The sequence below is a fragment of the Cyclopterus lumpus genome, chromosome 5, assembly GCF_009769545.1.
Source record: "Cyclopterus lumpus isolate fCycLum1 chromosome 5, fCycLum1.pri, whole genome shotgun sequence".
Lineage (NCBI taxonomy): Eukaryota > Metazoa > Chordata > Actinopteri > Perciformes > Cyclopteridae > Cyclopterus > Cyclopterus lumpus.
The window spans coordinates 19518415-19659076 of NC_046970.1; the positions used below are offsets into that span (position 1 = coordinate 19518415).

General features: G+C 40.9%; 2 protein-coding genes across 2 annotated transcripts in view; one reads left to right on the forward strand and one right to left on the reverse strand.

The window, feature by feature from the left end:
- The first annotated feature begins 27907 nt into the window (after window positions 1-27907).
- LOC117730868 (TOX high mobility group box family member 2-like) lies at window positions 27908-112637 on the forward strand. Its single transcript, XM_034532919.1, is given in 12 exon segments — window positions 27908-28538; window positions 57912-58004; window positions 71211-71270; window positions 86585-86845; window positions 101897-101985; window positions 101987-102029; window positions 102031-102162; window positions 103281-103511; window positions 108696-108776; window positions 111079-111485; window positions 111585-111734; window positions 112508-112637. Coding segments are annotated over 12 exon segments (1683 nt in total). The 5' UTR covers window positions 27908-28445; the 3' UTR covers window positions 112551-112637.
- A 15874-nt stretch (window positions 112638-128511) lies between these two features.
- The window catches only part of snta1 (syntrophin, alpha 1), a 26273-nt gene continuing 14122 nt past the window's right edge, over window positions 128512-140662 (reverse strand). Inside the window, exons 3-8 of the mRNA XM_034533025.1 lie at window positions 133786-133981; window positions 133299-133488; window positions 132922-133052; window positions 132306-132502; window positions 130699-130886; window positions 128512-130092 (exon numbers count right to left, since the gene is read on the reverse strand). Coding sequence (XP_034388916.1) covers window positions 130000-130092; window positions 130699-130886; window positions 132306-132502; window positions 132922-133052; window positions 133299-133488; window positions 133786-133981 — 995 coding nt within the window. The 3' untranslated portion in view covers window positions 128512-129999. The remainder of the gene's footprint in view (window positions 130093-130698; window positions 130887-132305; window positions 132503-132921; window positions 133053-133298; window positions 133489-133785; window positions 133982-140662) is intronic.

Consider the following 140662-nt stretch of genomic DNA (forward strand, 5'->3'; position numbering starts at 1 on the left):
AGGGCTTTGTGCTTTAGATTGGCCTTGAAGTATACAATTATAAAACATGAAACGCAGTGACACACAAGAAAGAGACACACTCTGCTTCATGTTAAGTCTCAATGGAAAAAATAGGAGTAAACAGACTTGAATTGGAATCAAGTTTTGAATATTTAGATGTGCTTGACATTATTTACACAAATGCTTCCTGGCTGCTCAGTGGGTTTAATATGTTTCTATGTCGCCCTAACAATCGTATTTGTGGAATTGGATTATTTGGATGGAATATTATTTCAGACAGATGTTAAAAAGATCAACATCGACCCCAAGTGCATGTGGCAAGTTGAAGAGACGTGAAATGAAACTGTTACAAGCTTGTTTCTATGGAACCAGATGTGTTGATCAGGAGTCATCACAAGCTGCAGGTTTTTCCAAAGATACAATTATGGAGCTAGTTTATGTGTCCTTGTCTGTAAAATAAATATCGAGTCATAAGTGTATGCCTTGGGCATTGCTGCGGCTCTCGTGAAGGATAATTTTATTATCTGCAGGAAACTCTTGAGTTGCTTCACCAAAAACAACAGCTGAACAGATCTCAGGTCAGGTTTTAAAATAAAAAAGTAACCTAAAGCAGGCAGCTGGTTAAAAAAAAAGTATGAATAAAGTAAAAAAGTAAAAAAATGTAATTTGTTTGTTATGTGTGTGCATAAGAGATAAAGAGCACATATACACAACTGTATGTATATATTGGCCATTGCACCCTTGGACCAATGCACATTTTAACTGCTATAGCAAAACACTAATAGACTGTGAGTTACAAATGATGTTACTGATAACAAATAATTTCAGTACCACCAAATAATCTACTGCGGAGTGTAGCTTGGCCCACTTTATACATCTTTTGAGCAGTTTTGATTAGGATACGGACATAATTCAAGGATACACCCCATCTGTTTTATTACTTTTCTTCAAGCCAACATTTTCTGACCGATACAGCCAGATGTTTTAGAGTGTTCAACTTCTATTGACCTCCCAAAGACACCGTTTACCTGTTTTGAAGAGTGAATACAAGTGGAGGAGAAGAAACAAAAAGTCCTGAATTGAATCAAATAATTTATATAAATAATGTAGCAGCCAAATTAACTGTCATTCACTGACCACATTGTTTTCATGAAGAACATGATATATTATATTAGACTAAGTAATTGCAGAAAAAAAGATTGATGGATGGAGGGAATGAACTTTACTATAATATCTAAAGAAAACATATATGTGCAGTCACTACATTAAAAAAACAACCAACCACAACTCTCTTGTTAGTATAAGTGATGGCTGCTGGATAGTGACTGAAAACAAAACAACAAATTAAACCACAGCTCGTTCCACCGCTGTGTGTCTGACCTTTTACAGCGAAACACGACGCGTTAGTGTCACCTGGACAAAACCCTGCTGATTAACAGGGCTAATCCCCTGTCCCTGACGTCACTACACATCAACGTTACCTGGCCACTGGTATTTGTGGGGCAATACTAAGTCAGATGTCAGGAACAACCAGATACAAAGTGACAGCATGTGAGAGAGAGTCTATACCTTTCATATTCGTGGGAGACATTTTTTCTTCTTCTTCTTTTGACATGAAACTAAAATCTGGCGCAAAGTATAGATCGCGCTCCTTAAGCCCAGCGAGGAAATCTATCTGAAGTGTCGACAAGTTAATTGTGTCTGCTTTCCCTCCCCCCCATTTGCTTGGTGTGATCAAAATATTCCACAGCCAAAGTACTGTACTTTACTTTGAATGCACACGCCATGATGACAAAGTGGAAAGCTTTTATACTGTAAGAAGATCAGGGCTTTAAATGCTGCAGTCCTTGTCAAATCAGATGATTGACAGTGTTGAAGTAAAACATATTGTGCAATGTAACCTGACAAGACAATATAATGTGATTCAAATGTATGTAAAATGTATGTAAAATAAAAGGGCGATGCCGGTCAACTGTGCAGTAATATGCAGACCTCGAGAAAGATCAAACTATAATAGACCTCATGATTGTCCTGGCAGGGTCTCTAGAACCTCCCATGAAACCCATCGTGAGACTGTGACCATGCGGCTTAAAGACTACTAACACTGATCAGCTCCATCTGCAGAAAGCTGCAGCCCATTTTAAAAACTACTTAACGCTAAGAAGAGGGAAAAACCAACACATTTTCATTTGGAGGGAGTAAAAAAAGAAAAAAAACAGTATAGATTCCGTCTTTGAAGATGATTTTCTTTTCTTTTTTTCTACTGTGCACATTTTGTGTTTCACAGAAGCTGTGCATTTCCAAGTTTCTTGCCATCTGTGTAAATGTGATACCTCTCCTTAGTACAATGAACTGGAAATGGAAGCTGTGTTTCATATAATCCCCAAATCCATCCAACTCTCACATCCTATCATGCAAATTTGGTGCAGTTTGAAGAGAATCCGGTCTCCCAACCATATGCCTGAGCCGTGTAAAAGATACAACAATTTATTATGCATGCATTGCACCAGGCTTATGGTAATAAGGTATTAAATTAGTGCTGGACATTATTGCTCTACTATATCACTTCTGCTCAAAAGATTTTCATATAAGTCACATGAAACAGAAAAAGAAATGAGATTTTAGAACTGATTTGCTCGCAAGCTGTACCAGTAACAGAATAACATTTGACCATTCAGATTTATTCTGCTCTGGTCACAGTGGTGGAAAATAATAATACATAAAATGTACTCAAATACTGTGTTTAAGTACAATGTTGAGGTACTGCGTTATACTTTTACTCTATTACATTTACGAGGCAAATATTGCACTTTTTACTCGACTACATTAATTTCACATGCTTAGTTACCAAGATTTTACATTTTAAAAGTTATAATAAGCTTATAAAATTTAACATATTGTTAGATCTTTTTGGCTTGTGATCTTTTACAAAAAATGCAGGGTTGTATCTCCTTGTCACATTTCAGATGAAATTGAGTTGTTGTCAGTTCCACAAAAGAGACGTTCCCCCCCCAAAAAATAACATTCCACATTTCATTTTAATAACAGTTTGAGGCCCAAAGAGGTCAAATCATTAAATATTACAGAAAAAAACAAGACCATACATTTTTCTTTATTCTTCTTTCGTCTCACATTAATCATCTCATGGCCCCTCATATTCATCTGACGAGCCTTTGGAGGGGCCCGATCCCTAGGTTGGGAACCACTGGACTAAACTAGCTGAGTGTAAGTAGTCACACCACCTCGAGTAGTTAACAGTATAATGCTGCGTACACATCAGTACAATTTAATAATGTCGAATAGAATCAGTCACAGGAGACATGTATTTATGTGAAGAAGTCGGTCATATTGGTTCAAAAACAAGTTAAAACAGCAATTAACCCACAGCACTTTTGCATGGTCTTGTTTTAAAATATAATATCTGTTTAAAGAATACATTTACTGTCGTGAAAAAGTTAATATTTTTACACAAGTCATGAAAAAGCAAACGAGCGGCATATGACGATATTGTCAAGAAAATGTGATTCGTGAAGGATCACGACAATTCAAAACATTGCAACGTGTTCAAAGTCAAACCAAAACTAAAACAAACAAAGTTCAGTGAACTTAACAAGTTCAATCAACCACCGTTGATTGAACTTGTTTTGATTTGCTCTCCATCTACACTCAAATATTCATATCTTAATTTATTGATGTAGTAATGCAAGGACTGAAGTGAACGCTGACCTTCATTCTGATAAACATCAGAGGGAACAAACTTGATTTAAAGATCCCCTGATATAGTTATATATGCTTTAAGTTTTGACTTACTTCCACATCTACTCCTTCTCCCTCATTGAAGAATCAATAATCTATGAAAATGCAATTGTAATCTCTGGTAATGTTTCTTTAGAGACTTCCGTATTCGTATTCATACATTACATTTCTGACATTTTAAGATGACTCAAAATGAAGACATACCACCAGGTTTTTGTCACATATACAGTACACGCCATGGGCGTGTGGTCAGGAGAGGCATCATGAAAAGTAAAAAACAAATAATTATAAAATAAAATAAATATGAATATGTATCTACTGATCTGTGCTATAAATGTAATTTCTGTATGATTTCAATTGTTTCAATTATTTTTCTTTTAATCAAAATCGCTGAAGGTGAGGCAGCGACGAGCACTGCTTCACCTCAGACTGTGCAATCCTTAACAAACTGGGTTGAACACATGCCTTTTGCTTTCTCATTGTTTGTCACCACTTTAATATTTGTAGACACTATTATTATACGTCCTTTCTTTCCAAAGAATAGATTGTGTATTTGTAGAAAACTATTAATTCTTGCTGATTGACATAAAACCGCAGTGTAAAAGCAGGGGGGAGGCAAACGGTACCTCTGCCTCAAAGAAGGCAGCTCATCTTCTACATTTTTAAAACTAAAAGAAGATAAGGAGGACTTTTACAACAAAGTCACAGATATTTTTGTCCAGAAGGAAAGACTAATAGACTTCATTCACAAGTAAAGGTCAGACCATGCATACAGTGCAGTAGGCTATAAGGCCTATTTTTATTTGTATTGAATGAATTGCAATGGCTTGTGGAATTGCAATAGCAAATTAAAAGCAGAGGGAGGGTGCAGAGGGAATGCACTCATTCCCTGAGCCGCTATAAATTGGTGGAATCAAATATGCACCGTACCTATGTGTGTGTAAAGAATGCTGATATGAAATATGAAAACCCATCATTCGTCAATGTGCAAGCTGCCAATTGAATGGTGATTTAAGTTACTCGATTGGGTTCATATGTTTGTAACTCTGACTCTGAAAAAGTCAGTGCCTCACCAGCCACGGACCTCACCACACATCACTGGTACATGTATAACAGTAACCTCATCAATGTGGCAACATTTTGTTTTGTGATAGAGTAGAAAAGTGACAAAACCACACACAAACACACACACACATACTGATGATAAACGTATTACAGTTAAAAGCCAACAAACATTCTCATTACTGAAGCAGTTGCCTTGATAGATTGTGTTTATGATGTGGAAAGACATTGAAGTGGGATTTCTTTAAGTATCATATTTCACCTCTAAGTCGAGGTTTTTTATTGCATCTCTGGGTGATTCCCCCGAAACAAGGCAGAGAGAGAGAGAGAGAGAGAGAGAGCAAATCTACAACAACAGACTGACTTTGTTGAACGACTTGGAGAAAAGAAATGTCTGCATGTCATTCTTTTTATACATTTAATCTGCAACCATGTCACATGGTGCAGTGATTGCCACACATCAAGCATTTGTATGTACGTGTGTGTGTGCACGTGTCATTTATTCCAAATAAAAGACCAAGGCTTAGTGCAGTGTGTGTTATTTTATTTTATTAAATGTTAAAAAAAACGGTGAAAACGGTGAAAACGCCCACATGCTCCTCACCTGCTTGTTTTTCACCACCATAAACAAATGCCCCATGCTACAGACACAGTGGGTAAACTAGTGTAATGCAACGTTGATATTACCGATGCCATATTGTACCATTATAAATGCTGCCACAGCTAAATCAACCATTAGCTGCTGCCGCTGCTATTGTTGTTGATTTTGTTATCGCAAATTTGTAATGCATTGCCTTCAGGCCATAAATCTTCTACGGGATTACTGTGTACAAGTCCTTTGTATGGTCTTGACTCATCAATCAGAGCTGGAATGTTTGTGTTACAACTGCCACTTTGTATGATGGATGAAGATGGCCGCTTTCTAACAGTACAGTAACTGTGGTACGGGATTGAGGCTGCTGTGTGTGTGTGTGTGTGTGTGTGTGTGTGTGTGTGTGTGCGCGCGCGCGCATGTGTGATGGAGCACAATGCAAGCACTGACACTCATTATTCCATCTGCAGCCGAGAGTGATTGAACACGCCACATATTAACTGTCTTTTCCTCTTAATCCCATTGTGTTCTGCGAGATTAAATTTGAACACTAATAAACGTTTTTTATGACTAATTAATGTTTCGCACCTTGCCAAGAATCATTTTCTTCCTCTGCTAATTCTAATTGGTCCAATTAATCATGCAAAAGGTAATTAGCATAGTTTGATGTGCAGTAAAGCCACTCCGGAGCCCACGGGGGGATTTGGAGAGCTTTTGTTTCTGGATACAAACAGAAAATTAGTCAAGGGTGGTAGGCGCTTGATGCCGAAGCACAGTGCAACACAATACTAATGAGCGTGTTCTATTGTGATGGTCTTTATGGGACTGACAGCCATATTCATACCAAAGGCAGATGTACGTTGCAAATGAATGAAGATGACTGGCTTTGGCAGCCTGAGAGATCTGTGCAATGTCCTGGAGATTTACAGTAAGAAAGGCCAAACACGCAGACACACACTGAGGCAGGAGCTTATTCACTGGTATACATAGATTTTCAAAGGTCTCCAGCTGTAGTCTATAATAGACCTATATTGATCTGGATTTCTCTCTCTCCTTGTCAAATCCATTGTGAAAACCGTTAAGGAATTTCAAGGAGATATTATCAAGTGCTTTTCAATCTGAATGAAACTGTTTTCATGAGGATATTTTGGACCAGTACGAAACAGAGTACAAAGGATCTGCACAATACGCCATACATTTAAGGCCATTTCATAAAAAGCATATTCATCTTTCAGACTCAACAACTCGAGATGAGGACACAGGAAGAAGGTCTGATTCAAGGTCCAAATATACCAGGTTTAAGTGCTTCTGAGAAGGCCAACACAACCGTGCAACACACGGTGTATGGAAATCCCATTACTCTACAATAACAATGGGTGAGTTATATAGAAATCTCAATCAAGTTTCACATTTTTTTTGTTCCAGGCCGTAAACATTTTTGTATCCAGGCATTTAAGCATTGGAATGTGGGGATTGATTTGCTTTTTGAGAAAGCCTCAAGAGGCCATTTGAGGAACTGCAGATTTTTACACTTTTACATTAGCTTCAGTTTTCAGCACCGGAGGTTGCCGATTGGTTCTCGCTCCTCGCCCGTCGGTCTGTTTAAGTTTAAGTTTTATCTATTAGAGTCACATGTTGAAGAACACTGAAAAGAGATTCTGATGATTTAAAAATAGGTCGATGTGCTTATTAAAGGTCTAATCTGTAGTACAAATGTAAACAAATCACCCCACCATCAAAACTCAAACTCATGTTTGGAACCTGCTGTCAATGTCAAATTGATTGACACATCTGTTATAGTAATACAAGGACTAAAATTAGACACATCACCACCAAGCTATTGATGCTGTTTATGGCATATTCATATCAGTCGTGACTGTAAATACAGAGGGTATTTTAAGTCATAGTCGGTTGAAAAACACAAAACCCGCAGGTTGAACTCATCAATGTTTTTGAATTTGTCCAGATACAGTATAAATGCACTGTTAGTCATTATAAATGTCCATAACAGAGGCAGCTAAAATAGAAAAAAAGTTACCATTTTCAGAGTACATTCACATTAATATTCACATCCATGTGACCGATGATTAACAAACATAGCCCTCTCTAGTTTCTTACATTATGGCCAGAAACACAAGGCACTGCTTGATGATGTTTTAGGGCTTTCCCCTTACATAAGTTCTAAGGAAACCATCCGAGAGGTAAGTCAATCTAAAACATTTTGAAATATGGGAAATCATAACTTGTACTTTACCAAGTTGTGGTTTACAAGAAACCTCAGACCTGTAAGAATACTGTCTTGAACAACTAACCACTTACTATTTTTACAACGCAACCATGTCTCATAAAAAGTATTTATTGTCAGGTGGCCTTAGATGTGCCACATGTTCATATGTTTCTTGTCAGTTCCCCTCGGTATATATTTATTGATGCAATACAACAAGCAGTGTTAGTCTGTTTGATTGTGGTTGCAGATACATTCTGTTTGTTTTATGAAGCCTATTGTCTGAAGAGAATACAGCTGTATTCAGACAAGATTGGGAATAATAAAAAAAAAAGTTGAGATAGCCATTACTACTTAGCAATAACCTAATGGACAATAATTGAGATTAATATTTCCTCTTAGATTTATAAACGCTGATGATGTTCAAAACATTTGCCATTTGCACTTTTTCATTTACACAGCTTTCCCCATAGTCAGCATCTGTGAATGCAATTAAGACTAAGCTTCAATCTCATAAAGCAAATTTACAAATTTAAACACGAACAGTTCAGATCAGATTAACAAAAAATCATCACTTTTCCTTTCATTTTTCCCCCCCCCTACAATTCAGCCCCCACAATATTTCTTATCTGCTCTCTTATCTTCTGCACCACACAAATCTATGCACAGTTAGAGTGTCAGCGAAAATAGTTGGCCCTATAATATCATTCTACGAGCTGAGGTTGATTATGATAGTGAAATTGGAAGCGGAGCGTGGAATATCCCCCCGGTGATTTTCCAACTCCAACTCATTTTACGGGCCATCTCTGGGTCCCGACCTCTGAGACTGGGTTCACTTGGTGCTGGTCCTGTGCTACTGATGTCTTGATTGCTGTTTCATAGACTTTCACGTGTCAATGCATCAGCACCGATGGGACCTGCGAGGAGGAAGTGATGCAACCACAAAGACATGTAAGGGCGGCTTGAAAACACTAACACTGTGGTTCGCTGACCTCAGAGGAAGGAAGGAGACAAAGAGAGAGAGAGAGACACAGTTAGAAGCACACAGAGAGAGAGAGAGAGAGAGAGCCGGGGAACGAGGGGGAGAGAGGGGGAGTTTTATAGGCGGTCAGAGGGTCTAAATGTCAGGTGGTGACAGTTTGGAGAATGAATGTCAAACTAGTGTTTCAACATAGTTGCACATATGCGGTTATGTTTCTCATGCATCTGTCCAACCCATACACATAACACGTGCACAATACACTACGGTGTTACAAAATGAGGAAAACGGCAACACACATGAATCAGGTGGACGGCAGGTGAAACAAAAAAACAGTCTGCTCAGTGAATCTTAATGCTATTCTAAACAGTGTCGATCTAATTGCTCCTACAAAAATGTTGGATTTCAAATAAATTAGATCAGTGGCAAAAAAAAAAAAGGTCTTGGTAAACGTAGCTTTATCTGTAAGTCAAGGCCATTAGCAGCCCTAGTCTGAGTTGCCTTGGGCTCTGTAATTAACTCCACTCAAGCACAGCTAAACATTTTTGACATTTTTTCTAGTCCAGAATTAACTGTCACAGCAGAGGGAGAAAGTAACCATCTTGTCACATTGAGTTTATTTGAAGATTGTGAAACACTCTCTCTCTCTCTCTCTCTCTCTCTCTCTCTCTTTCTCTCTCTCTCTCTCTCGCCCAACCTGGATCTCATTTCAGTAATGTTTCATGATGAGCGAGATGATGGAAAGTGTGACTCGGACTAATGTTTTGAACGTTCGGGTGGCGCCGTCATCAGGTTACATTACACTGATAATTGTTAGGCAAAATGCATTCCTTGTATATATGGAGTAGAGGTCTGGAGCTCATCTAGATGAGGCCACATGACCCAAATACAAAAATCTTAGTCCAGGTGGAGGGATAAGAGTATGTACCACTGTGTCATTTTGAGTTTTCTATAACTGTTACATAAAATATGCCGTATGCTTTATGGTTTAAACAATGCTTTTGTTGGCACACAAACATATAGTCATGTTTTCATGACTTTTGGGGACATTGTATTGACTAAACTAAAATATAATCATGTATGTTACAGGGACCTGCATTTCTTCGCCACAAGGAAGGCGAGTTTCCACAGGATGACTGTGTAAACAGATTGATGTCCCCACAACAGAGGTAAAACATGGCCCCACACACACGCTGCACAGAGGCTGTGTGCAACAGCAGATTCACCTGATTGGTTTAGCTGAGAAACAGAAAAATGAGTCGGCTGATGTGAATGGAAAGGCCCAATGTACCGTAAACATGTAGCATGCAGCATGACAACTCCAGAGCCAACCAGGAACTGCCTGGTTTCCAGTGAAGAATTATTTCTCTGTCAGCGCAAATGCAGTTACTGTTGGATGTACGATTTGTCAGGAACAAGGAGTGATGTGTCACGGTGGTTTGGGGGGTAAACCACAGGCTGATAAAGATCAGTAAAATATTGATTGTTTAGATGCTTAGTAAACACATTAGCACTTCAATCAGTCGCAAGTCACAACTAATGATTACATTTTTTTTTGAAATGTACTTCAGTAAATGTATGAATTAGTAATATATCAACTGAGAGATTTACTTTTTTATACACGTGTACTTCACTTTATCATGAGAAAAAAAATGGTTTTATTATTTGTGAGAATCTACAAATTGGCAATTTGTACTCATCTCTCTCTATAATATGGAGCAACAAAAAACGCAGTGAACATTGATCACATTTCTTGCACCTCTTTCCGTTTGGGTATGAATTCTTCTTTTCTAGCAACAGTATAATATGCAGCCATAAAGTGGGCTGCAATTTCTACTCAATCAAGCACAGTTGCATAAGAACGTTTCAAGACTATTCAAGAGCTTGTTAATGATGGTAGAGTTGAGCTTAGATGTCGCCCACGCAAATTGCTCATTTTGCACATAATGCACCATTTCTGCAAAGTTTCATTTATTGAGAAGATAAAGTTTTCCATCATTCTATCATCTTGGATGGTGGCAATGAGTAGTTGGGAGGTTGTGAAAGTCGCACGATAATGTCCTACGAGCCTAAACAAAATACCACCAAAGAAAATTCTCTAGTCAATATGGTCCAAATTCCCCCTGATGAGCGCACATTAAACCACTCATTGTGCGTTAGCATTTCTGTCGTCCACGGACCATTACCGGCTGCTGTAATTACAGCACATATTCCATATATTACTTTGAATGAAAGAAGTCCAATTACAATCCTTTTACTCTGTCTCTCAGTATGCTGGCTGATGCCTCCATAAAAGTCTGTGATTAAATTACTCGGGGGGGGGGAAAGCACTCACATTTTATATGACAACCCCTGACGCATCGTTCAGCCACGAATTCCCCAACCGGCAGCAAATCTTCTGACTGCGGACAGGTGGGTCCAGATGACTGAGAGAGACGGAGAGACAAGTCCTTCCAGCTTTACGCCTTATGCTATTACTCTCTGTCCCTGATTATTGATATAGAGCTAACTTACCTGATACATATTGTACCATCTGACAGGATCATGAGGAGGAACATCAGTTCATTTCTGACCTCCAGCATTCCTGTTTTCGCTCTACTTTAGCTGTCAAAATGTTAAGAAACACGATGCTTATCATCTTGTAACTGCGCTGTGTGTATAGATGAAGCACGAGTGCAGGGGGCTCTCCAGGCAAAATCATAACCGAACAAATGATTCAGAACTTTCTGTCGTCGTCTGTTTGAAGTCGTTTTAGAACGAGAGGCAATATTTACTGCCAAACGGGCGCCTTTTTCATTGAAATCGACAGTCAAAGGCTTAAAATGAATATACAGTAACTACCTACTCCCACATGTTCCACCGAGGCTGAAAATTCCCTCATCTGAGACGAGTGTCTGCTGCAGACTGTAGGTGTTGCTGCACTGATGAACACTGGACATCGGCAACGTGAGAGAAACCCTGTTCACGGCAGGCAAACAAGCAAAGTAAGAGCTTTACATAACACTCAAATGCTAGCTTATTCAAGAATTTTATTCCCCCAGCTACGGTGCACGGGAGTCATTTTAGATTACTGTGTGAAAAGCGGGGCTCCAGACATTTCCCCTCGCATTTCACAGCAGAGAAATTCAGAAGTTGTTCAAGTCACGCAGGAATGTGAAATGTGAGTTCCTGGAAGACATGGGTCAGACAGACACAGAGGCCCCTTCTGACAAGGAAGGAACCCTTAACGTGTCAATCACGTCACCCCTCTGTCAATAGCTGTTTAATCCTCTGCTGAAAGCTGGTGGGTGCTGGATCTAGAGGCAGAAAAGAGGTTAACGGTAAAGTGATTGACAACCCCCCACCCTGCAAGAGCATTTACTATTGTCGGAGCAGAGTTGGCTGAAAGGTAAGGATCTCATTGTTTGTGAAACCAGACATCTGAGTTTTTAACATCAAGGCTGCAGCTCTGCTTGTGACACTGATACTGATGAAAGTGATACTGAGGGGAAATGCAAAATGCCTGTTATCAACTTTTGCAGATGGCATAAAATGTCTGCCTGAGAGCAGATCCTTCATGCCTTACTAGCCTTACCAAAAAAGAAAAAAATGCTCCTTAAAGTGTATTGCTTTATTCTTTGCCCCTCTGAAAAAAAAAAAAAAGGCAGAGGTAGTCAAATCAATTTTGGTTATATGTGTGGGTATAAACAAATCATAATGAAATGAGCACAGTGAAGACAATAGCCTTGTTTTGAACAAAAATACATTTGAGCTTATATAAGCCTCATCATCTCCATGACAACGGCTTTACTGGTAACACAGGGAAGTATTTGTGTATAACCACAGCAACGTCTTCCAATTGAATTAAGCCGCACCTGTGCACATTATAGATGGAAATAGTAGACTGAAGGCTGTTTCAGTGAGCCTGTTGCTGATATGAGCAAGAGACATTGTGTGTTTTTCACAGCACTGGGAGTATATTGGATGACAGAAATGGTTCATATATAACAGTGCAAGATGAATTAGCTGATAAACAAAAGCGATGGCGAGATAACAAATGTTTCATTTTCGTTTGTATCATTTGTAGCATGAGATAAATGACTAGGGAATCTTATTTTATCATTTTAAAAAGAAAAATCTGATTTTCAATCAGTTATCTTGTACAATCCATTTGTCTTGTTCAGAATTGCTTTATTATTCTGCTACATGTCAATGATGGTCAAATCTGAGCTTGTATTCTTCCTAATGCACCATTACAAGACAAAGAAAATAAATATATTCTTAGACCTGAATGAGAAACTGCAATTGCACAAACTATTGGATATACGATACAAATGGAGGAAGCCGACATTCGAATAAATTGCTTCATTGTAAACTTTTTTTCCATTTTGTTTACCACTGGGATATAAACTAAACACCTGATTTGTGGAAAGGGCACCAGAGCTGAGATGCAAACAGAGAATATTAGATCAGAAGCAATAGTAAGATCTATAAGATGAATACGATGTGGTAAGGACAGACTTCTCTCTGGTACATTGGCTGCTTGGTCGAATAATTGGAGAATGTTTTGACTGCTCTGTCAATACAGAGGATAACCATCATGTGCCAATGCATATTTATGATTAATACAGCTATTTGGAATAAATATTTGATGCTACTTTATTCACCGAGCTGGTCATATGGAATAATGTTTCAAGACGTGGTCATGAGGTCATACTATTCATGTTTTTTAGCTTAGTTTTAAAATACAAATCTTTTATTCGTTAAGTTAGCAAACGTTACCATCATTCTTTTTATATAGACATTAATACACAATTCGGTGCATCATTCGCCATCTTTTATCAATACAATGGGTATAACAATCCAGTCGGCAGAAATCTTTTTGTCATTGTGCATATCTGCAAACTACTTGATGCCTTCAATTGAAGTTCAAGCACTAAAAGTAGTTGAAAGGTCAGTTGAAGAATACAAATCCGTTTACGTTTTATTTGAAATGTAACAGGTGAACGAGTCAGAGGAAGCGTTGGCGTTAAAAACATTTGGTAATTTTTTTTTAAATCACAAACTTCAATCACACAAACCAACAAGTACAGTAACAAGGAATCTGGCTTTCATCATAACAGGAAGTAAAAGGTATAACAAGTGAAAGATGAGTATTATGTCTCCATAAGTGAGAACATTTAGAACAGTCATAACAGCATAACAGGTATCTCAACAGTTAATTGACAGTTACTTATGCAACACATTAACCTCGTGAGAACTTCATTAAAGATCAGAAATGAAACAGATAACGATGATGGTAAATGCTCGGACAAAATGTGGGATGTGACAATGTCAGCTAAACTGACAGGGACAGTGTAATTGTGGGTTGCTACGAGCAACACAATGTTCGACCGAAACCATCTGCTGGCGGCAGAATAGAGTTGACACCGCAAAAATAATACATGTAACAGAAAATGTGACCTATTTAAATGTTGACATCGTACTTGTGTCTCATAAAGGCAAGTTTTAAAACTACTTACTATCCTTGTACCAACATCTTTGACTGCATAATTTAACATCCTCACCATAATTAAAACATCATAGCTTTATGGATTGGTAAATCACTGCAAAGATCCTGCTAATATAAAAGCCCATTTAATACAATCTGTGTAGTATCAATAATAATGTTTACTGGTGTAATACAGAAGTAGAAATGTTACCTTGAATCAGTTCTAATTATGTCCAATGCTGTAATTGTTGGGAAGGAGCAGAGGGGACTTTTTGGCATCCATTATGTGAGACATGGTGGGGTTGCAACTAAAGATTACTTTCATTATTGTTTCATATGCTATTTATTTCTCTTCTTTTTTTTTATAAAGTGAGAACACCCTATTATTATAATTTCCCAGAGTCGATATTCGATCATTAGTGCAGAAGCCGCACAAGAATCTGACAACAGAACATTTTATTTTTGCTCAGAACAAAATATTGAATCACCATTTACCAGGATTTTTCTTCCAATCAACTTATCAATCCATCAACAAATAATTTCAGCTCTAAAACTATTTAAAGAAAAAGCCCAACATCCGTTCATACAGGTCCTGTGTTCATCCAAATACCAGTCTGGGATCTATTTATTACTTTTTATAGGGAGCATGAACACACCACAGTAAACAGGACAGGTTGTTTACATCTTCTAACAACACAAGGAAACGCCATCCCGTAACGCTGTTATTCACTTGATTGCATCTGTTTTCAATACCACTCCCTTGTCCATCGAGCATGAGCGGGAATAAACAAAAAGACAGACATGAATTAATGATAACGATGCAGATGTTTGAAGTAATGGAGGTGTGCTGGTAAATGTTGTGATAATAGAGGTACAGTAAAGGAAACATTTATGATTGCGGAGGAGGGTGACTGAGGCGGATGGAATTTTAAGATGAAATAGGGAGAACTAAATGCTTTGTCTTTTTTACACAAGTATACATTTGAATTCATGATCTCAGAGGGGAGGAATGGGATGCATGTAGGTGTGTGGCCGATTCAGAAACAGAACCAAGCGAGATAAAAGCAAAAGCCTGTAATGCGCTGCGACACGAGGCACACATCAAGAGAAGAGAAAAGAAGTGGTGCAAATGTTCGTCTGATAAAAAAAAAAGCCATGTTTTCCGTCAAATATTAATGACGCCATGAAAGGCTTTACTCAAAACGGCAGCTATTCTGAATTCATAAGAGGGCACCGTCACACAGAATAGTGATAAATAACTTCTTCCAGCTCTCACAACCACACCCCTTTTCTCTTTTAATAGATGGGTACACAACACAGGCAGCCACATCTGTCTTTGTTTCTCCCTCACACACTAACACACAGCGTTTCTGCGTGCATGTGCGTGCTCGGTGTTTGTGCAGACTTTTTTTTTTTTTCACTTTTCCCTTTACCTTCCTGTGAGTCACCAGCAGTGGAGGAAATACTTTACAGCTGTACCTTTATTTTTTAAGTGAAAACATGGCTTAATGCACACAGAGAACAAAAGCAGGAATCTGGTACAATGTTTTGCTTCACTTGTAAATTCCTGTGCACCTACTTAATTTGCTTTGCTACTCAATGGCAAAGTGCAGTTATAGAGCTGTTATGTAACCTTTGCTTATTTAAGTATGTCATGAGCCCAGAGTGGCTTATGTAACTATACAAGATGGTATAAATCTGTAGATCCTCTTCTCTTTTCCACTTATCAAAACTCCAGGATACATCTTTTGTGCTGATGGAAATTGCTTGAGAGTCTGTGAAAAGATATTCTTGATTATCGTGCATGAGATTAATTTTTCTCAAGTGGATGGTGTCTCCATAGATCTCCTTCTTCTTTTTTTTAAACCACAATTCATGTAATGCAGTGCAGTGTTAAATGCAAATGCAGCCAGTCACAAGAGGAATGCAGAGAGAAAAGCAATAAAGATATTCTTTATTCCAGACATTTAGAATCTATGTTTTCCAAGTCACCACACAAGGAATGAAAAGCCCTTTGATAACAGTAGAGCACGGCATTTGTTTGTCATTCACAGAACTCCAGGGACGGATTAAACGTCTGTAAGATTTTGCCAAATAATTTTGTCAAAAATGCGGTCTCCAAAAAACCCCACCCTCCCATGGAGTAAATATAGTTGAGATAAACCTGTCATCCTGAATGCTTTTGGATGAGTTGTTGTTGTCTCAGCACTACATAACCCAAAGCCATTCACTCAGATTCATAGACCTAAGCGTACGGCTGGATGGACTGTTTACCTCTCTCTATTTTGATTTATAAAGGACTTCTTTACAGATAGAACATTTCTTTCGCCAGGACTACATCTGGGGTCAGAGAGGGAACTATGGACCCAGACACATCAGTCAAACATATGATTCTAGATAGAGTTTGGTGTTGGTGGGGAACAGACACAGTTAATTGGACTTGTAAAGATTCATTAAGATAATTAGGGATTGCCTCCCATGTTGGTAAGTGAGAGGAATGAGGTTGAGATAAAGTCAACCTGCAAGACCTATTAACGTTAATGTGAGTTAATGGACAAAAAGACGGAGAAAAGAATATGTGAAGGGATAAGACCTAGGAGGTGTGGCTAAGAGGGAGTAATGCCACGGTCACGTCACACTGCTCACGCCAAGAAAACATCATTACATCACCCTCCGAGTTGTAATTCCAGTTTTCAGGGATTAGTGACAGCAAAGATATTTCCCGCTCGGTAAAAGAACTACAGAAGCGTAAACTATGGCAACATGTCATATCTAAAACCCAATATTAGTACTCATACAATTGATTCAGCTAATTAGGAATGAGCTACACACTCGTTGTTTGCTAAAAAAAAAAGCTCTACCTTCGTAATAAGGCTAATTAAATGATGTCACTAAGAGGCCAGCAGAAGGGTGACCATTATAGAATAATGGGTGAACACTCCCGAGTCAGAATAAGGAGAGGTTTTGTTGCTCTTTCTATTCTGCTGTAATTGCCGAGATGGTCAACATTTAGTGAGCTTCCTGGTAAAATAGCACAAGTTAGAGGCACAAAGCAAATTTTTGCTGTTTTAGAGTGAATACAGCTTGAGGAGAACTTTTAATGAAAAAGAAAACATAAATAAAACAAAATTGAGGCAAGAGTAACAGCCATAACAACTTAATGAGTATGTCAGGGGTGATTGTCTCTCATGTTAATGTGGAGTAGTCTGCTCCCAGTTGGCCAAAGAAATTACTAATGCAACCTTAAGATTTATAATATTATCAATACATATATCCTTATATTAAAATTAAATCAAATAAATTTAGGATAAAGAGGCTTATGAATGTAAATAGATTTTTATAAATGTACAGGGTATAAATGTACCTATGAATACCTAGAAAATAAATACAATATAGAATATGGACATACAGTAAAACATAGAAAAGCATTTTAAGTGATAGTGCTTATTTCTTTTTAATTTACGTGATGTCTATTTTCTTTTTATTATTATTGCATGACCTTGTGTTCTGGTCATATTCACCTGATTGCCGGAAAGCTATGTGTGGCAAACAATGCAATAATTGTAATAAATGGTAACATTATACACTTAACAGGAAATTGTTGTTAGCAGAACTTACACTTGTTGCACTAGTTGTTCTATTGGCTAACATATAAACAAACCATTTTGTGCTATTTAATTGGGTCTCATTTGATCTTTTTCTCCTCATATTTCAGCCCCTCCGCTGTCACTCGAGCTGTCAGACCAGGATTTTAAAATATTTTTGTATCAGCCTTGTTTGGCTCTCTGCCTGCCCCACAGGTCGGCTAGCCACCGAGAAAACGCCGGGCTCTCCAGATGGCCAGTCCGCTTATGAAAGCAACTTACCAAGCCCTTTTGAACAACAGTGCATGCTACATTTCAAATGATATTTTGGTGCTTTGATATTCAGTGATATTGATAGATCTACGGCCAGTGAGTGAGTATTTTTGATAATGATGGAGTTTGTTTAGTGTTGGATTTGTTCACCATCAAAACAGACATCACATGCATTACGGTATACTCTTTCAACTGTCTATTAATTGTTTTCTTGAAATCAATGTAAAATCCCATATTTTATGAAAGTCAAACGTGTGAGCAACACATATAGGAAGTCAAAACGTCTCTGAGCTCTTCGCTTCCTGTATGCTGCCATTTGTGGAGGTGGAAACTATGAAACAATAACCAGAGTTAGTGTACCAACTCAAGAACTCAGCATCCTCCTCTGTCAGCATTTCTAGACCAATTATACAGGAAACAAGGCCAGTCCCAGTTTCTACACGTCAACAAAAAATATTCTTAAATTTGGAAGACATAAGACACTTAGCTTTGCCTAGTACACTCGGTCCACAAAAGGAGGCATAGAGGTCAAATGGGCGGATCTCAAGGTGTGTTTTGCTAATGAGTGGCAGTGGCAGTGTCCTATAAGAAAAAGGCGCATAACTTCAAAACGGATTCAATTTCCATAGCAAAACCAAGGAACCGTTTAGTGACTCTTGTGAGAGACATCGTTGCAGTCAGTATAGTTCCTTTTTTCATTAGTGATAGTTTGCCCTGTCGACCTACACTTTAGCCCCGCCCCTTTCAGAATCAGAATCAGAATCGGCATCAGAATCAGATCAGAAACAGAATCAGAATCAGAATCGGTATCGGTATCAGAATCAGATCAGAATCAGAATCAGAATCAGAATGGTTTATTAACCAAGTACATTGAACATACGAGGAATTTGACTCGATGAAAAGTGCATAACAATAAACATGGACGTAGAATAACAATATACAAATATAATAAAAACCACAAACAGTGCAATAATAGATACATATGGAAAATAACAAACAAATAATAGTACTTTAAAACAAGTCTATATTTCATGAAGCATTTCTTGTAGAGACTTGTGGGAGGTGAGTGGATGCATGCACTGGAATGATCTTTTTATTTGTATTCATCACTATCCCATAGGATCCATTGCGGACCAGTCAGTTGTTTATTGGCTTGTTCAGAAAATTCTTGTCTTATGACTACGGTGTATTTACAAGGTATCTGGTTCAGATCATGCATCACATGAACTGGACCAATGAAAACACCCCAGCAGGATGTACAGTAAATAATGGATGCCAGGCATGAACACTGTTGTTCTTAAAAACACAGCCTGGACATTATGTTAATCACAGATTATTCATTTTACATATATAAGTCAGTATATATGGTCATATAGATACTTGTTTCACAATGTTTTAAATGGTGGATGAACACTTTGTATTTGAATGGTCGCAGTGTGTGAGTATCTGTACAAACACGCCCTTTCTCAAAACAGTTTCTCTCTTTTTAAACAGGCACATGTTTGATTTAACTTAACATGTTTGCATCAGATCCTTGTTATGACAGCAATGTTTTAACCTAGCCCAAACATAATCCAATGTATACTATTTTTTAGATCAAATTTAATTCAAAATCAATCTTATCAAAAACACAAATGTTCATCTTTTTATTTTTTTCCAGAAGACATAAATGCATATCTCCTCTCCATTATATTAGAAAATATGAAATATAGAAATATGAGACCGTAGCCAAAAAGGAATATTTTCACTCAAAGATATGGCATTAACATCAAATATTGAGAAAGCTGCAAATTACTTGAAAAACAACTAAATGCATGGGAGGTCATTATGTTGTTTTTGTTAGTGAATGCTTTCTGCAGTGAGCTGAGTGATTGGCATCTAAATAACCGTCTCCGGTTTCGGAGGATATTTGGATTATTAATTATAGGGAAAATACATAATTTGCTGGCTGTTATTGAGGAGTTTCCACATTTTTAGTTAACAAACAACCACCAATTATTTTTAAAGTACAATATGTTTGACTCAGGAAGTAGAGCCAATGTTAACATCAGCTTTGGGAGCTTCAAGATTAATAAGGTTTATAAAAACAGCCAATATAGTGCGGAGCAGCGCGTCTCAAATTCAAGAGCAGCAGGAGGATACAGAAGAGAGATTGAACCATGTATCTTTTCTTCCCTCTTGCCTCAACACCCTTCACATTCAAATGACCTCTGAAGGCAGCATGGGGATCTGCCTGATAGATATTACAGTATTTTGTCTGTTGCTGCTATGTGCTATAGACTTCAGGGCCACCCTCCCCCAACATGCAAGCTGACCTTTCATATTTAGTATACCATGTTGGGTAAAGGTCATCACTGTTTTGGCTTCTCTCCACTGGTTTTGTTGTGCAATTGGAAAAGCCCACAGTCTCTCCGATATATAAATATTTCCATGTTGCTGTCAACAACATGCAAAGGGCAAGTAATCATCGTGCGTTTTCAGTAAGTGATTTTTGAGATTTCTAATCACGCCAGGCTGATTAGCTTGCACCTGAGCACGCAGAGCTATAACGTCGTGAGTTTCTCCTCTCATTAATTTCCGTTACTTGTATTCCGCCATGGTCAGCTTTGTGTGCTTGTGACCGAAGGTTTAGGGCATTCAAGGCTTGAAATTAGGGTAAGACCGTACGTATTACGTGTCATGAATTGAACAATAAAACACTTTGTTACTTTGGGAAAGAACCACCTGTTCAAAGCACTCAATCATCCAGATATACATATATATTTTCCCTTTTGACCACAGATTTAATGTCACTAGCGTGTTCTCTCCCCGCCCCCTCAGACTCCTCAATGCATTTTTCTTGCATTAGATTTCCCAATCACATAAAGTGCCCGCTGCTGGCTCCTTGTGACAGGTGCAGAAACCTAAACAGCCTCTTTGAAAACCGAATACCTCATTGCTAAAACCATGTACATTATTTCATTACAGAGAGATCTTATAGAAGTGGGTAAGACACATCGCCATTCCTCCATGCTGAGTTTTTTTATTGAAACAATTTCGACCTTCAGCATATTTCACTCATCTACGAGAATTTTAGACTTTTGTTTCATCACTTTGTCTTTCATTCTGTCATCATCTCTCTCTCTCTCTCTCTCTCTCTCTCTCTCTCTCTCTCTGTGGTGGTTCTGTTTTAAGACTTGGGAATGTGAAAGGCTCCAGTTAAGCTTCAAATGGTCCCCCTCCTCTTCTCAATGAGATGGAAACATTAATCAATTAGGTTGGCCCTTAAAGGATCTGAAGGAGATGAAGCTCCCCTCTCTCTGAAAATGAAATGCCACAGACTTTTAAATCCAGTCAAAGGGCATTTTTCCCAATCTTGCTCTCTTCTCTCTCCCCCCCCCCCCCCTCCCTTTCATTCCACACTCCTCGTTTCATTCATCTTGCCTCCCATCCCCCTCTCATTTCTCATGTGCTACATAAGTAGAAGGTTGGGCAATGAGAGGATGATGAAGAGGAGGGTTTATTCAGGAGTGGAATGGGAGGATGAGGGGATGATGGGTCTGTGAAAATATGAGTTGAAATTGCATTTTTGAGGAACAAATCCAAAGGCGAAATAAAAATGTACATTTTCTAATTGTTTTGCATCAGTCAGATGGACGTAGATTAACATTTTGTTTCCCCCGCGCCGCTGACAACTGTTATAAAAAGTAAAAACTTGTAAAGATAATTCGATTGATTTGGATCATTTGTGTTTCTAATGCACCGAAACCACCCATTGTCAACATACTTGACATGGAAATGGTACAGCAAATCATATATAATTCAATAAAGTGTCCTCTCTGTATATGAATAGTCAGTATTGTGATTGGTGGGTTTGTATCTGGTGGAAATGCAACAGCAGCTAATTACTAGTATGGAAAAGGGTCACACAGAGGGTGGAGCGGACTCCATGAATGGCAGTTGTTTCAATGGCTGATTGTCCAAAGGAACAAGAGACAACATAGTCTCATTATTGAAGGTCAGTGGCTAGAAAAGGTTAGCAAAGGTTCACCATTGAACAGCCCTTTGTGGCGAGCCTGCCACGGCCTCACACAGAATTTATTCACACTCGCTTTAATACAAAAGTGAACTGTGCTTGGCGAAAGAGAAGTGCACATTCTGCAAAGTGTCCTTCGCTGTATAACCGTTGTCATTCTGGAACTATCGCACATTTGAGTTTATTTGCACATTTTAATTCGGTTGATGCTCCGCCAGGAAACGTGTCCCAGTCTTACATTTTGTCATTTGCAATGTCCGCGCTTTCCTAAAGTTAGATCCAGGTTTTTGTGTACAGTATACACGTCTTTGCTCGCGGTACAGTTGTGCTCTCTGGAAGAACATTCAGAAATGTGATCTCACAGGCGAGCAAATATAAATTTACTGCAGGTCAGCGGGACAAAGCATTAACATCTCCCCAGATAATAATGGGGTCTTTTGTAAGGCTTTGGTCAGTGTGATAGTTTTAGGCAATGTGAAGCCACTTGCTGCGTCTAGAGGGTCTGGATGATGCGTCTGGAGCCATTATGTGACTTGTTAACTCAGAATTGCATTACACCAAACTCTTGTCATGTCATCATGCCCATTGTTTGTCTGCAGACTTTCTAAGAGGCCTATTTTAATTCATGTATGTGTCTTCTGTTTATTGTCATGGCAGTTTTAAAATGAAATAATAGAGATCATTTGATGCGGGACTGGAGGAAACACAGCCATACTTAGCTAAATGGCTTTTCGTTGAACATATTTAGGCAGCAGGAGATGAGTGGAAATGTGAAAGGGAAAAATTAAGCACCCGGGTACAAGTTTAATTCAGTTTAAATTGACAATTCGTTGTATGAGAAGCAAAGTCAAAGGCAAAGTCATTTACCGAGCTGCTTTGTCACAAAGTGGTCCGCAGAACACAAATGACACAAAGCAAAGCAAAGGTGAGTCTTTTCAACATAATCTGTTTCCATGGGTTTTTATTTATTTATTGTTTACATATTTGCTGCTTCTATGCAATTCTGTGAACAACTCTGTGTTTTCTGTGTAAATGTGGGTCATTAATGAATCATCTCTGTGCTTATTGGACCTATTGAACTATTTCCTGTTTACCATCACTTTGCTGTTTGCTTCTTTCAGGACAACCTTATATGGAATTGCTTCCAGGCGACTGAGGCAATGCTGTTACAACATTTACATCAGTGCTAAATTAAATCAGAGGGAAAGGTAGCAACATTTAGGACTTCCAATTTAGTCAAAAAGGAAAAGAACGTCCATGTTGAAAAATAACCTCGTACTGCCATGATGTTAATTAAGAAACTCCTTGACCTCCAAAACTTCCGTTATTTCTGAATCTGAAAGCTTTGACCTGTTTTACAAAAGAATAAGCATTAATATTTTACTCAAAATGACCAACAACCAAAGTCCTGCTGTGTCTGACGAAACTGCACCTTGACAGCTTCACTTCCCATAAGTAGCGGGGAACTGAAGGTCTTATTATAGTGACATTAAATAACACTTGCATAACTCTTCTTATTTGTTACAGTTGAGAGAATAGGCTAATGTGTATTCTCTCGTGTGGAGGTGGAGGATGTCACTAAAGAAACACTGAATTAGTGTGCAGTAAGTCCTCTGAAATACGCAGTGTGGAGGTTATTTGTTGACGCCTCTCTTTTCCCACTTCCCATTCTTTAAATTATTAATCATTTGGAGCCGTTTTACATCCATGTAACACAGTTAAGGGTGTTTTTATCAAAAAATATCCTTCATTACCGTTCACAGGGAAAGGCCAGGTTTTGTTCGGTGCATCCTCCTCCCCGCCCACTCGAGCTGTTTGGGTTTTTGCGGCCTTTATACTTCCTAGTTCATGAATATGTTAATTACATACAAATTGATTACGTGGAATATTTATGAATTACAGTGGATTCATTTTAGGTACAGCTACGAGTGCTGTATTAGAATAGCCTAAATGACTAAATGAATGTTATTTACTTGAGACTAAGTCATTTTTTGAGTAGGTTCACAATGATCCTCTCGAATTTGTTTCTTTGAGGTTTTAAAAAAGGTTCTACCTCTTTAACTATTGCCTCGCAGTTATGTGACCGACTTGTGTATTAAAACGTTAAAAACTATGATTGAAAGGTTTATTTTTTCCAAGTATTTGCTTTCTGTCAGACAAACAACATTTTATAATTCCAATCGAGGGTGCATCGAGTGGCTATTAATTTTGTGTCATGCAAATGCTGTGATATGGCATCTACTTTGGTCCAGACAGAATTATCTCAACAACTACAGTATGGATTGCCATGGAAACCTGTACAGATATTAATGGTTCCCAGAGGATAAATCCAAAACGTTGGTGATCCCTTGAATTCTTCTCTAATGCCACTGTAAGGTTGTCACAGCTGGTGTCTGCGTGATATATATAATAATTATTTCTTTGGTGTTGATTATTGCTCATCTGCGGTGATAAGTGCACATTTCCAAGCGGAAGAAGAATTAACAGCTCACTTAAGTGCAAGAGGAGAAAATCTAAGTGGCAGAGTAGAAAGGGAAGAAATGTTTCTGGCTTTGTCTTGTGTCACTCTTCATAAATATTTCTGTTTTAAAGTTAAATTGTATACCACTTTGAATAAAACTGACATTTCTGTAAAAGCATGAAGCGTTCCAAAACATTTCCTTTGCTTGAAGAACTGATATCTTTCGAGGACTGAGATTAACCACGTCTAGAAGTTATCTTTCTACAAAAGTAATATTAGCAATTAAACTTTTTTTTTAAATAAGATCCCTTAAACTGAGAATAAGTTATAAAACCAGTACTGCTGACATCATCTTAGTACCGGGCAGGTCGTGACCCTTAATGGAAAATATTGTTTTATATTTTTCTTCTCATTTCCTGGTGGAACAGGAGCTCTTACCAAGGCAATAAAAAGTGTTTGTTCTTGATAATTGCTCTGAGTATATGCGTCCATTTCAAGATGGTCGGCTAGACGATGTGATTTGCATCCCACGCTGGAAAGAAGTTGTTCTAGCACACAAAGTGCATGTGACTTTTCTCTCCCTGTGTCATCCCCCCCCCCCCCGCCCCCTTTTATAAACCTGTTACACCTCCTTCATTTTTGTTTGTTTTTTCTCACCATTTATCAAATTTCTTCCACCCCCTCCTTTTAAAAAAAAAAAAGAAATTGTAAATCAAACATTCTCTGTGGCATACTTCCCTTTCTGTCTGGCCAACACTCTGTGTTACTCAGCGCTGCAACACAAAACACGACACACATTCTTTTCCCATGAGGCGGCCCGTGCCAGACACCCCTGTGTACTGTATCTTCTGCTGTAGCGGCGACTGAGTGAACAAGTGACAGTGGGAGAGAAAGTGAGAGACGGCCAGAGGAGAATCAGACAGACAAGCGACACAGAGGTACAGAGTGAGGACAAATCGGCATCTTTGTGACAGTTAACCTTATGAGCTCGGATTCAGGACAGCCTGAGCTGGCAGCTGAAGGCAGGCCGCCACAGCGAGCCCACGGTGCGACCCATCTGTGCCCGATATTAAAACAAGCTCACACCCCAGGGCCAGAGCCAACATGCTGCGTAATATCTACACAGACATAGGCACAGTCCGGAGCGGGGGGCCAACAAGTCACCCACCGGGATGACAATGGCAGCTTGGTTAACACAAACAACACACAAGAAAGAAGAAGAAGAAGAAGAAGAAGAAGAAGAAGAAGAAGAAGAAGAAGAAGAAGAAGAAAAAACTCCCACACATGCAGCAAAAGCACAGAGAGCCAAATACACACATTAATGATACTTCCCTATATGTAAGAGTGAGCGCATAACACCACTCCACCCCATTCTTGTGAAAAGTGTGATACACATTTGGCTGTGAGTGCTGTTATTTTCCCTCTCTGCACCTATTTGCAGCTCCACTCGGACATTGTTCTGTGTTTACATCCTGTTGTGTCGACCACTGCGTGAGTATGCGTTGCGTTTGTCCAGCTGTGTGTATGTAAGGGTCAAAGCTGGGGAAACGGTAGCAATATATACGTATTATCTCAGCTACCATGAGAAGTCGATCTACTCTCAGTGCGTATTCAACCGCCGGTCGGATAGGAGACGTGCATTAAAAGAAATTACACATCATAAGTGGTAACAACATGTTTACAGCTTTAAAAAAAAGGGAAAGCAAGACACACATTCTTGCATTCATGAAAACATGGTTAGTGTTTTAAACCCCTATTGTGTCGCTTTGTGATTATCACCAACAGGAAGCCACATTTCATTCCTGTTCAACACTATTTTTTTTTAAAAAACACAAACTGCACGTGTATTTGGCCTTTTCTTCCATAAAAGTCTGGAGCGTTATTCTTCACTGGCTCTCAACTGTGGCCCTCATTCAAGGTCCAGGTCTTTTAATAGACATCCCTGACAGTCCACTCAGTGACATTATAAAGAAACAAAAGGAAAATGTCATTTTTCTTTTCTGGATTATAAGAAGACCCCAATCATGCAAAGCCAATAAGGCTTCTAGCAGCATGGACCCTTTTTGTCCTCCTTGAATAGCTTTTAGTGACAAAGATGTACATTGTATAACATGGCATGATATATTATTGATCTGATATTTACAACACTGAAGCTATGACTCATATGCCTCAAGGAGTTACAGATTCAAACTGGTATTACATTCGATGGACATGTTTTAGATTTTTACATTTGTACACACTTTAAAATTCAGCCTGACATATTTTTGTTTGTATTTTTTATCATTGGAAACTTGTGGTTCTTAGTTGTATGATTTATTTTTATCCTATGTAACATTAAGTATAGACCAGTGGTGGAACGTAACTAAATGCATTTTCTCAAGTCCTGTAGAACAATTCAGAGGTGGTTTCACTTGAACTTCAATTTACATTACAACTCCATGACAATTCAAAGATAAATATTGTATATGTTCATCTGATGGCTACAGATACTTGTTTAAGATTTTACGTCGAAAACACATCAGTTTATAAAAAGTGTTGAGATTACCAGCAGTATAGTAAATATTCAAATATTGCTCAACCTTGATAGTAAAGTGAGTGATAATATTGTATATGATAACAGAATAAATATAGAGTACCATCACACACACACACACACACACACACACACACACACACACACACACACACACACACACACACACACACACACACACACACACACACACACACACACACACAGGGGACTGTTTCTGCATTAAGGGCTTTTACTTTTCATACTTGAAACGCATTTTGCATACACTTTCCTACTTTTACTTAAAGGGCCAGTGTGTAGAACGTATTGGCATATAGAAGTTAGATTGCAGATTGCAAAGAATTTAAACTTCTCCCATTTACCAAGCGTCTAGGGGAACTACGGTGGCCCATGAGAAAAACACACAAAAAAAACATGCAAATGGTTCTTTCTAAAATCAGTGTTTGGGTTTGTATGATCTGGGCTACTGAAGGCCTGCTGAAGAGTATGTCATTATAAACGACTCATTCTAAGGTAACTCAAACACAACGATTCATATTTTTAAGTGATCATACACTGAAGAGACACTGTCACGAATAAACTTTGTGTGATATTAAAGGCGCTATACCTGTTTTAAAGGGGAGGACCAGAACCCATTAGAGGTGACGCTGTCAGAGATAGATCACAGAAAACAAGTTTGACAAAAGCTTTTTGCTCCCTTATCTTTACATCTGAATCCAATTAACTTGAGAGAGACACCTCGTGTTTTCATTGCCATGCAAAGACTTCCCCGTCGGCTGACAGGGGGCCAGTTTGGGAGGACTCATTCTCCACTGCCGCCCTGCCAATCCTCACAGCCCCGCCGACACCTCCTCCCCCGCCTGTTCCTCCCGTGGCCGGTAGATGTCGCTGCCTAGCAGTCTCTCTGTGGACGGGAACGCATGGCTGTGTCTGAGCGCTCCCACACGACAAAGCTACAGCGCGCCTGGAAACCAGGAACGGAGCACGGGGCGTTTTTTTTGTGTGTGCAGGGGAAGAACCAGTCGATGAGGTCCATTCTGCATCTTTACCTGCAGCTCGGCTCGGCTCGGCTCGGCTCGGCTGTCAAACAACTTCAGTGACCGTTTGAGTTTTTTGTTTGCCTGTGGTTACCGAGGCGGACTGCTCCCCTCTCCCCTTTCTGCCTCTATCCCGGTGAACTTTACAGGGATGTTGTATGAGAGCATCTCACCAGATAGTGCTGAAGAAAGTGTAGGACGGGCGTGAAGAGTGAACTACGAGAGACACTCGAACCTCTTCTTCTGCTACTTTTTGTTCGGCTTAATACACGAGAAAAAGGAGAGTGAGAGAAAGACAGAGAGACACAGAGAGAGAGAGCGTGCAGGAGAGAGAGAGAGAGAGAGAGAGAGAGAGAGAGAGAGCGTGCAGGAGAGAGAGAGTGAGAGAGAGAGTGAGAGAGAAGTCGCTCAGGTTTTTTGGAGCTAAGCTTTCATGCCGTCAGTCTTGCGGACTCTGAGATGGACGTCAGATTTTATCCAGCTCCCCCTTCAAGCGTGGGTTCATGTACGTTACCGACTGACTCCGGTTTGGACTATTACCACTCCAACAAGGTGAGGATTCTCTCTACTTTACAAGCGTACATGTCGGTGAGATGCTCAGCCCTCGTTGTAATGATGCACGCGCGCACAGGAACATTGCGTGCAGACGGTTGTCCATGTATACAACGTGTAGGAACCATTGCGGACGCGTGCTGCTCGTTGCAGTTCCCTCTGGATGCATTCGGTTGCAATGAGCTCACGAGCAGCGATTGCCACTGAACTTTTGTTTTATTTCTGATGTGCAGATTGCAGAGCAGCACAACCGGACACCTGTTCTGAGCTCGTGCTTCCTTTAATTAGAAATTGCTAATGTGTTCATCTGGATAAACTATACGGGTATACGTTGCCCTGTGGGCTGAGTTGGAGCGCACCACTCTCTCCAGCGCACTGGAGCTGAATGCTTACAACCCGAACCCCCCCCCCCCCCCCCCCCCCCCCCCCCCCCCCCCCCCCCCCCTCTGAATAATGTAAACCAGAAGAAGAAGAAAAATATTCCCTGTATAATTTAAACCTTGCGGACCAAACTGCGGAAACTCGCTATCTTATCTGCTCCAAGCAGGTTCCGACATGGGTCAATGCACAATTATTCCAATAAACAGCGATCAAGATTGTGTCTAAATGGGATGGTGACAACATGTTATGGATCGGGGCTATTTGTGATGCTTCAATGTGTACATACTGCAGATAGTAACTGAGCAGTCTGCATTTTCATTCATCTGATTGTGTCTTATTGCTCGATAAAAGTATTTCCATGAAGAATATGGAGTCGCATGTTGCGCAGGCATGGTTCACACCTTTTTGCGCATACATCCAATCTCATCAGTGTCCACATAATAACTTTTTGGAATTCATTATTTATTAGCAATCTACAAATAAAATTACCCGTTGTCGTTTGTATTTCTTACGGATGAAATATCGGAAATTATCAGCCGTTGTGTTTATATCACCGTGCGTTTTTACGCACACAATTGCATCCAGTATAGCTGGAAGGTCGAGGCACTTTTATTGGTAAATTGAAGTGGGAAGAGGTGCGGTGAAATAATTGTTACCGACAAGCTTTCATTTGGAGGAAAGCATCAGTCGTCATTTGAGACCAAAATATTGTCAAGTTTCCTGAATTATGCAGTTTTTGATATTTCTGTTGAATGTCACGGGGCCTACTGTAAAGAGATCACCTTTTTCACTGCTCCTCGTTCTGTTGTGTTTATGTGTGCTGACGCTTTGCTTTAATTATAAAGATTTTGCATTTAGGCAAATTAGAAATTTACAAAACTGCCAAATAGTCATAGATTACAAGTCACAAGGCTCCCCCCCCCCCCCCCCCCCCCCCCCACCCATGTGGTCTGGGTACAACTTGTGTCAACATTTGGCGGAGCTAGAAGAAGGCATTATACCCGCAGCCATTCAAATAGGTTTGCTTGCCTTAGCACCTGGAAGGAAGCCAGCAGGCAGTTAACATTTGCTGATGACAAAGTGAAACATTATAGCACAGTGCAATGTTTGAATTGTTAATCTCCCCTGTTCATACACACAGTCACCTGAATGTATACATGAACAACACACGCAGACGCACACACTCTCTCACACTCGCACTCACTTGCAGAGCGGTTTGGATGACAATACATGAGACTACAGTCATTCCTCAAACCCCCCTAACCTACTGTAACATCAACTTCAACCGTTTCACACCAACATAAACCGAGCCGAAGTCTGAATTCAAGCTTAATATGTACCCTTAAATCATATATAATGTAGGCACTAGCAAAAAGTGAGCACTGGCAACATATTCTCACATAGAAGGAATTTTTGTAATTGTTCTTTCCTTGTGGTAATGTTACAGTGTGGTTCACACACAGAGGCATACGCACTGTAGCTTCTGTGGCCGTATATTTAAGATCACAACGAGGCCCGGCCCTCCGACCAAGGCCATGTTTCTGGTGTCGTAGCGTGAACACAATGAGCCGCACTAGTTATCATGATGCAGCGAGCGTGGAGGTTGTTGGGCCGGTTTGGGTTTCAAGGACAGAGTCGTATCACATTTTCATTACTAAAGTAACGGCTGTGACTAAGATGTAAAGTGACATGTTATCTGTGCTGTGCCGCCGCCACTACACATAACTGTTGAATAATGATGCGGGAGCTTTATGTGACGTTTTGGCAATAGCGCATCCTTTATTTTAGGGACTTGAGCCGCCTCAAGTAGCAACTGTGTGAGCAGGTGTTAACTGGGAAGCTTGCAAAGATGATAAGGAATACGATATCGTTTTGTATTTCACAGTCATTATGTAGATAGTTATAGCCATAGCAAGTGTGGTTTCAATGTGTTTTTTTGTTCCATTATTTAAATACGAAATTTAAAAAAGGATTTAAAGTTATTGATCTTTGCATTAAGAAGCAGTTTCTCAGGGTATAAACAGCCTCCTGGAAGAGGTTGATTCCCTAAAGTTTACACTTGAAAAAAACATATTTATATATATAAACTCACTAGTGTGTTTATGTATTAGTGAACAGTATTAGATACACTAACCAGGAAGTGAGCATAATACAAAGTGGGACAGTCCATATAAAAGCCAGCACTTCCTCTAGTGGTGGAAACTCAAAGACATCTATTTCTATACAGGCTTTGTGAGACTGACTTTATCTGTGTGTGTGTGTGTGTGTGTGTGTGTGTGTGCGTGAGCGTGTGTGTGCGTGTGCGCGCACGTGTGTGTATTCATGCCATTGTCTACCTGAAAGGGTTCATAATTGAGGAACGTAAAGAATGTGCAAGCTGAAACTGGTTCGAAGTGATCAGCCACATTCAGACTGATGATTGATTGATTGATGCCTGCCAGGAATATGGATCACATTGACAGGATACGTCATTACCACACACCTATGAATGCACTTGACCTTTGAATTTAGACATGGGTTTGCCTGCAATTACACATTAAAATACAGTATATAACAATCATAATCCTGATGTACTTCAGGCTTTAATTCCCTTTTTCAAACATGATAAGCAGATTATGTCAGACAAAACTGCCATTGTGCCTTTTCCACATTTCATTGTAAATTCCTCGATAAAACAACCTGTGCATCCACATTTCAGAACAACGCAAAGAACAACACATGAGAGGAGCGTCGATTTGTATTTTCACTATGACCCCCACGGCACCGTTGCTCTTCTCAACTCCATCCAACTCGTATTGTCCTGCACTTGCACAATCACCGTGAGTCATCTTTACTTTTCACCCAAGATTTCTCCTAATCTTTTTGAAGCCTCTCTGTATCTTTCCTCACTGAGTGGGAGGCTTGTTTGTTCAGTGTACACTCAGCTGTGTATACCAGCGCTGAAGGCCACTTCTTTGCAAATGCCTGTTTTAGCGAGAGACTATTTGTCAAATGCATTATGACTTGTGCATATCCCCCGGCAGAATCACTCTTGTGAAATGAAGTTGGATAGATTACTGTAGCTGTTCCACTTTCTCCTCATCCCTCTTCACTCTAACAACACGGTGCCCAAGAGAGAGGCTCTCAAGTAATTATACTGTAGTTATTCTGTAGGTTTATAATCCAATGGTTTGCAGATGTTATTCTTTTACAAAGTTGCCGTCGGTTCCAAGTTACCGTATGTTATTTTTATGTGCTGCCCAGCGGTTTTCACCGCAGTGCGGAGCGAACACTCCATTGATACACAGTTTTGTGCAGCGCTCGCAGACGTGATGTCTCATTAAAAGCATTACTGTGTTTGAGTGCAGCCCATATCTAATTGCTAATATACCTTCAGGCGAGATGCATGAACCACGTTTAACAAGAAAAAACATGATTTAAACATGGATCCAGGCTTTTCCCACGTTACACTTTGTTATGCCTCGTTGTACATCTTCAAATAAGTGCAAGTAACAAGCAGCTGACGTTTGTCCACCCTGAAGAGCAATGAGGCCAGTCTTTGCAGAGCACATACCGCCTCTTTTCAAGTGGTCCGTTCCATTTCCCCCACTATCCAAATCACTGTATTAGTCATGGGATACATCAAAGTATGGACAGGAGAAAAATATTTTCCATGTTAAATTCTTAGTGATTTTCTTCTTTTCTCTCTCTCTCTCTCTCTCCCTCTCTTCAAAACATGACTGTAATAGAAACAGAAAAGGAAGAAAAAAAAAAGAGTTATTCCAGCAGTACCTCATTCTGTACACAGAGAAAAGTTAATTACATGGAGGCAAGAATTCTTGGGTTCGCCAGCGTGGACTTGGGGTTTTTCATTGTGCCCATTCATAACATTCTGCTGACTGGCCAGTCCGAGTTGCAATATCCCAAACGTTCTCATTGGGAAAAATGTTAACCCATGCATGGCTCTAATGCACAGGGGGAAACACAGTGTGCAGCTGCTGCTCCTGGAACTGGGAATACTTAAAGTGGCGAGTTTATTGTTCTAATGCAGTTCCAGGCAGTTAACTCAGAGCAAATAATAGATTACATAAAGCAGTCGTGGAATGAACATTATTTTTTGTATTAAAAAAAGAAAAAGCAACCTTAAGTGAAGTTACTTTTTAAAAAAAAGTCTAACCTCTTCCTGGCACTACACATAATCAAGTCTTTCTGTCTCCCCCACTCTGTGTCTAACTTCTTCTCTCATTTACCTTCCCAGCAGCAATGTCAAAAGGTTATGGAGGGAAGCCGGATCGCCTGGGGCTGATTGTGTCTTTGAGTTAATGATAAGTAGCTACAGTGTTATTCTCTGGAGTAGTGGCGCTTGGATTGTTTTCTGTGCACAGACTCTTACGGTATGAGAACAATGCACTATTTATGATGACATTTTTGTTGATCACTTGTTTCAAACACACCAAAAAAAGGGAAAATACAGAACTATGTTGACTACATTTATCAATAGAATCAGATGGATACATTGAGGGTAGGTGAGTTGCACACATAACTTCTAATCAATGTTTTGTTCACCTACATTACAACATAGGAAACACTCCCGCATTCATTGATACTGTAGTTTCTATTTTGCAGCTACATTGGATTTGATGGGGTATTTGAGGACAGCATTGGACTGTTTAGAGAGCAGGCGACGGGATACTGTACAGGAATTCACCACCGTGGACTTGAGTTTAACCTACAGTCGAGACAGTGACGGTAACAAAGCCTCAACCAGACTCTGCAGCACTCCGGTTGCTTTGCTCTTCTGTACTTTATAATCGAGACCAGACATGACTCAGAGCTACTAGAGGTGTTAAGAGGGTCATAAGTCATGTATGGCTGAAAATAGATAGTCTAGTTTATCCTGCCTGGTTAGCTACTTAATCACATAGGTCCATTGAAACGGGCTATTTAAGTCGGTGATTGATGGTATCAACTGCCAAGAATTCAGTCATGACGGTGCATTTAAAAAAAAACAACTCTCCCTAATATACTTTTGTAATATACGACTGCTATCCACATAATTTTCATGCTTCTATCACATTGCAATCGATCAGCCAGAAAGTAGCTTTATTAGAAGAAATGACGACACTGCTTTTAGGGTATAAGACTGATAGCAGTCGTTCTCAGGCTTTAGTGACGTGCGTGGCAGGCGGTAACGTATTGCGAAACACAAGGTGTCAGAGTAATTCCAATCTTGACGTTGAAGGCAAATCAAAAAGGAGCCCGGGACCCGGCTGAACTCGTGCCCCTCATTAAATCACATTAACCCTAATTATCGTCACTGCCCCTTGAAACCCAAATACTCCAGTCAGGCTTGACTCCTGGCTGCGTGTTTCATCCCCTCGACTCGTGTAAAGGAGTCCAATGTGCCGAGGCGCTTTACACTGTCCTCACCTCGGGAGGCCATTGGTTCCCCAGTAGCAATAGCCTAGCCTGTCAGTCTGCCCCCACCACCCAGTTTCCTTGTGCTGTTTTATATTCAGTTCTTGATTGGTTGGGGGATGGGGTGGAGGAATAGCATTTGAGAGGTTAGCTGGTTTGTGCAGGGAGGGGGAAGTAGATTTGGGGCGTATGTGTAAGAGAGCGAGCGAGAGAGAGAGAGAGAGAAAGGTCTGCAGATGGAGAGAAAATGGAGAGAGATTTTAGGGGTACTTTATTTTTCAGCTCGCCCTTGAGTCTGTAATGTCATTCAACGATGTGGAAACCAAAACGAGCCTTGCCACCAGATGTGTTCCAGTCCAGATAGCGACTTGAAAGACAGACGTTTATTGTTTTAGTGCATTTGGTGTGGTTCAAACCCAAACTGCATGAAATGCTGATTGATGGATTTCACTAATGAATGTGTGTGTGTGTGTGTGTGTGTGTGTGCGTGTGTGTGTAAGAGTGCGAGAGAGAGAGAGAGAGACAGAGACATCTGCTCCATGTGATTTATTTAACCATTTCTGTGCTCTACGCTCTCACCGCTGATGAGAAGGGAAACTGAGTTTAGTTCACTGTGCTACAGTATCATTTCAAAGCAGATTCATTTCATTTCTATCGACTCACAAATAGGATATAATACAAGCCATTCAGTAATGTTTCCCTTTGATATCTACAGAATGTGGCCTTGATATTTCTGAAAAGTATAGACTAAAAAACACTGTGTATAAGGCTTCAATTGAGATAAGTACGGTAAACATACTTAGCAGCAAGACAATAAATCACAACGATGTTGCATAGTAGGGGCTGCTTTTTTTTATTATAACAATAAACCAAAGTCAATATTGACTCTGAAACTGCTCTGACCTTCTGTTATGCAACTTTATATCTTTGGTTCACCAAGGGCAACAACCAAACGCGTTGTTGATGCTGACATTTAGCATCATCCACATGCATGTGGTTTTGACATAAGGTCAGGGAGTGCGCAGCTCAGTGGTTTTTTGCAACGGTTTCAGCATCCCTGCTGAGAACTGCGTGTCCTTAATTATTGTACACAAACTATTTCAGTGTTCCCATTGTTTTATAGTTCAGGTATCAGCACAGCCAAGACGGATGCAACAAAGACAAAGCATTTTCGTGCGTGTCATACATTCCCAGAGCAAGTAGCTGCTCTTCATTAGGATAATTGCTTCATTTCATTTGTGAACAAATAGACCAAGTGATGACTCTAGATGCTGGAGATTATGAGTGCAGTTATTGGCCTTGGCAGATTTGTGTTAAGCAGGCTTTGGTACATAAATTAGCGTAACGATTGTATGAGTAAATCATATCAACATTTCACATAAGCACAGACGGAGCTCATCATCTCTGACTTTCACACCCTAGAAAGATCTCACAGTTCACCCAACAATTAGTTTTTTCATTTTCCGTCTCTCTGGGAATAGTGTGTTACAGCCTATGTTTTGGTGCTTTAATTTTTATTTTGTTTTCCAGTAAAAGCTATACGTTTAGACTATTAGCAGGAAATGAAACATTAAGGAGAGGAAGAAGTGAAGGAGAGGGGGGGTGAGGGTCATTTTTGCGCATTTAGACTTGAAAGATACAATCTACCTTGGATATCACATGGATTGGGAGGGACAGTGTTGACTCAATCCTTGTTGTATAGAATGTGTGTTGTCTTAAATGGCGGACCAACAGCTGATCCAGGTACAGGATATAGCATTTTATATTATATAAAAAGCTCAGGGAATGTGCCTTTCAGAGATGAACCATTACATGCGGCTTATTTGTTGGCGTTTCAATCCCCCGGCTCCACTCCTGACCGGCGTTTCCTCCGAGAATTTCGACTCGAGGGTGGCGTGATCCATAGGATAAATGTATAAAAACACAGATAAACATAATGTCTGCGCCGTCCATGAATGCAGCTGTCGGGTGTATTAAGACGGGTTCGCAACTTGGGCAAACATGAACAGTTGTCTTAGCTTCCTGAGGCATGTCCTGTGCAAATAGAACTGGAGATGGCTGGTTCAGGCCCACACTCGGAGACCACGAACCCACTGAGTACACACTCTCTCAGAGACATGCTCTCTCTCACAGGTAGACACACACAAACACACACACACACATTCATACATGCAAATGCAAATGGAAGCATGTCTGCACTCGCAGAGCATAAATAAACACAAGCTCACATGTGTGAGCGCACAGACCGCAAAAACCCGACCCAACAACCTGACCCACTTTAGGAGTGATTACTGTCCTTTATATTACGAATGTTTTAGTATTTACAGTTCAACACATTCAGTAAACGGCGAGTGAGATTACATGCCCATTTTTAAAAAATAGATTTCTGGATGGGAATTTCCTTTTTAAATATAATTAGAGTGGACATTATGCTTTATTTTTCCGACTTTCTTGGTTTCACAACGTCTCGATGCTTCCTTGTCTAATTGTCACGTTGGCTTAACAAGCCCTGCTCTCTTGTGATGTGTTTAATGTCGAATTATCATGTTTCATTAAGTTACCTCAGGATTGTACAGGAAGTTAGTTAGCTGGTTAGGCCACCAAGGATTGGTCCCCTGCCACGTGCCGTTTGTGTCTGTGTGCCTCTCAGAGCCAAGTGTGTGTGTGTGTGTGTGTGTGTGTGTGTGTGTGTGTGTGAGACTCCCCTCCCTATCACTACAAACCCACAGTCCCCCCAGGCCCCATTTTTGCCTCAGTCTAGCAAACCACCTCTGGCACTTTTGGGCTTTGTTCATAATATTTTCATTGTAGCTTTGCTTTACTTTCCAGGAATTCCATTCGCTGTGTGTTGATAGTCAGTTTTTGCTAAACCAAGATAACAGCGTCAAATAAGAGCACCTAATCTGACAAAAGAACTGCACCCTGTACTTGAATGTAGATGTAATTGCATTTCTTTTCTTCTTTGACGATCAGTGCAGAATCTGTTTTGGTGTTGCCGTCACCTCGCTTCTTCCAACATCCAAACGCAGCCAGAATAATGCTTCTTTAATGTGAGGTTGGCGTTATAGTTAAGTTTAGATTTTCAAGAATTGGGACTTGTCTTTCATCCCCTCTGTATATTGATTATGGAGCTACAGTAGATGCTTCAGGTCTGTCAGTGCGATGATCGGTGTGTGATGTGTTGTACATGTGATGTGTTGGTGCAGCTGAACGCGAGTGTGTTCACAGTGCAAACACAGCATTGCTGGCACTCCTGGTTTCACTTAATCTTTGACACAAAGGCACTGGCATGTGGCTGGGCTCTCAGACAGATTCAGAGAGGGGGGGGGGGGGAGTTTTATAGGTGGTCAGAGGGTCTAAATGAGAGCGAGAGAGAGACAGAGCTATGGGTATGTGTATGTGTACATACATAGCGGGGTAATTGCTTCTAAGATCTCACATATTCAAGCTTTTTTTTCTTTTTTCTCCCATCTAGACGGGAAGATTACCTTTTTTGGGAATTTCTGTAGGCCTTGAACATCACAGTCAGTTATTAGGATTTCCTGAAGCAAACACAGCATCGCCGTGACTGATACCATGCCTGGTACTTTGGTCAGATCAGGACCTCATTCTGGGTTGTAGTATACGCAGAAGTCTACACTACTGCTATTCTTGATGGATGATTTATTTGCCTGCCATCCCATAATTACCCACCGGGTAGATGGGAGGACCTCTCTGAGATTATAGTTTGTCTTTGCAGTAAAAAAGAAAAAAAAATCCTGAGACGCTTCAAATTATTTGGCAGTAAGCTCTTTTCAAGGATCTTTTGATGTTTTATCAAGCACTGAAAAATTAATTAAAAAATGTATTCATAATCTCTGTAGTGATGTGGTTACGGTGACGCAAACATTTAAAAAAAGGAAAACATTTATTTATTTCCAAATTGTTGTGTTATCCAGAGTTGCGCTCCTAATTACCGCTTTGTTTGTACGGAAACGTTAACCCCTTGCCACCTGAAGACAGCTGTTTGCTAAGTTTGATATCTTTCAGATGGAGAAGCATTGCATTCAGACACGTTTCAAATGAATATTCTCACATCAAAAGAATTGTTTTTGGGACATGGCTCATGGCTCGAGGCGAGAAGAATGAATCCAAAATGAAAAGCGGTGACCTCTCATCAGACTTTGACAGGATTCTGCTGACACCAGTCATGGGTATTCACCAGCTTCTTGGCAGGAGAAAAGCGTGAGTTCTTTCTAGATACACACCACCTAATATTCTTTTAATTGACTTCACAGAAACTGTATCAAGATGTGCTGATGAAGTTACAAATTGGCTAAAGCTGCTCATTGCGAGAGCCAGATCTCTCTGTTCCTTTTGGTTTGGTTTGTTGTACTTCCTGCCGCTCCGCATAATGACGAGGGTGGAAGAGTGGAATATTTCAATTACTCTGAGAAAGTCAAGGAGGTTGTTGAAGTTTGAGAAATACAACACGGGCTGGTTGCTATGTGGAGATTGCGCCTATTTGGAATGCAATTAAATTGGTTTGGCTGCTTGCCAGTGAAAAAAGTATATTCCTTTTCTTTTTTTTTTCCTCAACTCAAATGAAAATGTATATAGTGTTTTGCTGAAAAAAAAATACCTGGAGGGAAACAGTAGGCTGTTGAATATGTGTAATACAGCTTACAGTGTGCAGTTCAAATGAGTTTTGAGATGAGTTATCCATTGTGGTTTCCCCTTTGACATTTCAAAAGGTACGCAGCTTTTGAACCATGGATTTACAGTAATCTATTTTTTTTTTATTGATGTGTGGTTGAGTTATAAACTGTAAATTGGCTTCTCTGCCATTTCACTGGCTGTGCCATATCAAAAACCACGAGGGCATGGTGCAGAAACAGAGTTTGTAATAATGTTTATATACAGTCACATGTAAACCCCCAGTTGTTGGTCCCAGTCTACATATGAAACTGTACAAGACCGCTGTTTACCATATAGTGTGTGTTAAGCCTTCCGCGGCTCCTCAGTAGCACAACGTAACCAATCCATACTGAGACGTGTTTCAGACTTTAAAGTAATGACTAACTGAATTGTTAGAAGATGTACGACGTACTGAGGCTGCGGCACAAAGTATAGACAAAGGTCGGAATCTGCTGTTGTTTTACATTTCTTTTTAGAGTGATGAACAAAGTACCAGGCGTCTGGTGAAGCCAATGAGGAAGTGCCTCAAACTTGCATTCTTTCTAATAGCCATCAGGGGGCGACTCTTCTTGTTGCCAAAAGAAGCTTGATTGTGGTGAAGTCCATGAGAAAGTGACCCGACTTCTCACTTGATTTATTACCCTCAGTCAACATCGTTGAGTTTATAGTGCCACTATGCCTAACTGTAACCCTTTCCCCGTGTGCTTTCAGCCCATGAAAGTTAAATGTTTTATTCAGTGTTTGGTTGTACGTAGCTCCACTCTCTCGTGTTAATTCTGGTCGGCAGACCGCCAAAGATGGTGACGGACAAAAATCAAGATGGCGATGGTCAAAAAGCTGAACTCAAGGCTCCAAACCGCAGTCCTCACACCAATGGGTGATGTTACGGTGAAGACACCCACTTCTTATATACAGTCTATGTGTCAGACTGAAAGAAAAAAAGTGTGCACGTTAACACAGAAATGAATTATCATCCAAAATGACTAGATGAAAAGACAGTGGAGGAAAAACCGTTTGTATCACTTCCTTCCTTTTAGCTGCGTAAAGACCAACAGTAATTGACATTTGAGGTTGTTTTGGCACTCGCAAAGTACAAAGTGATCTTCCTCTTCTTCGTGTGACCTCAGAGGAATATGAACCACAAGAAAAGGAAACAAAAAATGCTCTCAGATTTGTGTTAGATATTTGGAAACTGTACAGTTTGCATTCAAGATAAATTTCTGGGTTTCATTTGCAGCCCTTTGAAGGTTTGAATAATAGCAGCAATTTCTTACAAGTCACAACAGTGTGAAAACGCCCCAACAATTGTATTGTGAGAGAAACAGAAAGAGGGAAAAAAGAGGAACCAACAAATTCAGAGGCATGCGAGCTGTTAGGTTGTTGTGAGTTTGTGGTGGAGTATTAAGAAAAGAAGAGAAGAAAAAAAACAAACGGCTGCCTCTGATCCACTGTTGCCTGATCTGCAAATGGATCGAGCGGCCCAGCCGAGCCGCTCTTACAAAATCAGCCTGGCATGGCGTTATAATAGCTTTTCCTTGTACGCGTCCTGTCAAATCAACTTAGCCTCTCCGTGTGCTATTTTAGTGTTAGTCACACAGTCGATAGAGGAAACTACAAGTCCTGTGTGTCGCCTCTTGTCCCCAGAGAGCTGGAGGAAATGTACTTGAATGTCCAACATTGTAATGCTTTCATTACACCGTGACACTTTAGGGAAGTGTACTTTGAAACCAGATCCCTGGAGCGAAGGAGGCGAGGTGTTGAGATGATGAGCTAATTAGCGGGGTCTACCACTACCCTGCTAATGGCTGTTTGCGGGTTTTGCGGGTGCTGCAGAATGCTTGATTTCCTTATTTTTTAGGCAGAGGCTTTAATCCAACATGCACACGACAAAGCCTGCTAAGTGAATCAAAACGCTGCGTATCAGTGGAAACAAGGCTCCTCAGTCTCCTCAATGGAGCTGCAAAGATAGAGCGAACGGGCACCGCCGCATGCCAATACACCTTCAGGGCATTGATTGTGTGCCATAATGCTTTCATGTGCCTCTCCTGCTTATGTCGAAATGTAAAGTCGTAGGATTTTGGGTTGTTGTTATGTTGTCTTCCGTGCGTGTGCCTTCGCCAGATACTTTGATGTGAAAAAAGATGTGAGTAGACGTGTGTGTGAGAAGCCAGATTTAGGGATACTCTGTTCAGCTGTAAAATGATGCAGGGTTCTACCATTACAGCCCCTGTACATGTGCGAGGAACTCGAAAACAAACATTCGACACAAAGGAAAGAGAAGATGGAGAGAGATGGAGCTTTATCAGACAGAGAAAGAGGCCTGATAAGAAATTCTGTAAACTTGCAGAAAACAAAAGGGAAAACGAATAGATGTACGTGCACCACACGTCAGCATCGACACGTTCTCTTTCCCGGTCGCGCATGTGCTGACAGGACACCAGCCAGCCCTCACTTTCATTCGTGCTCATGCACCTGCTCACACTCGCTGTTCTTTTCATTACGGCAGAGTGAACGCATAGTGCAACATCAAACAATGGTGTTCCTCCCACTGTTTGTCGGCGCCTTCCAAAGTCAATTAATTGAGCGTGGAGGGTTAAGTCATTTTCTCGGCGGCAACAATTCTGATTGAAGTCATACTATAACAAGCAAAAATGTATCAAATACTCCCTGGTTTCAGCTTCTCAAATAAGGGGACTTGCTTATTTTCTCAGTTTTATATCATTGTTAATTAACGATCTACAAAACAAGCTATTCAAAGTGGGTTTTTCTTCAGTTTATTAATAAATAGAATTGTAATCAACAGATGGATTGATAACCAAACCCCTTTGGAAGAAACCAGTGGCCTATCGGTCGGAAACGAGACGCAAACCATACACCTGTCTCGTCCTCCTATTTCGTACTTTTCGTGTGCGAACCAAACACACTATTTTTAAGTTTCGCACTAATTGTAATTAGGGGCCATTTTAATCACAGCTCATTCATATCAGTTTCGAGAGAGGACCGACGTCTGTGAAAGTTTTGGGGTTCGGAACAAAAAGGTGTCTCTTAGAGAGCGAAGCGGTGTTGCAAAAAAATAATAATTTGTAGACACGAAGAGTTAATCCCTGAACCAGAGCCTGACCTTTCAGCAACACTTCTCGCATTACAATAACATCTCAGCTTTTTCTCTTCGCTTTAAAAAGAGACGGCGCTCTTTCTGCCGGGTCACGACTTTGTACGTCAGCTTGTTGTGCACCGTGCGCATTCTCGACATCTCCTTTACAATTAAATTAGATTCAGCTGTAGTCATTCGGGCTTGTTTAGTGTATTTGCCAACTACTATTGCTAAGCCGCACAAACAAACCCGGGCAACAAAGCAGCACGATGGCTAAGCAGGTTTCGCGTACGCCACCGAGGTGACGGATGAGCTAATTGGGGCTTAACAGTTAATAACTGAAAGAGGTGAGACAAGTGCTGAGCCCCTCTCGGTGCCAGAGGCTGTGGTGATATTTCTTTCTTTCCTGATTCTATTCACCCTTGTTTCTCACCTGCCAAGCTGTTATTTCTGTCTCCCTGGATTCTCGTCCTCTCTGTCTCACTCTGTTGGATTTCTCTCCTCTCTTTTTTTATTCTCCCTCTTCTCTCTCGGGCTGATTCTCATCAGCCTGTATTAGTTGCAAATGCAGAACTAAGTGGCTGTGACAACATTCTCAGATGCTCCAGCTGCCACAGATTTATTGAGTTATTAAAGTAATGTACTGTGATTAAAAATGCTAATTTCCCCTAAATCGTACGCTAGCGTACATCGTTTTTCAGAAGCTGATTTAATTACATGGAAAATGAAACAAGGGCCGATGATTCAATCTTTGCAGCCAATTGCCTCTCCACCCAAAAATGAATTACCTCATGAGACAGAATTATTGTTTGGGCAACAGAAAGTGAAATGACAGTGGGATTCTTTTCGATTGAATAATCGGGCGGTTGCTGTTGCATTGTTCCAGCTGTGGTGCGCACACATATTTACATTTGAACCACACATACTAGGCTTGCTTGCAGTTTGTTTACATGTCATCGCAGCAATTTTTACCTCACGCCATAATCTGAAAGTGAGGCTTTTGAATTGAGTGTAAAAAAAAATACAGATCCTTTAAAAGCCTTATCTTGCTGCTAAAGTAAGCCACTGAATAGCTCTGTAGGGCCTGGTTTTACATTTAAAGCATGGATTTTAAATAAAGAGAGAAATAACTTTCCCTTCCCAATATTATTATGAATTGTGTCCTCGTCTATTTTGAATAATTCCCTTTCCCCTGTGGGATTTTTTCAGTGTGCTTTCCTTGGCTCATTTTGGCCTCACATTATGCATTCATGTATTCGTTTATATAATGCGCAACACTGCAGCTTCATTGGACAAATCTCAGTCGTTATAGACAGCATTGTGTATGATACATGAATGTTAACATTTCATCTCTTTGAATTCCTCTTCACTTCTACTTCAAGCGGTCCGTTTCTCCTGCTATCGTTATTTTGCAGAATATGCAAGGCCCCCTTTTGAACATCACTGGGTTGAATCAGCTCCTGAAAAAGTAATTCTCATTTGAATAATGAGATGGAACTTTTCCCCTGGATCGCTTGATCTTTGCAAGGCACACTTCTGCCGAGCAGCAGATAGCACCGTTATTCCAGCCCTCAAAAAATCTCCGGCAAGATCACAAAAAAAACAGCCTCAGATATTGTTTGGACCCCTTCCAGATTTCTCTGTGTACTGTAACAGATCCTCGCCACTTTACGGCCCCACCGCCTATAGGTGAGTGTGTGAAATATCCGTGACCATGTCAGATGTCTTTTTCCTCTCTGAAAAAAAAGGGGATTGACTCACATGTGGAGAGTACAGCGGAGAGTGAGCGGCTCCGGCCCTCCAGATGTCCTAGACATAACAGAGGCTTGTCAGCTCTGTGGCTGGGCTCTAAATGGGTCACTCTCCTTGATATCACACAGCTCCTTCACAATGACCCCACTGTTCTCCTGATATTACAGCACACCAGGTGGCTCACTATGAAAGTCATGGCCAGACGAATGTGGACCGCGTGTGTTTGTGAGTCGTCAGCTCTGCAATCACATGTGTGCATTTCCTGTATAGAAATGGCTTTAACACACACCACTTCCCAAAACACCAGAAAAACTCACTGCTCTGAAAAAGGAAAAGTATTGGATTTTTCGCTCACTATATGATTTCAAGCATCTTGTGACGAAAACCTTTGATATGGGGGAAATGTATTTTTTTCATTGATCTGCTATTCACCTCCTCCATGGCAGTTCATATGCATGGCTGTATGTAATGTAACATGCGAGGAGGAGGGTAGTAACAAAAAAAGAAGAGAGAAAAAAAGGGAGGGCGGGTGGATGGTAGTTCAGTGATTTATGATTTATGGTTTGATTACAGTCTTTCCATCCTGCTGAAGACCGGCTGTATTTGCCTGCATTATGTGAACTTTTCCTCACATGGCCTAGTGGTGCAGCAAGCTCCAGCTCGTTCTGCTCTTCGTCAGAAACAAGCACCCATGTGCGCATATTCACAGCAGCAGGACGGCATTCAAGCACAGGCACACACACACACGCACACACACACACACACACACACACACGCACGCACACGCACGTGCACACTGATTGAGAGATAAAATGGAGAATGGCTCTTTTTTAGTCAGCTGAGCAGTCTCCTCTCCAGCAGCATGGCAACCATTCAATACCATTTACCTCCTACTGGGAAATAATATTGATATTCATAAATGTCCCTGGTGAAGGGACAAAAAAATAAAATAAATAAAAAGCACAAGTGTCATCCGCCTTTGGTTCACAATATCCCACTCATCAGAATGAATCTCATTACATGTATCATTGAAAATATGAATGATTTATTGGAATGTCAATGTCACCGTTTTGTAAGAAAAGTAGCCATGAAAATGTCGACAATGGAGCTTTTTTTTTCACCTGTAACCAGCGGGATGGTCTCTAATGGGACCTGCATACCATTAATAGTCTGAGTGATCAGACCTTGGTGAGAAATACACACAGTAGTGAAGTGTGTTCTCTGTATTTATCATTTGTTTAAAAAAAAAAAAGTTAACTAGCATCAATCCGCCTGCATTTAAGCCTTTCTGACTAAGAAAGCTGCAGTGAAAGAGCCAGTCACTGATATCATGTCTCCCCAGGCTCATTCATTCATTCTCCTCGGGCCTCCTCAGGCCTCTTGCTTTGAATTCTCTGACTGCACATTCTGTACCACGGACTCCCGAGCCTTGTGAGTGAAGTAGTACATTTGAGTTCAACTTGTCAATCCGGCTGGTTGTAAAATGCTGCAGTAAAGTTTAGAACCAGAACATCTAGATCTTGATTTGCAGCTTTGACAGGACGGTTCCAGCTGTCAAAGTACAATATTGTAGCTTCTAAAAGACTACACCTAGTATTGTTTAAACCAGTAATCTGTCTATTGGGTACTTGTTTCCTCAAAATTGTAATTACCAAAAAGAGGACATTGAAGAATTAAAAAAAAAAAATTGTATTTAAATGATGCCACTCCTTACATTAGAGGGTGTACATTTGTTTGTCTGATATTGTTGGCACTTTATTCAACTTTCTGTTTCACACGGGACACAAACACCGGTCCCCAAAGTGAAAGTCCTGTTTGACTCGGTGTTCATTCTGCGCGACACGATAACTCCTCTGGTGTTAACACAAACAAAAAGTAACATCTGGCGGTAATCGCTGCTAGCTACAGTAACGTAGCGACAGTAAAGCTACAGTGGCCTAACATGGAAACGTCCACAAAGACCCTCGGAGGTTGTTTCCACTGATATGTCCAAAATGGCTTTATCTTCTCGTATAATATACAGTATGTACAATAGTTGCAGTATCCTAAATGTATATTTTCTCGTACACAAATTGTGCGAACAATTGAACATTCTGTTTGACTTTCGTGTGAATCATTTTCAGTTCAGTTAACAGAAATAGGAATAAAGAAAGAGACCCATCTATGCTGAATATTCTTTTAATTTGGACCCTGAAACACCAAACTGCTTATGGTTCTGTGGAGGAGCCGTTTTACACTACAGTCAGTTAACCCGACAGCGAAGCACAGAGTGGACCTGGTAGTTTCTGGGAGCACTCAGAAACATCTCAAATGATCAACTCGTGAAAGCTGACGTTAAAAATACCTTTGAACATCAAAAGAATTGAAAGAAGAAAAAAAAAAGCCCAACCGAAATGATGGGTGAGCTCGCAGCGGCTCCGGCATTGGCCGGTACATTTGAATATGAATGGCTCCGACTGAAAGGTTATGACCCATAAAGAGGGGGAACGATTTGAGCGAAGCGTGCAGTGGGGAGAAATGTCAAAGTGAGAATGGCAGGAAATATGTTAGTGACAAGGAAAAAGCTGCCCCTGGTATTCTAGAGCCGATGAGTAAAAATAGGGCATTGGGCAAGAAGGCAGGAAACCAGCAGAGCGAGGCCTCTAGTAGGAATTTCTTCTGGGGAGGAGAGATAAGGGACTTAACTCCCTCCTGTCTGGGCCAGCCGACTTTAACATGCGACATGTGATCACTGATCATTTATGAAGAGATGGACAGAAGAAAAGGAGATTGAAGAATTGAATAAATGATTCGAGCACTGACTGATGTGTGCGCACTGCTGTGCGTCTTAGTGCGGGCACTTCTGGGTGCTCTCTGTTGATCTGTCACTGATTGAGCATCGACAGGACTTTTTAATTAGGTCAAGACTTGTGATGGAAACCAAAGATCACACACAAACACACACACATACACACACACACACGCACACACACACGCACAAGGACTCTCTCTCTCTCGCAAAACGCACGCACGCACGTTGAGGTAATGGCTGAGTGGAAAGTACCGTGTGTGTGTGAGGTTCCTCAGGTTAAAGAGTGGAAGTTAGACAATAAACAGTGGCCTTATCAGACTCTGGGCAGAGCTTCCCACCTGAGAGCACAACATATCACTCCGACTATTCGAAACAAATATGACCTCTACGCACTTGCCTCAGCCCACTCGCACTCATGAATAAACAATTTCGATAAACGAAAGGACCCGCAGTGGCACGTTTTGTCTCGTGTGTTAGGACGTTAGACTGTCACACTCATCCAGCGGCACGATTTGATTTGCCCGCAGTTACGTGACCTCACCGAGACAAGATCCATCGGGATTTTTACAAATCAAATTTTGCGGCTTGACGAAATGTGATATCGATGCCCCCGAAGAAGGCGAGACAACGAGATGATTATAATACCGTTGATTACAGTAATTTGTACACAGTGTGGAGGTTGAGGAACTCATGGGGCGTTCACTGACAGCTACGCAGTTGACAGTCTGAGTGACCACAAAGTCGGCAGCTGAACATCTTCAGTGCACGGCAGCTGAACATCTTCACCAACAATAGAGGTCACCGACATTCATTAGTTGTTTTGAAGTATTTATTTCCTGTTGTGAGAGTAAACAAAAATAACCCTGGATCCTAATGATCAACTTTTCATCATTCGGAAATTAGTAGGAAAATTAAAAAGCCACGTAGATCTTATGAGCAGTTGATTCTCAATGGAAAATGTTCCTTAAACCAACTCGCTACAGAGCTGTTAACCTAGCTTGACAGACTTCTGGTTGTTGATTGCATTTTGAAAAGAAGCTACCGGTACTTTGAAATAAAGCTGTGTCTCAGCTGTGCTGCAGGGAATAATACAAAAGTGTGAGGGTAGAGATCAGGGTATCTTTTAGGATTTTTGGGGATACAGGATTTCTGTAGCGCTGTGAAAGAATAGTAGCTCTGTATGAAACATGCTCTGTGACAATTAGAGTTGAAAGACAGAAGTGCTTCCATTGACGAGGGGAACAGTGTTACATAAGCGTCCTTATGTGTCCTTGTTGTGGCCAGTTGCTGTCATATTGAGAACACAGCCTTCCCTCCAGCTATATCGCTGGATGAGACAATAACCCAAATACCTGTCGGATTTCTCTCTGTCTTTCTCTCCCGTGCTTCTGTACCTCTATCTCACTTTGTGATCCCATTTCGTCCTCACAATTTCCGTCTCTCCTTCTCCCCGGTTACCCGCACTCCCTCATGGTCACTCTCTTAAGTGATTGCTACATTTCATCTCATGGTAAATCGTCCGTCAGCCCGGTGAGCTATCATTATGCAAATGATGGGCAATTCAATTTCAGTTGGTCGGAGGGGGGATTTCTAATTAGGGTGAGGCACAGCACTCAAGATGGAGAGAAAGATGTAAAGGCCGGGAGAGAGAGAGAGAGAGAGAGAGAGGAAGGCAGAGAGAGGTGCTGGAAATGCATAGCAGGGGTGAAGACGGAGGCTGGAGAGAGAGAGAGGGCTGGAAGATGAGTATCCATCCACAAAATCAACCCCGCACCACAATTATTCTCTTCAGTTGGCTGCGAGTCTCCTGCCTCCTGCTTTTTCCTTATCCAGTTAATATTAATGAAGTAGTGGCTTCTGAGCTTTCCCAGAAAAGGATCCGTAGAACATATGTTTTTCATGATTTAGGACGTGAAGAAACTGATGTAATCACATTCATAAACACAAACACAGGACCTTCAACCAGGAGGCCGGGGTTCGTGTCCCAAAAGTGTTACAGAGTTATTAAGAATGTATGTTATGTTCTTCGTATTTATGATACATTGTTTATGCTGTGCTTCATTTACATACCTATTTTAAGACCAACTATGATGTTTATTGCCTAAACCTAAATGCGGTAAAATGACTGCTAATCTAAGTCAAGTCACAAGTAAATTGTCAGTTGACCATTAAAACAACACATCACGTCAAGTACCAATTATTTGTTGTTATCGATTCAGGTGTTGACTTTTTTCTTTATCAATCGAATAATTTTTTTTCCTATAAAATGTAAGAAAATTGTGAAACACAAGATGATATTCCAGTTTTTTGTTTGTTTCAACCACCAGTATACAACGACTAATTGTATTTATAGTGATGTTGAACAGAGAAAAGCAGCACATGTTTCCTTGAAAGGATGATAAGAAAACACATTTGAAAATCTATTTGCATACAAATGCATCATTACCAGCTTCTGCAGAATGAAGCCGAATAATGAGATGTCAAATAAATGAACTACACTACATATACTACATGTATATGTGCAGAGGCTTGTGCACAGTCTAAGGCTTTGCCAATTAATTCTGTAATTTCTAATATTTTAAAGACATTGTTTTTATGTCTGTATTGCTTAGGCTACAATCCGTCTCCTTGCATCACAGTTTTAGTGTAATTGCTAAAAGTAGTTTCAGTATCACAAGACTTACATTTATTATATTTGCCACATCTGCAGGTTTGTGGAGGACATTTTCACAAATGATGTTTTATGATGCGTGTTGCTGTCAAACTTGACCAGCACTGTGCAGCATATTTATTTTTGATAGAGCATCATTTCTCACCATCACTGTAATGATGCATTGGGCTTGTCTATGTTTTTTTAAATATTGAAAAGAAAAGAAGAAAAAAAATAAGCTTTGGTCAAACAGTTCCATCTTGATTAAATGAATGTTCTCAATTGAGCTGCATATGAAGGTTTTTCTGCATCCCTGCGCGTGTTAGCGCTTAGTTAATAGTCATTTAAGATTTGATTTATGTGTTGCTTCATTTTAGTCTCGCTATCACATGCTGTCCACTCTGTCTTTTGTGTGTCCAATGTGTGTGACTGTGTGTGTCTGTGCGCATATTTGTGTGGGTTTTGACTGTTTTGCACAGCCACACATATCTGAACATGTGTAGGTGTATGGATGTGTATCAACCATATAAATTCACACTCAGGCACACTCAGGCACACACACACACACACACACGCGCACACACACACCCACGCACACACACTCACACAGAGGATTCAGCTGAGATCAGCAGCTCACCCTGGGCTGTCAAATTTTCTGTCAGCACAGCCTAAGAATCACAATTGGACTCTTTGGGAGGCATTAATTCAAAGCACCGTAACAATGCTCTGAAACCAAATCAACTGCCTGTAGTCAGCATATCAACTCTCAACTAACTCTCTCCCTCTATCTCTCGATCTCTCTCTCTCTTACTCTACCGCTCTCACTCTTTCCACCCTGTGTTTGCTGCCATTTCCCCTCTCTCTTTCTCTCTCTCTCTCTATCTCTCTCTCCCTCTCTCGCTCTATTCCTGCGACGTGTGATTGAACTTGTAAATATGTTGCTAAAGCTGGCTTACTGTAAATGTTGCCTAACATAGACAGTGACTTCCTCTGCAGCTCATGTCTCAACTTTGAAATTGCTCTCATGATATTTCAACATACCGTTCCATTTCAAATAATACTCTATATAATACTATATGACCGGCCTTTTTCAATTCAGGTTATTTATACAGATACAAAGTAATGCCAATAAGATATTACACTCTCTCATTAAAACCTTTGAACTCGTTGGCACTTGTTGGCTACAAATAACAATTGATTTCATTATTAATTGATCTGTTACGTCTTCAGATTGCTTGTTTTGTAATATTCAAATCAAAACCACATAAAACAACGAAAAGTGGCATACTGTATGGTCGCCTTGAGAAGCAAGCGAGATTTCGATCTTGTGTTTATCAGGATATTTTCTTAGAACCTTGTTTTTCAACTGCTCTAATGTCATAAACAGGACAATTTAGATACGACTCGGAGAAGAAAGTGAATCACCAGAATGTTTTCTCTCCCTCTTCCGTACATCTGACGAGCTGGAATCAGAAAATGTGTACTCAGTGATCAAAATAGTCCACTACATTTATTTTGCTATTCAACTAACCGTTTCAGCACACCTACTTTTCATGTCTTACTATCTGCATTACTTTGCTCCTCAAAATCCTTATGATGCAGTACAGATGGTGTTTCATTTGCTTCGTTCTCTTCAAGGAAACTGGGGGACATTTATATCACAGTCACAGAATTCTTCATGTAAATCAGATTTGGGAGTCTCTGCTCTCCCCAGCAATCCCAATTTGTTCCGGAAATTATTCTCCTCATCTTCTGCCCGTATTAACCTAATCTAGCCTCTGCGTGTTTCCTCTCTTGAAGAAAAAAGAAAAGAAAAGAGAAAATCCCCTGTTTCTTTTCGTATATGAGCCAAATCTTCTCCCAACCATTTGTTTTCCCCCTGTAACACAAGAGTTGTGGCCAGTGCACAGCCGAGGTGCTGCCTCTGCTTGTCAGCTGTTGGTTGTTAGTCGTATTGTTTTTCCACCGTGTTGTTTTGCCTTCAGGAAACCACTTCAAAAGATGAAGGGGTTCTGAACAGATTTATGAATGTTAAAAGTTGCTCTGTATCACAGCGAGCCAGGGCACCGACTGCACTATTAAAATGCTCCATCTCTCCGGCTTGTGTGCCAAACACAACACAAAGGGCAGAAAGAGAGCGAACACATTTCAGTAGTTATACCAGTACCTGTTATATCCTTTCAAAGAGGTGTCGTGTTATCGTGGTCAATGTGGCATGTTTAAAACTGTCTTTTGATGTAAGACATAATTCATCAACTGATTGCTCGTCTCAGACATACAGCTTTAGTGTAAAGCTTGATAAATGCTACTTTCATTCAAACAGAACCAATTTGCTTTTTAATGTTGCACTTTGACAAATCCTACAACAAACTGTACTTGATTGACTGGAGCAAAAATCTTTAATTACATCTATAACTTTTATTCCATTTTCCTGTGTGGAGAGTTGAAAAAAAAAAATGCAGCGTTTTAATCCACTCAATAATCCACTCAGCCGACTGCACTGTGAATCTAAGCTTTTGCCATTTTAGATGGCGCCGTTGAATTTCCTATCTACGAGAAAAACATGCAGCCAAGCTCTACATTGTTGTTCCAGTAGATACAGAATCTACTTTCTGTGACAACCCTCTGAAGCTGCAGGTGGAGACACACAAAGTCAAGTTGGAAAGAACAAGAAAGAGTCGCAGGAGGAGAAAGGAGAGCAGCAGAGGGACATACAAGTTGGAGAAATGAGCACGGAGCCCAAACTCTGTTGCAGATGTGTAACCTCCACTTTTTACTATTGTGTGTGTGTGTGTGTGTGTGTGTAATTTTGTAAACTTTGCAAAATATTTTCAGCAGAAAATATCCGGTAACAGTCACATTTCAACAAATACGACACCTCTGGTTAAGCACAGGGTTAAGGGGAAAGAGCTACCACACGATTAATAATGCCGTTCAAAAAATCAAAAAGTATTTATTGAAAAGGATCCCCTTTAGCTGATCCCAATGGCGCCAACGATTCTTCATACGAATCACGTTTGTGTTCAACTAATGTTCACTTTCAATTGTGTTGTATCGAGAAAGCCGCCATACAATTGTTTAGCATTTATCCCTTTTACATTCACTTACATCCTCCTTAATAAATAAGTCGTATAATTCGTCTACCAATTTGGGTCACTTACCAACAACATGAGCAACAAAAAGAAAAAGAATACAAGGAGAGTTGTTCCAATAACGATACCAGTATTGGATAGCCTCAAATTCTGGATCAAGTATCAATTACATGAGTCTACTGTATGCATCGATCTGAAATTAAATTATCATATCACGTTCCCAGTTCATTTACAACAAAAAATGTGTCACTTAACTGTGCACCCGGCCCGATCATTGCTGCACATCTGCACACTAACGATCATCATTATCATAGAGTCAGTTGTCAGTTGTTTCCACCTTTTTAAAGCACTAGCGTGAGCACGTACGTACATTCAAAGTCACAGGAGTTTACACGGGGAGCGGATGGAGAGGCTCTGGAAAAGCTGCGGTCAGCTATAAATAGTCTTGGCTCAAACGCTGGTGTTGGCTGGATATTCCCAATGGTGTGATCAGTAGTTTGAGTGTCAGTGGTGGCCCGAGGCAGGTAGCCCTCGGGTTCATGTCCTGGTTATGGTCCAGTTGCAAAGGCCTCAGTTGACATCTCTTTCACACACACACACACACACACCATCGGTCTTTCTCACTGCAGGTGTTTCGAGGTAAATAGCACGTACAAATACAACCACATAGAATGTTGCAGACCTGTTGATTTACAGTCTCTGCAGACATTAACAGAAATATCTAAACAAACATTTCCTGTAAACATGTGCAGGGGCATGTATAATATGCGTCAATATTTTTTTTCTTCTCTCAAATTCAGGTCTGTAGCTTCCAGCGTTTAGTAATCGATGCTTTGTATTGATTCACCATATTCCACAACTACTGGCTTAACAATAGAGTCAATCTTTTTTACAATCTAAAGAAGTAAATACCTGAATCCTGAATGTCTTCAAATTAAATGATATTGCATTCAATGCAAAACATATGAAGGAAAGTGATTCATTGCAATACAATGTTGCACACAGACATAAGTCTCTAAAAACCACTGAAAAAGTGATTCACACTCGGTTATTGACTGTCAGACCACCGCAGCCAGAAATCCGACTGGTATTATGTAATCTGTTTATACAACAGAACTGACAGGATAATGTATGTCACCAGTTGACACATCGGGAAGAACTGCACCAAAGGGAGCAGAATTGAACAATGTAGTGACTGAATTTGAAACGAGAGTAATGTAGTTTTGGATTATTGATCTTCTGACGTCAGTGTGCATGCATTGTTGAGTGCATGCTGTACATACAGCTTGGAGCACCGTCTCCATAATGTATAACTACAGTGTGTGTGTACATGCATGATTGTGTGTGCGTGTGCATACATTACTGTACACTAGATGAGTGATAGGGTTTCCTCATAAGCCGGTCTAGGCCCTCGCATTCCTCTCATATGTGGAGTCTGATGTGTCCAAGCCTTTCAGCTAATCTGGGAAGAATGTCGGCTGCAGACACACATGTGTTCCATTAAGGCCAGATCTGCGTAAATAATATAACATGCAACAGCTAACGTTACAGGTAACTATACCCCCACCGCTGTGCCTTTTGGCTTTGCAGTGCCCCCCCCCCCCCCCCCCCCCCCCTCACCCCCGCCTATAAAAAGGCAACGCTGATAATAATGAGTAGGTGTGTCGTGGCCTCGACTGTGCTTCAGGCTGCTGATTTGCAGCAAAATAAAGGTGATGAATATGTATTAGATAATAGAGTCAGACAGATTTTAATGGATACTGAGAATAATGAAAGTCTGATGATATATCAGGCCGTTATTCTTTTTGCTTAACCTTTTTTTCTTCTTCTCTACTTCCAAAACACAACATAAACATTACTATATGTTCGAGTCAATTTATCGAATCTGGAGATTGTTTGTTCGGTTTCATAAGAGATGATGCTGCCGGTTAAACGTACATATTGCTACAATATACACGTGGGCCGATAATAAGTATCAGTTGGCCTCGATTATATAATGTGGTGGTAGACATTTCAATCTCTCATCGTTGTTAAAAAAGAATTCTTATTTTATACTTTTTTCGACGTGATCGACAATCTGACGCTGTCATGTGCAGCTCTGTATCATCAGGATCATGTACATCTGTATGAGAGCAGTAAAGTCTAAAGTCACATGGCAGCCCCCCCCCCCCCCCCCCCCCCCCCCCGCCCTGCCCCTTCCCCCCATTGTTAGTGGTTCTACATCCAGACGGCCGTCATTGGCTCTCTGTGTTTATTGTCTGCCCGCTCAGCTTGTGCTGATTGGCTCCGCTCTGCCAAGCGACAGGACAATGTTTGCTTTGCTGTCTGCCGGGGGAAGTCCCTCTTGTCCCTGAACGGGCCCGGCAGCTACAGTAACTGATACAAAGTTCAGAGGATGCCAGCCTCTTCCTGGTGTGGTGCAGCATCTTCCTGTGGCTGCACACAACAAGTCAGTTAAAAAACTGCGAATGAATTACAGACTTATTTATTTATTCATGCTTTTCATTTATTTTTCCTTTACTTTCCTCACAGAGGAGTGCAGTAGCGTGAGAAAACAAGCGGCTCTGCCTTCTGCTCTATTTTGGTCAAAACTAGATTGCGGGTGTGCGCGGGCATAAAGAAAAAGAAAAAAAGAAAGAAAAAAGCAGAGATGGTAAACGGCTGGCAGCATCTGGTTTTGGTAGAAATATCACAGAAACTTAAAGCCAGCCAGAAAGTGAAAGAGAGGTGACGAGGGTGAGAGCGTCTGAATTGAGGACTAGAAAACAGAAGGAAGGTGTCAGAGAACAAGTGGAGAGAACAATGCTTCTGCACTTGCAAACTGTTGCGAGCCAGCAAGGAAATGTGAGGAGTTTGGCTGTTGCTGTTCTGGGTGCCAGCACTCCTAATGAGTCTGTCAGGGCCAGTTAGCATAGCCAGGCCTGCTTGTGTCCCCTCCAGGCCGCAGACAGCTGTTATTAGCCCCATAATGGCATGCCACAGGGCCAGATTAGCCTGGCACACTGGAGAAATATCAAACATTCACTTACTGTGGCTCCTTCGCTGGCTGGAGCAGCTATTCTGCAAGGCATTCATTTAGCCGCGATGCTGGCAAGCTATCTAACAGGCCACAAAAGAAAAAAGTCCCCATTGAGGGATGTAGTTAGTGTACAGTTGCTCCTCTGGAAGAAAAGGAAAGGAAAATACATGTCTGACTAGAGGATGAAGGCGCAACATCCCGGGTCATGTTTTGCTGGTTATGATTTAAAAATAGCTAAAATAGCAAATGAGTACCTGAGTTGGGATACATATATCAATGTATATTTTGAGTATAGGATCACTGTAAATATACATTAAAAAAAATTGCAATTCTAGAAGAGTCATTTCTTTTGTGGGTTTTAGGTTTGTTGGCAGAATAAGGTGTATCGCTATCGGATATCGGGCTAATACTCAGATAGCTGGATCAGGTATCGTGACAAGTGCTATTAAATACTTTGTATCCATAATTTACTGGAATTGTAATACTTGTGTCCGCTTTGACCAATTTGTTGCTGCATTTAAAAGGTTTACTCATGAATTGTTAATTCCTGTCAATTGTAAAAGATTCTTTACCAAGTTGCTGGTGTACGATTTATTATTTAATGATAAATAGCAATTGAGTAAATGTATTTAGTGGTTTTTATTTGGTTTTACAACGTGAGGAAAGTCTGATGTTGCCTTACACATTAAATATTGATCCCCGTCAGGCACACATCTTTTTCATCAAACACTGGTTCTCTGTATCGGCCGATACCCAAAGTCCAGGTATCGGCATTGGGACTGAGGAAGTGAGAGCGGTGCATCTCTGGTCTGGAAAGTTGTAAATGAGAGTTCTCTTTAATAACGCTGCGTCATCATTATGCGAGCCATATCGACGAAAAAGCCCCTGCTGTCTACTCATCCGTTTTCACCTTTCATAATGAGCACAGGAAATCAAAACCTTACACAGCAAGTACTCACACTGCCTCAGGGAATAGCCTGCCACTGTATAATGTGTGTGATGGGCCATTAGATCAGCATACTGTTTGTACTGTGCTCTTCTTATAGGGTTTAAATCGTGCTCCTTGAGCCTGTGATTTCTCCAATGTGTGTCATATTACCTACGCTTTCTGAATACATTGCTTGCGGGTTTCACTTTGTGGTAATCACCATGCATTTGGGCCCGTAAACGCGATCTCTAAAAAGGTGTGTTTATGGCGATTCCACTATAAAAGCTGAGGCCATGCTGCTCTGCTCACGTGTTTGTCTGCACCATGTGACCGCCTAGAAGTGAAAGGTAGGGCCAGTTATGGTTGGTTCAGGGATGTCTTCTCACTCAATTGTTAAATATAGTCAAATGCTGCATGTCTTACTGCATAGCAATCGGAAGCCCTGCCCTTGAAGGTATCCGTGTCTGTGTGATTACATGTGTGGTGTTTTTGTGTGGATGAGGTGACGGAATGAAGGCTGAATAAAGAAGGAGCAACGATTAAGTACGAGAGAGAGAGAGATAATGTGATATTTGCTCTAGATTGCTGCGCTGTATTTCTTTCCCAATATTCTACATCCTCATTAGCAAACTGTATGTGTCAAGTGTGGCAAAGCCATTAAGCACTATAGCAGACAGGAGTCACAGCCATTACAAATATAAACTTGTGTTTTATCCTCTTATTTATGAGAAACCAGTTGTGGCATTTATTTTTACAGCGCACAGAAGCCAAAATAGACTCTCCCACACCCGATGGGGAAAAAAAGGATTTAGTTCATTTGATCAAATAATCCCTCTTGAACAATTCAGATGACCAGCCTATTGACCAGATATTCCAGAAGAGACTTGTTCATGTAAGAAACTCAGAATATCAAGGAATCACAGAGGGGCATTGGGATGTGGGAACCACATTGAGCTGTCCCTCCCTGGCAGGGACCACTTGTTGCGAATCATGAGCTTCCCAACTACTGTGGGCTTTGTCACCATCGCTCCATCAGGTTGTGTTGCTGAATCCCACATAGGCAAGTACAGGGAGTTGCCCGGCAGCACACTCTAATTATCATCTATGTAACATATTATAGGAATATGGAGTCAATGGCGTATACAGTGTAGCTGGATACCCAACACAACAGCTTAGTTCCATTAGTGCCGCTACTGAGCCAACCGTATCCAGTTATTATGTGTGTTACAGCACCGTGCAGTGATGTGATTTAACATGGCAGCCAATGGGCAGGCTGTCCGACTTGGAGGAAATGTATGAAACCGGCACTCAAAATGAGGACCACGTAAAGAACTGCAGTCCCGATGCACTTCGGATGGGGAAACACAACTTCAGGAACTTTGAATGTAGTTTGAAACTAATTCAAATCAAATCTGGATATTCTATTTCTTTCTTGCCTTTGAAAACGTTTTGTCCACGCAAAGTTTCACGCTGAATCGAAGTTTTACGCTGAATTCTCTCAAATTATTTTTTAAAAAGCAAGGAAACATACTTAAAACCTCTCTCTCTCTCTCTCTCTATCTCTCTCTATCTCTCTCACTCTCCTCTTACAGAGCAGATACGGTGCTGCAGATCGAGGTGTGAGGCTCTACAGTTCCCTTCCCATGCGCCCAAACCCTGACGGCAAGAGACTGCCCTCTACTGGGGTAAGACTCCCCCCCCCCCCCCCCCCCCCCCCCCCCCCCCCCCCCCCCCCCCCCCCCCCTCCTCCCCCCATGCTCCCTCCCCTCAAGGTCTCATCCATACCTATATGTACACACATACCCTTATCTAAACAGTGAGAGCCACCGAAGAGGCCTTCCCTCATCTGCACAACAAGACTGTCCAAACACGGCACAGGAGTGGCAGTTCGGAAGCAGTGCAGACATCATTTCATGGGTTGAATATGTGTGCGTGCGTGCGTGTGTGTGTGCGTGTGCGTGTGCGTGTGTGTGTGTGTGTATTCTTGGATTCCGAGCAGCTGGGAAGTTCTCAATCCCGTGATGGAAAGCTTCTGTGTTGAAACAACTGTTAAAGAAGATTACCAATATCTGGCCAGGAAACAATACAAGCCATCGGTAGTGAACTCAGCATCTTTCTCAACTCCTGTGACTTCTTCCTAATTCTTTAACCCCCGCACCCCACTGCTTCTCACCTCGTGGGCTCTGTCCACGCTCACCCTCATAGACCTCAAACCATCACTGGCAAAGCTGCCAAGAAAGCACCTATTTGACTTGGTGGTTTGTGTGGTTTCTGCCTTGAAGCTTCTAACAGAAGCATTTTGCTGCAGCTGATAGGCCAACCAACTGCCGTGTTTGCACAGAACAAAGGCATGTCTGGCTTTGTGGATGCAATGCTTCTGACCCATTTTTGTAAATAAAGGAAGGGCAAATGTTGATTAAGTCTGACAATTAAAACCATATTTTTCAGATGTATTGCTGGAAAGGAGTTTTTTAGTTCAGTAAAGCAGCACTTGCAGTACTTTGACTTTGACAAAGTGCTGGAACAGTAAGTCTGCTCTGTTTGTGACACCTTTCTTTCATTTTGTAATAAAAAAAAGAAGAAGAAAAAGAAATCTTTCAGTATTGTGAAAATCATAATTAGAATCTAGCTTGCCTTGCTTTTATGCATTTATGTAACAAAGGAGGGAAAATGAAGGAACAATGGAGCGAAAAGAGAGAATTTAATTTCATATGTCTCCCTTTTTCATGTTTCACTCCATGCAAGTGCTTTTTGAATTATCTCTTCTCTGCTCCGGGGCTCAATGAGAGGAATAGTGGGTGAGCGAGGCAGAGGAGACATAGACTGAGTTAAAGAGAGAGAGAGAGAGAGACAGATAAAGTGAAAGCTGTGTAATATTGTTGGTGCACACCTTTTTTTTAATTACAACAGAGATTGTATTGATGTCTCAGGCCACATGTCCTCACTCATTTATCAAGGGGGAGAGTGCTAACAAAGCATTTCTAAGAAACCCATCCTCTCCAAGGGCCTAGAATCATACGTTATCTAAAGTGAATATTGTTAATGCTGTTCTGCAGAGAACATGGGAATGAGTTCCTTGTCAGTACATGCATAAGGCAGTAAAATATATACTGTGTATATATATATCCGCTTTCTTCTGATCCTCTGTTGAGCAAATACGACTCTGCATCTAAATCTCGATGCAGAAATTGTTTTCGAGGGACATGTTTAAAATGATGGATACACATTAATGTAAGGGAAGCACCAATTTAAAGATTACATCTCTCACACGGAGTAGAATTCATCAACAACAAAAAGAGCAAACTAAACACAATTGAAAAGGAGACAATATGTGCTTCTTTGCTGCTGCTTTTCTGTCATATCCGTTTGTCGGTCATTACCTTGGAGCGTCGGTACAGTAGCAGAATGTATAGCTACAGGCTGCGAGGAGAGGAGGAGAATATAAACCACTTAACATGCAGGAGGAAACCAGACGTTTTTCCATTGCACTTATCAGGTGCTGCGGTGAGAGCAAGTGTCAAGGTGCAGCAGGTCCCTGCACCCCCCCTCAACTCCTCTCACCCCCCCTCTCCCCTTCCTCCCCTCTTCCTTCCCCTGCACACCCCTTTTATTTTCCCCTGATCTCTATCTCTGTCTCCCCCCCCTCCCCCCCTCCTTCACCACCACCACTCACCACCCTCCCCTCGGTTCAGTTAAAAGTGGGCTTGGCACTTCCGCACCGACACCCCCCCCCCCCCCACCCCCACCACTCTGTCAAACTAACCTCCAACTCCTGCTCTTCACCTCTATGTTTCCTGTCAAGGTGCACTGCCCACCCTCCTCTCCCCCTCCACCCCCCCAACCACTGGCTCTGCCCCCGCAACCTTTTCCTTTGCTTCTTCTTTACATCTATTATGGCTCTAAATGCCTACAGTTCTTTTTTGGTTTGTTTGATTGCTCAGTGCAGAGGGCCTGACCTCAGTGCTCTGCAGAGATCTTGCAAGTCCTGCAACTTTGTGAATGGGGGGGGGGGGGGGGGGGGGGGGGTTCGTATTAGTTGCTTTAAAGGGAATCTCTGCCGTGCTCCAAATCACAAGTGCAGAATGTTAAGTGAATAAATCCACCAACCAACCGTCAATACTCACATACATTAACTCCCATAAAAACTACTAATTGTCATCTTACGTGTCCACAAGTTGTATCCATTAACGTCCATAAATCTGGAAAACAACAACCTATAACAACCTGTGCATGATCCTGACTTACATGATGCTTATTATGTACTTATACATAGCTGCACGGGACCGCATCAGATCGTCAATCATGTTGAAAAAGTATAAATTAAGTGCGATGTTGAATTATTTTAACAACAAACGAGAGATTGTAAATGTCTACCACCACATTACATAATCGAGGCCAACTGATACTTATTGTCGGCTCACGTGTATAATGTCAGATAAGAAAAAAGATATTTGCAATATATGTTTAACTGGCAGCATCATCTCTTAAACAGAAAAATATGTAGATTCCATGGTCGATAACTTGACCCAAACATATCACAATGTGTATGTGTGTATTCCTAAGGTCAAACAAACTATGTAGAATACATTTTCTTTCTGAAACTATTGTTTCCATCAATGTTACCTTGCTGTTAGTCGTCTACCTCTCGGCCTTGGATGGCACATTGCTGCATTTCTTGGCATGTAGCGCCACTTATAGATTAGTGTGAAACCACGGCTTACCTGTACGTATGTTAAAGCTGTTAATATACATCTTCCCGATTCCACACCATCTTAAAGTAGATTTGTGCCATTTCATCAAATGGAAATATGTCTTCCTCTACAATCCTGACAATTTGATATCTTTGGAGACTTTAGGATATCCACTTTAATATGACACTTTGTGGGTTTGGCAGCACAGCATAAGTTTGCAATAGATGCCCCACGAAGCTAAATTCAGTTTACCTACCTACTACATTCATGCACGGTGTAATGTGTTCAAGATTTACTGTACATTTGTGATGATGAGTACAGTTCAGTACAATTAAATGAAATAATGAAATGCAATTAGTGTTTAACAATCTCTCCGTGCTGCTGGAGTGGAGCTTTGTTTTAGCTCAGGCTGGATACGCCTCAGCGTATTCTTTGCAGGGAGTCAAACAGTTTGAGGTCCCATTGTAGTTGTTGTTATTGTTGTTTTAGCTCCACTGCTTTGACACTGATACTTAGGGCGAAGGTTCAGAATCTGCCGTAGCACAAAGAAGACAGGATTGTTTCAGGACTATCTCTTTCTGTCTGTCTGTCTCCCATGGTTTCTACATGGCCCTCTCCCTCTCCCTCTCTTTCTCTCTCTCTCCTGATTTGTCTCTCTGGGTCTTTCTCTATTTTTCCAAGCTGATTTGGAGCCTTGCATAGTCAATTATGTAGGGAGTGAGAGATGGAGTAGGGGCTCCGGCTCCCATATTTTGGTGCGATATTAATATTGCATGAGCGCTATTCTGTAGCGAATATCTAAGAGACTGCATATTAAGGCAGCAGCAGGAGGAGAATGTGACAGACACACACACACACACACACACACACACTGTACATACATACGTACACACAGACAGCCAGAGAGCAGAGGCGAATCAGTCAGGATCATACACAGGTTGTTATAATTAGTGTTTTCCAGATTTATTTTGGTGGGATAATAAGAGTGACTCATTTTTCTGTTTAATATATGTCATGTTTGTTTATTTGACACGGTTCACATCACGCCGTACAGTCAGCGCGCTTGATGTTGGTGAGAACTGAGTGATGTTTTACTGTAATTGTGCTCAGAATGGAATATTTTAACTAACTAATTGAATAAACAAACAAAACAGAGACACAAAACAAATGCCTGCTGGAAAAAAAACAACACTATTGCCAAGATAATTGTGATATTGCAAAGCAGGAGTGATGTGACGGCAGGCTATTTATTTTCTGCTGCTGGTTGGGTATCAGTGATTCATACAGCAAGTGTCAACAGTGGCAGGCTGAGAAGGTCCCTATAGCGATGACTGAGAGGCTCACTGTGGATACTTGGTGCTTTTTTTCTTTTTTTTAAAGTAATTTCTCAGTAATACAGTTTAAAAAACATAACACTTCTCATTTGTTATAGATAATGTTTTGTAAAACTACAGTACATCAACGTAGTAGTGTAAGATGACATGGCTGAAATGAATATCATATTATGAATGATATTTATTTTGTATTACTTTTATTGTATATCACAAGATGAAGAGATCACATCATGCATCAGACACATTTCTGAAAAAGTTATCGGAATGTATGTTTTTCTTCTTTAGCAAATAGGAAATAGTGACATTCGGCCATTATATTTTCCAAAGCGATGTCCTCAAATGCCCTGTTTTTCTGGTCAGCAATCAGTCGACTATTATAAAAAAAGAATCCATGAAAGCAGGCTACTAGAAATAATAATAATAAATAAATACAAATTCTCACAGGACTTGGAGAACATGTGGAAGAGGTCTTCCCTTCTTGCAGTTACATTGCCAGCTCCTTTTAAAAGACCAGAAAGCCCGGCCAGGAATCCACACAGCCAGTTTGTCCCGAGCCCAGAAGCGTCACGCTGGGCCCGACGTCGAACAAGTGCTTGGTGACCTTACAGCACCAGCTGGAGTTAAAAGAAGTCTTTAAAGGGCCGATTCTCCACAGTAATATCATCGCCCGTGCCTCAAAGAGTCTGGATTAAGGCCCACTTTCCCTTGCTAAAATGTAACAAATGTGTGAAAAAACATCACAGCCAAAGCCAATGTAGAGGGAACAATGGAGAGAGGAAGAAGAGGGAAAGAGAGAGAGAGAGAGAGAGAGAGAGAGAGAGAGAGAGAGAGATAGAGAGCTACGAACGAATAGCAAAGAAAAGAAAGGAGAAAGAAAGTGAGGGAAACTCAACATCTTAACACCCCCCCCCCCCCCTCCCCCTCCCCCCCCCTTCCAGATATATCAATGTAGTTGGCTTTCTCTGAAAATCAAATGGCAACAGGGAAAAAAAACTGATAAGAAAACAAGAAACCTCTGGCTTTGGGAGGGGGGGGGGCTACTGAGAAAAAGACCTGCCATCTATGTATTAGTGCTCTGTAAATATTACATGAGCTCCACATTCGCTCAGTTGTTTGGCATTACTTCCACTGGATGGGTATATTATTTTAGAAACCATGCCTTGTTTATGGAGAGGCATGACCTACTTCCAGACACTCCTCTCTCTCTCTGGTATTTTTTCTTTCTCTCCCCCCATTCTCTCTTTCCCCTCATCTCTCTCTCTTTCTCTCTCTCTCTCTCTCTCTCTTTCTTATTCACTCTCAATCTGCGTAATCTCAACTGGTTGTCCCTGCTGAACAATTACAAGGCAGAGAGACCCAAATGGAGATGTTTGTAGAAAACAACATGTGTATAATTAAGGTTTAATGAGCTCTTGTCAGGGTGGAATGTGCAATTAGATTGGTAATAAAAAAAATCTGCCTGAATGCTAGTGGCAGAGGCTAGATGTGGAGTCAGCATGGCAGTGAATGAAAGAACAGAGCATTATTCTGAGCCCTATTGACAGAAGTACATGGTACTGGATGCTGCATTTGGATTTAAATACATAGTGAGAACCCAAATATAGAAAGGACTTTTTTTTTTTTTTGTCCTGGTGGTGCTATAGTGTGTGTTTTCAAATTACTGTACTTACACACTGGACTAGTTTTCATGGGGAAACGATTCTTAAACAGCTGAAGTTCTGCTTTACTGCTGCAGAATGAAGCAAGAGACAATCATCGTGATGTGAGGGGAGAAGGTAATAAATGTCATTGGACGCAATAATATAAAAGTGATGCTTAATTAGAGCGCATTCAGAAAGCATATACCTCTGCCAATTTGTTGTTTTAATAAAACGCGCATATGCGTCCGATTTATGACCACAATTATGGCCATAAAAGTTCATCATGTTGCTGTAGCACCATCTATATGTGAGCTCAGGGCTGGAGCAAGTGAACGATTTTACTATCAACCAATTTGCCTATTATTTTGAATACAAAATGTCCGAAAATAATGAAAACAAATTTAAATATATATGTTTCAGCACTGCTGTCGCTGTCTGTTCTGTTAGCGCCGTTAGCTGCCTGCTGCCGCCTCCCCCGTCGCCATGTTGAGAGCCGCGTGGAGACAATCCCTCGATCGCGGATATTCTCCGAATTTGAAATGCAGCACGCTACAACCGTCGCTTATTTTCCACTATCACGATCTTTTCTTAAAGCCAACCACAGTTGCCATGTGCAGATATGAGAAAACTGAACGTAAAGAAATGTTTTTCAACAACATCGGCAGTCTTGCCGAGTCGTCCAAAAAACGATGTTCCCGTGTGGCGATAAGGTTAGACAAAGAGACAAAATTAAATGAAAACATTACCTCGGGGGGTGAAGGGAACAAATATGCAAAAGAAAAAGAGTATTTATTGATTTTAAACTGCCCCCAGACTCTCTCTTTTCGGAAAGGACACTTCTCCACCAGACACTGCGTCTTTTTAAATAAGGTTGTGAGGGGGAAAAAAAAAAAACAGGTACTTGCTGCTCTCTTTTTCCACTCTATTTCTTTTTTTCTCGACTTGGTGAAATTGCTGCTTGTGGGTCTGGTGGAGAAGATCCACACACACAAAAATCATGTTTGGCTCTTTCTGAATTACTTGACTAGACTGAAAGAGAGGGCCCTTTGTTGGCTTCCTCTGGGACTGCCCTTGAAAGGCTCCTATTGTGTGGTAAGCACTATGATATAATGCAAGTGGATTTAATAGATTTAATGGAACATGCAGATATGGTTCTCAAGCCCTCGTGTGATGAGAAACAGACGTTTTTTTTAGGAGATCAGAATCACATCTTAAAGAAATGAAATGTCAATGTCACGTTGCTCCAGTAGCGTGTTAGGATTTTATTTGTATGTTAAATATTCGTGGCTGTTCAGTGCATGTGGCGACAAAATCCATTGCATTTAATTTTACATTACCAACAGTAATATCGTGTTTCTTTAGGTCTTTTCAGATTTCTGTATGGCTTGATTGTCCATCTGAGTAGTGTTGGAAGTCAAGGTTAGGCAGGAGCGGGGGGGAGTTGAATGTCAGCGATGTGTTTGCTTTGTTTTCATTGTGTTAACAGGAGCACAATGGTACGATTGTGTGGCCATCTGAAACCCTACACCTACCCAGAGCTTTCGGGGGTCAGAGGTGGGGGAGATGTGTGTGCCTTTTGCCCGACGAACCATGCATTTTGAAAGACCCAGAACCCAAAGAGTAATCCAACCAGCATATACCATCAAAACCATTCTTGCTTCGCCGGCTCGCTCACATACCAGATCTGCTCTCATTTTCCAGATATAAATGATGCTTTTTTTTTTTTCCCCCTCTCCATCCCGTCCATCCCGTCGTAGCTTTTGTAATCTGTCTCATTATTTTAAGGTGCCATTTGAGGAGTGGCCAGCCTCTTGAAACCCTTCAGTGTGATGGACAAGACCATAAAGCAAAGCAATAAACCTGAGATGAATGTTATATCTTAACACTGATAGAGGCAATTAAGTCCATCATAAGCGAGAGAGGGAACACTCTTCTCTGGGGACTCATTCACTTGCATGGTTTAACATGATTCCCAGCTAAATCCCTTATTTTATTTCTCCTCTCAGCCCATAGCTTACAGTCGAGCACAAATTGAGCTGATGTGTTTCTTTTTGTTTTTTTTTCACACAATTTGGTCTTTCTGTCTGATCTGCCCTTTTCTGTCTGTCGTCATGTGTGTCTATCTCTCTTTCTCTCTCTTGCTATATCTCTCCCTTATCTCTCTCTCTCTCGCCTCCCCATTTCACCGTATTTGTCATGGTAATGTAAAAAAAAAAAAATATCTCAGCTGCTCCAATTCATTTCGTGCTCTTTCAGTCGAGAAAGAAGGGCAATTCTGTTTTTCCTCACTAGTTTCTGTGTGTTGAGGTTTAAAGGTAATGAAGACCATATTTCATCTGCATGGAGTTATATGACTGGGCGTGGCTGAGCAGGTCTGTTATGGGAAAATAAATATTATGGAAGGTCTAACTTTGTTATCCTTATCTCGCTGGCATCAATGTGTGTATTATTGGACAGGATACATTACACAAACATGTCGGCACGCACACAATGTGCACACATTTCGAGCCAAGTGCTTAAGTTGTCTATACAGCATACACACACACACACACATATAAGGAACACATAAAGGTAAAATACACACGCAAAAGCAGAGATACACATGCACACAGGCAATCCATATTTACAGCACACCATCCCCCAAACTCTTGCTTTGTGTGTTTGTATGCGTGTGTGCGTGTGTGTGTGTGTGTGTGTGTTCATCTGACAGCGAGACACTGAATGCTCTAATGACCACAGTCCTGACACAGGTGTTTTGACTGCTGCCTCTTTGCATCGGCACATTGACTGACATGTGATTAGTTACGCTGCGATGAAAAAACTAGGGAGGCGCACACTGTAACCATGAAGGAGGTTTAAGTCCTGTTCTCGCCGTCTCTCCTGCCTCATCTTTCATGAAATCTAAAACATCCCCAGGCCGCGGTTGCTGGTTGTGTGATTTGGTATTCCGTACGTACAGTAAAGCGCAGCTTGGCGCACAGAGACCTTATGAGAAAAGCCTCTCGCGTACATCAATGCAGGTTAGCGGCACCGTGTAGCACGGAATGCAAAGTAAGCATCGTAGTGGGAATAAAGAATGGATACTAAATTGATCTAAAGAAATAAATGCTTCTTTTTTTTTTAAAGTAGAGCTACTGACCCCAGTAAGTGGATCCTGTATTGACCAAAGTTAACTGATCCGCATTAAGTCAAGTTAATTGGACAATTTCAGTGATAAAAATCACTGTTTTTGCTATATGTTACACATAATTCAGTTACAGTAGACAAGTGGTGCAAGGTAATATCTTGAGTATCCCAATGAGTTCCACATTGTGAGGTTATACAGATTGTTAACTTGAGAAGAAGAGAACATTGGACACTCCTGCCAGATACGCAGACTCTAGGTATCGGCACAGCCCTATTTGTAAGATCACATAAAGCTATGCATGAACATACTCGCAAAAGTAAACCTGACAACAAACCAAAACATACAGATATCCCAAATATATGACCACAGATTGATATGCAGCATGAAACACAAACTAGGTGCTATGTATAACATTGAAGCACGACACAGGGTTAAAAGAATATTTCTTATTTCCAGCGCGGCACTGAACAGAGGACTCAACACCTAGAATACAGTGTGAACAGACCCAATTTATTTCACCTTCATCATTAAGAGCACACATTTGATCCAGAATCCTATTTTTACCCACTTTCTAAAAAAGTTAAGGGGAACTTATTCTCTAATGAATGGATACAATTGCGATGCCGCAATAGATGTGAGTCCCCGTCTGAAGGAAAGCTACATTTCTGGCATGCTGTGTTCCAGTCAACAGTTGTTTTATAACCTCTAAGACTGTGGTGCACTTCCTGCATCAAACTGACATTGGCTTGGCTTCACGCAAATACAAAGCTATTTATAGCATCTCTCCCACTTTATTTTCTCCCTCCCATTCGCTCCCTCTCATGTATTTGCATTTCTGCAATGCAAACAGGAGTCTGGTGTCAAGTGCGTCAGTCGTGCAGGCCGTACTTGTCCCTTCTCTTTCTCAAGCCTCAATCTATCTCACAATTCCGTTCCCTCGCTCAACATGACTCTCCTCCATCTCACTGTAGCTTTCCACCTCTCTCACCTTCACCCTCTCCTTCTCCCCTCTTCTCTCTCCCCCCCCATCTCTCTCTCTCTCTCTCTCTCTCTCTCTCTCTCTCTCTCTCTCTCTCTCTCTGTGTTTTCCTTTGCTCAATTGTTTTGCTGTAGATTTGGCCGCTATGATTAATGACCTCAAAGCCTCAGGAAAGCAAACAGAGAGAGAGAGAGAGAGAGAGAGAGAGAGAGAGAGAGAGAGAGAGAGACACACAACAAGCTCGCCTTTCCTTTACAAAACCTCCATTTTTCTCTCACGTCACCTGTTCGTATGTTCACACACAGCACGTTATGAGATCGAGTCAGATTAAACGAGAGAGAGATTTGATCTGTTTATTTTTGATGACAGCAGTTTTTCCAGACCGTTGTTGTAAAGTCTTACACATTAATAATTTGTTCTCATTCAGCTTATTTGACTCGTTAAATGATCGCATTTGTCATCATGCATCTCAATATAAATGCACTGAATGTCCAGCTTTTGACAGTATTTCCCAACACTATGTGTTAAAGCAAAAAAAGGTAAATGAGCATCAGAGGAGGTGACCACTGATGAAATGAGCCTCTTGCTCAGAGGTCGAACTAGTCGGAGGCGGTCAGGGTCTTGCTCAAGGACACTTCAGCTGGGATGCTCGAATATGGTTGATTTTTAGATGACAGTGTGACTTTATAACACAAAAGAAGAACATTCGATATAGCCATCATTCCATATTATTTCTTTAAATAAAAAAAAAGTCCTATAAAAGCAATTTGGATTTGGAACTACTACTGTAAAGTACGATATGATATCATTTAACTGGTCATTTCAATTCATTAAGAACAGAATAAAAACGTTTTTACATTTCTTTTTTTGCTCGGATGAAAACAAGAAATAAAGACGAACATAATTTGTGATCTTGAGAGGGTTTGAGGTGGGAAATAATTATTTCTACCGTTCCGTTTTTCCCCTCGATTTGGATATTGTTTTGTTATTCTAACAACTCAGTGGCCTCCGTGACTCCTTCACATTGTGCTGCAGGAGCACCACCACAGACAGTTTGCTCTTTGACATTCTGTACAATTGCTTTCCACTCACCCTTTTTTGCTCATCAACATCTGGTGTACAGGTGTGAAAATAACCTATTTCATGATACCGCCACTTCTAGCACGATGTGATTAGGAAAGCAAGTAAAACCGTTTTCCAGGAGCAATAAAGAAAGTAATTTCATTTGCAGAATACAATGATTATTCCTCCAGCAAACTAATAGTGCTATCAGACAGAAATCATTGCACTAGAAGTAACAGCTCCATCAGAGTCCAAATGATAACGTGGAAATGGAATTGAGGCTTCAAATAGAATAATGGTGCAAGGATTTGTCTTTGTGCTGTAGTTTGTTTGGTTCTTCTGAGTGTGTCATGTATGAAGATAGAAACAAAAAATGCAAGTAAACTATAGTAGAGGAATCTGACTAATTCTATTTGAAAATATCCCCAAAACATCCTCCAATAAGGGTTTATATTGACCAACTGAACAACTACATTACAGTAGATGTAGTCCCTGGAACACATGAGGTGAAAGATGGCTCTCAAAACATTGCGGCCCATTTTTGGTCCCTGCACACAGTTTGAGAAATAACCACAGCACGTTACCGTGGGCACATATCTGTCCCGTTACTTGACCTTACAGTCGCAGCGGTAATTCATCTGAGCTGACTTGAGGTGGGTTTTGTTTCCTCATAAATGGCTGATGCCAAATAGTGTCAGAGAGAGAGAAGCAGGGAAGGCCTCTGGGAGAGAGAGTGTGTGTGTGTGCGTTTGTGTGTGTGTGTGTGTGTGTGTGTGTGTGTACATGTTTATATGCCGGGTGTTTCAAGCTGCGGCCTCTGGCTGTGACCCCAGTGTTAATCACACTACAGCCAGAACAACCACAGGCTCTATCACCACTGCTGCTGTTACAACCCTCCTCCTCCTCTCCGACTCGGATTCTCATTCATGCTCTCTGTCCTCTGTTTTTGTTTCCCTCTCTCTTCCCCCCCATTGTATCTTTCTTACTATACTTACTCCCACTTACTCCATGATCCCTTCTAGCTCCTTCACCGTTAGCTCAAGGGTACACCCACATCTTGGTTTGAGGTTATAGGGATGACAGTCACCTTTTCTGCCAACATGAGTCTCCTCTTTTAGGCTTCTTGAGCTTTCTGTTTCTGAGTTCTGGATTAGCGGGATGGCCCTTGTCCTCGTTTCTTTGGCAAAGTGCTACATTGTTAAAGACTGTTCTCACCACTTGGTGTGTAGTCTCGGTCCCAAGCTGGGTGGCTAAAAGTGCTGATTCGTTATTGGTTGTCCATGTTACTGATTAGTTAGGATGCTTGGCTAAGTGGGAAACAGCCTCTGTGTCTGGTCTCTTTCTCACATTTCAGTACTCGTCAACTTCTGTTATGATTGGAAAGGAGGTCATTATAATGACCTCCTTTCCAAAGATTTTGGAAAACATAGCCACAAATGATAAGTCACAGCAGCTTTCCAAAACAAAGCGACACTTCAATCGGAATCATCTCGAAGACTTTGAGTCCGACCGAAAGTAAACACGAAAAGTAGGTCCCCCGGAAATCCCTGGCGCGGTTGCAGCGATCTGCGCGGCACAGCAAATCAATTTCTGGGTCGACTCCCGGCGGACTTACCTGTCATGTGTCCTTTGGTTATGCTAATGTTACCTTTTGATTTGATTTAACTGGCCAACTTGCTCGCTGACTAACTACACGGCCGTCGGTGCAAGTGTTGTGATTATCACTCTGTTGTGCCTTTTGTCGCCCTGTGAATCACAGTGGTGAGGTGTGAGCACACTTACACACACACAATCTCAGGCTGTTGGCGAGCTGAGACGAAGAGTGTGAGTTACACAAGCTTTGACAGGGCCTAATTATATGTGTCTCTAATGAACTGTAATTACTGACATCCACCAGAGCATCGAGGTCTATAAGCCGAGGACTCGCAGTCATTAGGCTGCCGTGTTACACGTGTTTCTGTGTCTCCACTGACTGAAAATCTCTGTTTTTCTAACTGTTTTCTCATCTCTCTCTTTTCCTCTCTCGCTCTCTCTTTTTGTCTCTCTCTCTCTCTCCAGTTTGATGGTGACAACATGTACATGAATGAAAACAACCATGAGTTCCTCCCGCCAAACCAGGTGAGTACAAATTGCCTCTAATGGAATACCTGCTCTTTTCCCCTTTTCCTCTTATTCCATCTGTTCCCGTGATTGTCGCGCTGCCATTTTCATTCCACCATTGTTCATGTTTGTTAGGATGGACGACAAATTGTTTTTACTAAAACAACCACAGTGAGAGTTATATGACATCGGCTGAAAGCAAAAGGGACTGAAAGCTCACAAAAATAGTCCAATTAGTTCACCCATGTTTTATGCTGACAGATGTAAAAGGAAAACAAAACTATTCACTGCATTCTGCACTCCATGGTTGAAATATTCCCCTGGGATAATAATGATAATGTATAATAATATGAATGTTAATGTTCAAAGAGTTGAATAAACTGAAACACATTTCTTCTAGTCCCAGAACCTGGACTATAATTACAAATCGCTGCCAAGGATTCTTGCTTTTATTGTTTGTGGTTTCTTTGGATCCCACCCACAAGTTGTTACCTTGGCAACAACTACATATTCTGGGGTCCATAGTAAAATGTACATACTGTCGATACGTGTTTGCACTTAATATACTATAATACCATAAACACTGTGACACCTTTATGCCTTGATGGCTAACTCAATAAAATAACATCAAAAAACAAATATGAGACAAATTAATAGTGAAATAGTAGAATAATAAGAACATATTAAATGAACTTCCACATCCAGTCTGCAAAGAGAGTTAAAGACTAGTTTTGATCATTTATGATAAATTACTTAGGTTTTTTTTTCACTAGATTGTGAAGTACACTAATGATATGGCTGTTATAAAATGTGAACATAGTGATTCTTCCTCTATTCAAATGAAATATTTAGTATCTATTATACACTGAAAGCTGAAACTGAATCTCTCCCAGCATGCACTGGACAGGTTGCTAATCCATCACAATCTCTATATGCCATAACCACATTTCTGCTAAGTACAGAAGGAGGAAACCAGAGAACCCCAAATATCCAAATTCCAAACATAAAGTGCTTGGACCTTCTTTCTGTGTCAACCATTAAACTACCTCTAATCATCATAACATTCAAATTCACTTCATTCAAATTATAGAACCATTCTCTGTGCACATCATTTTCACTTTGGTAAAAGCCACGCAGAAAGCGCTGCTTCGCTCTGGAGTGAGTTTTGGCCTCATTGCAAAGGATTTATTAAGTTAGAATAGAGGGGGAGTCAGCACTCTTCTACAGTACATGGCAACCATGTCGCTGCCAGATACACTGTAGCACAGCTGGTCGTGAACAACTGGGAGACCATATGGTTGTGTTTGGACAGGGGGATTTGTGGAGTTTGGGAATAAGCCCATCTGACATACACAGGGGAGCAGGGAATTTGTCCCTGTCAACTGCAATTATTAGAACCGACCCATAGGCTACAGTAGTTCTGTGTTTCTGTTACATTTGCTGTTTTGCTTAATTTCTTAATGCCCTGGCTTGTTAAAGTGTGGCTCAAGGCCCAGAGCGAGAGACAGAGCTGCCCATGCTGTTCCTACTCAATTGCCTCAGTTTATTTAGATAACTCTGACGACACATATGTCTGTTACAAAGTGATTTTCAGTTGGATAGTGCTGTTATCTGACAAATGTCTCAATCTGGTACTTGGCTGTCTAAATCATCTTAAGAACCACTGCTTTTATCTGCCATTTTTATTCCGCGCATGTACTTTTTACTGCGCCGCTGATTGTCTGATTACAAGTCTCGCTGATGTGCACAATGTTTTTTTGCTGAGTTACTGAGGGACAGATAAAACACTGCAAATGTGGCATGAAAGATATAGACAAGAGAGAGAAAGAGAGAGAGAGAGGGGGAAAGGGAGAAAAAGGTGGTTATTAAGGAAGCAGGAGAGAAAGAGACTGAGGGAGAGAAATGGCTTGAAACACACTGATGGGATGAGAGACGATTTTGCTTTGCTCCGTGTTGTACTTTGTTTACTCAAGATCCCCTCATATTTGACATGTGCCTTGCTCTATTCTCCGCTTCACCAAGTTTAGCCTCTCCTTCCCTCTGACAGCTTGAATCAGGGAGAGCCTTAGGGGTGGGCATGCACTCCGACAACAAAACATAGAGATGCAGGAAATGGGAAAAATTGCTGATCTGCACCTCCTTAACTGTGTCCTCATTCTACACTTTGGACACATTCTAAACATATTTTAAGTATGTAGACTGGACATGACTAAAGTATACTAAAGTATGACTATAGTAAGATGTGAGTATGCGGACTGAAAATGCTTCAGTTGTGAGGGTGCTGCTGTTGTTGCACTCTTTTCCCACACCGTGCACAAATTGGATGGTGGTGAAACAGCTCGAGGAAGATGTTGGGAAACAAACCAATTAATAGGAAATCTTTCTGAATCATAAATAACAGCGGGGTGTCCCAAATCCATGCCACATTCAGATGAAAGCAAAATACCATTCACTGTATAAAATGCCATTTTAAAAACAGCAAATTGTACAATGCTTGCGCCGTCAGATGTCAATCAAACTGCTACTTTAGAATTCAGCTGCCAATTAAACTTAACAAAAGAGGCAGCAAAATGTTATTTTTTGGTTTTCTGAGATGTACGGGAGCTGTGACACCCACTATTAGTTTGACATTTTATCCAGCTGTGAGTATCTTCTCTTTGTACACTGCACCGTGGGAGAATACTGTACATCAACAGTGTACTGGTAAACAAATATAATACTCATAAAGTCACTTCTCCAGTGTGAACATACGGCCAACTCACCGGCCTGCTCAGACTTGTTGTGCAGTATAGATTTGGGACACAGTCGCAGTTTGATTGATGTCTATCAGCGTATATGTTGCATAATTAATACAAATTGGTAAAGTGCATTGATTTATTCTATGCTAACGGCAGAAAACTACACAGTTCATATTATATTCAAGTAAGTGTGTGTTTCACTGGATTGGCTGTTTGACTGCGAATGTGTTTGTGCTTGTGTTGTTTGTGGTGAGGTAAAAATGGACTCGGTGAAAGTACCAGACGGAAAACACAGCTGCAGGGATCATTTTTTATTAATTAGTTTTACTCCTGAATAAACGTTTTGTACGGTATATACAGTAGCTGCACTGTTCTCAATATATTCCATCTTGAATAAAAACAAATCATACTGCCTAAAGCTCACTTTTCTCTGCTTGCTGCTTTATTATCTCACTTTACTTCCCTACCCTCCCTTCCTCTGATTCTCTCCGACTCCCCCATTTCTGCTCATTTTCTCACTCCGTTTCTCTACAGCCCCCCCCCCCCCGCTGCATTTAAATGCATTTGGGTCAGCGGTTCCGCCTCCAAACTGTGAAAGTGTGTCTCTCAGTGCTCGGCTGTCTCTCACTTCAGTTCCTGCATGTAATCGTTCTATTTAATCTGGCTCACTTATATACATACAATTTCTTCTACCTTCATATAGGACAGACCCTGTTGAGTATTTGTTGAACAATTGCATAGTGAGATGCTTTGATGGGTATGTTCTCATGAGTCACAACGAAACGGGGTCAGTTCCATTGTCATATTGATGTTCCCATGAGCATCGTAGTCTGACCCTGCTTAGTTCTCTGTGGTGTTTCCTTCAGTCACCCACCCCCATCCCCCCCCCCCCCCCCCCAGCGGAGTGACAAAGTGTTAGTGATTCAAAGACAAGGTCACGGACCTTGGTCGTGCCATCAACAAGCTCTTTGTATGCCCCTGTGGCCACTGACCATTGTCGTGGCAACAACATATGAGAGAGTAACCAACGTCGAGGAGCTCCAGCTCATTCCGGTGTCTTTGCAGAGGTCTGATCCTCGAGCACAACAAGAGGCACACGAGATTTCCGCAGTGGAAAGCGGATGAGCACCAGGTGGAGAGTTTTTTCTCTCTTTATAATCAAGGTCTCAGCTCACCTTCACCTGAAGTGGGATTTCTATTAAACAGAAAAGTATGGTGCGATGCGATCAAAAGATAATGCACTGTGAAGATGCCTTCTCATGGCTTCGTAGCAGAGTAAAAGAAACTGTATACTTCATCAGCACTTTACCTTGACAATGCTTTGCTTTGATGTCTTTCTCCCTGACTTATGAATTCATTTAGCAGAACTGCTGTTTGAGAGAAATATGTCACAGAAAGAAGAAAAAAAGAACACAAGGAGGAAATGGAAAGGGGGAAAGAGGGGAGGAACTGCACAGGGGAATAATTCGGCTAATGGAGTCACTGTTTGGATATTCAGCAGAAGTAGGAACAGAGATTATGATCTTGCAATTAGCGTAACAAGCTTTTATTGATTGGCTGCCGCTGTAGCGTCTTTGCTGCCAAGACGCTGCATGTGGTTTTAACATGCACAGTGTGTGTGTAGCCCAGCCAGTCACACTAGTCCTACCACTGCGAGAGCAGAATCCAGCTCCGTGTTACCATCGAGCTGTGGCCATTTACTGAGGCATCAAGCTGAAATATTATGGATTGCCGAGTTGAAAGGGTCTGTTTGAATGCCTGATGATAAAGTGGACGGCATTTGCATTTTCCACTCACTTTTAAGTTAATGCATTGCCCCCCCCACCCACCCACCCCGGTCCTCTGAGTAAAATGCAGGTATTAAAAAGCAGCTTCTGGTAACGAGTGATTTGAAAGTTTGGCTGCCTATTTTACATGTCGGGAGCTCAGAAGATGTTTTAACGGCAAGTTTGATGCTTTTTCTCTTCTCAGTTATTTTATTGTAAGTCGTTGCTGCAGGGATTCTACCGGCCCCTGAGTGTTGTAATTGTAATTAGGTCGGTGCGTGAGTGCCAACAGCAGATTTTCTGAGACACGGAGAAACAAAGACGGATTGGACACCGAAGATGTTTTTATATGGCAGCAAACAGATGCGATTATGATTAAGTTTAGAAAACACCCCGACAGACTGAAGTTACAATGAGGCCTTTGTGTTATTTGTGTTATTCTTAAGTGTTCTTAATGATATATTTAGTGTTGTAGAGCTCCTTGGAACAGACACGATGTCTGTCACAGTTTTAGTGCCTAAACTTGTGGAAACTCCAGTCGGATGAATATGATTAAGTCCTACTCCACAGCTCCCCTGTGTCTCTCATCTTTCCCCCATATGTTTCTGATGAACAATTGTAGAACATGATCCCATAGTCTTTTATGTACAACCTTTGACAAATCTATCACCTCGTCCCTCTATGCTCTGATTAAAGGCCCATTCCACCTTTCCAGTTTAGATGAGTAATTCTCTAGTTTGGCAGCAGCCAAAGCCCAGCCGCCTGTCTGGAACCTCGGCAAAGCCTGATTGGTCAGGTTCAGCCATGTGTGACTGACAGGAAGCCTGCTGATTGGGGGAGGCGGTATCTTCGGATCGTTGCGCTGATTAAAGCCTTGCGGCAGCGTTTTGTTGACTCCCACCGTCCGGGGTCCCGGCACCAGCGCCCTGGCCCTGCTGGTCTGAATTACAGCTTGGCCGCATTAGTCTGATTTACAGCTTCCTCCCGCTGTTTAGATTGGAACTGGGGACCAGAGTGGCAGGTTCCTCCTCCCCTACACTTCCACCTGCCCCCTTTCTTTCAATTGATTCTCCCACCTTGTGCCTAACCCTCTACTCGTTATCCCGATCTTTCCAATCCCTTGACTGTTCTCTCTCTCATGCCACCTCACGTGATGTACCTAATTTTCGTACAAGTTATTCTGCTCACCTTTCCCCTCACTCCCCTACTCACCCTTTTTGTCTCCCCCTCTGTCTTTCCTTCTTACTTTCCGCCTTCCTCCCACCTCCATCTCTCCTCTACCTCCCTTTATCCTCCTTTTCTCAAATGCCCCCTCAAACCTCTGACAACATCCCTTTACCTTTCCGAGTACCTCCTCCCCGCCCCCTCTCTCTCTCTCACTCCCTCACCACATCTTTTGTGAAAATGAAACAAAGAGCAGCCTGCCAAAATATTTCTATAGCTGTTCGCTGACAAAGCAGAGAGTGGAGACAATGCAAAAGGATGTGCAGGCATATTTGTCGCGGCAGCAGAAAGATGGAAAGTTCTCTCTCTGTGGCCTTTTCACAGTCATTGGGAAACATCCTCACCCTCCTCACTCTCTCTTGCTCCGTTTAATAGCCCTCTGTTTGAAATACTCATCTGACATGGCACAACATATAAATGCACAACTGTATATTTGTGTTAGGGCCCTCGCTCTGCCAAGCTGTCCATCCTCCTGTTGCCCCAGGTGATCAGATGAAACTAATGGCAACCTTAATGTGTTTGTGTAGGCCCTTCACCCCATTGGATAACACGATGACAGACCAAACACTCACTCTTGTGCTAGATCACATGCCAGAGTATTATAAAAGACAGGCAATGGGCAGTGTCTTTTTTCACAACTGCAGAGATTTCCAATCTCTTTTAAAAATAAATCTCACAATGTACTTGAACTGGTTTCCCTCATGGCTGCAAAACACATTTGAGTTATTAGAGAGGAAAGAGAGATTCATTAGCAAACATACTTGGTTAATTATTGATGCAGTATCTTCAAGGTAAGAAAAAAAAAGCCCTAAGCTGACATCAATCCATGTTGGCTTATTTTCTCTGCTGAGAGAAAGTTTAAATGAGGTCATAAAATGTTTCTTATTGAACTGGTTAAAAGGTGAAATATACAGGATTTAGAGCGTTAATAGAGCAGCAAACATTTGCTCTGTAAAGATAGAGTGGAGTAATGTGAAACCGCTTTCTCTCTGTGTGTGTTACACTTCGAACTTCTCCTTACTTTGTTGACATAGGTTGTGCATACTTTCAGTCTGTGTTAGTATGACCCACTTGCTAGCTTGCGGCCTCCACTCAACACTTCCCAAACCATGTGAAACGTAGCCCCCCCCCCCCCCCCCCCCCCCCCCACACACACACACACACACACACACACTCTCTCTGGCTCCCCCTCAGAAAAACACTGTTAGCTCCGACACCACTGTTGCTGTTGTTTGCACCGTTCATGCTGTTAGCACCGTGAGCGGCTAGCGATCGCCATGTTGAGAGCCGTGTGGAGGCAATAGAAATGCTCCCAGTCTTGTATTTTGCACCTTTAAGCAGCACACAGTTAAGGTATTGGTACAAAGTCAGACAGCCTTTATAGTTTAACATTGTATTTATACATGTTCTTTCAGCAGTGTGGCACAGGTGGGGGCTCACCATGTAAGACAATACAGAACCAGAAACGTAAACGACCCCAGGAAATACTGTGTGTAGGCATACACACAGTAATTTGTGTGTAGGCATACTAGCAGTGAGGCTTCTAACATCAGCATGCTAACATGCTCAAAGGTATATAGGCCTACTGAGATATATATATATATATATATATATATATATATATATATATATATATATATATATATATATATATGTAGCAGCGTATATGCTTATGTTTAGCAGGCATAAGTTTGGCACATTCACCATAGTTACATCGCATGCTAAAATTGTTTCAGAACTACTAACAGATATTTTAAAGAGGGATTTAAAATAGTATTTGTTCATAAATATTGAAATAAATATATCTGAAACTAATTTCATGGCAATCCATCCAATAGTTGTATTTCAGTCTGGACCAAAGTGGTGGACCAACTGACTGACACATCCATGCCCTGAGGCACACTGCTAGTTTGGCTACCGGCTAAACCCCCTATAACTGGGCCTGTTAAGCTGTTCCTGTTTGGGGTTTTACTCTGAAATCTTAGTTGTGGATATGCTGCGATGCTGGAGGTTCTTTTGTGGACACTTTTGTGAAGCATCAACTGTGAGTTGCAGTGTAGAGTTCTAGTGGAAGACAGGGAGGTTCATTGAGGCTGGAGAGCTGTCTCCTCCACTCCCCTCCACTCCCCACCAGCCTCTTATTAACAATGGCACCAAGAGTACGAGGGTCCAGATGTTAGTCTCCTGCTCCCACCAGCTGTGCCAGCCTCCAATACACAGCCTCATTGACTCCGAACCAGGGAGACACTTAACACACACAAACACAAACACAAACACACACACACACACACAGTCTCAATAAGTTTTTGTTTAAAGAAAAATCATGGATACCTACAAAATGTTCACAAAAGCATTCAAGAGCTATTACACCCAGGTCTGTGTAAGAAGAACGGCACACAGACTCACATTTGTCACACAGATTAAATGACAAACACACACAAACACACACACACACACACACACAGACACACACAATCCCACAAGCCACATGCACTTTACATCGTCCTTCTCCTGGTGTATGGCAGAGTTATTTGTGGGTGACAGGATCCTAACAATTCTCAGAATAATGCATGTTTGTTTGGATGACTGCGCCATCAGCGCTCCCTTTGTTATTTTCAACATTGTTTGAGTCAGTCAGTACTGATCCAACAACCCTTTATTGTGCTGTTTTTTGTCCATTTACTTGCTCTTATAACAATAATTAGTTTTGTCATCCCCACACAGTGTCACCGTTTTCCACATGTTAATGATGATTTTGACAGCAAGCGCAAAAGAGTAGATAACTGGAGTCATTCAACATTTTAAAAAGCAGTTGACTTGCTGCTGTTTTCTTTTCTTTGGCCTTGCCGAGCCTCTGGGTGCTCATAACTCGTCAGTAGCAGTGGCCGTTGTTAAGCCTCGCAGAACAGACAGTGGAGTGCCAATGAGCGAAGTTAAAAAGGCGTTCCTCTCGAAGAGACATGGCTGCTCCGAACAGGAAGAGACAAAGGGGACTCTGGAAATAATACTGGATGTCTGCGAATGTAACATTGTAATCCTAGATTCACCCTGTCAGGCAATAAGTTTGATTATGTTCCTCATTTGAAATGTTGGATTCATATCTTTCCCCTCCCCCCTTCTTTTCTGCTCTCTCCTCCCTGTTTTCTACTCCATCCACCCTCCTCCTCCTCCTCCTCCTCCTCCTCTCTCCCCCCTCTTCTCCCATCACCCACCGCAGTATCAACATCCCCATCACAATCCCCCTAGATGACTATTGGGTGACCTGAGCAATCGTGTGCACTCGTGGTTTGTTTTCTGACCGCATTAGTGGAGATCACAGTTAAGTTTTCACCGACACTGAGCAGCATCTGCATATCATTACTACCGCGAGGTCTTCAACTATTCCCGTGCCTACAACGCAAACCAGCAGAGGACGATATAGATACATGTTTATTTATCAAACAATAAACCTGTTATTGCTCTTTGTAGTAACTTTTTTTGCCACTGTTACATATCTATTCTATTCTACAGTGTCGTCATTTGGGAGCCATTTAAATGTTGTTTGTGTTCCAGTTGAATGTTCAGCAATAATGATGTGGTTGTTGTTGCTGACAGCTCCTCTCTCGCCAAAATCAAGTGTTATTAAGTGAGGAAGAAACCGAGACAGAAAAAAACCAAGAGAGAAGAGGGTCAGTGACACATTTTCAATGAATCAAATTGAAAAAGAAAGAAAAGAGGAGGAGGAGGAGGAGGAGAAGGAGCATATTAGGCGCAGAAGGCAGCTAATGTCTGGCCACTCGTGTCAGTTTGCGTAAGTAAAAAGAAAGTGCGCGAGACACAGACAGAAACAGAGGTACAAGGGAGGTTGTGTTTATTATTTGATAAAGCCTCCCTTATAACCTCAGCATGTTGTGCAATAGCTCTGGCTCTCCTTCAACTCTGCGGTGTGCCACTTCAAATTAGTCGCTTGTGGAGAGGGCCTGCCCCGATTTTGCAAAATGCATTAGTACGCCACTCCGAGCCTCATACAGCCTAGGGTTAAACACAAATTATATCATTTCTGTCATCCAATCAAATCACACTGACCCCTTGACCTGCCAGATGAGTCAAATGCATAATGAAATATGACATGGCACAAAAGCTCTGATTCTAATCTGCTCTGACACGCGATCAGATGAGGATGACCTCCTGACCTTGACTGACAAGTGAGACGAGCACTGGGAACAGGATACATGAGGGAGAAGAAGGGAAGGAAACATAAAAGAAAAATGGGGGAATATAAGCAATTAGGAAGGCTGGTTTTAGTGAATGGGAGGTTAGTTAGTAATCAACTCAGTATCTGGGGTGAATGGGGCCATCTGCATCTTCGGACTTTGGGCAGTTGTTATTCGCTTTGATTATTCTCCCCCATTTCCTCCATAATTTCCCTTCCATAATGATAAAAAAAATAAGCATTTTTGTTGGCAGAACTGCGGCCAGGGCTGAAGAGATAGTGGCTGGATTTTATTTCCTAGAAAGAGCGTGACTGTGACAATATTTTTTCCCTGTCTCACTCCCTCGCTGCCTCCGAGTCTCTCTCTCTTTCTCTCTCTCTCTCTCCCACCTTCTCCTCTCCCCCCCCCCCCCCCCCCCCCCCCCCCTCCCCATCCCATTCTTTCACCGAACAGAAACTAAGTACAAGGCGATTTAGCATCCCCATCCCCACACAGCCCCTTTCATGATTTTCAAACAGTAACGTAGTGACAGATAAATAATGCAGCCTGGCAGTTTTAGAGGGACATGAGATGGCAGGGGAATAAGTGACTTGGGGGGGGGTTGATTCGGGTCCGGGGGATGTGGAGCGGGGACCAGAACTGTTTGGGCTCTGTAAGGCACAGGGCAGGCTGGGGTTGGGCCAGCCATGAGAGGAAGAGGAGAGTGGAGGTGTAGGGTGTCTGTAACTGGATCTTTGGCGCACTCCCCCTCCCTCTCTGTGGGCTCTGCTGGAGAAGGCTTTGTGGTGTGTTGATACCCCCCCTGAAATGATATTGTAGCAGAAGAACGACCATGGCTTTAATTAAGCCTGAGTTGACTGAGAGAGATGGAGGGATAGGGAGAGTGAGGAAGAGGAAAGAAAAAAAAAGAAAGAAAGAGTATCAAAAACAAACAGCCCAATAAACAGAAATAGCAGATCAGTTCATGCCGTTAAGCGTTTGTAGTCTGACGACAGCTATTTCCCTCTGCTGTGTAACATTAAAACAAGAGCTCTGTGTACACTAGTAAACAGGATCATTCATAAATATACAGTATAATCTTTCTCTGGGAGAGCGATGGCAGAGCGAATGAAAATGGATGATGCCCTCAAATTCTTCCCAAAGATAAATCCACCGTTTTCCTTGCAAACCGGACTGCGTGGAAAGGAGAGATAACGGAGGCCGACTTTGTCTCTGTGCTGCGCGGCGGATACGGGGAAGGTGTTGGAACGAAGAGTGTCGGTGGTGATGGAAGTGGTAGTGTGTGGGGGATTTTGAGCATAAATCACCACTGTGACAAAGCTCTCCAATAGGCAGATAAGTGCACATTAGTGCTAAGGCAGATCTGTCATCGTCTGTCTCCGAGCTGTCGGTCCCGCCCTCTCTCTGCGAAACCAACGCTGACATGAGAGAACTCCAAACTCTGTGTCTTAATATGCTCATGCATGCGTGTTATTATTGCGGGGCTTGGTATCTTGCTTGATTATTTTTTCAAAAGGAAATGTTCACAGTGCGTGTGCCATCTGTGTGTGTTATGATGTTCCTTTTTAGGTAATGTAGTAAGAAACTGGCAAATAATATGACTAGGGTTGTAAGTTGTAACTAATGTTTATTTTCATTCTAGATTTATCAGAGTCCAAGGTGAAAACATATTCAGTTTACAGTTATATAGAACAAAGAAAAAAGCTGAACATTCTCACATCTGAGAAGATGGAAGCACATTATGTTTTGATGATTTATTTTTAAATGGCATAAACAATTAATCAATGATCAAAATAGTCGGATATACAACAGTATGCCCAGATCATGTTGTGTTTTACAAATAGTAAACAGCATGCAGCTCTTTTATTGTGCATTAAAATTTATATTTGACAGTGAATCATGTTTCAGAATATGTCCAAACAATACAGATTTCTACAGGCATTACAACAGTAATCTAAAGAGGAAAAAGAAGAATGTACAGATAATGAGCCATTAGCCACAGTCAATATCATCTCCAGAAGGCCTTGCAGTGTTACAGAGGGAGAGGGAGAGATCTGTGCCAAATAAAAAAAGACAAGCTGGAACGCTCCCCAATCAATGTTATTTTCTCTCTCAGTTCCAGACCAACTGTCTATTCGTCTGTTTCTTTCAAATGAAAGGTGTGATGCTATGTAACACTTACAGTCGAGAGATCTGTCTGTTAATTAAAATGTTACAGATTGTGTTTCGCTCACTGTGCAGACTGAGCATACTGTCTATTGGAAATCACGCTGGTATTGATCAGAGAAGGAAAAATAAAGGATGTTTCTGGAAGAAAATTAGAATCTGTGTAATGCCGCTTTTGTTCGGAATGTGACCCTGACTATTGGCTGTGAACCCATGACGAGTACCTCATACAGGGGAAAACAAAGAGGAGGCTTTTGTTTGAAAAGTTAATTCCATACTAGGACACGCACTGGTCCCTACGATCCATCAAATGCATTGCCTTTGTTTGGATTTTACTTTTAAAGGAGAAAAGAGTATACATTAGCCAGAGTGCACATGTGGCTCTGTACATGCCAGCTCATTTTGAATAGAAGTGCATGAATAATTTATCTTGCCACAATCCAACTGGGAATGTCCTTGGTATTTACATTTTATCATCAAGGGCACTGGATGAGCCCTCACAGCAATCTAACACATGACACATCCCCAGTCCGCGCAGTCAAAAGCAACGGATGGGACCTGGAACATGTTTATGTGGCGTGGATATATAGATTAATATGCGGAAAAAACAAAACAAAAAGGTTGATGAACATGCGAGATGAAGACCAAGCGTGGTCGTCTTCACGTTACACGCACACAGTGGTCACCCCCCAGTCGTAAGAGGAGCGCAGTGAAAAATGTCGGTGAATGCAGAGGCTCCGTGGGATGCGCACCAGGACTCACTTGACACAATGGCCCCAATGTTTATAGCAGACAATTTAGTTTCCTTCCAACAATTATGAGGGAAATTGAATCTCAGGAAATGTTCGTTTTCTTGTCCAATACAATAACACTGTCCCCAAAGGTTTTCAAAGACATCTGTCTTCAAAGGACAGTCCAGAAAATTAATATCAACTGGCTTGCAGGCACAAGACAAAGCAAATCTAATTGAGGCAATCATATATTTTTTTTTAACTTTTCTTTATTTGGTGTTACATGTAGGAAGATGAAAGTGTGCCATAAACGCTGAGTCTGTGTCTACATTCTTGCTTCACAATAAAAACACCGCTGACGCCCTTTTTTGTGGTCAAATTAAAGATGGGTGTTTTAGTGTTTTAGGTATTGAAACTTAATGAAATTCCTCTCATCTGGCTTTGTGCTTACTGCCTCAGATTGGTATTCATCTAAAAAGACATTAGATACATTTTAATCCTGCTGAAAGCAAGTGTTGTAAAAACAAGATTGTCAGTTACTATGTGTTAAAAATGTGTGATCCAAATGGGGAAAAAAGGCTTGCAATGAGGATTTAGAGTTGCTATCACTTCAAAAAGGAATAAAAAACCAACAATACCTATTATAACTTTCTGATGCAGATTGAGGGCCTTTTTTTCTTTTCTTTTATTCCAAACAGCTGAAAAATGCAAATGTATCATTTGGAAGCTATCCCTTTTTCAGTTATATATCTGAACAAAGCTATAATTTCTATGGCCACAATAATCACAGAACGGGGCCTTTATGCTCACCTTTATAGGTTGAGTGAAACAAGAAAAATAAATGTACCCTGTATCCTTTCTCTTTTCTTCCATCTCCCCATGCCCCTTATTTTCTAAAAGTATCTGTTTGAGAGATAAATGACCACTCTGCTGCCGAGGATGACAGCCTACACAAAGATGATATTGAATTTATTTCAGAAATGTTGCAGAACTGACTGTTTGATGTATACTGCAAGACATGAATCATAAAAATTCTATTAAAAAACCCTTGAATGGCTGACACCAGAATATTATTTGTGATGATTAATTTGACTCAGTCATTACAATGGGAGTCAAGTTGGATAGTCTCAGACAAAATTGCTTTTCATTCCCCGTTGAATTTCCCTGCTATTTTTCTTTTCTTCTTGCTCTGTGCAGGACTCTGATCTGATTGGACTTACTGTGTTAGCGCGACAGCACACAAATACAGAGGACGTTGGTCTTCTTTATTACTGATCGCTGAGTTTTTGTTCCAAAATGAGACGTTCAAAATATGAATCTAAATTGCACCTCTTCCAACAAAAATGACAGATCAGAATTCAAGCAGTTTACAAAGATACTTGTAGAAACTGAATCCACAGGGGAACAAGATGCGCACGTATTAACGATTCTTATGGTTATATATCAGCCTTAAATGTTGTAACGGTTACTTTACACAGAAGGGCTTTAATGAAGCACAGTGGCTGTATTGACCCATGTGGTGGTCAGTGGATCCAAGCATAAATACATTTTGCATTTATTTTGGATCAACCACTGACTCTCTGATCAACTCACTAATGTTAGGACAGCTGTCAGTAAGAGGTAGTCTGCCAAATATGTTGTAGTTTAATAGCAAGCTTAACAGCAAGGTGTTAAGATATATACAACAAAATACATCTTAGAACATTTCCTTCCCTCCAACTATTTCATTTTTAAGTGAAATCTAGCAAGTATCCAACTGGAAATTCCCCTTTTTTTCTTTTTTTTTTATAATATCCTCCATGTTCCACAACATCAAATGTTGTGTAGCCTAATAAATACTATAAGTTTGTCTAGATGTTAGTTTTAATGAATTCAACTTTTTTGAAAACAGAATAAGACATGTTTTTGTGGGGGGGTTGGGGTATTGTGAAGGGGCTCTAAATAATGTGATACCCATGAACCTCAGCTGGCATTGCTATGGAGAAGAAGCCAATTAGAGGCGCAAATTAGAGCTGTAGCAAATTCCGAGTGCTTTGTTGTTGCATTTGGGAGCAAAACTCACTACAGTTGCCACATTTATCCAAAAGTAAGCTGATGTAAACTGCTGAATATATTTTTTTTTAATGGATGTTTCTTGGTAGTTGACTTTTGGCCTCACATTTTACATGCACAGGCTTGTAGCTTTTACTTACTGTCATTTTGAAAAGAAATGTTCATCTTTTTTTTGTGTTACTGATGATTCAACTTGGAGAGTTGTATACACATCTAAGTGCTCCAGTTACATAACATGGCCTATGCAGGAAATGAACAGGACTTTCAGAACTCTCTGCACCTGAAATAACGATTCCTCTCTCTGACTCTAACACTGCACACTGAATCTCTACATCTGCAACCCATATGAAATAGTGTCATGTGAATATAAGTTATGTCTTCGCTTTAGTTTGATCTACAAACATCCACTACATCCATAAACCTTAGTTTTCTCACTTCTGTCTCTTTTTTTCTCTCCTTCAGAACTACACAGGTCAGCCTGGCGGCGGCGGAGGCTCCGGCAGTGGAAATGGAGCCGGGGACGAAGACTACGAGATCCCCCCCATCACTCCACCTAACCACCCCGAGCCGCCTCTCCTTCACCTGATGGAGCATGACTCTACAGGCTACCTCTGCCACTCGCTGCAACACAATGGGCTCATCAACCCGTATTCCTACCCAGAGCTCATGATGTCCAACATGCTGGCACAGGACGGCCACCTCGTCTCCAGCCAAATGCCCTCGGTGAGTAGCTCTACACGGACTGAACCATTCCACGGGGGCCCCCGTAAACACTAGAAAGCTGATGTTTAAGGAGTCAGAGAATATTTTCAGTAATGCTCACAAATTACCTTTTGGTGAGTTCAACAGTGCTGGCTTTTGCAACAACTGTAGGACTTTGAAGAAGTTTAAGTTTTTTTTTATACCCAGGAAGACATGAGGGCAAACACACACACACACACACACATTGAGGCAGATAAAAAGTTGCAATTTAAGCGGGAGGGGAAGATGATGGAGCGCAGGGAAGATTGGACAAATTTGACCTTTAAAATGATTTTCAAAGCTTTTGGGATATTGCAGAAACATTGAAAACCCGCGTTCAAAAGCGTTCTCTAATGCGAAACAGATTACGAGCCCATAAGGTAAACGTAATTTTCAAGACATGAAAAAGGGGGCTAAGTGGGGGAACTGAATGATTGTTCAGTGGTTTCCATGTCAGCTCTGATGCATGGCGAAAAGGATTGTGGGTAAATCCATCAGCATCATATCTACCTCGACAGCATGCATCGGTCAATCTGTCAAGCCTTCAAACATGAATGCGCACTGATTACTCCCTCAGCTCCATACAGAACTACTCCTCCACAAATTAGCATCTCCTAACCGTAATTGCATTCATAGAAACTGCAGGAAATAGAGCAGGTTTCTATCACAATAAATGATATTATGTAAAGCTTATGCGTGAAACATAATGTATAGGCTGCAGTAAGAAAATGTCTCTCCTATAGTATACATACGGCTCCACATGGCAAGAGATGAGTAAATGAGTTCAAAGTAATGTCTTTTTTTGGATCTTGCTATTCAGTGACTAAAACGTAAATATTGTAATAGAGATGTACTAACATTTATGTTGTGGTTTGATATTTGACTCAATGCTTTTTTTTAAAATATTGATGTAGCATTGCTGATAATGTTAAATGAGGGATTTTAGTGTGGCTGTATGGCACCCAAGGTGAGTGGGAGTGGTAGAGGACTAAAAAGGTGGTGGTTTTTTAAACCGAACATCACAACGAAACGGGCAAAAAGAACAAAAAATGTTCAGGGTAAATTAGCAAATAAATTCCATGACGTAACAGCAGCCTCACAGCAAGCTGCTACTAAAAAGCAACTCTCCCACAGACGATGTCTAAGTGGCTTTAAACACCCCTCCTGGCCCCACCCTAATTGGACTGAGCCACTGCATGCGATTAAGTAAACCAGCGAGGGTAATTCCCACTGAAAGCAAGACATATGAATGAAGATGAAGTTCATGCTCCCCACCATTAACTAGCCAACAGTGTCTGGTCAAACAAAAGAAGAGTAAAAGACTACTGGGCCCTTCCGTTCCTCTTCAGCACAGATTGCCAGTGACCACAATAACGCCTGTAAGAAAAAGAGAAAATCACAATTAGAAAACATCACCAAGGGTTTATTTGACTTCATGTCTTGGTGATTAACTTTAGAAATAAATCAACTAATTGATGGCTCCACCGGGTGCCTAACGAGACACAGGTGACCCGACGACAGTGATTGCTGTAGGCCTTGGATCTGGCCATGTGAGAAAGGTACTGAGGGAACCTTCTCACAATGGACAGATGTAAATGCTTTTTTTATTGATTGCGGCACTGAGATCTAAGAACATTTCCTGGAAAAGAAAGAGCACATATGGTCAACGATACTAACGTGTTTAAAGTGGTCAGGGTTTAAAGACCAGAATATAATACTTTCATAGCTTACTCGATATTGACTGAGATATAAAAAGACTCGACGTCTGTACCTATCTTTGTTATAATAGATTGTATGGGGTTCTTTTGTCCTCAGAAAGGACATGGAATGAGTGTCTGTTAATGAAAGGAAAAGACAATTTTATTAACAGTAACACATAAATAATGCATAAGCATGATGTATTATAACGTTCACCATAAACAGAAGAGATACTATTAAACAGGAGTCAGCATAGAGCCAAAATATGGCTTGGTTTTTCTCTGAAATATAAACATACTATATATTATATATAATGTCTCAATATCTCCCCTAGCTATTGGATTCATGTGTCATTTATCTTCATATTCATTTCACATGTTGGTCATGACCTTTACTGTGGAGACAGTGGTTGATTGGCCAGTGTTTCGCTCAGCAGTCCGGATATTTGTTACTGCTACAGAGGGCCACAGTCTGTGGTTTTAATAGATCGAGTATTTCAGGTCGTGTGATAAAAATGCATGAGATTTGAAATGTTTGAAATGGCACGCGATGAACATATCACCAACACACATACACTACTAATGCTGGTAAACAATTAAAGAGACACAAAAATGAGTGCGATGTGATATTTTGTCCAAATTAGGTTTGCATTCAGGGTCATTTAAAAGCCCATTGATCAAGAAAAAGCCAAAAAGAAATTACAGCTTTTAACCAGATGATCAGTGATATTCAAAATAGATTGTTTAACCTCCCAAACCTTGATATTTCTAAGTGGCTCCGAGGGAGGTTCCTTAAACACATCAGAGACCTTTTCAGGGCTCTGCTTCAACTTCATTGCAAAAAGCAGCATATAAAGCAAACTCAGATATTTCTAAGTCAAATAGGCTGCCTGGAAACCATCCAACCATAGCAGAGGTTCATTTGTGCTGAAAATGGAGTGTCTATTAAATCGGTGCCTCACCTTGACACAGTCTGTTGAGCAGAGTAATTAAGCAAACTCTGCAGTTCAAACATGAGATTCTATCATAATGAATATTTCACTTGACATAGATAGATAAATAACGAGGATTAATTCCAATTTTAGACAGTTTTGTGCTAAAAAATACATGCACATGTCGATAGAAAGGGATTATTTTTGCTGCTGTTGACACTGTTTGTGTGTTTCCAAGTGGGTCTGTGTGTTTCTGCGTCCTCACTATAAACAATATCTCTGCTGTTGAAATGGATCCACTACATCTGGAGGTCAGGCCTTATATTCAATCTTGAGCACATTGAAAAAAAAAATCCATTAGGGTTCATCTTTCCTGCATCAGCCATTCTATTGTGGTGCTGCAGTGAGATCTGTTTTCATCAGGCAGATTCAATACGTGAGCTGGGCAATGAAAAGAGTGCAATAGAGTTGGATGAAGAGAGGAGGGGTGAGAATGGAGGGGGCGGGGGGCGGCATTGTGGGTAGGAAAGCAAGAAATTGCAAAGAGGAAAGAGGTAACTCTTATTCAAAATGAGCATATGCCTCCAGTTTTCCGTACCTCCTGGATTTCATTATTAGATATTTTAGAGATAATTCAGTTGAGTGAAATAAGGTTATTCTATCTCAACAAAAGGTTCAGAGCTTCTGGTTTCTAAATGCGTGCCTATGTAATTCAAGTTTAGAAGTACTCCATTGCACGTGCAACATATGAACATAGAATAAATAGGGCGATTATATAACAAAAAGGATTTAGAGTAGAGCCGTATTACAGCAGTTGATCGTAGGACGGGGGCTGTTGGCGAACTGTGAGACTAAACAGTGTTCAGATTTAGATCTCTCGGTGGATACAACAGTGGATTGTGGGTGGATCCTCCAGACCAATGACAACTAACAAGATTTTCACTCACATGCAAACTGAAATCGAGAGAATATTAAAGAACGACTCGCTGCATGTTCCGTTACCGGATTTCAAAACGGACCTTTTGACATTTGAGGTGAGAAATAGGGCATGCGGTTGCTAAATCTATTTTCATTTTTGATTGAAAAGGTTAGTTAAAAAGTATTTGGGGAGTTTCCAGAGAATTCCCGCGATTGCCGTTCGCAGTGGTTTATTTGATGAATTGTTTCTGCAGTCTTAAAATAATAGTGTACACAACCTTGTACCTTTGCCTTTTATGTTGGCTTCAAACTCTTTTGTTTAAAATAAATTGTTCTTTGGTCACGATTCATCTCATAATTGGTTGCTTGGTTCCATGCTTAAAACTCATCTCAAAATGTTGAGGATTATTTTTAGCTGCAGATTAATACACATTTGGTTAGCAAGAGAGTATTTACAGATTGTGGACTTGACTCTTCATGGTCACTGTAATGAAGGAACATATTAGCCAGTTTGTTTTTAATAGGAAAACCACAATGGAGTTCTTTGGCTACACGGACAATGCTTGTTTGTAGATCCAAATCGAGCGATCCATTTTTTTTTGGGACAAAACAAAACAATTAAGTGATATCAATTTGGGTTTTTAGGGACTTGCAATTGGCATCTTTCACTAATTTCTGACATTATACAAACCCAACCATGAATCAACAAGATGTCGAAATATTTTGCAGATTTATCGGCCCACTTGTCAATCGAATACATTGTTGGATTTAATTTTTGCCAGCATAACACAACTGTAATATGTTGCCAGTCTAATTCTTTAGCTTGATACAAAATTCTGAGCATATTTTCTGCTTCCACATGACTCCACATGAAACAAGGCGACGGTTGAGTCTGCGGCTAGAAGCTAACGCTGCTAACATCGCTAACAGTGCAAACAACGGCAACAGTGCTGACAGAGCTAACGGTGTTTCCCTGAGAGGGAACCGGCGGGTGAGTGCTACGCTAACCCTGCCGGTCAGGGCGGCGTTCTCTGCTGTAACCATCATTTAATGCTCTGAATATCATATTATAGACAACCTTGACGTTTAAATTATTAATATCAGGAGTTGAGAGAAGCTAACTGTACCGTCCAAGCAGGTGGGGATTTTTTTCTCTCTGCTGACTCTCCAAACCTGAAAGATATAATTGACTGTACGTAATTGTGTAAAGAGGCCATTTTCAATTCATACTTTTTCTTTTTTTTCTGTTGCTTATTGTGTTGCGGTCTGAAGCCCCTCCTGGCCAAACCTGATATCTTTCAGAGAGCTCTTTTCTCTGATGCTCTGATGCACTTGGCAGGGCCTTCCTCTCTGTTAATGCCCCCACTGTCATACCATCTACAAGTTCCAAAACACATTAGACATTTAATAGCCATGCTCAGGTTGCATTGATCTTATCAATACAGCCCAGAAAGATACACATCTCTGCTGCTGCTAGTGAATAATGTCTGGACTCACAAGTGAAGTGGCCTTGTTGTTGTCTAATATGTCTTTATTTACACCAAAACTTGCCAAAAGCAAAACTATTTTATCATTGGCTTGATATGTATGATATTCACACCTGTGCTCTGGCAACATCTGCAATCTATTTGAACAGAAAGGCTCCACATTCAATTATGGTACAAAAAAAAATGCACCCTTAAATTTGAATGACATGGATGCCAGCGACTGGAATAAATTATCTTTGATTAAGGTTTTTTCATGTTCCTCAATGATGCATGCAATATTAGCCATCATCAAACTGGCTCGAGTGTGATGCTTTGAATATGTAACAGTTGATGAATGCATAATCAGCCGGAGGATGTTGTGTTTAACTGCTATGTATTAGCAGAAAGAGCTATATGCAGCCTTAGCTCCATCAAACTCCCAGGTATTATCTCATTTGTTATTTTCCAGAATGCAAGATGTGAATCCGCCTAAATGAGGGTCAGTTCATTTGAAATGAGGGTGGTCTGCTTGCTGTATTCATAGTCAAATTCATATTCTTTCTTTTGTTACCCACATCTAAATGTAAGAATTTCCGCCCAAGCTCCTTATCTGCAGTTGTTGAGGTTAATTATCAAGTGTTAATCCCACCCTGATTGTCATGTTAAATTGGGGGGATGCCTGTGTTTTCTTCTCTTTCTTTCTTTTCTACTCGCGAGGCATTAAGTGCTTCTGGCAGGTGCTCGCTCTCCAAGACTGCGTGAATGAAATATGAGCTGCAATGTCAACTGAACTTGTCACAGACAAGCTGGGATGAATTAATGATAAGAGAGCAGAGGTGTTTTTTAATGTGTTCTCTCTCTGATGGAAGGTCTCACCAAATGTATTATCGCATACTGTACACCTGCTGGATTTTGTATAAACATGAAACAGGTAAAACAAGGTGGATTAGAGATGAGGTGATGCATTTTTAGAGAAAATCTTGGTCCACTAATTCAAAGTCTGAACAAACGATTTGTTCGTCACCTTGACTTTACAGAAATACTGTAATTAAATGAGTTTCTACTTTTCCAATATGGACTTTAATGGAATAGGTAAGACAACTTCCTGCTCTTTAAGGCTTTGCCTCATTCTATACTTTTCATTCAGATGAAGAAAACCTATTTCTCCTTTGAAAGACCTTCATTTTCAGTCATTTTTTAAAGGGATTAGAGCCTCTGCGGAAAATGATGGAATGTCTGTCGCTTTCCACCACAGTTCAACAAGCCCAGTGATAGACTGGGACTTGTATTAGTTATTCCAATGTTGATTCAGGCATAGATGATTTTGAATGATCATTGCCCTCAGTGGAACAAAAAAAAGCACTGATGGCCTCTTGAAATCTGCTGCGGGGAAAAAAAAGAAAGCTGTTCTTTTAAACTGTTTCCCTCTTTTTCTTTCTCCACTTTTTTGTGATTATTTATTTTGAAATTGTCCCTTAGGCTAATGTTCCATTTGGCATTTCACACCTCCCTCTCCCATAAATGAACAATCACAGCCATAAATCACTGGACAAACAGAGACTTGTGCAAACCCTAAAAGGTTCAGAGATTTATGTAACACATTCATGTTTTCCACTTCCTCATTTTAGTACTCCACTGGTAAAGCCTAGCTAATAAAAGGTCCTATTAATATTTCCTGTTGCTTAGCAACGGCAGGCAGCAAGTAATAGCATTCCGTCGAAAAATAGATGACCGATAAGGAAAAATTCAATTCTTTTCTCATCTCCTGGGAGAAAGTGCCTTATTTTTCTGGCAATGTGATATGAAACTGTAGTTGTATATTAAGAAATATCTTAAAAGAAATATAGGTTATTTTCCAATTTCATCTTTTTGGGGGGGATTCTATTGCAACGGCAGCTCATCTATTTTCTCCAGCCTGATAAAGCCAATTAACCTATCGGATTAAGCTAATCAGAGGATAAGGTGTGGACTTAATTTCTTTATTTGTAATCAAAAATTCTACAAAGATGGTGTTAAATAACACACAAAGCTAACTTTAAAAGGATCAGTTATATGAGATGAATTAGGTTGTATAATTTAAACGTGTTTTGTACAAACACAGGCCAGTATGGAGTGCTATGCAAAATCCCTTTTAATAACGCTGCCTATCAGTGTGATCTCAGGTAATGGATTAGGATCTCCATGGTGACAATTTTCAATTTAGATAATTCATCACATCATATTTCAAAAACAACTGAGTAAAAGATGCGTTATCACACACATGTTGTTGTCGCAGTCCTCATCCATACTGTAGATGTGATCAACAGTGGCATTCAAGCAAAGAACAGAAGCTAAAGAAACAAAGGCAGATTCAGCTGCAGGAGATAGCCGGTGTTATGAAGCAGATACATAGATAAGGGATTTCATATTACACTTAGCCACGGGCCCCTGCTGAGATTTATCATGCCATGAAATCGTGTCCATATTGCACTGTGGCCTATCTCAAGCATCCATCGGCTCATTCTGCTTTCACCACCAGGAATATTCTGCCCTGGTGGCGGCGCAGAGCCGTCCCATGTCATCTCACTCAGGGACGTCTCCCCTGCTGTGCCACCAGCCACCAGTTCAGCACAACACTGCCACTCTGTCTGCTAATGTGCCACAAGAGTGGCTCGAGCCGGGCTGATTACTACACTTTGTGTATTCATGTAACGCATGAATGTGCTGCGTTACTGTCATCCAGCACCGAGAGGCAGAAGCTACAGGCACATTTCATGGGTAGCGTCCGGTCTTGATGGTGCCATGCAGGAAACGTTTCTAGAAATGATGAGATGATTGTCACAGTTTACGTTTGGTATCAGAATAGAAAGAAACGCGGCAACACAAAATGAGTCTGTTTTGATTATTCAAAAACAGATGAACATTGACAACGTAATAATACTACTACAAAAAATCTGTTTTAAAATACAAGAAAATATAGTAGCAATTATTTTGTATCACTTTTTCTCACTAAGAGAGGGATTAGTTTCTCTATCCTTTCCATTTTCTGAGCTCTTTGTAGTAAAAACAACTTCCCCTAACCACCCGATTTAGTGATCTGTGTGGTCTTGCAGTATAAAGTACAACAATTAGATTGGGACATTTAATCTGATTGAAGACCTGTTTAAAGGGATTCTTTTATAAAATATGTGTTTTCTTTGGGAATAAATATGTCAAAACAAAAGCAGTAAGCCTCATGCATACTGTACCTTAGTGACCATGTTTGATCACACGTAAAGTACCATATCAATAGCAATGAGTTCATTTGTTTTGGTAATCCGCTGCCTAGTCCAAAACAGGAGAATACGGTGGAGATAGCTTCTGTCAGAAATGTGCGAGAGGATTTCACACCCATAGAAATCACCTCACCGTGACCTGCGCCATGCAGTACTGTATGCTCCCACTTTTCATTTGTGTGCTCTTTCTTGTTTTTGTGTTCATTATTTCTGCATCTACATTCATTTTTGTTGTTGTTGTACGAGCACAGGCTGACACACACGCACACACACACACACACACACACACACACACGCACGCACACACACCCTTTGACACGGCAGCCAGGAGTCTCATTAGTGGCAGCAGAGGAGCCGTGCCGTCTGCTGTCAAGAGTGTGTGTCCCTACTGCTCCTCACAACCGTCTCCTACATGTCATGTCAGGCAAGCCTCTGATTCTCTGACGCCGTGCTTTGTGAGGTGAGCTCGGAGACACGCCCGGGCTGAGAGGGGAGCGGGACCGGGGGAGAAAGAGACAGTGAGAGAGAACAAGGGAGAGAGAGAATAAAGACTGAGGAACAAGTGAGAGAACTGGGAAAGGGGGAGAGAAAATAAAAGCAAAGGAGGTTCTGACATTAGCGGTAATGAGGAACATGGAGGATGGCGCCGAGGGGGACATCCTGACATTACTATCTGCAAATCCACCACTGCCTTGTTGCTGCCACAGATTCACTCTGAGAGGCGTTCAGGGTGGTGCAGTACTTTTCAAATCAACAGTCAATCACGACCGGGGACGTCAGCCTCTTTGTGCAAACGCCTCCAGCAATACTTTTAGATTTAGTCATTAATAATAATGATATTAACAGCCACAAGCATTAAGTTATTTACGCTCAAAGGAAAATAAAATGCCAACACATTTTGTATTCAACATCATAAAAGTTGACCTTTTTACCCTACTTCTGTTTTTTATTTGTATTTTGAGCTTTTGTTTGTATGGCACAACTTTAAAAAAAGTAACTCTCAGGTATTTTATGAAAATATCAAACGCGTTGGCGCAGACTCCGTTTGGCTTTGGGATATATAATCGCATTCCACTCCAACACGCTCTTGTTTTTTTCTCTTTTCAAGTTTGTGTCGAAAACTCATAATTATTTTCTTGCGCTGTTAGTTTGTGGCTGCTTTTCTGCCAGATTAATAACTTGATCACAGTTCCGAGGTGCAAGAGCAAGTTTTTCACATTTTTCCTCCTGACTAGCATGTAATTGGAACGATTGAAAGTGACCTTATAGTGTCTTGTTTTGCCAACATGGAGTCACTGCCAAGCTGTTAAACAAAATGAGGTTTTAATAGCGTGTTGCTAAATGCAGTTGGCTGGTGGTACACCTGGATCACAGCATCATATTACAGCTGAATCAAAGTCTCCTTGTCTTATTGAATCATATTTTACAAGTAATCTTAAATTCATTTAAAAAAATACGTACAATTAAGCTTCAACACATCTTTTTAAACATCCCGGCATCCGCTGCCCATCATATCTCCGTACTTAGCGTCTGTCTGATGTCACAAAAAGGCAGAAGGAGCGTTTTGCCTTTGCTTTCAGACTTAAGTAGCGTATGATTCATAAATCCACTCTCTTATTAATTCTCCTCAGCTTGTGTAAATGACCCTCCTGGGTATATATAAGCTTGATAAACTGAAGACATGGATGAAGGGAGAGAGAAGAAGAAGAGAGAGAGGGAGGAAGGGGAGGGAGGTGTGGAGGCTCGAAGGCTCTTTGAGGAACAGAGTTGTTAGTGCTTTGCCCTCGGGGTGAATGAGAAGTAGCTTTGAGGCCCAGGGTTGGCTCCCCACCTAAAGGCGTGTTTACCACCGTGTTGCGCGGCGGCTGTGCTTTTGAAGGATCAGTCTTGAACGCGCCTCTAATTAAAGCTGTCATGGCTGGGTGCCTGCAGGGATAATGTTCTATTATTATAGTCATTTGTTTCAATTAAACGCTGGGTGATTTTACAATAGCAGCCGTGAACCTGTGTGAAGTGAGCCATCACTCTAAACAAGATGGCTCCAGTCAAGCAGGCAGTGGGGAGAGGAAAGTCTCGGGACTCTCAGGAGCGTTGATCACCGCGCATTCAAACAGGGGCAGGGCGGGACAGAGAGGGCCTGAGTGTGTGATTAAAGCAGACCGGCAGGTGGTGTCTCTTTTAAAATCAAAATACAAACACATTTTAAATACATTTTTAAAAAAATAAAAGAAGCTTAATCATGAGCAAACATATTCACCTTTCATTTACATTTCAGAGTAAACTACAAGTGAATAGACCCTGCACTGAATTGAAAACTGACACGCTGAAGATTCATTGACTCATTTTTCAGACGATGATAAAAGTTAAAGCGCATACATTCATTGATTCTATAGCATCGAGAGACTGGTTTATTACGATGCTCGGGCATTAAAATCTCGCAAAGCAATCACCCTGCTAATGTAAATGATGAAACAGATGCCACTCTGGTATAATCATCATAAGGACAGAGCAAGGTTAGCTGCTTCAGTCTCCTCTTTCTCCTTGTGGCTGTATGGAGCTCTCCTCTCCCCTTTTCTCATCTCTGTGCTGGTGGTCAAATCCCCTTAGCTAAATCAAATGGTGCAGGCAATTGGAGCGGCCGTGAAACCATTTCAAAGGTAGGGTCAGCAGGAGCAGGAGAACAATGGCTTTGTGATATTCCATCTCGCACACAATGTGCTACACATAATTGGAAAGCCTTTGTTATTTGACTCCCATTTGACTATGATGTACAAGATGTGAATACAAACACGACAGGCGTAACGATGGCAGAGGAGCGCGCTCGCACCGAGTTTCCTGGCTTTACATCACAGTTTAGGTCTGCCTGGCTGCTCGTCACCAAAAAGCAATATCTAACTGTCCTCTTGCTAACTTTGGAGATGGATTTTAGTCCTAAAGTCATGTTTTTTGTGTGTCTTTTTCCGCTGTTAGGTCTGTTTGCCTCTCTCTCTCTTCCAGCGTCATCTTTCCTTTTTTTTTCCCTTTTCCATCTCTCCACTTATGAGAGACTCAGATCTCCTGGGGCCTTACAACAAACAAGTAAATTGCTGGGGGTTAAGCACAGCTACAATGCCCAAGAGAACTTAGAATCCAACTTTATAAGTGATCTAAATATAGATTACTATAGATTTAGGGCACTGCATCGCTCAAGTTGGCAGCTACTGGTTCATAACTGTACCACAAAATACAGCAGTTCAGAAAAAGCCTGAACGAGTTAGCTCCTTCATCATAGAATAAGTCTACTTGCTATCTTTCTCAACGTACAACCGTCGATCAGGTTCATCCCACTCAAAAAAAAGAAGACATCATGACATAATTGTCATGCTTTGCCATAGAACAAGTCATATATCCAGGAAAAAAATCAGTATTATAAGCTGTCCATGAGAAGGCCGAATGTGTTAAATACTAAAAGCAGAGTGTGCAGTGACCAACCACATCCTGTTACTCACCGTGCCCCCCCCCCCTTCCTCCCATTGGATGATACCATTAGGAATTACCATACAGTACCTATGGCAAACCAGCAACCTTTGTCAGATTCTTTCATAATATTTGAACAGCCGTCTGCTGCTCGCTTTATTTTAGCTCAGGCTTGATTGGCGCTATGTGATAACTTCTTGCTCTTTTCGTCTCACACAGGTGAAAGCACCAACTAAAAACACACAGAGACATTTTAAAAAAGTGACATAAGAGTAACTGTGGAGCGCATTATCACAGCGGGAATGTTTTGGAGTAATGAGCGCTAGTCCTTTAGGTGTCAGCTGCTTTTAGTAACTGTAAAAAGGTTGCATACGCTTTCATACTTAGGAGTCAGTGTCTCTGTGATTTTTACAGTAGCCGTAGTATCCGTTTCATTACTTTCCCCGATGTGCAATACTACATTTGTATGTGTGTTTTCTGGTGACTTGCTGCTTCATTAGTTAGGACAGAGCCCTCAGCTCTAATGGAAATTGAGTCAATACTGTGGCAGATGAACGTGTGCTGGATTCAAACTAAAATCAAGAAATACGGTGAATTATTCATTTTTCTGCTGAAAATGAATGTCATTTGACTCGTTTCTTCCCACAAGAATAAGGTGAATCGGTATGCAACGTAGAAAATACAGTAACAAAAATATAGTGTCACAAATGAATCAGTTAAAAATGGGAATTTAAAAAATGTATTTCTGTACATCTGATCTTTCCTGTTTCTACCATTACGAGGGCTGACACCCGGTACCCACAATGCCACGGTGCCTTCCCCCGGTGAACTCTCTGCATGTCTCCTTTTTGTTTATATTAAACATGGTGTGGCTCAGATTAAAGGGTGACAATTTTGCCTGGAGGCTGTTGCTATGGAAATGCGTCTGCTATAGCTATGATAGGCCATTCATGTTTGATTAATTGGTTTTTCAATGCTTCTTGGTTTGTGAGGACCCTTAAAGAGCAAGTCCATGGCAAATGGAAAATTAATGGATTTCTATTTCCTTCGCTTTCCCCTTTCTTCCTCTTTTCTCCCCGCCTGTCTCACTACTTATTTTGCTGAAGCTGTTTCCTCATGTTTTAAGAAGTGTAGTGATGGTGTTGTGAATTATGATTGAAGTTGGAGATTGCCATGGGATGGGGGAGGTTAGAGCTTGGTTATTTGAAATGCAAAAGGAATGTCTTTGTTCATGGCTGGCTTTTGTGTGCAGCTGCTGAGGCAAACACAGAATCTAATGTCGCGTGAATATTATGAGTTTCCAAAGCAGGCCAGAGCCTCGTACAACATTACTTTGTTGTGCATTTGGATTCTAGCAATCTACTGGGACCAATTATGATTAGAGAGCCGAGCCTTCATCTTTGAACCTCTACTCGTGTTTATCAGGACCTCATATGCTCGGGCCTTTTCAATTTGATCTTTTTAGCACTTCACTAATGTGTAATGTATTATTTAACTCATAAATATTTAAAAGAGCTAACAAATGCTAGTTCATCACTTTCTGATCTGTAAATTGCCAAACATTCCCATTTATGCCTACATTAAAAGCCTCCTTTGGTGCATGCTCATGTTCTGTCCTGATGAATCTTGAAGAAAAGCTTTTCATGTAGTTATTACTGAAGATCTTTTAAGATGGCTAAGAGCAGAACTTTGTGAGAGTCTGATTCTGTAATCACTCTGAAGGATGCTCTCCATGTGGGGGTCATTCTCCAGCGGCGAACACCATTTGTGTTTCAATTTTTGGGCCCCAAGTGTTGAAAAAGCTGTTGTTAAACATGGCAGTAAGTGATATTTTTCTCTTTCATAGCATACAGTGAGCATAATACATCTGCAGGGGGTTGATAAGGTTGTTATCAATGCCATTGACGCAACGATTGCTGAGCAAGGTAATTAGATTTCTGACTTCTTATTACTTCCACCAAAACACCAACCAGGTCATTGTGTCTTAAGGACCCTGGTGGGCCTGCACTTATGGGACTTCCTAGTGATAGCCTATATGTAAATATAAGTCAATAGAAATTAACTATTTTACCTTTAATTGTTATAGGGAGGTCCCTTGAGTTAAGTGATAATGGGCCTGTGAGTTATATATCTGACTGTTGAACATTTGGCTTGAGGTACCATTCCAACTTGTAGTTGTGTGGAAAACTTTGAGTTGAATTGAATGGTGGAAAAAACGTCTTTATTGTGGTTTTCATTGAAAAACGTGCAACAACTGAGTGTTTTGGCTACTTATACAGCAGAATGAGCTTGTTAGCAAACAGTTGCTCATCTTTCACATCTAGCAACAATATTAGCATTCATTTAGGAGTCTTATCACTGGAATTTAAATCTCATATTCACTCTCATTGTAGCTCCTTTTTTGGTCTCCATCGACTCCTGATTAAAGTATCTGGCTCTTTAGCTGGTACATGCTTCACTATGTTCACCAACTAGTCGCTAACTGGCAACTGTTTGGTGTCAGGCAGGCAGTGTGTAGTGAGCATCTGTCTTCTGTGGACTTCTTGGTCATAAAAAAATGAAAGGACTTAAAACACTGTATAGCCTGAGGGGACTCTCTATAGCTTCAACTCTACAAGCTGTCATGGGATCTATGTAAGATTAAAAAATACCGCTTACAGTAGCTGCTCTCAATAGCTGTCCCTTCTTCTAGTATTGACAATAATTTAAAAATATGTTTTACTTAAAAAATCACCTTTAAAAGGGTATGTTTGGCTCACGTTTGCTTGATGGACAGCATTTGCTTGTCTCCGCCCATCACATCCAGCCCTACTGACTGCTGCTCTCATCAGATTCCATCCAACTCCAGCTCACTGAAAATCTAGATTTTCCTACTTTTTTATAGGTATACGAACCAACAGTGAACGAGAACAGCCTGAAAGATTTCACGTTCTTCTTTTTTTAGAAAGATATTCAGCTTATTAACCACCTTGCTCCCAATATTCAAATGTGATCGCCGGTATAAAGGTCAGTGGTACCAAAAAGCAAAAGATAAAATTGGCCACAAACCTGCAAGTTGGAAAATAGTGTCTGTTACTGTCTTGAGAAAAGACAGTTGCAATTGTCTTCTTTTTTTTCCAACAGACATGCCCTCATTCACAACAAGTAATCTTTGCTCTTACTTTCGCTTTTGTCCAACTAATATTTCTCGCAAATTAGAAAATGTAATGTCACCCCTCCTCCAAGTCTTTGCATATTTGGCTAATTGGCAAACTTTTATTACTTTGAGTAGAGGAGAAGATGGTAAGCTGGTGTTCTTCTCTCACCCCAGATGCAGGAGATGGCTTTGCACCACCACCAACAGCAACACCATCACCAGCACCCAGATGGCTCTCATTATGACCCCGCCCGTAACCACCCCTGATAAACGCTCACCTCCGATACTCCCCAACCCCATGATTGCAACTGACCCAGCTAAACCCTCAGGTCAGCAGGAGTGCACTGCCTCATGGTTCCCCTTCACCTCCCGGAAGTAAATCGGCCACACCCTCCCCCTCAAGCTCCAATCAGGAGGAGGAGACTGATCCTCATTCGAAGGTACTAATGTGGCAACGCTTGTCTGGCTTGTAGTAGTGGAGTAGGAGGCGAGGGCTTGGCAGTGCTCCTCAGAGATGGTTTGCATGCGAGTGTTGAGCCTAAACGGGAATTCAGGGGTGCTGAATGCTTTTGCTTTTATATTGGGTTGGGTGGAAAACTGGCATGGTTGCAACATTTTGCTGTTGAGGAGAACTGAAGCCATGTTTTTCTTTCTTTCTGTATTTGATGGTGTGGCGGAGTGTGGTGTCATATTTGAAAAGAAAATTGACTTGAAACATTTACTTCACGATTGAGTGTTGGCAATCATATCTTATTTGGTCATCGGAGTTACATACAATCTAGTTTGAAAACTACTTCTCCTTCATTTAAATCACTCATTCGTTTAAATGAGAAGAGAAGGACACTTGTTTAGATTCGTTTGATTTATGTAAATCTGCTTTCATAAATTGCTCACCAACCAATGTCTCTGTGGAATTGCTTCGTTTCCATCAGGGGGAATGTGAATGTGTGTATAATTGAATTGGCCACATCCAGATTCTTCTGTGTATTTAAATGCTAGCTTGCAGTGATGCAGTGTAACAAGAAGGGGATCCTTTAGTTAAAGAAAAGAAAAATATATCCCTGTATATACATATTTGCTGTGCTTCTCACTGTGTGTGTGTGAATAAAAATGATTACCATCACTCCTATCAGAAAGTAATTCCATTTGCTCTCTCCAGTTCACTGAGACCACATCAAAGCCAGAGCCGATATAGCAGGCGATTTAAAATTCCTTTCACCCCCATGGCATGAAAGTCTGAATTTATGACTTGCTCAACAACTGAAAAATAAAGATTTGAAGAGGTTTGATAAATTGAACGAACAGATGTTTATTTTTTAACCATTGTCGGTGTGAAATGTTATTGTCAGTGAAGCATGGATGCAATATTCAAACTGACTAACCGTCGAACAGAGAGCTTGAGGTTATGCATTTAACAATGTTTACATATTTCACCTGGACCCAATGTTGGAAGAATTCATCATAGATGCAATTATTCCCTCCAGTTGAATTGGCAGCCCTGGTTTCTGCAGTGTCAATAAGTCGTTTTGTTTTTTGTGTGCTTTTGATGGTCTTCCAGATCACGGGCGAGAAGCGGCCGTCTTCAGAGATGATGAAGCCCAAGCCCAAACCCCAAAAAAAGAAGAAGAAGAAGGATCCCAATGAGCCGACAAAGCCTGTGTCAGCCTACGCCTTGTTCTTCAGAGACACCCAGGCCGCCATTAAAGGACAGAATCCCAACGCCACCTTCGGAGACGTATCCAAGATAGTGGCCTCCATGTGGGACGGATTGGGAGAGGAGCAGAAACAGGTAGATTAATATTCTCAGATTACAAATTGACTGTTAATTGATCCTTCAAGCATTACTATATAACGTCTGAAAGAAGGGTTTGGCAATGCTCAGCTTTAAAAAGCACTGGGAATACAACGCTGACATTACGTTGTATTACTTTATTATCATCTTTAAAGTTGAAATAGGGAACTTGGGAGAACATGTGTCCAGCAAATTATTGAGCAACCGTAACATTAGTTTGCAGTTTGGGTGTCTAACCAGCTGGCGAATCCTTTTTATCCCTGATTTTGGTCTCTACCAACTCCTGAGGGAAATATCTGGCTTTAGCTGCTCCACTGTTCACCAGCTAGTTGCTAACTTTATCTGAACATAGAGAACATTGGGCTTTGAGAACAACTGCCTGCTGCAGCCAAAAACAATTCTGTATTCGAGCCTCATTGTGGGGCTGATTCACGTCTGGACTCAGCTAATAATGCATTTTACAACTTCTAGGCCCCCCTGATTTAAATTAGTGCTGATTTACAAATGTTTTTTTTCCAACACAAGTCTATGAGAAAAAGGCTTTTTTGGCCCCATGGCATCACGCGACCGACGCGGAAGTTGTAATTCAACCGTTTGACCACTATGTCAAATTTGCTTCAATGCATTGCACTCCTTCAGGGAGTTTGCTATAAGCACAACCAGAACAATAAAACCACAACATGGAGCTCACTCTGTGGCTGCATCCCCAAGACTAACACATTTTACAAACCAAGAGATCCTTTGTTCATGACACTTTTTAACAGTCAAATATAAGTTACTAGCATGAATTTAGTGTAAACCCGCTCCACCAGCCCAGTTAAATATTTTAGGTTTTGGTCATGCAACTTCACAGGTCAGGTTCACCACAAATACTGTAAACTCTGTCGGTCATGCAGCTACAAAGATTTAACAATATGGCTTGCAGCTCTGGTATTGCTTGTCACAATATTATGTCCTTCTGACTAGTTAATATGGCTGCTTGGCAGGTAGCCAGTTAGAACGTTTTAAGAGAAAGTGCAGTCATGGTAAATTGTTTATATAATAGGAGCATCCTTCATACGTGATACATTATAGCCAGAAAACATGGTTATGATCAAGCTAACGATGCCAAAAGTGTATTACCAACCGTATTTGTTTCTTGTATGCTAAAACTGCATAATAATATGTATTTAAGAAGAGGAACGATGATGCAGCACCAGAAAATTAGGATTTTCTTTTCAAATTAGATAGTTCCGTAATGGCAACTTATATATAGTGAAGCATAAACGATATTTCCATCCACGCAGAATTAACAGTTATTATGCAGTGATAACCGTATATTGAAAGAAGTGAAAAGTGCGTTGCCATCAGCAGTGTAGACATATTTCCCTGAACATTTTCAGGAGTCCATTTTATTTTATGACTTGGCCTGTGCATACGGAACTGTATTAACATTTACTGCAGTTTAGAGCATTTCCACCTGGAACATTTTCTATTTCATTTTAGCTTTCTAAACCAACAGTCAAGTCAAAGAAATAGAAATAGAAAACCGGTGTCTATGTGGTTTTGGTAACAAATGGTGGTGTGAAATGAATGGAAAACGAGACAGTCTGATGACCATGCGCAGGCTCATATTTTTTAGAATATCCAGTCAGGGTGCAGCCTATTGGGTGTCAAATAAAAGCACCTGTCTCCATGACAAAGTGCAGCCCATTCTCCTCAGCCCCAGCCACCGTCGACTAGACCCCATCTAGCATGTGTGTGTTTTTCTCCCACCAAACCTACTTTATACGCTAGACTTTGGAGGCCGTCTGTCCCTTTTATTTGCAGTTAATTTTTGCCGCCTTCACCGGGGCTCTTCACCATGAATCTTCATTTCGCCGCTGACACCCTTGAATGTGAATTCCTCATTTCCTGTCCTTTTATTTATATCTGTTGCCTGGTGATTTGATCATGCTGGGAATACAAGATTAGCAATTGCCTTGTCCTTGGTTTTGCCTCAAGGACATCTGCTCCTGAAATGTTATTGTTTGTGCTTCTTAACCCTTTGTGTCCCGGCTTCTTTTTCACCTTAGATTTTGCACTGTCGATGCATCTCTCTCTTTTGCTCTCTTTCTCTCTTTCTTTCTCTCTCTCTTTTCTTTCCTCCCCCCCCACCCAATGCATTTGTCCTTCACAGTATTACCTGGGAACAGAGACGAAACCATTAAAAAAAAAAAGAAAAAGATCCATTTATTGTGCCATTCCACCACTAATTCTTTTATTTGTTTGTGCATTCATGTGTTGAATCAAACGTGGCACCTCGAAAAGACACATAATTAACGCTTAAAGGTAATGATCTCATTATGGAATGAAATGTAGGACCCCGTCTGGGCAATAACACTGTGATTGCTCTAATTATTCTCTGTGACTAACACTGTCACTTATTCCATGAACTTGATAACCGTGTATTTACAGAGTTTAACCAATTCAGCATGTTAATAGTCATTAAAAGATATACAAATGTCTGCCTTCTGTTTCAACAACATATTAAAGCATGCATGATCCACAACTGCTGACCAGTAATGTTCGGGTGAAATACATTTAGGATAAAACCTCTTCATGCCAGGGGCTCGTACCTAAAACATGTTCACTCTCTGCTCTGGGCCAGTTTTTTTCTTTTCGTTCTTTTTCCAACATAGGCCGTCACGTCTCCTCTATAGGGCCGATGAGGTGTGTTCTATAATGTCAGTCAGACCCTGTGGAGCCAAGTAGGAGCAGCAGAATGTAAACAGCCCTTCCCCTACACACAGCTTTGTTTTAACTAGAACGCGACCCCTGTTTCCAATTACCTATAGTACTTCTCAGACGCATCATGCAGCAGAATTCACATAAATGGAGTGAAGGCGGCATGTTTTATTGCTGTATTTTATTGAAGAAGTGTCATTGTTGTGATTTGTGTTCCTTCTGCAATTCTTGGTTGTTGTTTTTTTTTTTTTTTGCTTGCTTCAGTGTGTATTTTCCCCACTTTGATAGCATTCTTGTGTATTCTCCAGTGTCGCCCTTGAGTTTGGGTTGAACAAAGTTTTGTGTTTTTTTTTTTAATTCATGTTTATGTTTATCGTTTCCTTTTTATTAATATGTTTTCAGACGCCGGCACGCTTTACGGCGTTCTTTTTTTTTTAATTCCCGAAGGTCTTTGTTTTATAGCGCAAGATCAATGCGTTATTTGGGCTGTTATTCCTCAAGGTGACGACATGTTAAAGCTGCCCCAGAAACACAAAAGAACATGTTTCTTGTTTTTGTTATTTAAGATTAAGATCAATTCTCCTTTTTTCTTTTTCTTTTTTTTTTACAGCAGTGGGGAGTAACAATGATAATGTAGTTGAGTAGGAGGGAGGAGATGCTTTAGTTATATTTAATTGAGTCTGCTGTGTTGGAGGATAGAAATAAAAGGAAAAGACTGTCACTTTGTCTAAACTGCATACTTTGCTATCAAACTCCTGGAGGATGAGTTTTAGCATCTAACGATGATTTTTATCTATTTTCTATTATTTATTCTGCCTCTTTGTCTTGCTTTGACATACACTTAAATGTGTTTTGTTTCTTTTTTTTAAAAATCCTCTCCCCTCCTCTCCTCTCCACTTCCTCTCTTCCTCCTCTCACCGGTCGCTCGGCTTTTCGGTCGTCGGGGTAATCACTCCCTTCAGTGTCAGCAGGGTGCGGAGTTATTGTCTTCTGTAATTAACTGGTTATCAAACAAGAACATTTCATTAAGGTACAATTAGGGGCTAATTCAGGCGGGACACCTCTGTGTCAGGATTACGATGGAGGCATATGCTCTCCCCTTGCAGCTTTGTTATTTTTAATTCATACTGACACTGCAGCCCTCTGACGCTTCAATTGCTAATGAATCCACTCACTTTGGAATAATTAGACATCCTTAGGCATGGTAATTTATTTAAAAGTATCCGTCGTTGCGCGAATCATTAGCTGTGTTAAATTGATTTGAAATTAAAGCTGCTGGGAGAAGTTTGGGGTTCATTAAAGAGGCAGCCATGGCTCTATCAATATTTAAAGGGTTGAGGGGGTTGTCACTTTTTTTTCTTTTTTCTTTCTTTTTTTTTTTTTTTTTTTCTTTCATTCATTTCTTAATGGAGATTATCTGTTTGTATTATGAAAGTCTGCGGCGTATTCCTGCATTTTTGGACTTCCTATTGCAATGCAAACTTGTTCCAAAGATGAATATCACGGAGGGGAAATAATAATAAATGTGTAAAAAGAGTTGAGTGAGAGGATGACATCATGTGTTTAAGCAAGAGATTCTGTCCGTCTTCATCCCAGTTTTGTTTGCTGTTCTGTGTGTATGTCTGTTTATTGTTTATTTACTGTGTGTGTGTTAGCAGCTGCCAGCCTTTGTGCATTTGGCAACCCATGAATGCTTAATGGTTATTCTACCCCACCTCTTTGAGTGAAATGACCCCATCCATGGAGCCACAGACTGTCTCACACTGAGGATCAGTAATTACCCCGCTGCATTCAACACACGTTCTCCTTCATATTAAAATGCTCCAGAGAGGAGCTGAGATCTGAGAGTCTTCCTCATCGATTTAAGGGTGGACTTTTTTGCGACTTGTTTTCCCCGCATCAAAAAGGCGGTGGCAGCTATAAAGAGCCTGTGAGTGACATGTGATGACATTAACTCGAATTCCCTGTCTTAACGCATCATTTGAGGTTCATTCAGAAGGCTTGAGATTGCCTCTTTAAGAATGCTGTTTTGAATTCTTTTATTTCTTCCCCCTTCTCGTCTGAATGATTTGCTGGGACATCAGCTCTGATTAGGAGATGAGCTACAGCCTTAATAGAGGAAGAGGCTGGAAAGCGACCCACAACATGACAAACAGCTTCTCGTTGGTCCTTTAGTGTCATAAAACTCAATTTTCACGTTGATGCGCGAACGCTTTCTCTGCATTTCATTCTGGACATTTTGAAGGAATACATGATTCCAATGCAGATGGACTAATCTCCTTCACTTGATAACCGTGCAATGAATACATTTTATAGTTGTTGTTTTTTTTGTCACAGAGCTCACTGCCTGTTCATACAATCACACCATGACTCCCAAAATCTCATCCACATCAGTCGGTGTGGACCACTGCTTCATTTTAGCCTTTGGCATCACCTTGTAATCAATCGTTGTTGTTGTTGTGTTTGTTCCTGCAGAACTACAAGAGGAAAACAGAGGCTGCTAAGAAGGAGTACCTGAAAGCCCTGGCCGCCTACAGAGCTAGTCTGGTTTCCAAGGTAACGGGGGTCACATCTTTGATATACATGGGTCAGCGGCGATATAAGGGATAATGAATTAGACAGAGTATTCCTCTCACTCTTATTCCAAGGAAAGGGTCCACTTGCTGCATAGAGGGGTCAGTGTGTGTATGTGTGTGTGTGTGTGCTCGGAGGAGAACAGTGAAAATTAGGTTTCAAACACACCCAATTCGCAACCTGTGGAGAAATGAAATAAGTAACAGTACACGTCTGTGTGCACGCGCTCGTTATCGTGCACATGTAAGAGCAGAAGTGAGCATTACCCACCATTTGCTGTCCTCCTGGTGTTTCTGTCTTCCCTGATGGGCCTCTAATGTGCTAGCTGAGGCTTGCGCACACCTACTGCTCTCTCTTTGCTGCAGTTTACTCCCGTTTACCCCAGAACATAAGCGCCTTACTCGCCGTGATTTGTCCAAAAACTATAACCACAAGGCGTTACATCTTCATAAAAAGATGATGTCACATGTTCACCAAACTCCTCGTACATCTGCAGGGCTTATACAATGGTTCTCTCAGCACACAGGGGTGTTTCAATCTGTTGGTGCACTGCGTTTCATTTCAGTGTTTCGGCATTGTTTTTCGAAACACAACTCTAAATTGCATTAGCATATACCAAGCTCCTCCTCTTCCCCCTCACTCGTCCTTCCTCCACTGCGCGCAGCGCCGCACTTCCTCTCATGCTCATGGGCCGAAAACAAGCACCTTGATTAAGGCATGAATAGTGAATTCATCAGCCTCTTCAGTGTGGCATACTTTCAACTAAAAAGACTATTCTCATCTCTTGTCTTTGCTGCAATTAGACATTCATGTCAGAGCACCCATACAGAGGCCTGATTGATACTATATGTCGGTAGATTGCCAGTCAAGAAACTGACAGCCAATCTGAATGCACGGCTGAATCTCATGATTCAACGCGACATTCTTGTTTTAATTACCAATGAAGGAGTCTTTTCAGAGTGAATTGGGGCGGGTGGAATTGGAGGTAATTGGAGTGTCATTTGGAGGATTCACATCTTCAGAGTGCACCTGTTGCCTTTTTGTTTGGTGACGCATGTCGGTTTGTTTGGGAGGAGACGAAAAAAACAAAAGTGTGATTGCTTCCCACTGTATGTCGTGGCACTTCTCTTGTGTTCTTTTGAATCCAAGAGCTGCCATTTACAGAATGTGATTTATAAAGTCTAGATAATAAATACAAATGTTTCAATCCTCACAAACTTTCTTTTAAACACATACACTCTTCACATATTTCCTCTGATGGATATACAATTATTGTACTGCAATACATCACACTAAAATGACAGCTTAGAATAAAACGAGGTGAAATAAATCACATCCATCCTTTCGTGCTTTGCTTCTCCCATCACACCATTTCTTCAGTTTTTTCATTTTCCACCTTGACCCTGCAAATATATCTGACCCTCTCTTTTATCCATCCTTCCATCCCGTTCCATTGATTATTTCATGGGTTCAGAGGAATGGATGGCAGCCATTACTAAATAGACCACCACACATCACTCCAGCCCATCTGACAGCTAATGAGAAACACTGGATGTATTTCATACGTACACCTCATAAAAGAAAGGGAGACCGAGAATAAATGTGTGTGCCGGATCTCACAGCATCAACAGTGTTTGTGTGGAATAAATAAATAATAAATAATAGAGAGCGGAGCGGCGACCGTGATTAGCGTCAGCCACGATGGCTACACATACTTTAATCACTTCAGATAATGAATATTATAGATTAGTGTACTCTATTACAAAACTGCCAGCTGCTCCTTTTCTTTTGCTTCATTGACATATTGTTTTGAATACTTGAGAAGGCGCAAATAATGATGGGACATTTTGTCACTATCAGCTTTTGTATGCATGTTCATATCAGTCTCAATCCATATTAATACTAATACTAATTGGACCTATTATTTTCACATTATTATGACGTATTATGAGCAATTCAGAGACTGCGTGCTTCTCGAAAGTGCAGTCCAAAACTACTAGAGCTAATTTACACCAAAAAAGAAAGAACTTAAAGTAAGTCATTTCAGTAAGAGCTAAACATTTCAATATGTTGAATATTCAATTCATTTGAATTGGTGAAGATAACATTGTACTTTGCTGAGATATGGGAACATGGCAATATCAATTAAGTAAGAAATATGAACAATCATAAAATGTCATGCACCAATTATAACTATGCAAAACAAAAAACAAGAAAATGATGTCCACGTTGCAATAAACGGTGTATTGTAACAATGAGTGTAACCATCTTCCCTCTCCTCCAGACATATGATCCAGTGGAGACAAAAAGTGGCCAAACAGGTCAGGGTTCTCCACACATGATGCCAGCTAACCCGCCCCTGTATAGCGGGCCACCTCCCCCCCAGCCGTCGTCGCCCTACCTGGGGCCCGGGGCCTTCCCTCTCACCGACCTGCAGAGCTACGCAGGACACGCACCTCGTCACGCCCTGTCGCAGACGCTCAGCCAATCGCAGATGCTGCCAAGCATTAGTGCCTCTCCCCCTTCCTCCTTCCAGATCAGCCCACCCCTTCACCCCCACCAGCAGCTCTCCCTGCACCAGAGCTCGCTCCTTAACCAGCCCATCCGCATGCAGCAGGTCCAGTCCCAGCCAATCATCTCTCACCAGATGGGGCTGCAGGCCTCTCTTCACTCTCCACCTCCAGGGCAGCAGGTAGAGCAACAAACGGAGACACACTCACTGCTATGGAAGAGGTTATACTTTAAGATGTTGGATTCATTTTCTTTCTTTCTTTCTTTCTTTCTTTCTCCGGGGGTTTCCCACCTCCAGTCAGAATATCAGAAGAGTATTGGGGGTTCCCAGTCTCCAGGAGCCCCTGGCCCTGGTCCAGGTCCTGGAGTGGCTCAGAGCCATGACTGGGACAGTGAATACTGCAATCGGGAGTGTGGCAACCACTGCAGGTCAGTGGAGAGCGAGGAGACAGTTTGATCTGCTTCCCTAAATCCGTTTTCCACAATAACTTATGTCACTGCATCACATCTATTCTCATAGTCTTGAAGTACATTTTGAGTGGAGACAAATTCATTGAGTTAAACCAAAAACTTGTGTTTACTAAAACTAATATATATATATATATATATATATATATATATATATATATATATATTTTGAAAAAGTAAAGGCTAAGAGGTTTTCAGGTTGAATTGGTCAGATAAAAACAGTCCAATCCAAGTCTGAGACCAGAGCTCCCTTAGAAACAAGCATATAGAGTCTTGTCAGACGTCTCTCCCATTGCTTTCACCATATAAGTGTTGAAAATTGTCAGCTTGGTTCCAGTGAGACAGGAGAGACAGCTGGAGAGGTAATGCTGAGATAATAGAGCTTGTCATGTGTTTGTCAGACAGCAGTAAAAAAACAGATGTTCCTTACACAACTTTTCACTGTTGTTGCACTAAACGGTTTGGCAGGCTGTGGAGTCCTGCAGCCCGGCAAGATATTCACAGTCCGTGCTAAAATACGATGACATTCGTTTAATTTGCAGGCTTTAGTCAGACGAACATAGAAGGAATGAGAATGGGCTTACACTGTGGCTATTATAAGCATTATAAGCAATTTGAGAAAAAACATGCGTCCTTTTGTGTTTGAAGCCCATCTTTTTTTTTTTTCTACCCCGTTGTGTCTTTGCTCGTCATCTAACCTGCGCTCCTGTGTCCTGGGTTGTGTTTCTTTCCAGTGGCAGCATGATTGGCAGGGACAAGCCACTCTACCTCACCTGAAACTGAAGATCATGCTCGGTCGACAAATACGACACAGAGAAGTCTCCTCTCACCCCCCGCGCCCCTCCCCCCCCCCTCAATCCTCCTCTTCTGACGCGCACACACACTTACACACACTTAACATACAATAACATGCATTCGTACACACACACTCACACACACACATTCCACCTCCTAAACCACCACCACCTTTCTTTTTTTAATTTTTTTCTTTTGTTGTCAATGTAATGATTATTTCCTTTTCAGTTTCTAGAAGAATTTGTGACCAGAGTTTTTTGACTAGATGACTGCTGTCTGTACCACTTAATGTATTAGCAGTTCTCCTGCTGTTTAAAATTAGCCAAGCACTTATACGGCCCACCCCTCCGGCTCCCCCCCCCCCCCACCCCCTCCTCATCTCTGAGTTGTGTGTCTATGGCCGCTGTGATACAGGCCGGGCTGTAGAGCACTTCTCTTCTGTGTCACCATCAAGGTCCGCGCACGGACCCCATCCAGCTTTAAGAAGAAGAAGAAAAGTAGAAAACTCTTTGACTTCTTTAACCATTTTAATTTCCTTTTGAGTTTTTTCTTTTTTTTTTCATTTTCCTTTTTGTTGTTGTTGTTGTTGTTGTTTTATTTATTTCTGGCTTGCAAAATTGTCCCTCTTTCTTTCTTTTTTTGCCAATAAGCGTTGGGCCCTGTACTGTAGAAAAATATTAACTTCTAGGCTTTGATGTTATGGTAGCTTTGCTTAAGGGCCTGCAAATTGATACAAAAAGCTTGGGTGGGGAAAAGAAACAAAACAAAAAGAACCTTTTTTTAATATTAAAGACCTGTTGAGGTCTACTGAGCGGTCACAGTGTGATTGTAAATATCACTTTTATGGGATCAAATTGGGAATTGGAAGTCCAGATAGATTTGTTTCTTCTTTAATATTACATGTAAGTCATTTTGTGTGCATGTGTGCGTGCGTGCGCGTGTATGTGTGTGTGTGTGTGTGTGTGTGTGTGTGTGTGTGTGTGTGTGTGTGTGCGTCTGGACGTTAGAATGTACCCCATTCATGACGTGTGAATTTGACTGTGTGTGCACGGACACACACTCGTGCGCTAGAGTGTGTCAACAGTCGAGTGTCGAGTCTTTCTCGTGAATTTTAACAGCCTTGTGCAGCTGGATTTCAGAGGAGTATTTCAGACTCTCGTTCTTGCATTAAATCTGTGCTCACTGGTGTGTTTTTTTCCAATAAAGTTCAATCTAAAACTGAATACACAATATGTGTCCTGCAGATCATTAAATGGAAAGAGCCAGGTGAGAGATAGGGAAGAAAGAGAAAGAAAGAGAGAGACAGAAACGCCGTGAGATAGAATGCGATATATTGTTGCGGTTGGAGAGAGAGGAAAAAAAAAGATATTGCCTCAAAATGCCCCCCACCTCCCTTTTCTTATTTTCTCTGACCATAATGTCAATTTTGTCTCCTCGACATGCACAAGTGAAGTGATGAAATATGTGAATGGAGCCATCACATCCACATTACAGTGATTTTTATAAGTTTCTACTTGGTGTTTGGTTGTGTTGATCTCATCTTTTTAACTTTTTTGTGTGATTAACAGAAATGCATTTTGCTGACAAAGACATCTGTATTTATCTCTTTACTGTTGCATAATTTCAGTTTTAGTTGTTACAAAAACTATAACATTTTAAGTTGTGTAAAAAAAAAAAAAGAAGAAAAACCTGCCAATTGTAGTTATTTTATTTGTAAAGCCAGTAATGATAAATATTTTAAATGGTTATCAATATATTGTTTCCGCTAGTTACCCATCAGCCATTTGACAGGTTTTCTTATTTATGAAAGAAATTAGATCATTTTTGCTTCTTGCAATGGAGGTGTATTTTTATTCTTATTTTATTGTTTCATTTCCTTTGGTTTGATAAAAAATGATGATGATCACAACAATGATTTTTTTTCTTTTTTACATTTTGGGTGCTGCTCCCCCCCCCCCCCCCCCTCCTCCCTTCCCCCTTGCCAGCAGCATCTGTTTGTGTCACAATGCTTCTTTAATTTCAAACCTGCATAATAAAAAAAAGTTTAAAAGTGCAGACTCTTTTTTTTTTTTTTTTTTTTTTTTGTCCCTTTCTCTAATGAGATGATCACACATTTGCTTTTGTTTTTAAGACATGATAATCGTTTTAAAGATCCGCCAACACCCCCAACTTTACCGAAGAGGGTCACGTTTGTATCCCGTATTTATTTTTAGCTCAGGACTCCAATGGCATTAGCTAATTAGCCACGGATACAGAGTACGCCAGCCCGCGTGGATATTGCCAGTAAACTATCTTAACAAACAAGAGAGCAGATGCGAGGAGACGTTTGCTTTGCTTGTGAAAGTGGTGCATCGTAGGCGTCTAGTGTGAGATAAAGAGAACAGAGAAATGCAATGTGCACACAAACTCAGGCAACCGGCCAAGTACTGATTTTACCCCAATTGCACACAAGTTTTCTACGAGACTTTCTGAGAGGGAGACGGAGAGATTGAAATGGAACTGTCACGATCCCTCTATTCAATGTTTTATTCATTTTACGTCTCTTCCTCAATAGTATTGAATCGGCGAATAGATCGTTATTGGACAATTGGAGAACCTGCCACTTAGTGATATGACACACATTATATGAAAATCACAGTCATACATTCTTAATACAATGCAAGATAAAAGAGGCGGTGGGTGCAGCCGCACAGCCCTGTCTGTGCCTTTTGTGTACGCAGTCATGTGTTTGTATGAATAGCTGTGTTTTTGTTTCCTTTTTTTTGTGTGTTGTCTCTCCTCTCTAGCTGCAGTTCTATTCGCACATATATGGTAACAATATCTTATTTCCTTCACTGCATATTCCCTCAGCCATACACATGTGTGGCGGCACAGTCATTATTTCTGGAGTAAATACTGCGAGGAGACAGTATCGCTTTGACACTCCCGTCAGCGCCCTTAATCCTATCTCCCGTCTCCGAGTCAAAGTCACGAGGCCGACAGAGAATGAAAAGCCACAATTTATGGTGGAGGATGCCATTGAGAAGAGGTGAATGCAGCGGTCCTGTTGGTGAGCAGAGAATCAGAAAGACCCGCATCAGTAACAGCAGGCTGGTTGACAAAGACAAGGTCGCTGTGGTACATCTGTTGGAGAGAGAAATAAAAGTGATGCAAAACCACTATAAACGCGCTGCTTAATGTTGAATCAAGAGTGCAATAACTTAAATGAAAAGATTGATTGGTTTATAATATATATTCATGTTTTGACATTGATTGAGGGTAATTTATCAGCCCAGCAAGATTAATTTATGAAAATGTGCCCTCTATCAAATCAAAATGAAATTAAAATGAGTCACCTCAGTCCTATTGTGTGTTCCCTTTTGGTCCAATGTGTTTGATATGCTTTGCAGGCTACATTTAATAAGAAAAACATAGATTGTCTTCTGTCTATGAGGATCTTTCATTCAACCAAAACATGTATTGAGGTTTAATCAATGATGAAAAAAGTGTCCAGTATCCTCCAAAATAAATATTTTATCTAAATGTTGCTGAATGTTTGTCAGTGTTGGAATGTGTCTTTATTTCTTTTTTCGATGTCCTATTTAACTGATGAAAGACACAACCGTGCATGTACAACAGGTTGAGCATGTTTGTAGATGATGACTCAGTTCAACCTCAGCGCGTATGAATCTTTATCTGTGGAGTCGCTCAGCCATCGGTGGAAAATGTCCATCACCAACAGGCTCGTGAGATCCACCCTGTCATGAGCGACTTGCTTTCTTAAAACATTTACTTTATTTGCAAGATGCTGTGGTGGAGCAGCGCAAGATCACCTTTCAAGCGAGCGTGCATATAAATATGGTTATTCTGAGAAACATCTGTCCTTTGAAAGTGATGCAGGCCAGAAGGTCAGGGCTATGTTGCCGTGGGTGACACCGGGCCTTTCTCAGACCAGCCAATGTAACATGCAGGCAACACGTTTCAGTTGCAACCTCGGTGCTGCGGTGCAGCATCAAGCAGCAGGAAATGTGGGTGGTTTTAACAAGAAATGGGTTTCGTTCTGTGTTCAGCTATGGTTTCTTTTTTTGATGCTGACTTTACTGCACATAAATGAACTAGTACATCAACAAAAGCACAATATAGCCGGCAGATCTTTGCATTAAATATTTCAATTGTCCCAGAATTAATTCCGCAGTACTTTTGATTTAGCAATTTAGCAAATGTTGCTAGTTAATTATTTCATTTTATTTGCTGACGACCTCTTTTGGAACACAATGGGTTGTCATTATTTTCCCTTTCAGTTGCAGCTTGCATACTTATAACTATGCGAAACTGAAGTAAACAAAAGGTGACAGAATATAACACGTCGGCCATAACACGTGAGGCACAAAGCACACTTGTGGTTTCACACCTGTAGATGTTGACATCATCCAGCGTATATGCTATTGACAACTACCAGTTTTTTTTTACCATAAGGCCAAATTTGGTCCATTTCCTGTTTTTCTGATAATACCAATAATACAAATGTTTAAAGCGGTTGCATTGTTTAGTTCCCCAGGGAGGGACTCATTTTTAAACATGAGGCGATGAACAATTTATCTTTATGACTGGATTAAACCAATGTCTCAATATCAATTTTTCGCCTCACACTAGGTGGGAGCATTAATAAATAGTATTATTTATCAATCTTTTATCCAAAGAACTACTTTTAAAAAAGGGACTTTCACACAAAATCAAACTAGCTGCAAAGTGATGCAAATACCAACACGTTCTCACTCCCAACTTGTTAAATGCACCTTTAGAAGCCTTTAGCAGCATTTTTCAATGTGCTTCAACATGTTATATTACTAAGTTACGTTACTCAGCTCAAGTACGTTGGTTAGGTTCGGGGTAAGATCATGGTTTATTTTAAGACAAGTTTGACGTAACTTAAAGGGAAACTTTGCCGATTTACAAGCGGCTTCATATCGTTGCAATACAATGTCATCCAGCGGCCTTCCGCGGGCCAGTGAGTGGGGAGCTGTGGGGGCCGATAACAACGGAGGGATGCCGAATGTTCATTTGCACATACCACCCACATTGTAGGCCCACCAGCAACAGGCACACTTTGTGAAATGGTCACAGTGTTAAACACGGGGTTGAAGTGAATTGAAACTACACTAGACTTTTGGTTTCGCACTGGATATGTACAGCGGCCTCCTGGGTAAACATTAAAATATAGGTAGTAATAAACTGCTTTGACAACCACGGACGTTTCTTTGGTGGATGTCGGCACAAAAACATGTGGCCTTACAAATGCCATATACCCAACAGCAGATACTACATTTAATACTACAGCTTTACATTTTTTAACAGAAAAAAACTAAAACAAAGAAAGGTTAAATAACACTCAAACTACATATTTCCTTTTCTTTTCCGAGCGCTCTTTCAGAGAAGTATCTGATTGTGTTAAATGAATATGTAATCTTTCATAAGTTGTCCAGCAGATTTTCCTTTGTAGGAATAGAAAGTGATGTGAAGAGGCTGATATTGCAGTTTTGATCTATATGGACACGTGGAAATTGGGGTTGAGAGAGAACATTAAGAAAATGGTGGCTGGAAGAGAGACTTGTCTGATAAGAAGTCTCCCTCTCATTTATCTGTGGGCTGTACGGGGCAAGAGCCCACATCCCTGAAGAGAAACCACCGTGCTCACTGAGTAAGAGGTAAAGTAATAGTGCCCCACTTTTCTCTATCTCAGCAGTTCTTAAGTCTTGACTTGAAGTGGATATGAGTCAGATTGAGAACCACACACATAACTATTTTCTCATCACCCCTGCAGCCGTAGTGTGTAAGTCAGGTCTCTTTATGCCCTGGATCACCTCACACCGGAGCCACACAAAAAAACAGGACCAGCAGTATGCAGTCATTTCAGATGTTTGTTAAACGCCACAGCTGCTCCATTTGAGCAATATCGCCCACACATGCTGCACCTTAGATCCTCCAATAATTGCATGTCAGAGAGAGTGTTAGAGAGAAATGATTGTGTTAGTGTAACAAGGTTCTGGTCCAGATGTTTGGGATTAAAGGCTTGTTATGAAAATACAAAATAGTTACTCAGGAAGTAAGGTATTCAGCTCTGTCATGCACATGGCATGTAACACTATTTAAACAGGCTTGCAAGATGAGATTGGGAAAGGATTCAATTGAATATAGTGCAACGTGTTGGCATGTTGTATAATAGACAGTCTGAGCATTTGGTTGGTGAAAAAGGTCTGTGTTCTTAAAATCGGCACCATAGCAACCAAGCTGTGACACATGCTTTGCCAACATACAGTAAATGTAACTTCACAATGCATTTTTACACTTGTCTCATCGCTGAGACACCCTCTGAAACAGCATTTGTTCAATTTAATTGTCAAACACAATATTTAGGAAGTATTTAGGAAAATAAAAGCATTTAATGGTTATTTGAAAATATTCTTGCCTGTTTACTCCAAGATTGAATTATGAGATGTTCCTCTTTGTTTACTCACTCATAGCAGCAAACTGCAACTAATGACTTCTGGTGCAGAAAACAAATTTGGTTTTACAGCCATTTCATTTGTGCACAGAAACCAATCAATTTCTCCCATGCAGTGAGATGCTTATAAAGATGATACATATTAGTTCAGTGCAAATCCTTCTATTGACAACATACAAACCAAAGACCATTTAAAAATGGTTCAGACATGCCAACACCAAAAATGAAACAGAATTTTGTCAAGTAAATAGAAAGATATGAGGGCTGTTAGCAAGCTAACATTAGCGCTCATAATACTATATATGAGAATTTCTGCTTGTCTTCTGCAATAGAGCAGAGTGTGCTATTCCTTTGTTTTGGGTAGTTTATACACCACTGCTTATGCTACCCCGCTTGTAAAAATACTGAACCTATTGAAGAAAAAAACTGAAAAATGAGAACACTAGCAGTGGCTAGTAGCTACAACAGCCTGATCCTGAACACGTTTACCTAGAGTATGTTCTTCTTTGACTATAAATAAACAGTTTGTCCAAGAGGAATTTCAAATTATTTTGATGCAAATTGCAGTAAACATTCTTCACGCCTAATAAATTGTTACATTTTTGTGCCAGCTGTATTGTCATGTGCTTATGGGGTCAGTGTGCAAAGCTAAGCTAAGATGCTAACCACTGGTAAATGCTCACTAAATCTTTGGCTTTGCCCTCCACTGTAAAGCTCTTATTAACTTTGTTCCACTTATTTTCCAAGATAAACTTTATATCCCATTGAATTTACTCAGCAAAAATTAAATCAATAAGTTATTTCCACCTAAGTACTATACAAATGCAAACTTGTGTTAGGCAGCTATGCAGTAGAATCCGTTTCCTGAGGTTTTTACATCTCAGGTGGAATGAACTCCACATGACATCGCAAACCAGCCAAGACTCTAATGAACTCTAATGGCTGATTTCTTTTCCGTTTTAATAATATTGTCACATTTTTGGCATACATAATATAATAGTTCATTTGAGCGCTAACTCAAAGTAAGTTAGAGTGAGAACATTCTCACTTTTAGTCTCTGTGAGCTCCATTATGTTTGACACCTGGTATGTCAAGTATTTCTCCTCTTTTACCCAATCATATTGTTTCTTTAATTTGCAGTGCTTCTGCATTCATCAGAATCAAATGCAACACAATCTTTACCTGGTATTTCTTGAGTTTTTTCTCTTTTTGTCTCTCTTCCAAGTCATAATGCTTTCTGTCACTCCAAGGTGTTTTCAATCAGTCTCCCTGGTTTTAAAGAAATTGACTTAAAAGGTTTGGAGAAGGTGAAAATGTGAATTGAATTCTAACTTGGGACTCAATTTAAAGGATCGTCCCGGGCGTTGGCAGAGAAATCCAGGTCACACGAACTCTGATGAAGGGCCGCACGGTGACGTGTGGGTTTTACAAATAAATATTAGTTCTCAGTTAAACGCATTGAACTCGTTGTGCATTCGTTCTATGAATCTTGTCAGCACCCGGATAACTTTGTCAGTGATGAGCTGACTTGACATGGAGAAGGACAGCAGCAATGTGAACAGGTCAGAAGTTCAGATTGGGGATGAAGTATGTTAAAGAAACCTTGAAACTCAAATTCTACAGAATGTTTTGGCTCCGCCGTTGCCAATTCAACCTTATCTGTGGGAATGTTGAACGCTACTGCAGATGCAACTATGCAAATTTTATAAACAACAAAATTGCTGCAGCAAATAATATTCCTATTATCTTATCAGTATAGTGAGTACACATTTTTAATTAACGTATCTGGAATGTTTAAAAATGTTATTCTATCACCAGAAATAGCTTATTTTGGTAATATCACATTCATATATTTGTTTTCTATTGTTGCTGTAAGAATCACGGTCGAGAATAAGAATTGAAATGTTACGTTAAACAAGGTTGTTTGCTAAATTGTACAATTAGTATCAAAACGAGACGATGCTATGATACAGCCATGCTAGCTCTTTGAGCTAAATGGTAACGTCGATATGCTGGCATGCTAACCATTACATTGTTATAAAATAAAATGCTCACCATCAGCATGCTAGCCCATGTTAGCTAGTTTTGCATCAACAAGAATCAACAGATTGGTTCATCATGTTTGGGCTTGAAATAAGTGTGTTAATTAAGTAACAGTTAAACAACATAAAAAACATCTTTGGCATCACCGAAGAGAGTAGGATCTATCCTCAGGGGACCGTGAATATCTGAAATGTAATTTCCATCCGGTAGTCCTAGATTATGAGAGACACAATTCCCGGAGATGAAGACACGGAGATTCATAAACCTCAGCATCACTCACAAGCTCCAACAACCTTTTGATTTTTTTCTCTTCTCTCTCATATAAATGGTAATATGCTAATATATCCATCCATCCATCTTCAATACCGCTTATCCTCATTAGGGTCGCGGGGGCGCTGGAGCCTATCCCAGCTGACATAGGGCGAAGGCAGGGGACACCCTGGACAGGCCGCCAGTCCATCGAGGGCACATGTAGGGACATACAACCATTCACTCTCACATTCACACCTATGGGCAATTTAGAGATCAATTAACCTGCAGCATGTCTTTGGACTGTGGGAGGAAGCCGGAGAGCCCGGAGAGAACCCGCGCTGCCACGGGGAGAACATGCAAACTCCACACAGAAGGACCGCTCCGACCGGGAATCGAACCCACGGCCCTCTTGCTGTGAGGCGACAGTGCTAGCCACTACACCACCGTGCAGCCCATGCTAATATATAAACAGGCCAATACCAACTCACTGATTTAGTGGACTCCTTTACTGTGAGCCATACATTCATATTATACACACCGCAATTGTATCATTCATTAGTAACTTTAATTGCATTTGTTAACCGTGAGCCAGTAATGACTTAAATCCTGTTTTCCTCTCACACCCACATACACGCAGCTCGTGGCCTCTTCTTTCTCCGCTTGTCAACCACAGATAATAAACAGAGGAGAACATTCTGGAAAAAGCTCTTTAATATGTTTCCCTTTTTTTTTTAAATGGATCATCAAATTAATGGAAACTGCTCAATAACTGCTGCTGCGAGGAATGCATCTCACCTAATTGAATTAGGGTTTTCATTTCTGTGATTTCTGTGTTTGTTTTTGGCAGCTGCCATCTGTTTGCCTGGGACCAGCTCTATTAATAAGCTATTCAGATTGAGATGAGGCTTTATTCCAGCAACTGTTTCTCACCTTCTCTCTCTCTCTCTCTCTCTTTCTCTCTATCTCTCTCTCTCTCTCTACCTCTCTCTCTCTCTCCCCTTTTTCTCGCTTCCTTGCTCACTCAAATGATTGTCATGGAAATCATCAGAGGTGCCAAACCACAAACAAAAGAAAGAGATTCAACATACACCTGAGCCAAAAAGAACAGAACTGCAGTCTAATTACGATGGGAACAATTAAGACTGTGCATATTTATTGACAGGGGACTTCACACAGGAGCATATGCTCATGAATACCAAAAAATGAAGGCAGGATGGGGGTGGTGGTGGTGGTGGATCTGAATGTCTATATGATGGTGTTGCTATGAAAAAAAACATTTCTACCCTAGAAGCCTGTTAGGCAAAGAAAATGTACTATTTTATTATGGACTCATTTTCTGCAATGTTTTGATGTAACACCTTTCTGAAAGCAATCTGGTCAATTTCCATTGCCTCAAACAAACGAAGATAAAAAAAAAAAACTTAAGTGTGCTCATTGTCACCAGCTGCCAATATTAGCCCCCTATGGCCCAATTTTGTCCTTCTTTTTTTTACCCCTCCTGTTGACAGCTACGATCTCCTTTCAATGCTCCAAGAACAAGGAATTCCAATCTGGGCTTTGCTCAGTATTCTGATCACACACCTCTCTCCTCCAGTAATACAAGTCTACTTTAAAATTCATAACTACATTTGGAAAGAATAAAAGGGTGCCCTGATGGAATATTTCCAAGGAGCTTACTTGAGCGAAAATACAATTCGCTTTGGCATATTTAATAACACCTAACCCGGTCTTTAAGACATACAGTAGTAATAACAATATTTAAAAAAATACCGGTGAAAAAAAAACAAATCCAAGCCATGCCGTAGCATGAAATGAGTAGCAATAATTCCTGCCTCTAGGAGGAGGAGAGAACGATAGAGAGAATGAAAGAAAAAGGGGGTGAAATGAATGAGACAAGAGATGGAGAGAAGCCTCGTCAGAGTTAGAAAGAGTCAGCTCAGCTCAACTCTCATTTTCTTCCTTTTTCTCCCTCTCTTCTTGTGCCTGTGAGGCAGTTTGAATTGAATCAAACAACCTAGATTGATTAAGCTTGGATGAATGACTTTCCAATGACACAGGACTCAGCTTTAGCTTCACCCCATCCCTCTGTACATATTTGACATGGTTATTGAGGAGTTGATGCGAAAGTGATTGCGCAGTTGATTCCTTTGGATTCTCCACAAGGTTGAAACGTTCTACCTCGACTGACTGTTGTCGCCATTGTTCGTTTCCGTGAAAGTCCCCGTTTGATTCCTGTTGAATCCTGCTTTGATTCCAATGCCTCTCAGGAAGAGACGCACAATGAATGAGTGTGAGAAAATAGATAACATGCTCCTCCAATTGGAATATGAATTGCTCAGCTCGAGCTTTAGTATTAATCTCTTGGCCTCTTTCCTCTCTCTAGTCCTTTTTGTGTTAAGTGGCAGAAGAAGAAAAAAAGAAAAAAACTAGAAATAGAGCATTGAATATTGTGGGATGTCCTGTTCTGAATTAGGTCAGGACCAATCAAAGCTTAAATGCTCTCTCTCTCTCTCTCTCTCTCTCTCTCTCTCTCTCTCTCTCTCTCTCTCTCTCTCTCTCTCTCTCGCCCCTCACTCAACAATAACGCTCTCTTTGTGATTCCTCTGTATGGAGAGACAGAGACCCCTACTGTTTCTGACCGTGCATTAAAACCAGCCAGACCTCTCCTCCTTCAATAATCTACTGCCACCTGTCTGCTATGATACACACTGCAGGATACGATCCACAGCTTGCTGCTGCATCTGCATGTCATATACATCCATGTCATATATAGCCATGTTATATACAGCCATGTCATATACAGCCATGTGCCATGTCATATACAGCCATGTCATATACAGTCATATCATATACAGCCATATCATATACAGCCATGTCATATACAGCCATATCATATACAGCCATATCATATACAGCCATGTCATATACAGTCATATCATATACAGCCATATCATATACAGCCATGTCATATACAGTCATATCATATACAGCCATATCATATACAGCCATGTCATATACAGCCATGTCATATACAGCCATATCATATACAGCCATGTCATATACAGCCATGTCATATACAGCCATGTCATATACAGCCATATCATATACAGCCATGTCATATACAGCCATGTCATATACAGCCATATCATATACAGCCATATCATATACAGCCATGTCATATACAGCCATGTACCATGTCATATACAGCCATGTGCCATGTCATATACAGCCATGTCATATACAGCCTGTGTGGGAAAATGATACAATGCATTTCTCTTACTATTAGGCAATAGTGGAAGAAGTATTTAGACCCTTAGTTGTTTGTCAATGTGCCAAGACAGCAACTCAGACCGTCCTCGAGTTAGTTTCTATTAAACAGTGTGTTTCCTTTTCATACAATCTTTTAGTGTAAGAAATATTGATTTTGTTTATAAATGCTCTTACAGAATGATGAAATGCAGACGGTGACTGTCGAGTTTAAGTGAACTGCAAAGCATCGAGAGGGTTGGACTGGATGTTGTTGTTTCATCTGTTTGTCAGTTGTATTAAAACCTGCGTGTGCGGTTCTGTGTAAAAAATAATAATGAAAAGTTGGCTGCTCAAAGCTTACTCGAAAAGGTAGAAATACAATTCAGTATAAACCCTCCAGCATGTAATATATTTACCGTCATACCTTTGTATTATCAGAAGAATGTACTTCATAGAACATACCCTGCAGTGTATACATTATATTACATTTTATACTATTGCATTACTGTGTAAATAGAATTTTTTAGTGGAGCTAGTCAAATTGGAGATAGTTTTAACCACTGTATATTGTTGGTTATTTTAATCATAAAGATTACCATACAGTATGTTTTAAAATCTGAAATAGTAAGGATTCTAGTTACCAGAAATGCCAAATAAATGTAGTAAAGCACAAGTCTAAAGAAGCATACAACAGTAATACTCAAGTGAAGTATTTTGCAGCACTTATCTCAGATGCACAGACCCAGGAGTTTATAAAGCCAAATGTTGGAGCTTTTAAAGTTTGAGGAAATTGGCATCCACACGCTTTTTAAATGATTATTATGCACAGCATTGTAAAAAAAAGCCTGTGTGGTGATTCAGTCAGACCTGCAGGACAAGATGCTCATCTTTCATAATGACGATGATTATCGTGACTATAATGACGAGTGTGACTTCACACAGGAAGTGGCGGAGACACTGACAGAATAGTAGCTGGACTCGTGATTGTGATCAACACCTGAACTGATAGTCGCTGTTCATTTGAGAAAAAATGATGCTTCACTTGATGGATTTTTAACAGAGTAATAAAATGTGGAAATGATGCCAAATGGACACGCTGGGTCTGTGCCATCCCAGGACAATTATTTAAGAGTGCATTTTGATGTTTTCATTCTGAAAAAAAGACATATCCACTCTCATTACGTGCCATTTAAATAAATAACAACTGCTAATTGTTGTTTAATTCATTCCTCTAAAAAATAATTTGACACAAATGATTAAAAAGAGGAAGAGAATTTGTAAAAAGGACAGATTGTAATTGGTTTAACTTCTAAAAACACTGAGCGAACCTCAGACTATTTTTACTAAAGCCATAAACCATTTAGGACATAAAACATTAATTAGTCATCAGCCTGGAATTGGGAAAGGTCTACAGGAGAGAGAGAGAGAGAGAGAGCGAGAGAGAGAGAGAGAGAGAGAGAGAGAGAGAGAGAGAGAGAGAGAGAGGCCACATTTTATTGACTGCATGCAGGAGCTGCAGTGCAATAATAATTGTTTTGGTTGTAGTGCAGCAAACAAGAAGAATGTACTACTTATTCAATGCTGTTTTGTTCTGATATTATTTATTTTCACAGCTGATTTTTGCCAATCACTTGCCAAAGTATGTTTTCTACATTCAGGAATACTTTCCTCCACCGTCCAAAGAACAATAGTTTTCCAATTTTGTCACAGGGGTAAAGAAAAATATATATTTATTTACGTATGGGCCTATCTGAAAAGTCTGTTTTGCATTATCCTGCGATCTGGGCTCAAACAAATCAACAACACAGTAGTGTGCATAACCTTAATCAGCCCTGACTTGTCTCATCATCTCCAGTCTTTCCATTATGTTATGTCTGCATTCACACAATATCCCTGGTTATTGTTGAAATTCAAACAAAGACCGTAGAGTCTGATAGGCAAAGTATTAACATTGCCTACTCAACCCTATGTATAGTCAATATTCCTTCTCTTTTTGTGTGATCGTGTTTGCTCTCCGGGCTTCAACACAAAAGAAGGGATTGCAGAGTGCATATGCACTGCAACATTTTCTCCGAGATCTTGTCCTTACTATCATATTTTCCGTAAATTTTCTCCCCCTTCCTCTCCGTCCTAAGTGCCCTTCCATTTTTGTTAATCAAAATATATTCACACAATCTCCTCCTCCTCTCCAGCGAATCTGAGAGGCTGATTGGCAATTTCGGGCAGCGAAACCATAGTTCAGGGGAAGAGATGGACGCAGCCAATCTGAGAGCTGCCTGCCGTTACCATGGTAACATCTCAACAAGAGGAGCGGGGGGCTCAAAGGGGAGAAAGGAGAGAGAAGATATGATCAAATGTGAACACTCTATTCTGATTTGACGGGCTGATGTACAAGTCACAGTTTGTTATTGCCAGACTCTCCCACATCCATTTTGGTGTTCGGGCACACGCATGCAAATGCACGCGCGTGTTTGAAAAGCAGATGCACGCACACGGACTCACACTTTGCACGGCAACACACAGCATCTGCGCCTCACTGATAACCCGGCCTCATGGCAGTAAAAGCATATAAGAGGGTTCTGTTTGCTTGCTCCTTTTACAATGGCTAGCAGCAGGCCTAACCGTCTCCATCACACACCCCGCTGACTTAAGCATCCCATCATCGTCCTCGTCATCATCATCTCTGCTCTTCCCATTCTACGGATCTGTCTGGACTTAATAAATCTGTCAGACCACCAACCGGGACTGTTAAATGAAAGACTAGATCTGCAAGTCTGAAGCATGACATCGTTAAAGACCCTGAGATTTGACATCAAAACTTGCAGCTGAATATGAGAAGTGCATTAGGACGGAGTTAAAAAGGACTCCACAAGGCTGTTTGAGAGTGCTATTACAGCAGACAGTCAGACAGACAGATAGACAGCTAGACAGACAGATAGATACATAAATAGAGACAGATAAATAGATAGTCAGATAGATAAATAGATCGACAGATAGATAGATACATAAATAGATTAGATAGATATAGATAATAGAGACAGATAAATAGATTAGATAGATAGACAGATAGATAGATAGAAAGACAGATAGATTTGATAGATAGATAGACAGATAGATTTGATAGATAGATCGACAGATAAATAAATAGATAGACAGATAAATAAATATATAGACAGATAGATAGATAAATAAATAGATAGATAAATAGATAGACACTTATTCAATCTTTTTTTCAGGATTCAGTCCCAAAAGTAGATTTCACACCTTGTAATACTTTTCTTCTTTTCACTTTTGAGAATCATCAGGCGATTCAAACATTAATAAACATGTATGAATATGATGTGTGCTGAAGACACGTGTCAACTCCACAAAGACTTCCACCTTTGACCGAATTTGGATTTTCTTTGATGATGGCAAGTAGTAAATCCAAATACATCTTCAAACAAATCCTTCTGGATAGTGACATGGGGTTAGGTTTGTGTGTTTGTCCCCCGAGGCCTCGGCAGGCGCTTTAATCCATTATTTATTGGACCACAGGTGGCAGTGCAGAATAAACTGAAAACTCTGACCTTATTTGATCTGCAATACCGTAAACAATGTTTATCAGTGCAGCTTTTAACATTAGTAGAATTTAGGGGGGATTTATTGGAGGAAATGATGGGCCTTTCAAGTGGTTGAAATCTGCAAACTCACCACTAGATGCCGCCAAAACCTACTTACCTTTAAATCGGTAAGCTGTAAAACAAATTCAAAAGGATTTTCAGTTTCATATTTAAACTACATTACAGGACAAAAAATGACTAAGTGTATATGTGTGTTTTCAGTTGAGCCTTCGTCTTTATAGACGCAAATGAAAGGAATAAAATAATCAGGAGTGACATTAATACGCATCAATAAAGCAAAGTAAAGTAAACAATAAAAAGTTAACAAAGTTTATTACATGTTTATATACAAACAACCCTGCAAGGCACACCTTTGTTTAAATAAGAATATACAATACATTTTATTCTTGAAAGCAAACAGGTTTTAGTTCTGAAATATATATTAATACAAGTCTGTTTAGTGTTGGACACAGAGAGAAGGCCCCAAGTTGTTGATGTTCAGTCGACACACATTTAATGAAAAAACACACTGTGATGTAAACAACTCAACATCTTTTATATGATAAAATAACATTTAAATGAGGACAATTTGTGTAGAAAATAGACTATCAGTGCTTTCTGATGAAGACTATTTGTCCTCTCTCTTAAATCATGAAAAATGGAAGGAAAAAAAGAAACTGTACTATAAAACTCTGTACTTGTATTGTACTTAATCATACAGGATAGGAAGTTTAGCTGGAGCGGCACTCTTTGAGCCAAACGTTTATCATCCATCATGATTATGAAACAACCTTTGTCGGTAAACTCTAAAAACACAAGAGCTTTTATTTTGTACTTCACATGGGTCATAATGTCTGATTCTGGCCATCCAGATTCAAGGAAGGTGTCTTTTCTTGTTAGGATAATTACACGTTCTTATCTCATTCACTGGTTAAGCTAAAACCTTTTTAGAATATACTGTGTTAGTCACTTCTTTTTGTTAGGCCATGGATGAGCACATTTAAAATAGGGACCAAAAGAGACCGAGAGGAGAATAAAATAAAAAGTTGTTGAGCTGCAACAAAAATTATATTTTAAGTAAAAAGTTATGTAGCTTTTTTTTTTTCATGAAAATTCAAGGATAAGGCAACTTAAACATTCACATACAAATGGTTATAGTTGTGTACATTGTTCAGTTCAGATTATTGATCATGTAGTGATCAGCCATGTCATTCTGTCACTCAACTAAAGCTGCCTTTGTTTAAAAATAAAATAAAAAAAGAAACAAAAGATTGTCCAACATCAATCAGGACATTTGTGAAATAACGTATTGTTATGACGTATAAAGCAACGATTGAAAGATGAAAGGATGCTCAGTACAAAGGCCTGCTGGGACTCATGAAACAAAACGGAACTTAACAATGGCGCAGAAAACATGAAATGGTTGGGATTTCAAGCTTAGAAACATTAAGAGGCAGGCTGTCATTTCACACAGTATGCCATCATAAAGTGTTATGACCCACCATAAAGGATTTGACAGATGTCAGATCCCCTAAGCGGTTGCTGACTTTGCGCCATAATGTGAAAACTCTCTCTACCGTAAAACTACAAAGTTCAACAAAGGTCCACCAGTCTTCTATTCATTCCCCAAGAAGGAGCAACAGGAGCCCGACCAGAGATGACCGTCTCAGAGGCTGAGGAGGACTGAAAGAAAGTGGGGAGTCAGCACCTTTTCCTGGGCTGCATCCTCTGGCGTTTCAGAGTCTTCTGGCTGCGTGTTTTAATGAATATTCCTATTGTTGATGTTCCAGATGGTTGACCATTATCATGCCAGGAGGCCCAGACGCTTGACCTTGGCAGACAGGAAAGAGTGGATGATGAAGACGATGGTCTTGGGGCAAGAATGGAGGTCCAGTTGCTGGAGAAAAAAAAAAAAAAGAAGAGATAAGAGTGCAGGAGTGCAGGAAATATGAAAGAGAAAGAAAGAAATTAAAATGTAGAAAGGAAATGACATTTAGAAACAAAAGTTCTAAATGTGAAAATATGGTTTGGTTCAATTACATTTGATGTATTTAAATACTGTTAAAACATATTTTCAACATCAGTAAATTGTCAGTAATTGTGATTTTAACAACTTGACCTTGGGAATAGTAGTGACTATTTTTCCTGGAGCTTTCAACCACATATCGTGGTCTCAGAGCAATCTCCAGTTACCAATGAGGGCCATGAAATGCGACTGAAATTTCTGCAAAAGGCTACCGAGTGGATCATGTGTTTAGATTATTGTGTGAAAACTTTGTTTGTATAATCATTCAAAGAAATCCAGTGGCATTGTGACAGCGCTCTAAAGTGAAGACATCTGTTAAGATATTTATGGCAAACACTCTCCACGACTGTGATAACAACAATTCAAGCTAACTTTGACATTAAATACAACAGCTCATATGTATGCATGTATGGTTATAATGCAACAATATTAGAAGTGCGATACACTGAGCGAGTTGAATGGAAAACAGTAACTTACAATTTCGGCGTCGGGGCCTCCAAAGTCGAGGAACATCATGCGAACTCCATCATCCGAGGACATTCTCAGGCGCTCGAAGGGCTGCTGAAGCAGAATACTTTTCCTGACACCCATCTCTTCTGTGAATAGTGTGAAACCCTCATCAATGTGGACTCCCAGGGTGCACTCCTTCCCATTCCAACTGCAGGCTGCAGGGGTAGAAAAGAAAAACACGGCTCACACAGAAGCGGACAAAGGGAAGGTAAGGTCATGCTTTTACAGCACACAGCTGTACTTCTTGAGAAATAAAATCGAGATTTATATTGCATATTTCTCTGTGTTGGACTCGAGTGTTGATACAGAGCCCAGAATTATTGGCTGTATCCTGTGCATGCGAGACTGAAAGGATAACAATAGCATTCAAACAATGGTTATTGTTAAGAAAAAGACAATCGGCCTCCTAATTCTGATTCTAAAATTAGATCATTTTAGGTTTTAGGCTGAAGGTTTCTGCACCACCTCATGCTACCAGCAGAGGGCAATGTAACATCATTACGACGCTGCACTGACCTGATGTTTGTCTCCCTAAGTTTACAGAAGAAGTCTGAATCATAGAAGTGAAAGGAGCTAAAGTATAAGACGCCATATCTGTACAGCTGGACTTGCTCTCCACACATTTATTATTAAAAACCCAGTTCAAGTCTTTCACAAACATGCAGCCAGAAGAAATCCCCAGAGATTGAGGACACTTAGCTAACGACTACAGTCCTTAAATCCTTGTGCAAGAACCAATTCATTGTCCCTCCTAATCCAGGCCCCTTTTATGTGGGGACACGTTTGTGTGTCTGTTGAATAGAAAGCCCGTCTTGTGCCCGAGCAGTAATTGTTCGAGTTACATAGATTTGAGCTCTTTGAGCATTTTTGATTGCCAGCAGATTTGAATTGAAAATAACCGACATGTTTTAGTGCATGACAAACACATCTTAAACAACTTGTTTTGTTTTTTTTAAACATGTGTCAGTGTGAAAGGCTTGTCAATCAATTTTAGAGTGACAGCAGTGTTGTGTTTGTGTTGTGTTGTGTTTATTCATGGTTAGATCGATTGTGTCTTGTAGGAGAGAACTTTTTGTTGGTGTAAAGTAAGCATGCATTCTCTTTGGGGTGGATTTCATAGAGAAAAAAAATTATAATATATATATATATATATATATATATATATATATATATATATTTATTTATTTATATAATATATGTATATATTTTTGTATATATTTTTTTTTGATCAAATGAACTGTTGCTACAAGTATCGTTTAAATACATTTAATGCTTACACAATTATTTACTTCCGTTTCTAATACTCATTGTAAACCAGCCGGCACTAGCCTACACTACACCTCAAGTCTTTCTTATGCACTATATTATATAACCGATATGCCTGTCATCATGTGTCACTTAACATTTAGTGAATCTACCAAAAGAAACGTGTAGTGCCATAAGAAGAGGGTGACCTTGGACCTTGGTTGCGTCATATAGAACAACATTTGAGTTTTTCAGACTCATAGGCAGAAGGAACTGTGTAGAAAGAGTGAAGATGGAGCTGTGAGTCAAACAAATCCCTGCATCCGTACCCGTGGTGACCTCCTTGATGAGCTCAGCAGCATCATGGCAACCCTCCACCAGCAGATGAGTCCAGGTGGACAGCTCCTTGGCAGAGTCCACCCTGAACACATGGGTCTCCACGCCTTGCTTAGTGCCTGAACGCAGGCCAAATGAGAGGTCGGAGTCCAGGAGAGGGGAACTTTTCCCTGGTCCGGAGTGGACCAGTCTGAACGGGAACGTGGGGGAGAAAGAGGGGTAATTAAGATTCATAGAGAAGGATGAACCAATGAGAGCAAATGAAGGGGCGTGCATGCCGATGTGCTACAGAGAGAAGAGTGCGATGTGGAGTGCACAGGAGAGAAAGAAGGGGAGGAAAAACACATGAGTCATAGGCTGTGGTTCCACTAATGTTTTCCAAATGAATGTGACGCAGAATGTGCAATAGTCCAGTTATGGAAAAAGTGAGTGAGCTAGTGCTCGCCCGACGGGGCCAAAACAAGCCCAAAAAGGCCGCTTTTCTCAATTCTGGGCTGCTTCAGGGTGGAGGTTTATTAAATGCCAAACATGTTACGTGTGCTCACTGCCTTAATAAATCCTGAGGACAGTGTGAGCTGTGTGTGGATGCATGCATTTGTGTGTCAGAACCTGGTAGCAATGAGCGGGTGACTCTTGGTGGGGCTGCCGAGGCTCTCTTTGCTTTCAGGCAAAGAGGGATACAGGAGCAGGTCTCTGTCGGTCAGCATGGCCAGCACCGGTTTCTCTGGACCCTGGGTCACCTGCACATTTGAAGAAATCAGTTAAAGTCACTCACATTTCTGACAGTAACGCCCCTAGGGACATCAGTAGGCTGCATATATGAATAAAGGATCTGGTTGTTACAAAACCATGAGTGGACTTTAGCATAGGATTGAAGCGTATGGCGTGAGAGAGCGACTTTAACCCAGAAGAATAAAATATGAACCGGGAGAAAAGCATAAAACACAAACAGGGCAGGTACCATGTACATCTGCATTCTTGCACACCTGCTCTGTAATCCAGCCCAGATGTTTGACCTCCATGCCAAGCTGCATGCTCTTCATCTCCTCCCTAACTCGGGGGAGAAGGTTGGCAGCGCCGGCCAGGATGCCGTTGTACCAGGACTGAGCCATGGCCGGGTCTTTTGCCCGCAGGAACACGGAGTTCTTTCTGCTGGATGAAATCACCTCGAAATACCTGGCAGATGAGATGTGAGGGGGAGAGAGGGAAACGAGCAACAAAAATGAATACAAAATGGAGAAAAGGGGCATTTTTAGAAAAGAGAAACGCTTCAGGGTGAAGTGGTAGTTTCAGATATCAACAAAGAGAATGTGGGAAGAAGATGGGGGTAAGAAGTCCCTTTTACAATATTCTCTCAGCCGAATTGCTATTTTGAAGGCTGCGATCCGTCCGATTTACTTTTCCTAAAAAAGGAATATGTGAATTAATGTATGTAGGGATCAAAACTGGCTTCAAACTTCCAGCATGCTGTACCTGTTCTCCGTGTCCGGGGGGCATTGTTTTCGTGACACCTGGCACATCTTCAGCGGGATGCTGCAGGGCTCCTTCCCCTCAGCAGGGAAGAGTTCAGTGCCCCTCTGAGGTGTGGAGGGGGGAGAGTCCCAGGGGAGGGCGGCCCCGGGGGACCCAGAGTTTTTAAAGAAAGCCGACATCTCCTTGATGTACTTCACTGAAACACGGAGAGAGTATGAGAGGAAGAGGATTAGATAAAGCGGATGGGCAGAAGAGGTACAGAGGAGGACAGAGAAAAAGGAATTTGGGATGTGAACATAGAGCCTCCGGGGTCGGAGATGAGTCGAGAGCTGTAGCAGCACTTTACAGGGTGAAAAAAAAAGAAGAAATATGTTAAATTGGAGAGAATTCTCTGTCACTTCAGATTTCTCAGAAGAAAAACACCAACATGGGAAATCTATGCTTCAATCCTCCTAAAACTAGAATTACCACCTCGCAGTTTTATGTCTCTGTCTGTCCAAAACATCCTTATATATATATATATATATATATATATATATCCATCCATCCATCCATTTTCAATACCGCTTATCCTCATTAGGGTCGCGGGGGCGCTGGAGCCTATCCCAGCTGACATAGGGCGAAGGCAGGGGACACCCTGGACAGGCCGCCAGTCCATCGAGGGCACATGTAGGGACATACAACCATATATGTCATATTTAGCATATGAATTATTGAGCCATCACAGTGACCTTTGACCACCAAATTCTAAATCAGTCTAACCTTGAGTCCAAGTAAAATGTGCCACAATGTCCCTCATCCCTCAAGTAGAGGGATCGGGTGGTTTCAGAGCACAGAACCACGCTGCAGGATGGAATTCACACTTTTCAGTCGCCACGCCATTTTTCCCATGGGAAATTTTAAAAGAAATAAGTGTTAACAGAATATGTCTGCTCTTCTTGGTTTGTTTCCACATAACTGGCCCTATATTATTTCACAACTAGTGTGTAATTTGACAAATTGTTACCCAAGTATTTACAAGAGCTTCATATTTACAAAATTGTCGTCCCACACTTCATATTTTGTTCCACCTTAAATGACCAGATTCAATATCTAAAAAAAAAGGACCCCAATTAGAAAATTTGAACTGTAATTACTTTCCAAGTTATACAAAGTACAGCCTTTTGTGTCGTTTTCCCATAACTACAATATTGAGACCCACAATCATTAGAATAACATTGTCTTCTTTTGGCACATTGCCCAGCTCTTTTCTGCTCACATCTGTTTTTATACTCGCAACACACACACACACACACACACACACACACACCTCCAGTCCAGCACGCTGTGGTATGGGTTTGGCAGAAGTAGCCACTGCGGGAGTAAAAATAGCCCACAGGACATGGCAATGCATGAGGCCGACGGCTGAAGGCAGAGCTCTGGTTTCACTGGGGGAGTGTGGAGTGCTCTTCTCGCACAGGACAAGAGGCATGTAGCCAGAGGGCAAGCCGAAGAGTCACAGCACAGGACACCGGCAGTGAGAGAGAGGGGGCTTCCACCCCAGTCGGGCCGGCAGCCGTACACCCAGTCTAATGAAACATCAAGCCGTACATCATATAACTGTCGTGGCTCCTTCTCGTTTGTGGTTTTCATACGTCACTCCAAACATTGCGCTCGGACTTTCATTATTCACTTCCATCAGGAGGTGTCAGAGTTACTCTGTTTAAAAGAGAGGGTCAAAAAGTTACATAAGGCTCCGTCTGAAATTCCTTTGAGTCAGAGCTCTGAGCACCGCGAACACACTGACATTAAATCTTCACTGCTCCAGCTGGTTTTTTAAAGTTATGGCTTTTAGCTTTCACCCCGTCGGACTCTGTCGTGCAAAAGTGTAACGGTGAGCCTGTTCAAAAGGTCACGACGAATGCAAAGCTCACACGATCTGCATCTGCTGTTGCGATTGCTCCCTTGTTTTTTTTTTCTCGTCCGCGGCACGGTGGACCAGCGGCTTTCAAAATGTCTGCGTCAATCTCCAGCCGTTTCTTGCGAAAGCAATTTCACATTTCAGTCCAATCTGCCAGTTTAAAAATCCTAAGTATGTTGAAAAGCTACAGTCGACCATAATTGGTCCTAATACTACATGTAGCAAATGTCAAATGGAAGAACGTCATGAAACGGTGTGCTTTTAAAGTAACTACATGTACTCACATGTGAGCACTGTGTTCAAAATGATGCAGAAATGTTGCGTGGTCCTAAATAGGAAAACTAAGACTTCAGAGATCTGTTGGTGATTAGAATGTCTGTGATGCAACTAGCATCACACTTAATAACAGTTTAAGTGTGAAAAAAAAGCACTTTTTGGCAAGTAAAGAGTGTTTTCTCAATGGTAATTTTTCATTACTATGCAAGACTGAGTTTATGTTTGTGTTTTATGCACAAACTGCAGAACAAAATAGGCTGGGGGGGGGGGGGGGGGGGGGGGGTGGAACAACAATCATAGCAAGTGTAAGGATGAATTTCCTTTTGGAAAGAGGCTTTACTTTTCTCTGAAAACGCGATGTGAAGATTATAAATCTCATGCATTAGTGGTGTCCCCCCACAAGGAGAGGAGGGATGGAGAATTGAGGGGGAGGTGGAAAGGAACCAACAAAATGGGAAAGAGTGACACAGGAATAAAAAGAGATTGAGAGAATAAGAAAGAGTGAGACAGGCAACACAGAGAGACCGAACATACGGTTAAGCTCAGACAGAAATGTCGCCATGAATACCAGTGGCGGCACATTCAATACAGAGCTAAAATTAGCTGAGATGGCACTGTTATTACTTTAGCTTATCTGGCAGCCAGCAAAACTACTTTTGTGCCGTGTGTGTGTGTGTGTGTGTGTGTGTGAGGAGTTTCTTTGCTTCTTCTGCCACTAAGCTTTTCCTTCTAAAGTCTTTACATTGAACCTCACAAACCCTGACCAGACATTTTCAGCCAATTCAGTTTTGACACAATTCACTTAACTGTGGTTTGAAAACCCTTTTTTTCCTCTTTAAATGTTCTCTTTACAGTGTTGATTGGCGCACACACACACACACACACACACACACACACACACACACACACACACACACACACACACACACTCTCTGATGGTTTAATAATTGCTTCTACAGGTGTCTACTCAGAAAACCAGTGAGTTGATGCCGTTGGCGGTCATTATCATGACTAGGGAAACAATGCGCTACAGCTGAATAACCCCCTGCCACTGGTTACCGTGGGAGCGGCTGGAATGTCACTGGCCAGTCAGCGACCTCAGAAGCCTGCTGTTGGCTCTGTAAACCATGTCAGGCGAAGAATGTCCCAATGTTACACCACCAACGAGGAAAGACGTCCAAAACAACATCATAAATAACGGAACACTCGCTGTTTTCATTCAGTACATCGGGGGTCAAACGAGGTAAAAGAAAAATCAAGGTCCTGTGAGTCCACTTAAAAACGGCTGTCAATCATAAATGAGATGGTGGAGAAACTTAGGATTTATATGGTCTTGAGATGGAGATGGTGCAAAAAAAGGACGCAAGTAAATATTAGAAAGATGTTGCTTATATTAGATTTAAGATTTTGTAAACAAATGTATGCATGAGAAAAAGGAGTGTGTGTGTGTGTGTTTGTGTGTGTAGAGTCGAGCCCGACAGACATAACAGCATGGATGATGATAACGGCCGATGGTGGCCGATATGTACAACATACTAATCAAAGCAGCTTTAAGGAATCCTTACGTTTGTCAATGTTTGTTTATGTTACAAATATCCACATCAGCCTTAAAAATGTATTATCAGTCAGGCTCAATAGCGCAGAGAAATTCTGACCAAATCCTTGGGTGGTGTTTATGTCTGTTTTGAGGCATGCGTGTACATGCACAAATAAAGATTTCTAAAAAAAAAAAAAAAAAGGTGTTCGTCCGAGCCGCCTTTCTGTGAGATCATGTACGGTTAATAAATGATGCGTTTATGTGTTCGCCAGTGTGCCAACGATTTCTCCTGTTCTGAATGATTTAGAGAAGTTCATTGTTCCTTGAGCCCATCTCATTAAAGCCATGGATACATGCCAAGGTATGGTATGGGGGAGGCTGAGAGAAGGCAGAGCACACCGAATCAGACTCGTAGGCCAATTCACATACAGTACATATATATAGAGCACATACAGTATTTGATTACTTTGCATGGTGTGTCAGGAGAAGTTAATTGTCTTAATTCAGTAACAGTGAAGGAAACTTGAGGATCTGGTAGAGGACGAGAGTGAAAGAAAGGTTGAGCCGCAGACGTCTCCACTCACAACTTTGGTTTTTCTTTGTCCGAAGACCGGTTTCCTGCCTGAAATGCGAAGAAACTACATTTTCCATTCATAGGTTAGGTTTATGCTCGGCGTGATACTAAACGGTAAATGAACCTCATTTACAGTTTGTTTTCTTCGTGATGACAGAAATTAAAGTCGTTAACATGCGATTCACAGTTTTAAATAGCGATGGGCTTTGGAAGAAAACTGAAATAGTTTATAAAATGTCCCTGAAAAGTTACACGAAGTACACTTGAAAGATGCATAATGCTCGTGGGTTATTATGTGAAATTGTATCTGAAATCTTAAGTAGGAACGTTGCAAATTCAGTCAAATAAATTTAGAGTTGGCTGTTAGATCAGCAGTTTTTAATATTGCTGAACAATCGTCTTTTTGGGGGGGTTTGTGTGTATTTATTGTGAATAATGTCTCCATACACACTCTCTCGTGCCTACAACACCCCCATCCTCCATTCCCTACGTGCACAATACTGTGAATCGGTTCAGTGGAGACTGAGCCTGTAATGAAGTGAGAGAGTGGCACAAAGACCGGGCCACCAATTTATCGGGGGCCCCGAACCAGGGCAGCGGGGTTCAGAGGGGGCCTGTTAAGCAAACTTGACGCCACAGAGGGAAGAGAGGGCCTTAGACAGGCTTGTGATTTAATAAAGCTGTGTTATTTCGAGTTAATCCATTCCCCTCGCTGAGTCCGAGCGCAATGTCCTCACGGGCCAGTAGCTCCAAAAGGAAAAGGAACCGTGCTTTGTGTCCAGAGGGTTTGAGGTCTCACTGCAGGACTGTAGAGCGCAACCCAGACTTGAGGAGAACATGTGCACATGAACTGTTTCCATCCACAGTTTTCCAGAGAGTAATATGTAGCGGCAACCAGTTTGCAACATTGCAAAACAAAGCATGTGATACTGTGTGTGCTCATGTCTCCGTTACCGTACACACAAACACTCCACAAGACAGATACTGAGAATAACTGGCAGCAACAAAGCAAAAAGAAAGTTTGACTTTCCAGAGCGAGGGCTCCATTTGTGATCGTTGTACCTGAAAGAATTGAAGCGCCAGCTGGGTGGGATTTAACAGCACACATCTGCTTGTGTGGTGGATGTGTATCCTATGTCGAAGGTTTTTCAACCAGGAAAAGAAAGAGCCATGACATCAACATGTCTAGGTGAGCGTAAAGGAAACATGAGGAGCCACACACACACACACACACACACACCCTACTGGCCCTCCATCACTGCGGACACACACAGTGTGTGTTGACGTCCAATGTTTAATAATGGTGAAATGGAACTAGGAAGAAAAAGAAAATCTAACTATTTTTATGTCAACTACTCCACACTGGAACATGTAAAAACTAAAATGACAACTTCATTTATCTCAGGCAAAAAAGAAAAAGAAATGTAAGCATAAAGACATTTTCATCTCCAAATGAGATCAGTGAAGGTTAACTGAAAGACCAAATCGAATGGAATTTCATTTAGTCGGCAATTAAAACCAGACCACATGGACTGGCGCTCTGCACCGAACGGCTCTACAAAACAATTCTCCAACTAGATAATGATACATCTGAAATTAAAAGAAGGCCGTGATCCTTTCACTTTTAAATAATTCACTTCGATCTCTCAGAGCTGCAGAGAAGAGAGCAAAGTGAGGCCTTGAGAACAAAATAGGTCGTGTGAAACTGGAGAAATTCAGTCAGGCTACAAGGGGAAGGTTTATTTTCAAAGTAATAATTAGACTGTCACAGGAGCGCGAGACAGAAACTTTTAATTAGCTGATAAGTACATGCATGTCATCGGCGTAACTGTGCGGCTCCAGCATCAACACTGGTGCGGTTCATACATTTATATATCTCCACCGACATCCTTTCATTCATCAATATGAATTTTGAGCGAACAGAAGCTAGTTGAGAATCAGATCACAGTCAAGTCGAGCGTGTGGAGATGAATTGTGCACGGGCCAATCAGTGAAACATCCGTGTTTGATTTCACAGGGTCCACGCGGAATTATTACCACATGCAGATCCACTTCTCAACTAGCAATTACATTTGACAGACAGGTCAAATTGAGAGAAAGAGGAAGAAGCAAAAAAATCTATCTATCTATCTATCTAAAAAGGGTTTGTCCAATCCATAACTTTAAATTGGTCTTCCAGTTATGAGAAAAGTCTTTTCGGCAACAAATACTGCTGCAAAATCGTTTAATGGACACATTTCATTAGACGACAGCAAAGCCAAAAATAAACAGAGCCACTATGGCAGAGGACACACCAGTGACTAACGATGCAGCATGACAAGCCATCCAAGCAATGTTTGGGGACAGCATGAGAAATGTATTAATCCTGCGGGTCAGACTCAGAAGAGAAAAAGGACCAGATTCTCCTGCTGCGGACGACAGCGACCAACACGAGAGCCAACGATCACGCAGAACCAAGAATACCACATGATCTTGTCATGTTTAAGGTTGCCTTTGGAGTGCGGCGTACGTTTATTGCATGTCACACTGTGCCAGACAGGGCTAATAAAATCTGTATCAAACGGATTTTTGATAGAGAAATGTCCGGTTA